General features: G+C 41.0%; 1 protein-coding gene and 1 pseudogene across 2 annotated transcripts; both read left to right on the top strand.

The window, feature by feature from the left end:
* The first annotated feature begins 69,508 nt into the window (after window positions 1-69,508).
* On the top strand, window positions 69,509-132,000 carry NUDT14 (nudix hydrolase 14). 2 transcript variants are annotated; one of them, XM_037394431.1, is made up of 5 exons: window positions 69,509-69,687; window positions 98,575-98,618; window positions 113,499-113,563; window positions 118,411-118,648; window positions 130,473-132,000. In XM_037394431.1, the coding sequence occupies exons 1-5, from the start codon at window positions 69,607-69,609 to the stop codon at window positions 130,711-130,713; spliced, it is 669 nt and encodes a 222-aa protein (XP_037250328.1). In that variant the 5' UTR covers window positions 69,509-69,606; the 3' UTR covers window positions 130,714-132,000. The 2 variants fall into 2 exon arrangements, with proteins under 2 accessions (XP_037250328.1, XP_037250326.1); XM_037394429.1 differs by lacking the exon at window positions 69,509-69,687 and adding an exon at window positions 70,095-70,450.
* Window positions 126,049-126,174, top strand: LOC119151890 (annotated as a pseudogene).
* Window positions 132,001-144,179: the final 12,179 nt, after the last annotated feature.

Genomic DNA, 144,179 nt, shown 5'->3' with positions numbered 1-144,179 from the left:
TAAAATAACCATACCAGGAAAAAAACCCCAACAAAACCACAGTCTTACCAGACAAGCCCAGACAAAGCTCTATCTTACTTCGTGTCCTCCTCCTTTGGTAGTCAGTAGACAAGGGTTAGGGAAGGGTGAAAAACAGAGCAAGCACACAGTGATCCCTCCCAGGAGACTGCCCTGCTCTGTCTGCTCTTGCCTGTGATGGCTCAGGTACTTCCTGAGCCAGAGATGGTTTCTTCGTGGTAGGACTCAGCTACCAAGGAGGTAGTTGTACCGAGTCCTGTTTCTTATGCTAATTACTCTGCACTTTGAGTAGAACACACACTTCACCTTCATTTTAGTTTTTTCCAAAGAATGTGTTAATGTCAGCAAATTAAAAATTTCTGAGATTTTTCCTCTTTACTTGATCCTGGCTCCACTTCCAGGTCTGCATCTTTTTTTTGAGAAATGTACATTTAGTAAATTTACATCAACTGGAGTTAACTGCCTTATCAAAACCAGTGTATAATTAATTGCTGGTATACAGACAGTCTCTAGGTGTGTCCTGAACTAGTTGCTCTGCCAGAGAGCATATGCAGCTCCATTGACATCGTACAGCAGAAGCTATGTGAACCCCACTTGAGCAGGATTAACAAGCAATAAGCAGGGACTATTGTCCCCTTCACAAGTCCTGTGGCACCTACTGCTCTGCAGTACAGTCTACAGGAACGACTGTAAGATGACATGCACAAGCACACAGTCACTACCTGTGTCATATATGAACACTGCCAAATGTTTGATGCTTGATACTCCTGCTAAAGAATTTAAAACAACTAAGATTCATTCACATTGCTAATCCTGCATAACAACATGACAGATTAGAAAGGAAGATGGGTAATAGATGGGTCAGCCTAAGTAAAGTGCTTTCATGCAGTGAATACTTTTTTTCTGTATTGGGTGACTCAGTTTTTCTGGTTGTTCATGATCATTACTGACATAACTCTCTGAACTTGATGTTTCCCATTCTATACAGGGAGACGTCTTTTTACAAGAGGACTATCTATTGTTCTTTCCATTGTTAAGGCAGTTTTTTCACCAGTTGAAAAATGTGATGTTTTGCTGCAAACTAGCTGAAAAGGAATATTTACTGAAAGGACACGTCAAAGTTTCTGTATCTGTTCCCAAAAATATTTGTGTATGGTAGTGCATGCTCTGCACTTAGAGGACTTAACAGTCTATTAGGTCCTTCTATCATTAATGTTGAGTCTGGATAAGAGCACTTCTAAACTGTGGAGAATAGTTCTCTGCTGTCTCTGACAACCTAAAGATTATCTCTGGTAACAAGTGAATAAAGCATTCTCTCATTATTTTGAGTTCCATGACTGTCACTTACTTGTTAAGGCTGTGAGAGAGTGGCCAAAGAGGTTAAAACTACAGTGAAAGTACTCTTTAATATTATTTTTATTATCTTTTGTCTGAAGATGTATCGTGTTATGCTTGTTAGGAGATAGCTGTGTCTCACTTGCCACAGGTAACAGAGCAAAAAACTCAATCACAAGGTGGAATAATACACTGAAATTGGCAATTAGACACGTTCACAACAGAGGGGATTCAGTATGGCAATATCTGGACAAAGACCTGGGATTTTTATGTAGCCTACGTTTACAGCTTAGCCCAACAAGTTGCTGACATCTGTGGCTCTGATCCAGCAAAGCACATGTTTAACTCGAAGCATGTGAGTAATCCCATTCACTTCATTTGTACTACTTACACACTTCAAGATAAACAAATATTTGCATGACTTGTTGGATGCAGCTTTTACTGAGCCAGAAGGAAAGATAGATGATTATGCAGTTCCATGGGGGAGAATGTTTTGAGGTATTTTTTTTTCTTGTTCCTTCCAAAGGATGCTATATAAATGACAACCCCGGTAAAAGCTCACTTAGTGTTTGTGCATACTGCCACTGAGTCTTTTTTGGCTGATAGTGACAGGAGTCTTTAGGGATTGTCTCATCTGTTTTTGTTAAAGTTTGCAGGGCTATGTTTTTCTTTTACTTTAATAGATATCAAGACTGAAAGAAGTCTTCATGGGTGCTTTCACGGTGCTCTGTCACTCTTATATTTACACAAGCCCTTCTTGTGCCCTGTAAGAGTATGCCGAGCTGGTGCTTACATAATGAGGACTTTTTTTCCATTACTATAGGTGCCTGTGTCCATATGGAATACAGCTGTATATGATGTGTGTGTTTATGCATATAGGTATTTTGAGCTGGGAGAAGCTTCTGTTGACTGCACACTTGATGTCCTCACTGAAAAGAATGACATGAGGTGCCGTAAACCACATTATTCCCATTCTTGCAGCAGGTTGAGCTTGCCAACATTCACATTACAGGGAGACCACTTGACCCATCTCCACTTACAATGTGCACACAAAATATATTTCACTATTTTACAACAGAGTGCATGATTGCCTCTATGGGTCACCTATCATCTTTCATAAATTCCAAAAAAGAACAACACCTTTTGGGCAGCAGCCAAAATAAGGACTGCTGAGGAATCTGATATTCGTTTCATGTTTATATCAGGAGGAGTCAGGCAGTGATAGATGTTCTATCGCTTCGCTCAAGTTTCTTACTCTGGCTTTTGGGATGAGAAGTCAGTAGCTCCAAACAAATCTGTGTAAACTTGTAGAAGACAGTAAAGTTAAAACTTACCAGAATATAAAGCATTATTAGAAATCTCCTTCTGTAACTGGTCTTTCTGCTTAAAACTGAATAGTATCTCTTTTACTTATCTATCTGCTCATTTCAGGGAAAACCAAACTATATAAACCCAGATTTTAACATCTTTTGCATTCACTTCTGTGTAGCAGAGTTCATTGCAGAGGCTTGTTGGGATCTACTGACTTCTATGTTTCTTCTGGAAAGTATTTTTATACTCTACACAATTTATAATTTACTTTTTATCCATAGATGCACCATGTTTCAGTGTTTGCCCTAAAGACCAAGGAAGAGTGCAAGACAGCTATATCCTAATAATAGCTTTGCTATCTACTGCAGCTGCAGCTGGCATAATAAGTGATTTCTTCTGGGATATAAAGATAATTTTTCTCCAAGAGCTCAGTGATGTACAATTAAACTCATGGTTTAATGAGACAGAGAATATGGTAAGAAATGTCATAAAATTCCCATGAATTAGGCACTCCCCAATAGACCGAGTCAAACTTAACAAATTTTAAATTAACTGTCATTATACTGCAGAACTTACCATGGGTTGTCCTTCCAAAACCTGCTAAATCTAAGATTTAAAAGATCACATAAATAATATCATGCGCATGGTTTTAACTCCCAAATTTTAGGCAAATACAAGGCCTTATATGAAGTCAAATTAGCCACGTGGGCCACAAGTGAAATGCAAAACCCCAATCATTTTCAATGGAGCCAAAATTCCAGTTAGAAACTGAAGCTTCGGTCCTCATAACAAAACCGTCATTTTAATCACAAATTATCTTCAATTATTCATGATCCAGTCTAACTGTCTTATAGAACATGGCCAGTTCTCTTACTCAAACATGCCGAATTGCCTTAATCATACTAAGTTCTTGATTCAAGAATGTCTGGTAGGGTAAGCACCCACAGGCCAATCATGCATGAAAAATACTTTTACCAACTTGAAACATGTGAGCGAATGAAGTTTTGCTTATAAAATGTCTTATGTGTTAATTTAAAAATGTTTGACTGTCTACATAGAAAGCATAATTGACATGTTATCTGCCAAAGTGGGTAAGAAAAGTGGTCATAACGGGGTTTTTGTTATTTCATAGGAATTTGTTTGCATTACTTGTTTGCATTACTCATACTTCAATTTCCTTTTCATTTCTTCTAACAACTCTATTAATCTATTGTTAGTCTTTAGATCTCTTAAACGCTCTTTGTAATGCTTTTGTTCAAAGGCAGCCCTACATCAGTCAGTATAATTCAGTTCACCCTAACCATTAAAAACAACTCTGTGGACAATACTCGCTTTTAGCTCTTTTCATAGTTGGACAGATATTATCATCATCTTACAGATGCAAAACCTAAGTTTCTGGTATTTCTCTTTGTCTGGTCTGCTATGCTTTAATCTACTGTGTTTTCACATGTGCAATCTGGGGTTTAGCTGCCAGAAACGTAATTATTTCAGGAACAGTGAGAGTTAAGTAGTGGGTACTATAAGGGGAAATCTAACGTAGAGCCTTCTTTCTTGACAACCCATCAGCCTCCACTTCTCACATGAACTCTTGCTTCTCTCCTATTATCCCAACATTGCGCATGTCTGACCTGTTCCACACCCCAGACCCCTTCAGCAGGTAGTTTCCACCACAACCTGGGCAATTTGTGGGATATGCAACCACCCCATGAAGGAGAGAGTGAGTCAGCCAAGAAGTATTTGAGGTAAAATTAAATTTCAAGATATGGTACTTCTAAAAGGATAGATATGGGTTATCTGAATCATGTAAAAGTATGGCATCAAAGAAGCTCCCTTAACAAACATCATCTGCACCTTTGCTTGTACCCTTTATCTGACTGAGAAGTAAATTAAGTTGCAGCAGCAGGAACAAGCAAGAGCACTGTTAGTACAACACAGAGCACCTCTGAATCATGATAAACTGAAGTCCCTGAGGACCACCGCAGTGTAAATGCTCAACAGCAACAGTAAAAATTCCAATTCAGATGTGCTGTGTTTCCCTTTTCAGAGTCTACATAGGAGATCTTCAATAGTGCCTTAAGATCTCTGCACTAACAAATTCCCTGGACCAGATCTGTAATGTGGATCAGCTTTCCTCACGTTAATGGAGATCAGGCACATAGGAATAATCAGGCCCCCTAGGTTACTTATTCGATTTCCTTGCCATTGCTGGTAACCTTGTCATCCAATCGCCAACATAAGCTTATCACAATCCACTTTAAAAGTACTTACTTCATTTGGGAGAATATTCCAATACTTCAAAGAAACTGGATTTTATTTATTTTTTCTGTTATAAATTTCCACTATCTCAATTCTTCCCTTCTGAGACATCCCATGCATGCAGATTATGGTTTCTTAAAATGTTTTCCAACTACTTTCCTTTTTTTTTCTTTTTTTTTAATTTAGGAAACATTATCCCTAGCCCTTTAATTAACCACACTGCCCATCTGCTCCAAGCTCTCATCAAATAACACCATTCTTGCGGCTGTGCGCTTCATCTAGTGTTCAGAGCTATCACACTATCTGGCCTCTACGATAGCCAACCTTCTGTTCCAGGCCAAGGAATCATCTCTGCTCCCATTCCCATGACTGCGTTACTTGCAGGCGCTTTGCTATTAAAAGCCTGCTTTCTTTATCAAATCATTATTTTGATCATTAGCACAGTTCGGATGCAGCCTGATTCTGAGGACCCTTAAGAAGCAGAGGCAGGCAGTATCAATGTCATAGTAGCCGCGAGTCAGTAGATGGCTCTGTTACAAGCCATTGCGACAGTTTTTGGGAGGGCGAGGGTGAGATCTTGCAGTGCCGCATCTTCCTTTTTGGAAACTGGGTTCATACCCAAATCAGTTTCTCCTCTGCATGTGTTAGGTGTAGATAAACCGTCCGAAGAATAAAACTCATCAAATGCAAAACAAATCAAATATGTCAAAACATGGCAATCCCCATATACTTTTAAGTCAACGGCTAAGAAAAAGTGCTGTGGCACCCCTGACCGTTTGGATGACAAAATCAAAATTCATTACCTCCAGCTTCCCTCAGTTTGTCCCTGCTGATGTTGTCTCCAGTTTGAAGGTGTTTAGAGAGGCCACAGCTTTTTAGTATCAAACCAGAGCCACTGATCTGTCTTTGTTGCATTCTAACATTTAATTGCACTTAGCTATAAGAATGGCCATACTGGGTTAGATTCATAGTGCATATTCCCCAGTATACTGTTTCCAACAGTGACCAACAGTGAATGCCTAAGGAGAACTACACGACTATGTGAAGGAACTATGAGATCCCCTGGGTATTCCAGCCTTTGGCCATTCATAGTTCAGGGACATTCTAAACTGGGATAGTCTTTACCTATTCTGTAATCTTTAACAGATTTCTTTTGCATGATCTTGTGCAGCTTCATCTTGCACCCATTTGAGGCTTTCACACCAACAACATCCCACACCAAGAAGTTCCACAACTCGTCTACACAGTCTGAGGTATGTGTCCTTTCATTTGTTCTGAGCCTTCCCCTGCCATCTCCATGTAACATCCCTAGCTTCCGGATTAGGAGACTGAGTGAACATGCAGGCTCTGCTCCCCTTCTTTGTGTAGCTCCTCATTTAAAAACTTTGGTTGCATTTTCTTCAGTCCATGTACTTTCTGTCCACATCCACGTCACAGGTTCTGTATTATGGCTAGAGATATACCCTGGCCAGGCAGTTCACATCCCCATGTGCCTTGCTCACTTCCTGCAGCTCAGGAATCAGGTTATGCTACAGCTTTTCCAGGAGGCTAAGGGGAACTGTGGTGCAGTTCATGATGTTTAACAAACCCATTCCTGCCAGCACTACTGCACTGTCTAGCCCTAATAATGGGGTTTTCTTATTTTCTGTCTTGAGCACCTGTTCAATTTGATTTTGGGCTATCAGAAAGAACAACTTTCACCACAAACTGGAACCGGTTCTTAGACTAATTTCTTTTCAGGCCCAAATGACATTCAGTGCCATTAAAAGGTAATGGTAATTCAGGGAGTTCCCTCTGAATAATCATGGGCATCAGGCACTCAGCTGTCTCTTGCACCTTTGGAAATATCTCACTAATAATAAACATGGAAAAGGAAGGAAGAGTGGTACCTGTGGTCCCTGATGTATCCCCAATTCAAGTATGACTATGTCCACCTGTCCATCAGAGCCTTGTTCCCTGTACTGTGTCCTTACTCCTGTCTTTGCCTGCTCCTTCCCTTCTTCAGGTTTGTGCCTGACTTTCTGACTGTAGTTCTGTCCTTTGACACACATGAATCTTGCCTACCTTAAGCCCTCTGGATTTCTTTCCATAGTGTACTGATAAATTACCTACCTACTATCCCAGATCTGCCTTTAGCAAGAGAAATATTAAGTCCCATAGCTAATTCTGCATGATAAAACACATAACCAGAAAGACACAGTTACTTCACAATCACGCCATGAGGTGGTCAAACTAATACTTTAGTATCTGAAAGGAGGGGACACTGGCACTGGACACACTTTAAGTGTTTCAGTTCTTGGCACTGATATAGGAAACATGCAAAAGCTAGCAAGAAACCTTTATTAATAAGTGGTTGGGCTCCTCGGCTGTGTTGTTTTGTGGACAGGACCTGTAAGGCTTTGTGCTGAACTGCAATAAACAGGAAGCATTAACAATAGCTCTGAGACAAGAAGGCTCCCCTGAAAGTCTGTGGCCCAGATCTTTGGCTGGTGCTAATCAGAGTCATTCAACTAGGTTTTGGGGAACTGCATTGATTACATCAGAACTAGTCCCAGCTCCCATGTCTCTCATGGAAAGAACAAGTGACAGCAACAGAAGATGGTGGGGAAGCATTTTATTCTCCAGCTGAATGTTTCTCAGGTCAGAAAAGAGTTTGCTCTCCAATGTCTTTTCAATCCACACAGTAAATAGCCCTTGTTTTGTTGGCATTTTTGGATTACCCAGAGGAGATGCTAGCCTCTGAAAAGATGGATCATCCAAATAATTATTTAACCACAGGCAAATGATTCTCTTCTGTGATAGTTCCCAAGTGATATCTGATTCATAGTCTGCAAAACAAACCAAAGTAGCCTGGTACCCATGGACAGCTTTGGACAGGAGTATGAGTGCAAAAGTGCAAGGCAGAAAACCCACTAATTGCTTAAGTAAATAAACATATATTTCCACTTCCCACATGTCACCTTGCTCAGTTAAGCCACCACTTGTCACCACATCTTCATTTTATTCTCCAGCTACTTGTCTTAGACGCAAAGAATTCTTTTTTTTCTTTAGGTAGGTGCTGGTATGTATGTATGGTATATATCACAGACCGGCTGCGGCTCTTGGCTGCCCTTAGGTGCCGCTACAGCACAAATAAATACATCTGGGTTGAGTTTGGTCTTCCTCGTGTGTGAAACCTAGCCTTTACACAAGCTGTCGCGCATGTTAGAGTTATGGGAGGAAAGGACTTGGTTCATCACAATTACACCAAACGAGTCATAAAAAACTCTCACAGCTCCCCATGGAACAGTCTGTCATTTTGGGGTTCCCAATTGTTAAAGTGCCTCCATATTCCTGAGTCTGATCAATCCCAAGCTATTCCTTTACAAGGTGCTTCTTCCATTCTTAACACATTTTGATCATCTCTCCTTCCTTTAGAAATGGGCTCTCACAGTTCAGCTGTCCTGTTCCTTGTGTGGACAGTCTCATAGACATCCAGTTGCTTGATCAGACACTTCCCTGCCTCCATCCTTGTGAGTACTGTGGGTTACAGCTTATTCCTTCAGAGAAGTGCCAAAGGGCAGAATACTCCAGACTTTATAAAATGTGCTAAAAGTAGTGATCCTTCATTCTCACCAGTGCACAAAACACACAGATCAAGACAAAATTGTAGAAGAGCAGTATGGAGCTCTGTGCTGAAGTTTGCCACTCTTGAGCCTTCTGTAGGTTTTGGTCAATGATCCTGAGACGGCCCTCACTGCAGCTCATGGCTTCTCCCATGGATCAGGGAATCTCAGTTTCTCCATCCTATGTCGCCAGCTTGTCTGATCCTAAGCTGTGAAAATAGCTTCTTTACCACAAAAGCTTGCCCTCCTGTTTCTCTCTTCTGCCCCAGTTTCACCTCTCTCTTGGCATTTTTAAAGGTGAGAACGTCCTGGCTTACTTCCCCATCTGAGGATTTTCCCTTTTTCTTCAGATTGCAGAGTTTCAGATTCCAGGCCAGACTGATCCTCCAAAACTCAGACATTCAAGCAGACCCCAGAACAACAGCTTCTTTTCCTTGCTGTGTAGCATTTTGCAGTGATACAGGCAGGAAGAGTGAAAGTGTCTCAAGGATACTTCTAGGCTGCAACATTCAGTGATGCAGCAGTTTCACAAAAATAACCCAAATTCATCAGTTATACAGAGCCTCCAGCTCTCCACAGCACTCCAGTGACTAAATTAATGAGGTTAAACCAGAACAAAACTCTGTCCCCAGGATAGGCAGTGACTTGCCCACAGCACCGGAAAGAACAGAACTAGATTTGTTTTGTGCCCAAGGATATGCAATTTCTGCCCTTGTAATCATTTCCTAGAAGGAAAGAGATAAATCAGAGGCCCTGCTTTCCTCTCACTGTGTGAAAAATTCTGATCTTGTTTTGGCTGAGGCACACTTGTGAGCTAGGTCAAAATCATTTACGTGGGCATCTCCTGCTCACTGTAGAACCAGTCCAGGTCAAAAGCGCTGCCAGCCAGGACCAGACCATAGGACAACCTAGGTGACAGCGACCAGACCCAGACATAGCAGTGCATAAGGCCATGCCGAACATATATGGCAGAAACTGATCCTATGGACTGCTTTTTTCTATGTTCATGCCTCTCGGTTTATCCCCGCAGAACTGATGCCAGAACTAAGGCAGTGGGACCTGTGGGTGTGGAATGAGCCTCTCTAGGGATCCAAGTACAAAGTCTTGGTGCCTAATGCTGTGCACTCGATTCTGTAAACTGTGGCGAAAGTATTTTAACTAGGCTGGGTAAAGGCTTGCTTCTCATATTGCTTCCTGTGCTTTTGTGCATTGTTACTTTAAAGTTATTCAAAACATCTAAAGGAGGCTGAAGCAATTACATTGCAACTAAAATAAAGTCCTAATTTTGTAATCCACTTCCCCCCTCACCCACACAGAAAAAATCCACAATGAAACATAGTGCATGAGAAAAAACAGAATATTCCACCCACCCTTCAACAGTGCATGTATGAGCACAGCCCTATCACAGACAGCACCAGGCTACAGTGCTTTTCATTAACTCCGAATATATACGGGCAGAAGCTTGATAAGCAAATACCAGTGTTCCCAGCACACCAGCCAAGCCCTATGAAAACTAAAAACAATAAATTTATTGAAAGCTTTTTTAAAATAGGAGGAAATTATTACTCATTTGAATTCTGTTCACGTTAAGGTCAATGGTCTTTTTTTCAGATTCTGATTGTTAATATTAGATGAAAGGACATTTCCTTTACATTGTATTTATGAACTCTAATGGCAAAAGGAGGATAACAGCCACATACATTGCACACTAGAAACATTTCTGAATTTTGCATTGTTTAAGAATTAGTTCATTACTCATTTTCCCTTGACCTTTAAGTTAAAGCCAGGTTTATTCAAATACATTGGGCCTGATTCTGGTCTGGGATGCAAAAAGAGATGATACTTTATTTTTGCATTCTAGAAGTTTAGTGCGTGTGAGAATACATGGTTTGCATTCAGTCAGTGCAACTTGCATTATTCACATGGATAAGACTACAGTTTGAAAAACACTGGTCTGAGGGGACTCCGTTCTCTCACATTCTGTGTGATGGAGACAAAATTTCCAAGAGTTTGTAGGACAGGACCAGAACCTCAGTATCCTCTGTTGAGTTTTAACAGAATAATCCCTGTTTATGCCCCTAAGGTTGAGCACCACAGTATTTAGCTGAATGTGCCTAGCTTTGCATGCTAAAAAAATACCTGCACGGCATAATTTTGTGGGTATTCAGAAGCAAATTTTTGATTGCTCAGGTGAGAGCTTTCAAAACGTTGCACGAACACAAAATTATGGTCTTAGATTTGCTGCGGCTTTCTGCTAACAGCAAAAGTAATTTAACAACTGAAGGTAGCCCCAGAGCCTTTTGTGTGGTCTGTATTATGAAACAATTACCCACAAAACAATATACTCCTGGTGACATTTCCATTGCCTGAGAAATTGCCACCTTTCACTCTGCTGGCGTCACTATCATTTTACATCCTCATTAATGACAGTCAAAAGCTTTCTGTTTGTGTGGAAGAAAAAAGAAGCAAACCCCTCAGATTTGCCTGTGTCTAGGTACTGGGTATTGCTCAAAATACACCGTTGCACTAGGTGATCGCTAACAGGACCAAACAGTTATAAATGGTGTCAAACTTTCACTCAGCTGTGGAGTCACTTCAGATTTACCCTGGTGTCTGTTGTGGGTATTCCCAAATGCTCCCTCCCTTTGCACCAGCTGCCAATGCTGCATCTTTGTCAGTGAGATGACTGAACAGCGTGCTCAGCTCCAACACTGCCGTCAGCTCGTGACTTCCACAAAACACCTGTCAGTGGTAGCTTCCCATGCCAGCTTGTGTCCAACTTCCCTTGGGAGTGCAGCGCACCCTCTCCTGACAGGGGAAGGGAAGAGGGGTGGCCAAGGCCTTGGGGCTTGCAGTCCCTGCTTCAGCCCCCTGCTGGTGCTTATCTCTGCCCTCTGCTCCATCCTTGCACCTGGCGCAGTCGCACTTTTTTCTCCAGCAGTGGTTGTACCTCTTCACCTGGCTGCTGAGATATTGCTCTCATTTTTCTGGTGAAAGTGATAGCAGAGTATGTCCTCTTCCACCTGAAGGCACAACAGCCTGCAAGCATCATGGCTGCAACTCACTAAAATGGAAATCCAACTCCTTTCCCCCCATCTTTTCCTTTTATTGTAATAATAATAAATAACAAAAAAGACAGCATAAATTGTGGCCTTCTCTGCCATGAAGGGCAAACTATAGCTTGGCCGCACTTCCTTATGTGCACACACTTCCATCACAACCTTTGCAGTTCTGATGAAAACGGAGAACATTTTGACGTTTGTGAGTGGTTTGGAAAGATTTAGTAATTTTGGAACTGTACTGCATCATAACTGATAACAACACAGTAGCAGTTCAGTCTACATTCTCCTGCAGTACTTGTTAAAGGCTTCTAGAAAATGCATTACATTAGTAAAGGCATTTTCTAGTTTGAGTCAAAAGACTTTTCTGTTCTCAGATTCAGAGTTCAGCAATAAACTGTGTTTGGGTATCTCTGAGAAACTTTAAAATAATAATAAAAAAATATGAGCACTCTAACAGAATGAGACAGACAGCCTTGTCCTTTCACTTTCTAACCCCCTCTGCTCACAGTAAAGCCACACAGCAGTTTTTCAAACAATTCTAGTCTGTGAAGAACTCACTTAAGTTTTAGTCTCAAGTAAAGTTTTAGGACCTTGTTCAGATTTCAGAGTTCTGGCCCAAAGAAGACATGGGTTGATGCATTATTAGCAAGGACACACAGAGCTCATTTCCAACTAGCAATGATATAGCCTCTGTGGTAAACAGTCATAGATTTTGCTGATGTTAAAATTTGCAGAAAAGACATTTTGGGGATGCTTTGCAGCCTTTTGAAAGAGAGCAAAGAACACTTTCCCATTAGCCTTCCAAACTCACATATCTAAGGGCAGCTTAAAGTGAAAGACATAGTCAGGGTGTCACGAGGCTGCCCCTGCTCCAAAATAACAATAATACACAAATAGTTCAGCTATTGAATAGGATTGGGTAATCCTTTGTACTTTCAGTATTTCACCATCTGCCATGCCTCAAAAGAAGTACATGTAGCCAGGAGCACTGTGAAAGATAGGCAGGCGAGGGATCATGACCCCTGCTTTTGACCTTGATGCTGAGAACTCACATCTCAAAAGAGATCTAGGACCGCAAACCTGTCACTACTCCTGCCCTTCAGAGGTAGACAATTGGCAGGGCACAGATTCAGCTCTGTAAAAATGAGAAACTGTTGTGGGGAGCTTAAGAGGATGGGGGGAATGAACACCAGGGAACAACAACTGCATTTCGAAGTACCCAACTTATTCCTCTCAACCCTCCTATCAGCATTTCCCTTCTCTCATTTCCATACTGAAGGCAGATATAAAGCTGTGAAAGTTGTTCAAGATGTGGCATCCATTTGGAAACTTCCCAAGCAGTTGTACTAACATGTTTTTAAAAACTGCCTGTAGGTCTTTCATCTGGATTAGCTGCACATTCTTTCCTTGACTCTTTTTTTTTTTTTTTTTGTACTGAAGAGCTCACCCGCTTTTATCCGCTGCAGGACAAAGTTCCCCTTAAATCCCCACCTTAGAACTAGCTAATTTACACAATAGAAGAGGCTTGCTTACCACTGCTTTTGCATCTGTATTTACACGTGGGGCACCTGGATCCATGTGAAGCTTCTTTTGGTTCTTTTGGGGATTGACTTCCCTTTGCAAATCAGGAGTACATTCCAGAGCTTCACTCACTTTGAGTTCACACCAAATATGCAAGTTCAGATGGATTATTCATTGGAGTAAGAAAAGCAAGAGCTGGCCTCCTACTTGCCTTCACATATGAGCAAGGTCTCTCTCTTCCCCCCCGACCCCCGCCCCGACACCCCCCCCTTCTTCTTTTTTAAGTGATAGAACAAGTAGGCAGAGGTTTCTGCTTTCAAAGAAAGGACTGGTGGATACATCACACCAATCTTGTTGTCCTGGGCTACTTCTCTTTCATTACATCAGTTTTTTTATTGGTGAAGAGGAAAATAACATAGATGGAAAAAATTCAGGAAGGTCTATGCCAGACACATAAAGCTGAGGTGTTCATGTTTTGCAAATTGTTTCTTCTCCTGTCTGCTCATTGATAATGGATTTTTTGACACTGAGCCATCAAAAAACAAAAAAAATTATGTTGCCTGCCTTGGCCAACCTATTGAAACAAATCACCTCCTCTTTCCAGTCTGTTTCCATTCCCCTCATTAATCCTTCTTTCCTGCCCAGCTTAACTCTCTCATCCTGTTATCTTCATGATGTTTCACCCAAGACAAGTGTGATGCCTACCAGAGTAAGTTCCTCCAAGAGAAGACCTGGCAAAAAGAGAGCATAAGAATATTCAGGGAGACAGAAGCCTGAATGGCTGGCCTTAAGCTATATTGGCATTTCTGTAGTGATATACAAAGGAACTGCAGTAAACTGAGAGTTCACGCTCACTGAGCCCTAGCGTAATGCTACACAGAGGAAATTTTTCCTTGACCTTACAAAATCAGCAAGATATGTCATACTTATTCTGGTATTATCTTAATCCAAGTACCTACATATGTTATCAATCAACATCAAATAACTGAGTCCACTCAAAATCCCCGTCAACAAATCTGTGTATGGGGCTATGTAATTGTGTCATTGGTCATGACATGTTGCCCTTTAAAAATTTTAGTTTTCCTTCATTTTTGAAAGGTTGAAATGAATGATCTGATTGTCTTTGACCCAGCAAAGGGAAATGAAATAATAACAGCTGGGTAGGTCAAGAAGGAGATGAGTCATGTTACAGTCAACTCATCAGGAAGGGCCAGAGATCTGCACTACAGGAATCAGGAGAGCTGAGTGGGAGTAAAGCAATTGCAAGTGTATTAGACTCTTATCCAAATCCCTTAAAATGGGCTTTGGTTCTCACAAACACAGGGCCAAATAGAAGTCAGCAGAAATCTGGTAATATTTTGTTGGAAATATTTGACAAAAGCAGAAAAGAAATTGCTTTTAACAAAATGTTCAGTGGAAAATGGCATTCCTTTATTTGAAAATATGGGCTGCTGTCTTAAAACCTGGAAGGTTTTAGCAGAAGAATTGTTGCATCAAAATTCAAACTAATTTAGGTGAAATCAACAATCTATCAGAAACGTCAAAAGATTTCTTACCTGGACTTAATGCAATTTTTTTGGGTATTTTTTTTCCTTGAAGTATATTATACAGACCTAAATCAATACACTGAAATACTGGCAAACATTATAAACAATATATATGCTTTCATTTTACTATTGATGATAGAAAGAGCAAACTGTGCTCTTTTACATCTATCTGATTACTTCCACTTACAAATATGGTTTTGCTTTAATAGTGCTCTTCCAGAACAGGACACACCCTTGAACACTTCACACTTTTCCCCTTATAAATCATGTGTAAAGTCCTTCCCCTGGCCAAAGTCAGCTCTCCGCAACACCGTTCCTGATCACTCCCACAATTTCTGCTTCTTATCCACTCACTGGATACTACAGTCTCCACAGGTGATGTCCTAGTGATGTTTCAAACCAAAACAAAGCAATTGTGGATGAGTGAAAAAAGCTGTAAGGCCATAGGACCTCAAATAATGCTCTAAACACAAACGCACAGCATGCCAGTGGAATAACTGAAAACGCTCTTCAGGTCAATGAAGATCAGGTAAAATTGGAGGCAAGCAAAGGCAGGCAAACAGTCTTTGGATTAAGCACACCTTTTTTCTTTTTTTTTTTTTTCTCTATGATTTTGCCTCAGGTTCATTTTGAAGTTTATAAGGTTTTTTAATTATAGCTCCAGTGTTTGAGGTTTTATTGGGATTTTGGGGGGTTTATTTCTTTTCTGGGTAAAAAGAATATCAAAATATGTAAATGCTCAGACAAACTGGCAGGAAATATTTCCTGAAACCAAGAGAAACGAAGATGAAAGTACCAGCAACTCACATTACCCTTACTAGTCACTCCAGTGTTGAGGGCAATTGTTTTTTCATGAGGAACAAGAAGGAATGCATGTGCAACAGCAGCATCTCCATGGGACCAAGGGCTAGCACTATATTGCCCAGTACATGAACTCCCATTAGTTCACTGCTAAATAGCTGCATGGTGGGATGTATTTAAGTATCACAGAACTTCAAGAGAGCAATGAGTGCTTCAGATCATTGACTGTTGTGGAGTCTCCATCCTTGGAGATAGTCCAGACTCAGCTGGATATGACCCTGAGCAACCTGATTTAACTTTGAAGTTGCATCTGACTTTGAAGTTGGCTTTGCTGTGAGTAGGTGTTGGACCAGGTGACACTGAGGTCCCTTCCAACCTAAGTTGTGCTATGATTTTCTCTGAAGTTGCTCAAAATACTTACTACTATAGCTAGAGTGACATAGAGAAAGTGATAATGCTTTAGTACAGAAGCTATAGGCAGCAACATGAGTAATGTCTCTATTTCCAAAGGTGAGGACAATATGTGAAAGTTGCTAAAGTCATGATCTAACGATATAAACAAGGCAGTTGTTTGGAAGGTAAGATAGGATCTTTTTATTAAGCCAACTGATAAGGGTGGAAAAACAGAGATAAGGTTTGGGGCATGTAAGCCTTTTTCAGGTCTGCTTTTTTCATGTCAGGTCATCTTCAGTTGATCTTGTAAATAATCATAATTACTTCAGTGCTGAACTATGGAGAGATGGTGACTCTATGCATATAATTACTCAAGAAAATGAAGAATGTGAGATTAATATTTAAAATGTGTATTAAGGAGACGTACAGCCTGAAGCAAAAGGAGCATTGAGTTTGTTTTGAAATAAAATACAGTGTATAGGTGAATTCTACAAGTTGGATTTCAGAAGTAATTTTAAGTTATAGGTTTATGTTTAATTTTCTGGGGATACTCTGGTTTGCACAGAGTGTAAAACTGCTGTTCTGTTCACTGGAAATGGTGGTGTCTGCTGAAGAGATACCCTTGTCTGGGACAGCAGAGGATATTTCAGGTCAGAAGTTAAAAAGTTCTTTGCTAGCAGGGATGGCCTTCGAAGAGCTTCCTAGAGCTGTGCTTACCTCACACCAGCCCTGTGAGTCACGCTTTTACACAAGCAATAAATGTATCCAGATTATATATACTTCAAGCAAGAAGCCAGGCTTAATACCTTGCTTTTTTAGAGATGTCTTATTTCTTCAACTCTTCAACATTAAGACATTTCCCAAGTGCTCTCTGGCAGCTGTATGTACCCTGCATTCAGAGAGCTGTCTGACAGAGTCGGGGCTGGTCTATAGCTTGGGCAAATCTGAACCTCCTATTTTTTTTGGCCTTAGATTACCCTCGAGATTTTTTATCAAAAAGTCCCTGCCATTCAGCAGCAGAATGAGTTATATGTTTAGAGTCTGAGAACCCCAAACCCTCCTTTCCTCTGGTTCCTGACTGTCTCCAACTCCACGCAGCTCAGCACCCCTCTTCTGCTGTCTCTCAATCTGTGTGGATTAACTAAGGGACAAATCATTGGTGGGACTTGTTTCTAAGTGCTGGTTAAAGAATCCAAGGTTACATGAAGGGTGGGCTATACACGTCTAAAACAAGGTAGCAGTTCTGAGGAAAGTCACAACCTGCTGGCTGGAAAAGGCACAAAGGACCCACATCCAAAGCCCACAGGATCAATGGAAGGATGTGCAACAACCTAATCTGATGAAGCACGGGGCAATGAGACGCTCAGAAACTGAAGCCTTTGATACGTAAGCCCTGGAGCAAAGATTCCCTGGATGCCATGAAGGTGAATTTAGGTTAGCAGGGAGCAGATAAACATAGGAGGGCACAGACTTCCATTCACCTGATGAGGGAGCACAGTTTGCTTTCATCAAAGCAGGGCTCTGTGTTTTCTAAACATTTCAGATGCTGCATTCTTGTTTTGGTTTGGTTTTCATTATTAAAAAAGCAGAAAATGAAACCCCCAGAAAAGCGGGAGGGAGAGCTGCTCCCACATTTTCACCTCTAGGTGGATTGCTTGACCCTGCCCACAGCCCCACCTCAAGTGACTAACAAAACCATAAATCCCTGTGGGACACGGGAAGATACTGGTGTTATGTACCAGGAGAGCATGCCTCAGGAAAAGGCGTGAAATCATTGCCAAGGAATCTCAACATTTGTATGCAGCTCCAAAGTAATCACCCTCTTCTGTTTATTGCCTGGGTAAAATCCTTTATTTCTTGGGTGCTGCATATTTGAGTTCCTACCTATCACAGACAAAACAGACATTTTGTTCTTCCTGCAGCTGCATCCCGTATACTCAGAGGTGCCCCATGCTTTCTCAGATTTTCCCTTCTTTTCTCTTTATTGGCACCATTTTCCTCATTGAAGAACTACAGCAACATTTTGTTTGCATAGGAAAAAATGACATATACCAGAGCTACTATGAACATCCTGTTATCTGTAAGCAACACTCCCTATGCTTGTTTTTCACAAAGAATATTTCAAAATTGCTTGAAATAGCTTGAAAACTCATTAGTTAGCATGAAGCTGTCCAGTCTTTATCAGGCCTTATATTCTGAATACAATAAGGCTCTCAAATCCATCCTCAGCAAATTATCCCTACAGGGCATCGAGGGCCCTGTAGGGAGAGAGGAAAGTTTACTGTACCTCACAGCTCATGATTTAGGCAGGGACACCTGTACCAAGTGCCCTGACTGGAAAGCAGAGGCCAGTCAGGCAGCATAAAGCACTCCATTCCTTGTGTACATCTGTTACATGCACAGTTGTTTCAGTGATGCCCCAGGTTCAGCACATTTTCTGCAAAGAACAGCTAGTGGAGAATACACTTCTGACACCTACACAGACTCCAAATCTTTAAAACCACGATCTTTTCAGTACGAGATGAGAAAGGGCATCTTAACGGATGTATGACTTGTGCCCAGCTTCTTGACACTATCAGTCTTTGGATGCCAAGTTAAGAAGTACACAGGTTAGGAAGACATGTCCATCTTCAGGTCCTACAGACACCCTGAGTCCGGGCAATGGCAAGTTGTCTGAGTTGAACACGTTACAGACAGAGCATCTGTTCCTGGGACTTACTCAGGGCAGACCTAAGCAGGGGTTGGCACCAAACACAATTGCTCTGAGAGGTTTGCTCAAGAAGCAAATCCTGGTCTTTCATACCACAAGCAAGTTTTGCCCCAGACAGTGCTTTAAAAAGCTCAGATCCACCTGTGTGGCTGGTGCCTCCTGGACAGGCTTGGTATAGCCCACTGCACATGGGCTTGTGCACACCACTGTCATCACTCAAGCTGTCCAAGAAGTTTGTCCATGAATTTCTGCATGCCAACTAATAAGAATCCACTGGATGGTTGCAGGTGATGAGTGCATTTGCTCAGAGTACAGCACTCAGAGGGTGACCTGCATCACCCTTTCAGCAGTGTGCTATTATGGGAATACTGTAAAACACTTTGGCAAATATGAGTGTGCCGTGTGTGAATGTTATAACCGCCAAATGTGTTCTGGGTCCCTGTGGCTAGCCAGAGCTCTGAGATTTCAGCCCGGACTGAATTTTGTAGCATGTCTCAGGGAAATGTGGGAAAGTAATTCTTGGGGTGAACCGAGACCTGTGTAGGTATTAACCCTAGGTAATTATTCTACAGGATTTTGCCACAAGAAGGTACAGAGATTTGATACTTGAGCACTCTAGGGCTAAGGAGAGCTAGGATTAATGCCCAGTCTTTCACAGACTCTGTTGCATGGGTCACGTAGATGGGCTGGGGACTGCTGCGTGACAGACACCATCTCTTCTCTTGTTATACCCCGGGAAACTGGCAGGATTTACATGGCATCCCTTGTCTGCCCGTCCCCTCATTCTTCTCCCTATCCTCCACCTTTCCAGCCCGGTTCTTGCTCTGTGGCCGGCAGTCCCAGGACCTGCGGCACAGCCTGCGTACTTCATGGCTGTACTCCTGGCCGTGCGCCTGGGTTTAGATGGCATGCCTGTAAAACACTGCTCTACCAAATTCATGTCACTTGCAGTCTCCCTCTCTGGCTGTGCCTTTTCCAAGGCACAGAGATAAGTTTATTAACACTGTGCTAGCTACCATGATTTTTTAAAATTCACACCTTTTGCCTTGTGCTGGGAAATCTGTGGGCGTTGGAGTGAGATATATATATATACACATACACACATATGTTTGTATGTATCTATGTAATATATATTCTGCATATCTATGTGTATCTATATCTCGTATCTACTTACATATATGTCGATATGTATAGCTTAAGCCTAGAAGCAGGCTAATATGCCCCTTTTTTTGAAAAACAAACATTTATTGCTGACTTGTCAGGCATATTCCTTTTTGTTGTTTTTTTAACTTGGCCAGTTCTTAGAGTACAATAGTACATTGGCCATCTGTGCAGAGGAGAAGAGGGGTTTAATGAATAGACAAAGCAGGGAATGATTGACTGATTGGGACTGTTTCCCAGTCTCATTCATACCAGCCATACAATGGAATCACTCCCCATTTACACTGCCAGAAGTGAAAGGAGAATCACGTCTGTTTTGAGTTCATTCCTCAGAAGCTCAGATCATCCTCCTGGGCAAAAGACTTAAAAGCACGTGCTGCTGAAACCAGGCTATCTAGTTTATTCAGAACATGTCCAAGCCTTTTATATGTGCTAGTAAAATTAGCTTCTCTTCAGCCCCTCTGATGGTGTCACGCAGCAGACGTGGCCTTTGTATAGGGCTAGGACAGTTTGTGTCCGGACAAACTTGTTTATGCAACCCGGTATGCCCCTTCCTTTTTTTGTCCCCATGTATAATGACAACGTTCTAGGCATGTGGGCAGATCACTTTCTTTCCCCTTTTGTCAGAGTACAAATTTACAACAGCCTGTTTGCACACCGTGCGCTGGATTTTAATCAAGTTCACTGTAAGGAGAGATAATAAAAATGAGAACCATGATTACTTCACAGTTGATTTCATTTGAATAAAGAGCTGCTCAATGACAGATGGTTTCTAGAGCTGCTCTATATGTGAGCTGCCATGATGTTGAATAGTAAGAAGAACAAGAAAGTATGCTGCTGTGGTCTTTGGGTTCTTACTTTGTCTTATCTATATTCATGTTTTATTCAGAGAGGAAATTAGATTCCACAGCATTTTTTATTCAGAAGAGAAGGTTGGAAAGGGATAATACCCAGTATGCAAACTTGCCAGCTTCTCTCAGATCAGGTCCACATCCCTGTACTCTGCCAACACAACTTTAACAGTATTCTCCACCAGCAAAATGCCTTATTGTGAATGTAGCTTATATCAGGAAAACTGCGCTTTTGGCAGTGTGACTTGCTTCATGTCCACCCTCAGCCCACAGGCAAATGTGTTATCCCAGAAGAGCAAAGCAAGAAGGTTTGTCTGTAAGACCTGTGTGAGGAAGGGACACGTCTGTGCCCTGCCTGATGTGGCTATACCAGCAGACCTTTGCAGTGCAGACATGAGCTCTGAGTCTATTTCCACTGCCTTTGCATTTGGTTACTTCTGTTGGTTACTTTTACCATATTGCTACAGTATTACACAAAACTGTTGAGAAATTTATTTTCAGAGGTTTATTCTGTGGCAGCATTGCCCCTCTGGCATATATTGAGGGAGTATATAATCTACTCAAAACAAAGATACTTGCAAACTTTTCCTTGCCTGCAAAACCAGAGGTCTGCTGGTCACACTACCATTTTTTACCTGATCTTGTGACATCTTGATGACATATCCTTGTTGGAATAAGTAATTTTTTTTCTTCTTAAACAGAATGTTGTTTGTCCTCCCCCACCTTTTCTGATCTCTCCCTGATTGCATGCTTACCTGATCCCAGCTACATTATTCTGATAGACTGTCTTCCGAGCTGCAATAGAAAATCATTGACTTGACAAATTAAAATATTAGGCTTGCTTTGCATTTTGAACAAGTTTTCCAGAAAAGGAAAAATATCCACAATTTCTAAGCATCCAATAAATAGTTGGGAAGGACGATATTTGCAAGGAGAAGGCATAGCTTTTATGAGACCAGCTGTTGTGCTTGGAAGGGTTAGACAAGTTTTTAAGCACACCACCAAACTTCAGTTCAGACAGTACCAATCTTGAAAACTAGGTACAGGTTGAAAACTATGGCTCTGAATTCAGTTAATACATCAGGAAGCACTATCGCTTAAGGTGAAAGGTAGTTGGTGCCTGTGGGTTGTTGGTGTCAGAAGGGATTGTACTAACAGTGGAGTCCAGAAGGGCATTAGCCCATGTGGTTCAGAGGGAAAGAGGTGTGTAATTTATCACCTGAGGAACTGAGGAACACAGAGGTATTTGCTGAGAATTGTTACTGAGGGATTAGAACATGCCATAAACACCATCTTTATTCCATCCACAAATTTTGCATCCAATAATGATTAAAACCAAGAGGTAGATATTTCAGCTCCTCACCCCTCATTAATGTGAGTCTTTCCAGTGGCTTTAAAATGTTTTGAATTGTGTTCACATAGAGCACATTCATCTTGTAAGCTTTTGGACTAAACTTTTTTTGGCTGTTCAATCATGGGTTCAGCTAGTGACCACCTGTGACTCTTGAGACCACTGTGATTATTAGCTTAGGCAAATGCACTTGTTTTCCATTCCTCCTTCCTGTCTCCATTTATCCTACCGGGTTATTCACCTGTTGTGTACTGTCTAAATCCTTGATTAGGAGGTCTCCGGGTCAGGGCTTGTCTTTGTGTCCTTTGTTAGATCTCTTCAATATTAATCCCTTTCACATTGGCAGTATATGAAAGGTGGATTCATCACAAATTCTTATTAAGTGCCCAATTAATAAGAGCAAGAGCATGTTAAAAGCACAGCACAGAGACAATGCTCCATTCAGATGCTGCATGAAATCCTGATGCTGATACTGTCATTTGAGTGAAGTCTGTCTAGGACTGGGGATGAATTCCATGATGAACACTAGGAAAGGATTATTAACAGAGCTGAACATTATTTATTTATTTATTTTGAATTTGGTGTGTGCATGATGAAATAAAAAAATTATTCCTTTGTTTTTCACTATGTACCATTTATACAGATTTTATTTCAGAAATTCAGACATAATTCAAACCTGGGAAAAAGATAAATTGATCTAAATATTAGCCTTCAAACCTGAGCATAATCAGGGGCTTCATTCTGCTTTACACCTCCTCTCTTTACACCTCTTATTACAACACAGAGCCTTCTATGGCCATTTGAAGGAACTAGCATCCTCTTCTGGGATATGCCTGTGTTTCTAAGGGACTCATCAGTTCCCCTGTGCCAAAAGATTAATGAAGTTCAGGCATCACACACAAAATCTGAGTAGAGCAGAATGCCTAAGAGCATCAGTGGGAACCTTGTGGCAGGTAGGCACTGAATAAAAAGGGGGTTGTATTAGTCTGAGAGGAGGGCTGGGAGCGAGTTGACTCTTTGGGGTCAGTGACAACAGAGGATTGGCAAGGGCCAGCTGGCCATAAGGGAAAGCAAGATGAAGAAAAAGGTTCTGGTAGTCCTGGCTGGGACTGGAGATTGAGAGAAAACCCTAGATTTGACCTGAAACACCAAACTAAACGAGGTGCCAATATTTGCTTTCAGAATAGATGGCACTAAATTTCTGTAAGGAGGCTCACATCTGAGGTTTCCAGCGGGTCCATATTGAGAGGTGCTGAGCTCGGAAACCTGCTCTGCTTCCAGTCTCCTTCCCCTCACAGGGATTCAGACTTGCTTCTTCCCTCACTCCAAGCCTCCACAAATACAAATATCAGAAGGCATGGGCACACACCAAGTGCCTTGAGTTTCTGACCCTACCATAGCAGTGCCTTGAAAAAACATTCCCACGGTGCACCTCCGGTTGTGGATGTGAGGTGATAAAGACAGGCTTCTGTATGCTCCCAAAGATACTGGGTGCTCGTTTTGTCATTCATTGCCCTATAGAGCAGCCTTTAGGCTGCTCTGAATGGTAACAGGTGCTTCTGGCCCCATTGTGCTGCCCCAGCTGTCAGGGATTTCTGGGGACCAGTGAGTGAGATTGTGTAGGAGTTGCTTTAGTGGCTCTTTGCCATTCAGGAATTCTTTTGCGCCAAGGGAATCCTCCAACAGCTGTTTGGGCTGGCTTGGTGACAGCTTTGTGCTGCTGGAGCTGGGCAAAGCAACCCCAGCTGGGCCAAGGTTCTGGCTCCTTGTGTGTAACTTGCTTATTTAGGCCTGTCGCCCTGTTTTGTAGGTAATCTCTGCTACTGTTAGTGAATGCAGAAAGCTGCTGAAGTTGGTGGCCTCTGCCAAAGAGTGAAATACCAACTGATGTAATTGGAATGTGAGATCTGCAACGCTTGAAAATTCTGCCAGAAACTAGTTAAATGGAGATGGCATCTCATTAAAGGGAAGAATGGGGTCTCTGTGCATGTTTTCTGTTCTTAGTCTGGGCAATGGATCTCCAGCAAGTCTTCTCTGCAAAAGATGAGCATTTGAAAAAGAGGATGTAGAAGAGCTGGATCTGTGAGTGAAATGGGTAGATGCGGGCCTACTGTATTCAAGGATATGACATCCAGGTGCAACATATGAAGACCTGGCTGAGCGCTACACATCCCTTATGAACAAAGATGTACTTTGCCACGCCATACTTTTGGTTTGTGCATGTGCCCTGAATGTCTTTCCTCATCCCTTTGTGCTATAGCCTATTCAGTAGCCACAAGGAGCATATCATAAGGCCAGCTAGCGACAGTGTCTCCATATCTACTGAGTCACGACTGGCAATGCACGCTTCGAGGATCAGCTGTTTGATTATCCAGAGAACATGTGGCTTTACTCAGCTGCTCCAAGCAAAAAAAGCCAAGAAGGACAACTGACTGATTGTAAAGAAGTGTGGACAATGAGGCGGGACTAGGAATCCATGTGACTGGTTTCTGAGTATGGTCCTTCAGTATCCAGTCAAAACAGAATGGGCTTGAGCTGTCTGATGACCTGCATATGTAAAAATATTTGTCCTTATTCAAAAGGGAGTGGGACACCATATACTGTGAATGGAACAATGCATGCAAGCATTTTGAAATCCAAGATGTGCCTTGTAGCTAATTCATACAAAATGACATTTTTTCCCCAGTGCATTGTTCATGGGCAATCAGGTCCCAACAAAGCTGTGAGGAAAATAAAAATGGCACTAAACAAACTCCTTGCTGATGAGCAAGCCCATTATTTGTTTGCTGTTAAATACGTAAATACTGAAATAAGTTAAGCAACAGTAGCTTAAAAAGAGGTCTTTTTCTGTTCATTTTTCTGTATTTTGTAACCTAATAGATTAAAGTGCAAAGCTGACAGGGTGCTTTAAAGAGATATTCCTTGTGGGACATTAAAAAGTCTTCACACATTACACTAGACAAAACAGACAACCACATCACGATCTTTGATCTGAGTGAAAATGGGGCTGCTTTTTATATTCAGTGCTACCAAAGGATATGCTTTATTCCGGTAACTGGACAGAGGAAGGATATGCAATAGAGATAGAGATCATCTAGAAATTACAGTATTTGCCATTATTTGAAATACATCTCTCTTGGGAGGATGGTAAGAGCATTCACTCACTTCCCTCACCTCTGTTAGAAACACAGTTACGGAATTATGTCGCCTGGGTTCATCCACAGAAGTAATGCCTTGAAGGGACCTTCCCAAGGGAAGAGAGGTAAATGTGATCCCATGTTTCCCAAGTATTTCCTTCTGGACCGTAGTGAAGACATTGCCTGCAGATGGTTCCCCTATGGGATGCCAGGCTGGATGGGCCAAGGCAGGGCCACCAAGTGGTTCTGTCCCCAGAACAGCCTTCCAAAGCTTATCTGGAAAAGCCAGAAAAGACTAAAGCCCCACCACATCTCCTGCTCTGTCTCCAGGCTCTCTGCTGGGGAGCAGGGGGGGAGTCGTGGGGTGTCCAGCCCCTGTGGATGGGCTTAACTTTCTGCAGATCCTCTAGGATTTGTGATATCCTTGGAAACCTCTCAGATGTGAACTGCCCACCTGTCTTCTTTCTCCAGCCCCAGTAGTGAGGCTTCACCACATTGACCACATGATGGATGGGGGCCTGGGCTTGGATTACGGGCACCCTCCAGATGCTCACTTGCCTGGAGGCTTTGGCACCCCCTTTTCCTGCTATGGGGGAAGCCAGTGCCCACATCCAGGGAGCCGAGCTGGGGGGCAATTTCCCACAGGAGACGAGAGAGGCTGAGTGTGTTTGGAGCCAGGGCTTGCAGCTATTTGAATGCAGAGGTAAACTTCATCTGCACCCGGAGCCAGCATGTGTGGGGGTTGGAGGGAGGGAGGTTTGGACTCTCCCTGAGGTGATATCCTCCCTGCAAGGGACTCTCCAGGGTTTTTTAAGCGTAGGCTGCAGTAATCTCTTTGATTCATAGATACATGTTGAAAGAAACTGCCCCCCCTCCTCCTCCCCTGGGTTGCTTTAAAATCTTCTGCTCCCATGAGGACTTTATCCAAAGAGAGAATACTCCTCATTGTATTAAAAAGAGTCCTGCTGGGTGTGAGCCAATGCACCAAAATCAAAATAAACCTGGAAAATATTGCAAATAATAATAATAATAATAATAGAACCTGCGTGGTGTGAGAAAACATTTTGCGACCAAATTAAAATAGGAAAGCAAGGGGAAGCTTTCCTGAAGTGGAGCCCAGAGGATCTCTGAGGGCAAAGTCTGAACATTGCTGACCCAGCTTCTGCCCTTCCACTCCTGTTCTCATGCTACACAGTCCTGCACAGTCCTCCCAGACCTCCTGGCTCTCTGCCATCACACACAGTGCCTCTTTTGCCACAGGAACCAGCACGCCGGATCCATCCCACTGCCCTCATTGCCCCACACCAGAAAATGTGACGGCTCTGTGCATGAAACTCAGTGCTGACTACCCTGCTCCAAAGTTAAAGCATAGCACAGATTAGGAAGAAAAGCTTCACGCTCATCCAAAAGTCTAAGTTTGTGTCATTGCAACCTGCTAATGCAGGAAGAGGGCCAGCTATTATCTTTTCATGCAGTGCTTTTTGTCAGCTTGAGCATGAGTAATGTCAATTCACTGGTATTTTTCATGCTTTAATAAAATGCAAGCAACACTTTGGAACAGCATGCATCTACATTTTCTTCCTCAGTCTCAACCACCTTAAAACCCAGCAGTACCAAATGCTAGGCAGTTACCACGACCAACTTACAGTCACTGGTGATGATGGACCAGATAGGAGAGAGAATACTGTTTTCTCAACACCACTTTTATCTCTTTATACTTTAAAACCCCATCAAAGAATTTCATACATATTTCTCTACATCTTGCAACTTGTTGTAGGGGCTGGACTTGGATTGTCTTTTTGGTTAATTGCTACTTCACTTTATATTTTATTTAAAATACATCAGCTATAAGACGCTCTGCTAGGAGGTCAAAGTCTCCGGTACTGCATAAATGTCAGCTATGTTTTCATTTGTTCCTTTATTTCCTTTTTTTTTTTTTTTTTCTTTTTTTTCCCCTATGATTTCCCTCCAGGCCATACCCTGTTGAGGTTCAGAGTCCTTGAGCCTCTGTTCCAGCTCCTTTACTTTCCAGCTCAGCATCCTACTGCTGTTAGTGATGCAGTTCCAAAATGTGCACATTTCTTACCACTGAGATAAGAATCTTCAGGGTTTTTTTTGAGTAGTCTTTGTGAAATTGTTGCCCTTCATAGGCAACTAATTTGCAATGCTTTGATTCACAAATTCATCTCCCCTGTCCTTGTGGACCTAATCCTGTAATTGGATCCAGGCACAGAAGCTGCATGTACATTGGTAAATTAAACATGCCCAGCAGTGTTACTGGGCGCTGTGGCCAGTTGGCATGTAAAAGGCAGTGTCTGTGCTAGTGAACTGCCTGGTTAAAAGTGTTCACATGGTAACAGCTTACTGGAAATGGTCCCTGGACTGGTCCAAGTGCTGTGCCCAGGAACAGAGAACGGGCCAAATTCATGTCAGGGATACTCTAATAGTCTGCTAGTGCATGCAGTCACAGCCCAGCACGTGGAGATGCTACTGCCATACCTGAATTTACTAGCACAGCTGTTGCTGCCTGAGTATCTTGCTACAGAAATGGTGCTGTGGGAGTAGGCCATAAGGATGAGCCCCCTGCTTTATCTGGGCAGGTTGCTAGTACCATGGTGCAATCCGCAGCTGCTTTGTATGACAGCATACTACTGGGGGCTCAACTGCATGTCAAGGTACATTTGTCTTAATTACTATAAGATACACCATGTAGATTAAGCCTTTGCTAAATGATACACACTATCTGGATGGATGGATGGATAGATAGATAGGCAGGTAGGTAGATAGATCAGGATTTTTCATCCTTTGGCTTTTCTTCTCCAATGTTTAATTAGAGAAGATGAGGTGGAAGGGGCCTCAAAGGGATCTCAATTCTCACTGCAGAGTATCGACATAAAAATTCTTACACAAGGTCACCCACAAGTCCAGGTCCCCCAGGACCCTGTTTCTGACTGACCTGCAGCAGGTTTGTACAGAGTCCAAAGTAGGGCATGATACAGTAATCCTTCTGTGGGCATAGCCTCCTCCCAGCTTTTGGTAACCAACAGCTTCCTAAGCCTTTGTATTTAATAGACACTAAAGGAATTTTTCATCATGAATTCCTTTTCTGAAACTAGTTATATTCTTGGCCTTCATAACACCCTGGGCAAGGAGTTCCACAAATCCATTAGATGTGGTATGAAACAGTATTTCTTCTTATTTGAGTTTGTTGCTTTAACATTTCTTTGCATGTCTCCCAGTTCTTCTATCGCAAAGAACAGCTGTCTTTATTTACCTTTTCTATGCCATTTGGGATTTAAAACATTTTTTCCCAGATGTTGCCTTTCATCAGTGTTTTTTTCCATAAGGAAGATTCCAATCTATTTGTTCAGTCTTTGCATAGAAATTATTCTTCCATAACTATCATACCCTATTCTATAGTTACAGATCTAGTCTAGTTCTGCTCTGTGCTTTTTTGATGAGAGGACCAGGCTGTTTGAATGTATTTGGACTTAAGTAATGGCTTAATAACTCTTTCCCCGCCCACCCCACCCCCCACCCCCCATATTCTTTTTCCAATAATTACTAACATGCCATTTGCTTTTTTGATCACTACTGAGCACTGGTGGTGTGATAGTTTCATATCTCTGTCCCCAGTGGCTCGTTTCCCTTTCCTGATTGGCAATAGGTATATTAGAAGCCCTCATTACATATGTAATATTCATATGGGTTTTCTCTGAAATGCATTACTTTGCACTTTCCAACACTGAGTTCCATTTTCTGTTCTATCATCCAGTCACTCAGTAATGCCAACCTCTTCTGCAACTCTTTGCTGTCAGCTCTAGTTTTGACAGCCAGGTCTTACCAGATTCGGTGGAAACCCTCTATGCTGACGTTTTAATCCACTTTTGGTTCCTTTAATGAGAGGACTCTTAAAAAAAGTCAGTTCAGAGAAGCCCATCCATTTCTTTGCAGACTCTTTGCAACCTACATGCTGTTCCTGTCGTCCAGAAGAAGTCTTGTCATAGACTTGCCATTCCTCTCCAATTGAGTTTGAACTAATGAATTAAATCTCTTATGCATGGTGCTGGGAATAACATTGGACTTCTGCTACTCTATAAGTGATATACTCTGTTCCATTGGCCCTGCAGCAGTTTTCAGCTCCATGTATCAAAGTACTTGCAAAGATGAGGGAGTATCAATGTCTCCAGGTGACAGCCAGGGAAACTGATACCCCTTTTAGCAGTAACAGTATGCAGTGTTCTAGAGTGGCCTGAATGCTATTTGTTGAATAAATTAGTTAATGAGTAACAGCAATAGTTGCTAATTAACATACTCAATGAATATTTATGCTGGCATCTCGCCAGTTGTACATCTTATACAATGTGTCTTTCACTCTCACTTTCCCCTTATTTTATTTCATACCATGAGCTCCCATCGGAAACGACCTATCCTGGCTCTGCCTCCCCAGCATCTGTTGCAAGGAAAGCCAACTTCTTCTCACCCTGCAACAGCCAATCGTAATCAAATGTAAACTCAAAAATCGTCCCCAGCCTCACTGTGTCCCTACCTCCCAAGGCAGCAGTCAATCAGTGGGCCTTCCACAGCACCCCGAGGACCTACAGTCAAACTGGTATAGGGGAAAGAAGATCCCAGCTTACAGGATGACACAGAATCGACAAGTAACCTGTGGGATTCAAGGTTATACCTGCACATGTTTTGCACACCAGCATCAGAAGAGGTGTGCCTTCAAAATATAAGTGTTCTGGGATGTTTAAAGCTTTATAAAGAAAATCAATAGCTTAATTTCAACTCGCATAGCTCCAGGCCCATCACGGTACCCCACAGCCTGGATTAGCTCCAGTGCCTGGAATAGCCCCAAGCATGTGCATACGTTCATCTCACTCATCAGGCATTTCAACTCTTGGTACTCCCTGTAGTATGATGAGGTAAGGATTGGTGTTTTTAATTCAAGAAATGAGGGAGTCTGTTGGTGTCATCTATCCTTTTGAGATGTCCAACACAATTTTGGTCCAGAGAAGAGCATCATACAGGCACAAAACCCAAAGCCTGATGACTTGTGTCCAATACTACCCTTAGGGATGAGACTCTAAGCATTAGCCCTGTATTAATCTTGTCCAGGTGTTGTTAACTGTGAACAGTATAACAACTAATGCTGGTTGTGGTGAGCTGCAGGAAATCTCACTCTGCCGGTGACTGCAATCTCACATTAGTCAATGATAAAACAGCAAATAAAAATTTCATAATAGCAACTGCAAACTCATGCTTACAGGGAAAAACCCCACCCTAACAATGTCTATACAGTAATGGACATTACATTAGCTATTACCACTCAGGAAAGACACCCTGTAACCACTGTGGATAGTGCTGTTAAGTATATAACTCAGGGTCCAGCAGCACTCAGAAAGAAAAACTGAACATCAGGAACTGTTAGGAAAGAAACTGAGAAAAGAAAAAGATGCCTGTTCTCATCCCTGCATTGCTGTGTACACTGATGGTGTGTGCCCTCTTCACCACTGCAGGCAGGGCTGTTTGCTGTGCCTAGGAAAAACAGCAGGACCAGAAAGGTTCAGAAGAGATCAACAAGGATAATCAAAGCGATGGAAAGCCTCCAAAATAAAGAACTATCTTTGGGGCTAGGACTGTTCAGCTGGAAAAGAGACCACTGGGACAGCAGATGAGAAGTATGTGAAATCAGGAATGGCCTGGAGAATGTGATAAAAACGTGTCTCTCATAGTGTGAGGACTGGGGAGCCTTTATGTGATTAAGCATCAGGTTTAAAACAAGCATACCCAAGGCATAACCACATTGTGACACCAGTGGCCGCAGGATGTTGTGGAGGCCAAAAGTGTAAATGGGTTCCAAAAGCAATTAGAAAGTTCTTGAAAGAAAACTCCATCAAAGGCGCCTTGACTTCAGAGATGAAGATACAGCCCTGGCTCAGGAAGTCCCTAAACTCCAGATTTCCAGAACCTGAAGGATGAAGTGGAGGAAACATCACTGTACTTGCCCTACTCTTGTGCTTTTTTGCTAAGCATCCGCTACGGGCTGGTCAGAGACAGGATATGGTCTAGGTGACCCCTCAGTCTGACTCAGCACTGCTGTTCCTCCAGCCTGGCTCTTTTCCAGCTGGGCTAATTCACGTGATGGCTGCTTGGAGGCTCTATTTCTTCAATGTCCTGCTGTTGTTGTTATTCAGGTTATCCAGAAGAGAGGATTGTCTCTGCCAGTGGGGGCAGACCCTCTTTGGGATCAAGTCAAAGGGGCATAAGTTCTCACACACAATGACCAGACCTGAGGATCTTGGTACTATGAGGTCAAGGGTCCTGACATAGCTGCAAAGGAAAAGCGAGAGACCCTGTGCCTGCCATGGCCAGATCAGTAGTGGCTACATCACTCAGCGGGACCTCATTGAGCTGTAGGAAATCATTTGGATCCATTTCTTCTGAGACAGGCTCTGTTTCCAACCTCTGCCACACAAGTTGGGAATATGGATGTGTAAGGAATTTTGGATCCACACCATGCCCAGCACCTACTTTCTGCCAACTTCACCTTCTACCAGGGTATAACAGCTCTGGGTTTTGCACTGCAGTTCCTCACTAAACAAAAAAGGGGGTGAGTGTTGCTCTGGGCTTCTGCCAGGCTCTCCTCTGAGACTTCCTGGTCTTCCCATGGCAGATGCACAGAGCAGAGCTGCAGGAGGTTCAGATAAGGCCTCAATCCAAAAAAAACCCAAAAAACAAACTCAAAAAAACAAACCACTTGAGCACCCAGGTAATGAGCAGCACCTGTGCACCTCTAGGCACATGGCGCTTCCCAGTGGAGCCTGTGGAGCTGCTCCACATGCTGGAAATTATGCCTGCACTTCAGCATTTTGCTGTATCAGGCTGTAAAATTGTGCAGAAAAGGCCTCCTCTGCCTCACTTTGCAAAGCTACAGGATTTGTGAACATATTGCTGCAGATAAGTAGTTTAAGGGCATTGTAGCAGCATGGCTGTTTTTGAATTACTAAAAATTTCAGCACTACGAGCTTTGTCTGTGATAAGCCTAATCTTCTCTTCTCATCACTATCATGCTAGAAATCACGCTGGAGGCCTCTATAACCTGACTTCATTTTGTATTAACCATAATTGTGAGAACTTGCTTTCTACATGCGTGTTTGGGCAGAGATTGTTTGCCAATGACTTTATACAATTATTTTACTCCCAGAAGTATGCCAGAATTACTTTCTTCTGCTTGATTTAAAAAATAAAAAAGGAATTGGCCCAGGGGAAAAAGTGAAAGAGAAGAAAAGAAAGTTTCTGTATAGCATGACTCTGAAGTCCACAGTAACAGCCTTAGTGGCACAAATTACAAAGTTAGACATACAAAATAAAAAGGCTTTGCCAGTCAGGTCGGTGTACATTTCTTCGGTGAACATTGCTGTGATAGATGAAGTCCCAACACACCAGCTCTCAGTGTGGGAAATATGTAATGACATGTATTGCAGATGTATCATCACCTTTGTTTCTCTCTAATTAATACAGATACAGTGTTGGGTTTGGACATCCTTTTTTTTTTTTTTTTTTCTTTTCTTTTTTTTCTTTTTTTTTCTTCCAGTTTCACCAAAATCCACACTGCCTGTTCGCTCATTACCTTTTCTCTCACAGACTGTCAAGAGTTTTCCTCAGGACCAATCCTATTCTTATTAAACCATCAAGAGAACTCACATGAGGTGTGGGACAGGGGTAGGGGTTGGAATGGGAGCTGCTGAGGAAGCTGTGCACTGCAGAGGGTGTGGAGGCTGAGCACAGGCTAACAGCTCTCCGAAGACAGTCAGGAGCTACAGGGCTCAAAGAGCAGAGCCAATATTTGCAGCTGCAAAACAGACCTGATGCTGATCCCAATCCTTTTAGATCCCAGTCTGATATGAGAAAAAAACCTATTTCATAGTCTTTCCATTAAACACCTTATCAGTGATGTTAAAGCATTTGGAGTGACTGAGTGCTAAGGAGGAGACACTCATCATGAGAGAGGTTTATAAAGAGGAACACCTAAGAACATGAAACCAAAGATATTGTTATGGCTAATGAAACAAAAGCATTTGATTAATTACTGACATTGCAGAAATACATTTTTAAAAGTGATTACTATAACTAGAGATTTCAAACATGATAATATGCACTAAACAGCATACAATAGGGCTGGAGAAGATTTATAAGATTCCCCTCAACCTTGGCTGCGAGGTTAGTAAGGGTGAGTTCCTCAAGTTCCAGGAGTTCACAGGAAGAGACCCAAAGAGCTGTGAGTCTTCTCTGAGCCCCTGGAGAGCCCCATGAACTAACCCAGCCTGTCAGTGATACAGAAAATATACTGAGTCACTTAGGAGGGGGAGAAGGTGCTGAGGCTGCTTGGCCTATGGCCTGTTCCCAGTACAGGGAGCACAGTGGTTTGGCCCTGACCAGAATGCCCAGGGAATTGTCTAATGGGGGTCACATGGGGCAGTCATGTTCCTCATGCTTTGGTGAGCCACTTCTTCCCGGTAGTTCCCATGGAGCGGTTTGGACACAGCAGGGCACTCTGCCATGGAGGGGCAAACCTGAGTTTTCCAGAAAGGCTTCACCAGGTGAAAACATCCTGCACGCATGAACCTACCTGCCTGCTGGTGCTTTCAACCATCCTGGACAAGGCATGGTGGAGTCATATGGCCTCCCTCTTTCACATTGCCTTCCATCATTCGGCCCTGCGCAGTGTCCTCAGGGAACACAATTACACACGAGCCTCATCCGCTGCAGAGGAGGGAATGCATCCCACCTCTATTTGCTGCTGCAACCCTGCAGAGATGGGCAAAAACTGGCCTAGGGAGGGGAAGCCCTTTGGAGAAGGGCTTTTGCAGCTTCCTTCTTGTAGATCAAGATGCCTCCAAATGCTGAGGGCCATCATTTGCATTATAGATATGTGTTGGAAAATGAGTAATTTTTCATCAACATCTTATATATTACCAGTTGCTGCACCTGGGTCAGATTAGTCACTGGTGGTTAGCAGAGCAGTCTGGAGAAATACCACTATCTGCTGCCCTGTTATTATCCTCTTCCACAGACACCAGTCCCTGGCTGCTCTCAGAGAGCACCAACACATAGCCAAAGCTCAGGTTACACATTGGATGTTAATTTGTAAGCTAATTTTGCTTTCTTTGCTCTGTTTGTGCTCTGGCTCTGAGTTCCTGTTCACAGTTAGAACTAGCCACGCATATTTAGAGAGTGATGGTAAGGAGAGGAGAGTTCAGGACAGGCAGGCAGCTGAGTCTTTAACATTTCCACTTGCATTGAAGTTGAGGATGGTACCTAGAAACACTGCTCCTCTCTGCATTCTGCATGGAAATACGGCTTGATTGATTACAGGTAGGGCTGCAAAGCATTTCTGAAATGGCAGGAGAATGGTGATCACAGAAAGAAAAACAAGTTGTTTTTTTTAAAAAAAGAAGAAGAATCAGATACAAGAAGGCAAGTTGCAACAGTGAACAGTGGGGGTTTGTCTAAAGGCCAAAAACTAACCCATGTTGGTAGGTGCTCTTGGACAACTGCAATGCAAAGATTTGGATCCAGATTCTCTGGCAGGGTAAGCAAGCAACGAAGTAAATTGCAAGTAATTTGATTTACAGCAACAGAGACTTTCTGCCATTAAAAGCATAGATCCCTCCAGAAGAGCAAGGGGCATCTTTTATATTTATAAATTGCATGACAGTAATTCCTTACACACTGGAGAAATATCTCAATGATTTCACTGGCAGACGCAAGCCCGTAGGGATGTTTCAAAAGGTGAAAAAAATAACAATACCCTTAAGCTACCTGTAACAATTGCTAATTTCCAGCTACCTTCTTTTTTAATCATCGAGACTGGCGTATGTTGACATTCCTTTATCGTTGCTATTAATCAGATTTGACTATCTGTGTTTAACTACCACCTTCATATGCCCCATGGCATTTTTTGCATTTGTAGCTCCATACCAGCTCCCTAACCTTAACTGTGTTGCCCTGCACTAACGACATCAAGTGTAACAGGGTAGGTTCAGATAAAGGTGCTAATAAGATATGCTTGCAGATGTGCTCAACATCGCGCTGTTGAAGGCAGGTTACAGGTCCTGCCCTTGCCAGCAGAGGCCACTGCAGATGGATGTGTGAGCATTCACCTAGAAACCATTTTAAGTCAAATACGCAAAGTGAGGAACTCAAGCACGTTATGCCTTTTTTTAAAAAAAAAAATTACACTTATGGAGATCTGAATCCAAAGAGTGCCAAAGCCTCCAGGTAGCACAGTGGATCTCCCCAGAGCTCAAGCGACCAGACGATTTCTAACACTCACCTCTCCCAGTAGGCCAGACCATGCTGGTTTTAGGCAAGGGTACCCACTACAACCAAAAGCAATACAACATTTCCTCAAAATAGCAATATATTTTAACACGATTACTAGCAAGTTGGTTACTTTTGATAGCAGACCTATTGTGTGAAAAAAAGGGGGGCTATTTTTTGTTATTATTGTTCTTTATCTCTGTTTCTGAGGCTCTGATGTTGAATGCTGTAATCTCAGTGAGATTTCATTCTTATTACCCAGTATGGAAACATTTCTCTCATTCATCTCTCTGGGGTATAGAAACACAATGTGAAAACGGACCATATGGATTTCCCAGTGTAATCAGGGTCACACAAAGGTTATCAGAATAAGGACTAAAGGGGATTGGCATGGAAGATCAACTCTGTTGTACATTCAGTTTTGTCTTGGGAGCTTTCATGATGATCATCTGATCTGCATATAACCCTGATATAAAAATCATTTCTCATGGACTCTTCTCCATCTTCAGATGTTGCAGACGAGATCCACCCTTGATTTAAAGAGAAACTGAGTATCCAACTTTATTCTTGTAAGTAGTGGTTAATTACCTTCAATTTTTTTACTTGACTTCTCTTCTGGATGTCTAGCATTCACAACCAAACACTGGATTTTGTTATGGGTTTATTTTCTGCTTGAAACCTCTGTTGCATTTTCCCCATGCTCATACTTGAAGACCACAAGCAAGTCACCCCTTAGCCTTTTTTCAAACAGTTGAATTCCACTGATTTCTCAGTCTCCTACTGTAAAGTTTTCTAGATCTCAGATTGCTCATATACCTTTCCCTGATGTCTTTCCAACCTGTCAACATCTTTTCTGAAGTGTGGACTTGAAAACAAGACAGAGTGTTCCCGTGGTAGCCCCATGCTTCTGTGCACAGAAATAAATCCACGTCATGGCTCCTCCTGTGAGTGTTCAGGATGTTCTGCACAGCAGCACCACACAAGGATCTGACGTTTATCTGGTTATTTCCCATCACCCCTACATCTTTACAGCTCCCTTATAGTGCAAGGAACTGAGTCCTCTTCTTTTTGGAGGGTTCCTTAACCCCCTCAGCTTCATACACTGCAATGAAAGGCCAGCCCTCAGCTTGGAGAAGAACATGGCTCCCCTGATCCTTGGACCATTTGGCTTAGGACCAACCCCAGGTTTAAGTTAGAGCCTCAAGGGAGACTCCCCAGCTGCAGCAGCACAGAAAGGACGGAGCTGGGAGCAAGGGTGGAGCGTGCATTCCTCAATCTAAAGGGAGACTTTTAGTCTCTTCCTCACCTCCTTTTCTTTGAAATGTCTCTCAAGAGATGGTTAGAGAACAAAGGCGAGGAATGAATGGAATACACATTATCAGCACTTTGCATGAGTCCTGCAGGGAAAGGTGGCAAGCTCTCTCCTTTTCTCCTCCCTTTCTTCTTCCTCCCTTGCCATAGTGACTCTCCCAGCTCCAGCTGGCTTGGCATCCTCCTTGGAATTCATTACAGATCTCCCCTTGGAGTCACAGGAGATGCTGCTTCCCTTCTCTGAGGGTCTCACTGCTTTGCTGCTGCTTATTAGCATCCCAGTTAAAAATGCCCCAACTGAAATGACACAAGTGGCAGTAGTGAAGGAAAACACACAAGAATGGGAACAAAATGCTGCACAATGATAAATGAAAAGACATCACTGTTGGGGGTGGTGCACACCACTGACTCACTGGGGAGCAAAACAGAGCCATATCACTCACCACCATCAGGAAAAACTGGAAGGACTAATGTTACATCCTAGAACAATGACATTTTAAAAATCAATATATTCTTTCTTTTCTGTCTCTTGAAGCATACTTTTGAAAATTACATCATCCAGTACTGCACCATACATTTTTTATTTTTTTTTTACATAGGATTTTAATAGCAGTTACTTCCTTTCCAATCCATGGAGCTTTACACAGGGTTTTTCCAAGAGTAACTCCATTAGTGCCATGCAATGCAAACCCAAGGCCTACATCTTATTCTAATTGGTTGGTTATTTGTATAGGCCAGAAAACCTTTTGAATGCATTTCTTTATTAGCTATTAAGGGTTTTGTGCCTTTTCCAAGCAAGATCTGCAGATGATGAGCATTTGCTAGCCTGGAATATGTCAGGATGGCTCCATTAATGATGTAAAGCCAAATCAGAATTATGTCATTGGTGATAATTTGCATGATCACTTAATCTAGTCACAAAAAAGGTGGATAGGGGTGAATTGTCCTTTTTTTTTTCTTCTTCTTCTTTTTTTTTCTGTACGTGAACTGGGTTAAAACCAAACAAGATGTGGTAGTTTTTCATGCAATAGATAGCAGATCTATGGAATTGCTTGTGAAAGGATGTTGTGGGTGATAAAAAATTTGTAAGTGTTCAAGCAGTGACTGGATAAGTGTGCAGTAGAGAAACGCACTGAAGTTACTAAGCATACAGAACACACCTTGCTCTGGGAGCCCCTGCCCTGAGAACAGCCGAATGCTAGAAGAGTATCAGGGGAACGTATCTTATAGGTTTGTCCTTTCCTTTCTCTTCCTAAGGCATCTGCTTACGATTACAGTCCAAAACTGGGTGCCAGGGTAGATGGACCTTGGTGTGACCTGGTATGGCTACTCTCCTGGTTTTATGTTTGTGGTACAGATAGTGATAAGGAGACTGGAGTTGTGAATCAGTTTGTATTTCCTGAAGTGTTTAATTCTTATGAGAAAAATGACTTCGATATTTGTATTTATTTCTACCATTACATTATGTTTTGGGTTATGCATAGCTTTCAAGAAGCAGTGTTGGTTAGTGGCAATATTACATTTTCAGTGGATGAGTTATGTCTTCTTTATTCACAATTTCACAAGAAATTCAGGACAGTAAAAAAAAAAGGGGGGGGGGGGGGGAGAACTAAAAACAAAGAAATTGAGTACACGTGCTATTTTGACCCAAAACAAGTCCATGACAGCTTAGTACACACAGACATTTCAACAGGCACGTTGGCTTTATAATCCCCTTTTTTTGGCGTCAGCATAAGTGATGAAAGGTAGCCATGTGTCCAGATAACTCCATATGAGTGATCAGAAAACCTGGTCATTTTTCCTATGGCACAGGCCCCTACCTGCCTTTTTAAAGACAGCCTTCATCCAAGTGCTTGATGAATGCCAGCTTGTTGCGGTATTATCAGTAATGTCATATACCTGTGAACATGTAGCCCAGCCCTGAAAGAAGCAAGTGCCAGGGAAGAAGATGAAAAGCAGCCCCTAAAAGCTTAAATACTCCAGATGGGCAGCCTGTCCCCAGGGAAGAGCTCTTCTCTTGTTTCTATCAGCAAGCAGAGGGAAACAGTTAAGAGAGACAGGCCTTGTTTGCATTAATATTTAGAGTGTTTTGGCCAAAACGTAGCTAAATAATGAATCTGAAGGTACTAAACACTGTGGTGTAAAGCTGGAGCTCAGACCAAACAGAGGAAGAGAAGTGGCAGGAAGGCATGCTGGGGAAGCAGAGGCTCTGCTTGGCCCTGTGTGCCATCAAGCTTCTCTCTGAAGGACTCCACAGAGATCGGTCTGTAAAACCATGAAGAACCTGACAGCAACCTCAGGAGGAAACACCAGTGCCAAATTAATGGCCAGTGGAGAGCTCTTTTTGAAACAGCCAAGGACTGCAGCTTAGCTGAGAAAATCCAGCGAAGGCTTGCCTATCCAGCAAGCCAGAACCACCTTGGCTGAATTAACCAGTGAAAGCAGGAGAGGCCTTGCTTCCCTGAAGGGCCAGAGATCATCCAAACTTCCTCAATGGCAGCCAACAGGACCCGTGAAGGAGCAACAAGCACTCAATGAACACTGCCGTATGGGATGTTCAAACTACAGGTGGAGAACTGAGCTCTAAAACTACTGCCAAAATGCTGCTGGGGGTGGGAAACGGTGAATCTCACTTAGCAGTCATAGATTAGATCTAGATGCAGACAAAGATATTGTTGGTTTATTAATGCACCTATTCTCAAACTGGGTGGCATGTCCCCCTGGGGGGCTGGAATGCATAGGGTTGAATAGTTTACTTCTGTAAGGGAGAAAGCAAGTCTGAAGCAAATCCCCCACACTGCTTCCCTCTGTGTTACTGCTCAGATCAACCAGACTTGCTCTTCCAGGATGCCAAGACCCACAGGCCACACCTGATGTCCAAGTGGAGCCCCCACCTCTGCATCCCCTGTCCTCCCCGGGCCAGGGATGTGCCCAGCTGCTCTCACCATGGCCTCACCATGGTCCTGGCCCTGCACCAAAACCAATCCCCGGCAATTCCTCCTGCTCCCTCAGATCAGGATATTTTCCCTGGGGACTGCTGTCTGTCAGTTTTTCCAAGTTTAGGCTATGCCAGCTTTTCATTTCCTTTCCTTTCCTCGTACACTTAAGCTTTGTCTGTGGGGAATTTTGTCTACTAAAAGCCCCTGGTGAAGCCCCTGGATTTCCTAGGCCTCCAGGCTAGGGCTCAGGCTGCTGGCAGCCATCACAGCAGATGAAATCACCAGGCATCTAAACCTATCTCTGCAGCTGCCAGTGGCAGCTCACAGGGGGTTGCAATAGCAGGGTACACAATAGCAATTTATAATAAATGAAGAATGTATAAAAATGACCAAAGATGCCTGAATCGCATAGTTGGTCCCACTGCCAAGAAAGTCAGTCTACACTGACGAGAAATCCTGGCCTCTTGTCATTCACTGCCCCACATTTTACTTCTGTTCATGCAAGTATTTTAGTTCATTCCTCTGCTTCTTGCACCACAGTGCAAGTTGGTCCTGGCTCTTGCTCAGGAGGATGTGCTGCCGTGGTGGTCTCCTCATCTTTGTGAGCTAGCCCTCACCACCTGGGCACTTCAGTCCCACATGAAGATCACGGACACCCACCTGCCCGTGCTGCTTTAGTCATTGGTGTTCAAACACCTCCTTCAGCTCCTGGGTCATCTGGGAGCAGTGTCAGTGCAGAAGAGGTGTCATGGTGGGTCAGAAAAACGTTCTTTGGTTTCCAGTAACTTGACGCTGGCTGAGTTCCTGTCAGAGCCCATGGGTCTTTTATCACAGCCTAATGGTTAAGCAGAAGCTGCTGCTGGGATTTTCTGATGGGAAACTGAGGCCAGAAGTGGATTTAGCGACCAATCACCGTATCAGCTCACCAGGGTCATAGTAGTGGAAGTGCGTAAGTCATATAATAAGAAAAATCACCCGATGCTGTGTAAAAGGGAGGAAGCTATTGATTTGGTGTCTCCTGAGGAACACCACGAGCTTAACTCCTGAGTGTATGTTCAAGAAAGCTCTTAATTTTGTGCTGAGAAATGCAGAGATTTGATTTGATGCTGGAGACCTCAATACCGGAGAGCTGGTGACTTTCAACAAACACCCCCTATCAGCAGAGCCTGACACAGCTTCACAAAAACCTGAATTTCATTCTAAACAGAAATACTTGTTTTGGAAAGGTGTCCATAAAGCCGAATGTGGTGCAAGTATGCTGCTAGCAGAGAATTTTCTGGCAGAGTCCCTCTTGGCATGCAGCAAAGCTACTAGTCTAGTCCCGTCATTCACACTGGGCCTGAATCATCAGCATGTTGCTGTAGCTTTGTGCTGGTACCGTTCCAGAGAAAAGACCGAGGGGCTCCAGAGAGCCCCCGAGCCGTGCCCTGCTCCCACCTCCAAGGCAAGGACAGTGACAAAGCTGCCTGCCAGCAGCTGGCTTTGTGCAGGAATGCCCCTCTGGCCACTTAAGGATTCTCTCGGTGTCATTTGCCAACTGCCCATCTGTGCCTTGTTTCTTCTCCTGGTCCTACACTAGTCTGGGTGGGCAGGGAGCAGCCCAGTGAAAGGAGTAAGTGGCTGTTGTGTCTCCTGCAAATAGTAAGAACGGTGTCCCAGCTGTGTTGCAGAGTGATGATGACAGGGATGCTACAGTGGAAATTAAGGGGAGAGTCACAAAATCCCAGTGAGGCTTGTATCTATGCTCAAGGTGAGTAGAGCCTTGCTTTACTGGGGGAGAGTCAACTGCCTTAGAGTCAGATGTATGCCTTGTGCGTATGGCAAAGAAATATTTTGATGGTAAGACCCTCAACAAGGACTTGAAATAATAGGATTTAGTTCTTACTGCTGTCATGACTCTCTTGTGTCGCCAAAGAATGTTATTTCTCCGGGTTTCCCTTCCTTCCCTGTGGAATTGGGGATTTCACTTTCCTTCTCCCATCCTTTGCTGCTTCTGCCTATTTAAACTACAAGTTATTTAGGTGAAGCATTGTTTCTCATAAGGTGTACATACAGTGTGTACATCTAGCAACAAAAATGGAAACTTAGGACTCCTAGAAAACTGACAAGTCCTGATAAGGAACCCGCTCACCCTGCAGGCTATGTCTACTAAGTGGCAGCATATGTGGTCAGCGCTTTGGGAGGTATTAATCTGATGTTTCCTCGTGCTCTCAGTCCCTTTGACCCCGTGTGCTGCCAGACATCCAGGGCTACAGCCACTCTCCCTAATCACTAGCTGCTGGCAAATACACAATCAGCCACCAGCCACTTTTGAAGCGTGCCAGACACATAGTGGAATATGTGCTCCTCTCAACCCATCTGCACAACAGGCTACAGATGCCAGCTGCCTTCCTTGGAGTGACATGGATGAGAGAGAAAGAAGGGAAAAGGAGAAAACAGAGCAACTGAAAACCATATTCTCCATGCTTCTTTTACTCATTTCTTTCTCACCTGCATACTATTGTCTTGCTGTTGCACCATGTTTTTATCTCTTTTTCATTTTTCCATTGACCGATTAGGCTATCATTGAATTAATGAGGTTAGTGAGTTTTTATTGCATGACAATAAATCATGAGATGTTCCTAAAGTGCCTTCATATTGGTCTTTCAAAACATAGGACTTAAATATATTCAACATATCTCCTACTTGATGGCTTAGATCATTTGAATATGCTAACAAAAGCAGCCAGTTCTGAGAACCTCTCAGTGTAATTCACCCTTCCTTCCCAAAGAAAACTGATGTTGTCATTTTCCTTGGGAATATTCCTGATTTACGGAAGGGTGAGATACAAAAGAGCACTGGGGATAATAAGCCTAACCTTGTTCTCTGTTATACTTCCCTGGCACTGCTCTGACTCCACTGACAATAACCAAAGTAGGCCTGGTTGATGCTGGCCAGCAGTAGCTGAAATGGAAGTTGGGCAGTTTGAAATGCAGTCTAGCTGGTCTACAGCAAGTACACATGAAAATGCGAGTATGCCAGTTCTGCAGCATGCTGGTATGGCAAACTGTTGTCAACAAGGCTATGAGGTAAGTAGCCAGTCATCATGTTGCAATGATATTAACAGGGTAATGAGGTTGCCATGACTTGTGCAGGACCATACATGTTTTGTGCCAGTATTTTAGGAAGAAAATTTACTTCTTAAATTTTTCATCCTCCTGGTGCAAATTTTCTTCTTTTAAAATAAATGTAGATGGGTATGATTTTGCACGTGAAGGCACATGAGGATGGCTGCATCACCCGAATTAATTCCAGTTCAATGGGATTGAACTAGTAATACAAAACAGAGTGCAATGGATCACTTGGAAATAGGAAAAAAGAGGAAAGAGATCCCTACTGTGTGCAACTTTTCCTTTTGAAAACAAATGAAAGCAAGCAAAGGTTAAACATTCCATGTGCCCTCAGATGAAAGGTGATTGATGAAGACAAGAAGCTGTTCTGGAAGTTTGATTTTTTTATCACAAATTTTTTTTGCAAAATTCTGAATTCACTCAGCATCTACCACATCAAGCTCCCCAGCTTATTTGGGAACCCTACAGACCTTCCCTACGTGTGTAATGAATAAATAAATAAAGATTGCGAACAGCAGAAGCCACATCTCTTCTGAGTGAAGTCTGTCTGCACAGACACACCATATGAATGAAACCATTTTCAATTCACAACTCTTATTAATTTGGTGACAGAAGGGGGGAACACAAGACTGGTGGGTACAATGAGCTAATTGGATAAAAGGCATGTGAAAAACTATACCTATAATGTACCTTGTTAGCATATGCAAATAAGATAATTTCACAGGCTGATAGCAGTTAGGCACAGTAATACAAAGTCCATGTGAACTGTCCACAAATACTTTTGAGATCAAGAAACGAAAGTAAATTCTTTAAACATCCTAATTGGTTGCCAAAAGGAAATTCATTCCAGCTAGAACTTAATTCAGTGTAAAGTAACGTAACTCATTTGATCTCAGTGAAGATCAAAAAACACAACCGTATCCAGACAATCTTGGATTAGGACACATTGTTTGTATATATTTACTACATGAAGTTATTATGCAAAACCAACCTAAATGAGATGAAGGCTCTGTGAAATCATTCATTACTATTTCTCATGTGCTATTAGTGAGCTGAACACTGTCCTGTTCATGCAGGAGGACACCAGATCTTCCTATAGCCTGGGTTTGCATACAGGATTTTTACAAATCAAATGGATAGTCAGATGTTTCTCATTCCCTCAATTGCACTCAGTGATTTTGCACTTCAAGTTTTGGCCAGCCTCTCACCTCTCAAACTATTAATATACCTCAGAGACATTTTCTAGGGAATTATTCAGGTAGACAACATCTTTTTCTACTTGATTTGCTATGAAATGACAAGCACTGTTAAACCAAAGGTTAATCATTGATTAAGTTTAATGACACTAAAAGAAACAGGTCATGTGAGAAAGCAATTGCACTTTCATTTTTGCTGTCACAGGTCATTTATAGCTTTTGATTCAAATTCCACCCCACGCAAAGAGTTGCTAACAACATCCTACTTCAAATTCTAATGTACTACAACTGCAGAGCAAGCATGTGAGCTGGCAGTAATCAGGCCATTTGTAAAGCATACACAGATTCTTTCATTCATCCTGACCATTAAACTGTTTGAAAAGATTATTTTACTGCTCCACATTAAGAGGCACTGTTTTTGACAACTTGTTTTACAGATAAGTGCTCTGTTTTATTTGTATGCCAGACTGTCCCATTTTCGTGCATTTAAGAACCTCAAACACATCATTACCTGCAGTTCTTCCTACTTTGGTATGCACTGAAAACAAAAAACAACAAAAAAGGAAATCAGCTTGAAAAGAGAACATTTCTTTTCTCTGTGACCAATAGCTCTTGTGCCCCATACACGTGAGAAGCTGAAAAGTCATCCGTAAGTCCCTATGCTTCTTTCAAGGACGCCTACATCAGCAGGGAGCTGCTCATAGTAGTAGCAGAGCTTGCTTCTGATCTCATCCTCCTTTGTACCATGGTGCATCCATTTGGTTCCAGGATGTAACTCTTCCTTTACACCAGCATCAAGCAGATCAGAATCAAATCTTCCACCTGCTGAGGGAGAGTTAATGGGCATTGTTAATCCAATATGCATCTATGCTTTGGCCTACTGGCCAAAATAATTAGCCCTCTAACAAAGAAAAGACCTTTGAAAACTTAGACGCAGGCAGGAAATAAGCAATAGAAGTAGATGATGAGGCTTATAAGGCTATATAAAGCTTCTGTAAGCTTTCTTTTCTTCCTTTTCATCCACATAATATGGAAAAGAAGGGCCTACTGCTCTAAGTTTTTGGGCACTCACATCAGGACCCACATATTTTATACACAAATGTCAAAGAATTTTCAAAACTGACCTTGTCTGAAAAAAAAAAAACACCATAAAGATGGTGATACTGGCTTGACCTAAAAAGTCAGGGTTACAAAGAGTACTTAAAGGCAAAGGGGAACTGTGCTTTCAAAAAACTAATGGTGGGACAAAAGAGATGAGACTGCCTTTATTCGTAGATTGAGCATGAATTCAGGGATCAGCCTGGCTCTTTGGAACTAGACGGTTGCCAGATGCAAAGCTGCAGAGAACGGCTTGTCTCTGAAGCACAGCACTGAATCTTCATGCAATGGGCAAACCCACATAAGGTGTGATTTGATGAAAATGGGCTGTTGGTATAGATCAATTCCAGAGAATCACCAGAGCTGATATCAAGAAATTGGCTTTGAAATGGTAGTAGAACTGATACAACAAAAGGAATGCCTTGAAGCATTAAGGTATTTCTCCTTTCAAATAATGCAGTGAGCATTAGTCAAATATATAAAACATGAAGAGAGCTCTAGTTCTGCAATACTGACGTGATTTTTTTCCCCTCAAATCTAATGCAGGAATGTTCATAAAAAGGTCTGCATTAAAAATTCTCATTTTCAGTGCTGCAGCACTGGAGCATTGCCATGGGCTTTTTGAAGAGTCATTCCACATCCACATCTATTTTCATCCTTTCAACCTGATTTTATATTGTTACTGCTGAGTGGTGGAGCTGCCTTTGAAAACATACAAAGCAGGTGATTTTCAATTGTGTAAAACTATGTTTGGCTTTAGGCATTTGAGTTCATGGGAATAGCCTTTCAAAATGCCTGGTCCAAAGCACAGTGAAGTCAATGGAAAATCTCCAGGTGACTTCACTGGGCCTTGGATCCAGTCCAAACTCTGGAGCCTCAAAGTCTGGAAGTCTCAACTGGGCTTGAAGTTAGTTCTAATTGTTCAAAAACAGAATAAGAATTTTGCAAGGTCAACCTTATCCACACATGCTGTGTCCTATTTTGGAGACTTGAGAGTCTCCACCGAGGCTGCAAGCATTCAGCACGTCGCAAAAAAGCCCCATCTTAGAACAAACCTTTTTACAAAAGTCACAGCAGCAGATGTGCAGTGGATTCATTACATTGTCTCAATCTTTCTCTGCCAAAATTCATCCAGCTGTGCAGTTCAGTTGTCTCAGTTTAGTCGTCTTTAGCCACAAGTTGTGGTTGCGGCTTATCTGCTGAACTTAGAAAGTCACATGGAAATTCACTTCTAGGAGACTATTCCCTCCAGGAATCAGCCAAGAAAAATAAATAAATACAAACAAACATACAAAAATTTAAATGAAAAGTGTGATCTGATCTCCCAAACAATTCTTTATCCGTAAAGTTCCCACCCAAGGAACCAGTTATATGTGTGTTTCAAGGAACTATATTGTTTAAAGAAACTGTAAATGTCACACAGTTAAAAGAGAGAGATGCAGCTAGATTTAGTTAAACAATCGACTAATAACTCAGTCAACAATATTCTTATCCTAGTAGTAGTTATCAGCTTAGACAGCTGTTATAGTCTTTCACTGTAATACTTAAAAGACAAACCACCAAATTCAATACCATATTGTTTGTGTAGTAGTGTTTGTTTAAAGGTAAATCACTCATAAAAGTGTAATTTCCTGCTGATACATAATGGCGGAGAGCAGCAGGAAGCCAGCCCCAGCAGACTGAGACCCTGAGATATGCAGTGCTAAATCGCCAGCAGTACTTTACCCCAGCTCTAAAATGATTGTGTTTTTACACCCAGTCACACCTAAATTAGCACAGCATATTAGGCCTTCTTGCAGACGCCTCTTTTCTCTTTGTGCAACAGCACAAGATAAGAAAAAGGGCTGCAACTGACACAATGAAGTCGTGTTTCTCCAAATAAAGATTCCCTTCCTGGCGGGGAGACCCTGCTGGGCAAAGTTCCCTCCCCAGTCTATTTTTCCTACTGATTTGTTACAGAATCATACTTATATTTTGGGTTTCCTTCTGCTTGCTTTTGGCTGACACCCTACCTCATAGGATTTCATCATTTTTAGAACTGCTAATTGAAGCTCCCAAATTCACAGCGTTTCATTCACTGGTTTCTGAGTGTCAGCAGCATAAACAGAGAGCAACTGCTGCTGGCTTTGGAAGAGCTGCTCTAGATCCGTGTCAGTATAACCAAAACCCCAATTAACTTGCAAGCACACACTAACTCTTCATCCCATGGCCCCCCAGCCTACATGGGGGATGGCGGTATGGAAGCAATGGGTATGCTCCCAGGGGTTAAGCTTGAGGCACTGATGCTGTATCAAGCATAGGATGAAATGTGCCCCAAGAGAAATGATCTTATTGTTTCCATCTTGGTCCTTTGAGCTGAATGCTTTTTGCCCAACTTTATCTGCCTAAACCTCAGGTTGTTGAGTCCAAGCCAGACCTCTATGTGACACATTTTAAATTACAGTCAATGAAAAGAGAGGCAGAAGGCAATTCATGCTGTGCACTTTGTGTACCTTTTTTGGGCAGAATGAATCAGCATCCATCTTTCAGATGGCCCTTAGTGCCCAGGGCAGGTGGATATGTATTTTACTTCCCTGCATTTCTCTAAAGGGATATCCTGGGATGCCATCAGTGTGCCTTGATGGCCTGATGCTGGAGCACTCCCCATGCACCATGAGAATGCACTGGATAAAATCTTACAGCCTATAGCTCAAGCCCATGCAGAGCAGGGAGGAAAGTACTTGCACTGCATCTCTCCCCCTTTCTCTGCCAAGAGCCTAATTGCTTAGCCAGCTTAAGAGAGGAAGAACAACTTGTGTCCTCTCCTCTCTTACCCATCTGTACCTGAAAAGCAGGATCCAGCCAGATCTGGATCTGAGTCACAGTGTTCAGAGGAAGTTTTGACAGAATGAGGATGTTAAGACTCATTTGGTAGGAAGGGCAGTTGCTGTGGAATTTGTACTGGGACTTTCTTGTTCTTTTGGACGAGAGACTTCTGATATGTGTATATGTAGATATTTTTTACAGAATTCCTTTTAGCAGTCCACAGAAAGGAAATAGGAGCCCTGCAAAGATTATAGAACACAGAACTACTCTGCTAAATTTAAAATCATAAAACATTAATAGAAGGCTAAATTGGAAATCAGTTCCATCTTCCTCCCTCTGCCAAGCTCTGCTTTCTCAGCAGCAAAGCACGTAGCTCAGGGAAATTCTCCCATCTCTTCATTAGGGTTTGATGTTATCAGCTTTTTCCTGTCACATACAAAAAATTACCTTTAATTAGCTCAGTTTACAGCTATACTACCCAGCCTTGGAAACTTGTTTTGGGATGTGAGGAACCACTTGCCTTCTCAAGTGTTTTATGAATCATCAGCAGCAATAAATACATCAAAGTCCTGCAGCTCAGGAGGGCTGTCTGACATAACTGAGGTCAATACTTAGTCCTGGAGATGGAGCTCCATTGAACATGCTATTCCTTCTGCACGGTCCCACATTCAGACCAGTGCAGCCATCACTGCCTCTAGGCTATCTCGGCACTGAGGAACAAGAGAAAAAACCTACCTTGCCTTCCTATGTCAGCAAATGTATCCCAAATTATGACCTAGATAGAAGACTTGCTTGCCTAAAAATGCTTTCCTGCTCCCCCCTCCCCACCCCCAGTTGTTTTGTTGTTTTGCTGTTTTAACACAAATGTATTTAGGAACATGAGTTTCCAGTGTGGTGTGACCTGCTCACATTCCCTGAAGTTCAAGTTGTTAGAAATGAAAGGGGATTAATTTCCTGGTAAGTTGGGTAAAGTCCTTTTGCAGGTTGCATAGTTCACAACTAAATATAGCATTTGTCAATGCTTTACTCGCCTGGAGGAAGACAATATTGTCTATTGGTTTCCTCTTCATTAAACAGTTGCTAAAATAAAATGTCTTTGTTTAATTGAATGCCTCTGCAGACTTAGTCAGGTGCAATTCCTATTTCTTCAAACAAAAGGATAACAAAGGAAACATGCGACTGCCATAAAGCCTTGTCATTTGTTTTGAGGACAGGAAGAGTTACACACCAGTCATATGTTTCCCTCAGTGCTCCAAGGACAGAAGGAACAGCTGCAGTCTGGGGGCAGCAGGATGGAGGATGATCACACACTATATAAAAGCAGAATAGGATTTGGAGTTAAACTGCGATCAGCAGAGAATGGTTTTAAGAAGGCTATGAGGGACACAGTTTGGTCATGGTAATTGTCTCTGCTGGACCATCAGGTTTCTGCCACAGTAGGTGGTTCCTCATCCAAAGAGTTCTCCTTGAAGCCAAGTAAGATTTTACAATGACCCTGGTGTGAGTGAAGATGCTGTAATTTGGCATCACTTGTGTAAAATGGACCTCTTTGGAATGAGGATCGAGCTACTGGCCTGAGTCAAGGATTGGGTAAAAGTCTGCCCTTTTTTTAATAAAAACTATTATTGCTTGCACTGCAACCCTGACTGAGAACAAGACTGCTTCATACTTACAGAGGCAGGCTCTGCCCCTCCAGACTTGCATTTGAAATGAGAGAGAGAGACGTGGTATGACAAAGATAACAGAAATGGAAAGGAAAGAACTAGGATGTCAGAAATCACACAAGAGGTTAGTGGCAGTGCCTGAATGCTGATTTTAGAATGCTAATGTTAAAATGCAGGAATATAGTGAAATAATTAAGCAGATCTCCCAAGAGCTCATCCCTTAGTTGATAATAAAATTCAGGGCTTCTGAAAACCATTCTCTTTTATTCATAACAACAACATTCATAAAATTCAGAATAACATACTCTGTCAATAACATACATAGACCTATGTTTTTCCAGTTTATACCCAAAATAACTATAGGGATCTCAGGCTTTTCTTTTGTAAATTGATCAGGTCTGTTTTTTCTTCGGTTACACCAGGGGTGACTTTGTGGAAAACCACTGAGTTATACCAGAATGGAATTCAGCAGAAAGCAGAAAAACAGCTAGTCGCCTGCCTTGCAGTCGCAGTGAGACCCTGCCTGCATTACTGTTGTAAGATATTTTTGCTAGCATGTAAACTACTTCCATGTGAATCTGAATCTGCCCCTTCTTCCCTTTCTCCCCATCTTAAAGGGTACAGCACAGGCGAAGCTCCACGCTGGTGTCTGGCTGTGGCAGCCTGTGCACTCACCGTTCCCCAGGCCTGACTGCCTTCTCTAGCAGCAGAATAAATCCAGGCAATGACTGCAATTCACACGGATTTGTAATCATACAGGTTTTAAGGCCAGAGAGTCTGTCATGATCTCGTGATCTGTTAGTCTGACCTTTGGCATAACCCAGGGCAGGGAAATTCATGCAGAAGCTCCTGCACAACTCTGTGGTCTCAGTCTGTGGTTTTTGGTGGTTTAGGAACTATGGCTTGCTCCGGTCTTCTGATGGTGGAGAATCACCACATACCTGGTCAGGTACTGCAGTGGTTTGCTACACTCAGTGAGTCATTTTAAGACAAATCCTCTTTAGCCTCACAGGCATCCTACCTACTTGCAAACCTCGAAACCAAGACATTTTGTGGATTCTGTTTCAGTACAACGCAAAGAAAAACCTCCTGTTTGGTCTACTGCTCAGCCTAAAGCATCCAACAGAAATCAGAGCTGGTGCTCAGAATACATATATATTCCCTATAAAGTGTCACCGAAGAGAGGAAAACCTACTTTCTACCTACATCACAAATTTACAAGCTGGTGTATTATCCAGCCCAGACATTCATTTAAGCCAGTCTTGGCCTCAGAGAGAAGGTCTGATTTTGCCAAGAGGCTCCTAAGGACATTGAAACTGATTTTCTCTTCCTACTTGAAAACATCTCTTACTGAAATACTCTGAGGGAAATCACAAATGCAGGAAACAGCAGCTACAGTGCCACATATTTGTCCGTATCGAAAGAATGTGATGATATCATTGTGGAATGTGCTTTCTTTCTCAGGTTTTTGTTTTGGTGGTAGGAATGTCACTTTCTTAAAAAGTAAAGCACATTCTTGGCCATTCTCTCCCTCCCCCTCCTTCCAAATATTGCCCACAAATCAATATTCTCATCTCCTGCCATGTGTTTTTCCCAACCTGTCAGATACCATTCTCATGTTACTAGTACAACCATCTGATGTCAGGCATCCCATCAGGCAATTATAAATAGTCAATTACTTTTAGCTAAAGGGCTTATTTCTATAGATATGTTTCAAGATGTTATTTGCTATTTTAACATGAAAGCATTATTTATTTGTATTTGGCATAGAGGATTTGACCATTTAAAACATGTCTACTTCCATCATGCTGTGGTAAAACCCCAAGTGAAAACTTAGCCCTCTGAAATGAACTATAAATACCTCACGTTACCCATTTTCAGAGGAACCCAAAGGCATGTAATGTCCTGTTCTCCATGAATCTGACTGGTCAGCTCTCTTTTACAGTTCTGCTGGAGAGTGCCCATTTCCCAATGGACATATCTTTATAGCCAGATAACATTTGCCATTGAAGATGAAGCTGGCCGAGACATGGTGATCTCCTTTGCCATGCTCTCCTGTGCAACTGTCTCTTTTTCCCCCGTTTAAACCTAACCCATGTGTTATGCACTTCCACTACAACCCCTATTACATCATGCTTTTATGCTTCTACTTCCAGTTGTTAAGACTAACTTAAGGTTCTGCAATACCCTAAACTGGTCCCACAAGGCCCCCCAAGGACTAATACCTCAAAGGGACCGAGACACTGGAGAATGCATCTGCACTTGCAAGAGGCAAACCCTATCTCGTCATGGTCACTCCAGGTTGTTGTCTCACCTTCTGTCTCATGGAGGAATGAAAATTCAAAATTGTCCAGGAAACAAACCTTCAGACAGAAGAATCTGAGAGTTTAACACTCTTTTTCTCATCTGAAGTGGCTTCCTGCTGTGGATCTTGGTGTGCTTTGACGATCAGGACAGAAATGATCCTTCCAGGAAATGACACTGAGGAAACTCTACACTGTTGGAAGGTTCCCTTGTCCACATGGGGAAGATGAATGTGGACAATGAATTTCCCAAAAGACAACACTGGTGCCTCAGGAGCTCATCCTGCAGCAGTCTGCGACCCCTTCAAATGGCAAGTGGATCCCTGCTGGTTGGAAGGACAAAAGGAGCTTCTCGTTCACCCTAGCAGCCAGGCTCATGCTGTTCACATTTTGATATTGAGAAGGCCAATCTGTATCAAAACAGCGGGTTACAAAAATCCTACTGATCCCTCAAAACAACAGGTTTTCTAAGTGTGTGCTTCAGCAAGGAACATCTGGTAAAGCATACAGTAGAAGAGCAGCAGGGCATTGCCAACGTGGTTGTCAATTCAAATGCAAAAATGATTCCTGTGTAAATGAAAGCTGACTCCTGAAAGCCGAGTTGTCCTATTCTAGTATATCCCATGTCTCAGAGGTGATATGCTGTGTCTACTGGGTTTTTATTCTCAGAGAACAGCAACATTAACATCAGACTGCAATTCCTGATCAGGATAATCATGTCTACAGTAATGAATGCAGCACTAGTGAAACATAGCGATGGCTGTCCTTGATCTAATGATCTGTCTGATCTCCAGGGTCATTTCCAATGAATGCTACTGCAGTTTTTTACCATAAAAGCCTTTCCTTTTATTGAAGAATGTTTGACAAAATGCTAAGTATCTGTAATTGGACAAAGAATCAAAATTATCTAATATCATCAAGGACACTGCAAGATCAAACATTGACTTTGCACCAGCAAAGCCATCACTAGAAAAGAATTAAGAAGCCTGGCTAGGCAGATATAATCCTGCAAGCATCAGCTATAACACTTTCTCAAGTCTTCTACACTGGCTAAAAAAATGATTATGCAAAAACAGAGGCTTCCTACTGACTTAAATCAGGATTGTGTGTGGGTGTAAGGGTGTGCCTTCGCTGGAGCAGTTTACATGTCAGGGGCCAGAAACTCAACTCAACAAGTCCCTGTATTTTTTAACAATTAGATAAACCAATAATAAGTTCATAATTGCAATTCCACAAGGTAATTTTGTGTGCCTGGGAGATGACAATATACATACAATTAAAAAAAAAAAAAAACCAACAAAAAAAGCTTTTCATCGCTGAAAACTCTGTTACTGAATACTCCAGTATTTTCTATTTGTAGCATGCAAGCAGAAGGGAGGGCAAGGGTCACCCTGAGCAGTGTGCAGGTACCAAGAGGGGAAGAGGGACTCCTCAAGGCTGCAAATTCACTGAGTTCAGCTCAACAGAAAATATGGAAACGCAGATCTCTGACATGCTACCTCTTCTTAGCAATTTCCAGCTTTTTGGTTGTGTGCAAGAGGAAATGTCTTGGGATAAGGCCCTTAGTTCTAGTATAACAAATAGGGTATGAAAAATCCCTCATACTCTGACCATCTTTGAAATAACAAAGCGGCTCAATTTCTGAATTATTATATTTAAGCTGTCTTTCAACTTTCCTTTTTCCCCCGACAGCTTTAAATCTCTGTGGGTGGAGGTCTAACGTCGGCACATGCAATTCTATACTTTAATCATTTTTTAACTACAAGATCAAAGCAAGTAGGTTTTTATTACTCCAGTGTCTGATACTTCATACCTTAACTATTGAATGTCAGGCAACAGCTCTTCTCAATGCACTGCATTAAAATAAATCTTTGCAGCTACACTCCCCTTCCACCAAGAAATGTATTAAAAAAAAAAAAAAAAAGACTATTTTATTAATCTCATGAAAATTACTAGTAGGACATGTAAAATACAACAAATTTGTTTCTACACTTACTCTGGGGCTGTGCGAGCAGTGCAACTGCCCAAGAAGAAACCCTATGGCAGGCATCATTAACACCTTCATCTCATTGTGATTTTTAACACTTTTCTTCACTTTCCCTGCTCCCACACAGGAACTCAGAGAAATTAATACCTGGCTCGTAGCCAGACTGGGTGAGTAGCACCCTGGAGTATTATTCCTCTGGCCACGGCAGTGCAGCGCCATCGCACCAGAAGAATAAAGGCATCTTTTACTCCCCTGGTGTCAATCCCTCGCTAACTGTGCCTGGATCCTGTCTATGTTGCTGGTCTCTCTCCACTGCCCTGTCCATGGGAATTCGTCCCATCCATTTGTCAGTGTCTCACTCTCATGGCTGGGTATCACAGGAATAAAGTTTTTTTCACACTTAGGTTGTTTTTGTGTTGACACCATTGGCTTTGAGTTTGGGATGCTAATTGCAATACAGGGCAAAATTTTGTTCAATCCCTTATATTTCTGGAGAAAAGATATTACTTACAATTATACATGATCTGTTAACATGTTTGCTACCGCTTACAGGGAAGTGACAGGCTGTTTTAGTAGTCCAGAGGAATCTTAACAGTGCCTTGTGACCACATTCTAAGCTCTGAGCTAACTTTTCCACACATGACTCACTTTGGGCACCTGGGCAGTCCCACTGACCTTTGCCATTCAGCAGCTCCACGTGCACAGGGATTTGCCGGGCAGCACTTCCAACCGAGCGGAGCAAACACAATGTGTGCACTTTGTTGTCAGGTTGAAATCCTCCCAAGTACTTCTCTGTCACAAGCTGTTCCAATTAAGAAGGCATGCAATAATATCCCTAATTACATTTTACTTTGATGAGAGATCTAGGCATTTTTTTAAAAAATGTATGTTGTATGGGGTTAGGAGAATCTTCATTTCAATTCTTTGCATATTTTGGCATGAGCCGTGTCTCCGCCCTTTGGCGGGCTCCAGGCCTTGCTGGGGCACGTGCATCAATTCTGCTACTGCAAACCAGGCTCTGGATGCCAGACGCCAGCAGAGCGACATGCAGTTATTTTTTGCTGACTCACCCCAATACTAAATCAGCGAGCTCTGACAGCTCCAATGCAAGAAGAAAAAAGACCCTGAGCAGGCCAGGGGCTCGGGTGGAAAGGTTCTGCTGTAAAATGTTCCCTTAGAGCTGTCAGGTTCAAGCGAGCACTTAGGAGATTTATATTTTGTTGATTACAATGGTAATAAGCCACAAACACAAATTCAAAGAGTAAGAGTCAACCAAACCCATGTTCTCTTTGAGTGAGATAAAATCTCTACCTTTTACACGCCTATCTATTGATGTGTACTTGGATAAAATGTTTAATTTTAATTAACTGAAAGTACCTGCCTTTTATATTGAACTTGGTGCTAAAAACAAAGAATATCATACAGCAAAAATGCCATGTTGACTAAGTGCATCTGTCTCTGGTTCTGAGAAATTGTGTGCACTGCTTTTCTCTCAATCAATAAGCATTAGTGTGTAATTGGTGACTATAAAAATATCCACATCACTTGCTAATTCTCTTGTCAAATAGGCACAAACATTTTTTACATGTGAAGCTTCTCTGATGCAGGTTATACAAACAGATAAATTTCTTTCTATTAGTGAAGCAGCTATGGGGAATGGAATTATCCCTAAAATAAGGAAGGAAAAGAAGAAAACCTAAAAATAAATATGTCAATACAGAACTAATGTTAAGCACAAGGAAATTAGATTCTTCACTGTAATTGTTTAATACTATTCCAGTATGAAATATTTGCGTCTATTACTCAAACTATTATGTCAAAAACATCTCCATTTAACGAACATATATGTAAGTATGGATGGAGATATACGTATTACATTTATTTATGTATACATCAAGAATTCTGTGTTTTTCTTGAATCTCTCAGGCTTATTTGGTCAGTACCCTTGATCATACTAAAGAAGAATTTTAGGTCAAGAATTTATGTTTACATTGAACCAAAAATCTGAGCAAATGGACATTTCATTAGAGCCAACTTTTAATCTCTATCCAGACTCAAATCTCAAACACCCCTTCCTGGATATCCTCTGTTGTCTCTGCCTAGGGGTTTTGCCATCCCACTCTCTCTTTCGACACAACCCTGTTGTTTGGTTAGTGACACACGTTGTTTCGCTAACTAGATCAAGGATTTTGCCAAGTCCTGTTGCTTCCACTTCTGTAGCATATTTAGAATTCCTCCAGCCCTCTCTATCTCGGAATTCTTGGCCCTGCACAACTGTTTTATTTTGGCTGCTGGAAGCCCACACTAACCTAACCAGATTTTGGCTGGCAACACAGATCTTTTTAACCATGTCTGTTTTTCCCTGGGCACATCCTTGTTTACTGAGTCTGGTGGTGGTGGAACCAGTACAGTAAAACTCAGCATATAAAGAGACTGAAGAAAATCCATGCTGAGTCTTTAAAAGAAATAAAAGTGCCACAAAACAGAGCTGAGGACATGGCTTAGCCTAAGACTCGGTTTTTCTTTGTGTGTGTTTTGGGGTTTTGTAGGATACCTGTATCTGTCTACTGACTGCAGCTTCTTTTTACTGTTTCCAAAATGTAAGCATATGATGCACAATGTTAATTCTTCCTGCCCAGTTTGCACACAGGTGAATGCCCACAAGCAACTCTTTCTGGGTAATGGCAAATATGATGCAGAGATTCTGCGATTCTCCCATTAAAGCTGACCGAATTGGGCTATTACAGCTAATAATGCCTGTTAATATATTGGTGGATTGCTGATTTAAGGTACACTTGTAGATAAATGTAGATGTTAGTATTGGTGATGGCAGAGATAAAAATGTAACAGTATAAACACACTGTCTTCTGCTGCAAATTACTTCTTCCTCTATTACCTCCTGCAGTGTTTTAAGTAAAAATCAGCTTAGATTTTAGTAGCAAACCTTTAAGCAAAGCTCAGATAACCTTTATTCCATGACCATTTTTATCAGTATTATCTTCCTCCTCTGGTAGGTTAGAGAACTAATTTCAGCAGATTTCCTATATACAAGATGCTCAATATTGCTTTCTTATAAGAGTTGCCTCAGTGGTTTACTAGAAGACAAAGTTAATCTTTCTACTTTCTTTTTTTTAGAGCTTTTTATAAAATCCATTTTGGCTGAACTTGGAAAATGTGACTATACAATGGGAAAGGGCAGGTCCTCCTTCTTTTTTTTTTTTGTCTGAACACAATGGCAGGATAAGGGAGGCACCGCTCATTACAAGGAATACACTTTAATCAAGTTGCCCAGCACCAAGTATTTGTCTTCCACCACTCTAGATGCCAATGTTTGTTTTCTGTCTGGGAGAAGAAAACACTTTTCAATTTAATAAAAGTCTTTCAGAATGAAGCAGATGATCTGATTTGGAGTATACTTCTTTACTTGGCTTGCAAGTGACTTAGGAGGTAAAGATGACATCGGGTGTCCCATTACAGCATTGCTGGAAGAGATTTAACACTTTCCTGCTCAGTTTGGTAGCTGAGAAGTGAGAGATTGATTGTGATAGTGTTTGATTTGACACTCTCTGCTTCAGCAACATTGCCATTACTATCACACACAGCTTGGCTTGAGTGCGAACTGCAAAATGTGCTGCTATGACTAAAACTGCAATTGGAAAGGTGGAAATCTGGTTTTATTAAATACATGTGGGTGCCTGTTAAAATTAGATCTGCAACGAAACCTAGGACTTCATCTTCAGTCTCACAACAGTCCCATTCTCTGGTATAATAGCATCCAGTGTTGCTAGTTTTAAGGATACCATCGCAAGTCTTCTGGTAAGTTTCTTTATCCTGGAGTACTGACTGTCTATGGTTATGAAGGCAAGAAGTCATAATCATAAGAAAGACTAATCTGTCACCTAAATATATAAATTTAATATAAATATGTATGTGAGAAACGATCCCCACTGTTGGAAACTCACATCTTATTTCTCATTTAAACTTGCCTCACTATAGCTTCCTACTGCTAATTCTTGCTATCACAGTGCCAAACAGCACCTCCCTGCAAAGGTGAATTAAGCAAAAGTGAGGCACACAAAGATACTGCAATTTTTTTTCATTGTTTTTGTGTGTGTGTGTGAGCAGAAGCTGGGACCTGCTCTTCTGCCTGCTTGCACTAGAGAATACAGCAGGTATTACTGACAGCATGGAGCTGCTTTTGATGCCCAGACTACCTGTGCAATGTAGCTAATGTACAAAAATAAATGGTCGATTGTAAGGATCTTGCAGTAGTATTTAGCAAAACACATACTGGACACTGTACACCTGGAAGGGGGCATTGGCTAGTAACAACCATAGGATTCAATCTTTGTCCCAGATTCATCCATGAATGGGTCAGTCCTCATTTTCATAAAATGATTGTTCATTCTACTGGCCCACTAATTACCACTATTAAAGCAAATGGTACCATGTATGGTCTTGCATGTGCATTAAGAGCATCAAGAACCTAGAGCTGCCAGTCACCTAGGTGTGTTGCAGGGTGCTTCATGCAAACATCTACAACCATCAGATGGGCATTTCCTTGATTATCCCTCTATTTTACCTTTGCTATCTCTTAGGGCAGTTGCCCTCCACGGGCACTGTCCACAGTGATATCTGCTGCCTACTTGCTTTAGCCATCAACAGTTGCCAGCTCTGCGCTACTCATTTGGCAGAACTCTCACTCCTGAGTAGGTTGTTATGGATCTGGGCATTTTCCTGTGTCAGAGGGACCAGGAGGTCACAGGCTTTTGGCCTACATCACCTCTGTGGCCCATGGAATATCCAGCTTCCTGAAACCTCATCCCCTGCTCACTGCTGACATTGGGAATTCATCTGGAGTCAAAGGTACAAGATTTAATTTAATATGCACTTTTGCTCCCAAACACTTGGTATTTTTTCTTGGCCATTTCAGAGGTGACATCCAGGACGATGTAGGATTAATTTTCCTCTACTAAAACCTGCAACACTATGTCAGCAGAGAATTTCACCCATAAACTGGATTGGAGCTGCACATGCAGCACTCCTGGTGACATGAACAATGGATTATTCTGGAGAACAAATCATAGAAATCCTGCAAAATCTCATCCACAGAGAGGTGCCTCTGAGCTGGGGCAAAGGAGTAACCCTGTGGCACCCAGAACGACAGATTCCTGAAGACATCACTACACATAAAGCAGCCACTAAGCTTATCAGCTCCAACACAAGAGTTTCATATAGATCAAAACAGTTCAAATCAAACATCTCATCATTCATTAGTCATGTTTTTTTCTCTTTTTTTCTTGTTGTGAGAATTTTTTTTTCTTCCACCCAGAGCTTTTAAAACAGTTTTCATTTAGTAGCCTGTTGTCCCTGCTTGGGAAGTGCAGAAAACAAGTGGAGAAATATAAATCTATTTTCTATAGATTGGAAATCTTTTCTTCTTGTCAGCTTCATTACCGAGTCAGGAATCTGTGTGCATTGTCAAAGGAAGCAATGGAAGATGTCCATACAAAACAGGGGGAGCACAAATCAACAGGAGAGGAAATTTGGTTTCCCTTGAGCCACTGGCAAAAACAAAACTATCAGTGATGTAGAACGAGACAGGGTTCACTGTGGACTTGCAGATCCCTGTACTGTATTGGTGGTATCTAAGTTGCATGACTGCTTCGCAGCTCCTTTTCCTTTAATCCAAATAGCATCAGCCTTCAGACTGCTTCTCAGCATCTGTCTGCTTGCAGACACTACTGCATTGATTTCCATCTGGTGCATGTTTTCAACGTTTTCCACACAACCTTAATGATTAACTGCCCTTTTCTTTTTCACATAAGTTTAGATTCTGAAGCACATTGAAGAAAAAAATTATTGCAAAGAAGCCACAATTCTCTTGCAAACTCCCTTGATCACTGGGATTTCGAAGATCTGCCAGCAGCTGTTAATGTAACGTTATGGATGTTTAGCAGGACTTCCTGTATCTAATGAACATAGCCCTTTCAGTGAGGAGACAAAGTGCAAGGCTGTCCCAAGAAAATAAAAACGATGTAACATTCAGTCTGGAATGCACTTACTACACGGCCCAGAATGGTGAATTGATCTCATGCTTCTGTAACAAAGATCTCGTCTGTAGCCCCCATGCACTGCAGGCATTGGCGTGACTTCAGGACAAACGTGATGATCCTGCTCCCAAAAGGATCTGATTAGGAGGGATGTTCCAGGAGTTATTTGATACAGGCAGCACAACCCAGAATGCCATTTATAAAGTAAAAAAATATAAATAATAAAATTACAGCAATCTTAAATATTTTTACCTCTAAAAATGCCATCAGCATCATCTAGCTGACAGTGAAAATAAAGGCTTTTTAAGCACTCCTATAAACATGGTGTTCCTGGATTTGGAGCAGGCAGAGTGGATGGACAGATGTTTTGGTGTGAGCACGGCATGTAACAGAAAGGTTCAGTTGATTTTCTGTTGCTTTCCTCTTGATTTTACCAGGAATTGCACATGTGTGTCTATTCAAAATCCTACTGCTCATTTCTCTATTCTTGTTGCACACAGAATGTATCCAGGATATGTGAAGCAAAATGTAAAGTGGTGAGACAACCCAGTGACATTGTAAACGAGGATGATGTAAATATCACAGCCAATTTGTAAGAAAGGCTTTTAGCATCTTTTGCCAACTATCCAACTTGTGGCAACAGTGCAAGCAAGGGAGTGAAAAGGTACTTGGAGTTTTGCTTTGTCAATACTATAAAATAAACCCAAGTTAAAATGGGTGTTGCCCAATCCAATTGTCAAACACTGCTCCTGCAAAACAAAGACAAATGTTTATTGGCTTAACTTTGAAATTGCAGTAAATGCTTTTCTATTCAATTAGATAAACAAATACAGTACTGAGTATATAATAGGGTCCTTTCAAGTAAATTATGCTTTCTAACTCATGTGTAAAAGAAAAATTACTTTTAATGTTTATATTCCTGTAAAATAAGAAACCATCAAGGCTCTCCTGTTTTACTCAAAATATTAAAAAAAATAAAGCAGGTTTAAAAGATGTCCATTTTATGACAATGTGAGAAAAGTAGAGAAGTATAACCAGGCTAACATTCCAGCCTTTCTTCTCACTACTATGAGAGAGAGGAAGAAAAAAATTCTCTGTTCTGTTCTCATTGACAGTAGCACAAATCCCCAGGAACTGCACTGACTTCAGTTCGTTATTTTGGATTTACAGCAGACTGAAAGAGATTAGAATTTGGTCACACATGAATGAAGAACAGAACATCCACATTCACTCTAAATGTATTTTCCTTTCTTACGTACACAAAATAGCAACGCTGTCCTTAGCAATGACAGATTATGTGCTATTGGTTTACGTGATTGCCCAGAGATATTTATACAGGTAACAAGCGGGATGCCTCATTGAAGGAAGTAATTAGTTACCTTCTCCAGCAAATGCATCCACATCTATGCCCAGAGACAACCGCATTTTCTACAGGAGCAGGGTGTTAGGCAAAAGGCTAAAATGCATACATACAGCATTATGCATCCAGTGATGAGAACCACCTGTTTGTGAGTCTGCTCTATTGTTTCTGCCAAAGATGACCATCTCTCATGCAGTTATATTAGCACACATGGATTGTATATCTTTAAAATACCAAGTAGAAACCTGTAGTAGTTAATGTAGAACACTATGGTTAAAAATATATATATAATTCCTGATCTGGATGAAGGAGAGCATTTTCTTCATACTAGAATCTCAGACCTAGTCTCAGCAAAAAAGCAATGCAGTGAATAGCTCCCTATCAGTTTAAATCTTGCACAGCACAAATCAACTTCAGATCCTAATGCCTTGTCCATCTTGTTCAGCTGAAGTGCAACATCCTTATGCACAAGCAGGTAGCAAAACAAACAGCAGCTTTCCTTTGGTCTTGACACGTATGAACATTAAAAACATCCGCCTCTTCCATTCTGCAGGCTTTCAAATGAAGTGGCTGCAGGCAAGGAAGAGACATTAAGAGAGGGAGCACTGCAAAAGTAAAGTGAAAATAGGCTGCTGCAGGAGATCAACAGAGATTAGGGTTGGATATCCCTGGGCTCAGTTTTACTGTGAGCATACTAATGCCCAAATCTCCAATTGAAATGCTCTGGAAACTTTCTCTGCTGCCTCCAAGAACACAGTGCAAAATAATAAACCCAGCAAAATGGTTCACAAATAGGAAAGGCAGGGAAGAGTTGATTTATGTGTTTGGGACTTTTTGGTTGTGTGTTTTTTGTTGTTGGTGTTTTTTTTTTCCCTGAACTATAACCAAAGAATTTAAAATGTATAAATATGCGGAACATTTACTTAGAAAAAAGTAATTGCCAAGGTTTGAAAGTCAAGCACTCAAAAACTAGGAAATGTCAGTGCCAACAGTTTTGAGAGTTCAATGCAAGATGCTTAGGATTTTATTTTTCAGAACTTTGTTTCTTACGGAGATCCAGTCTCTTAAAGACCCAAACTAACTTTCCAGCAAGCTTGCAACAACAGGTCAGCTCTACTGCTTGCAGGTTACTTGCTAAATCACCTCAGCTCAATCAGTTCAACCCCTATATATGCTTCTTGACTTCAACTCTCCTATACTGAAATCCTGCTGCCCTGTACCTCCAGCCCATGTTCTGCACTGCCATAGCACTCCCAGGCTCCATTCTCCATGCTGTCCTTCATGATGCTCTCTGATGAAAAGTTATACCCCCTCAAACTAAGTTGTGGAGAGCTTATCCTGTCCTTCTTCAGAGCCTTCCTCCAACTCACTTCTTCTAATCACAAGAATCTCACAAAAGTATTTAGGCTGGTTTGTTCTGTGTTTTGATACCAATGAGCACAATAAAGTTCTGGATTCCTAAGCACTGTTGCAATACAAATAAATATGAAAATAATACAGTATGCCTAATGAAACAGTGGCAGAAACATGGCCAGTTGTGTCTCCTTACCTTTCTATCTCATGAATCACATATAATTGTATTTATATTTAAGTATGTCAAAATAGAAGCCAGGTACCTGCTCCCTACATCTGGTGAAAAAAACCCCACCTTCCAACTATTTTTTTTCCTGGAATTTCTCAATTTACCAAACCCAGAAACATTTCATACAGGCAAGTATTCAATTAAATTTCTCTGGAAAACAGGCAAGCTACCACTGGAGCTACGCCAACCCCAGCTTCTGAGCAGCCCAGCTGGTAGCCTCCTGAGGATCAGGGCTTCCAGCTCCCACAGCTTCAACAAATCTGGGTAGGCAAACTGCCTGAAGATTAAGGACCCTTGGGCTTATGATGCCTGCAGTCCAGGGCAGGCTACCAGCACCGTGTCATGGCAATTGGAGACCTCAGAGATACCAGGGTCATGGCTAGAGCCATGGCCAACATTCAACTATCCAACGACTCAGGCTCCAGTCCTTTTTACAGACAATTTCAAACTATCGGAACATCAAGGTTCCCTGAGAAATCAAAATACTTTTCTCCTTCCAGCTCTGCTGCATACATATGGGGCAAACAAAAAGCAGATTCTTTTTATTCCTTTACTCTACTTCAGCTGTTCCTTATTACTGTATGCTAGTCTTGTTTGTTCCTTTGTATGAATTTGTTTGCAGGTCTTTTGGGAAAGACACTATTTCTCTACCTGTATTTGAACAGTTTCTAGCATAATGAGACCCAGATTATTGCTGTACATGGTACTGTAATACAAACAAGGTGTTATCATTTTCTTTTTTCCCTCATTAGAGAGGAGTTTATTGAAAAACCGAAGTCTTCCCTCTAATTATTTTCACTGTTAGCTGTAGGCAACATTTGTTGGATAGTAATTAAAATAAAAGTATCTAAATTTTGCATGCATATTGTTTATTTTTTCACAGACTATGTGTTTGTTCTTCCCTCGGCTGGAAAACTAAGAAATCAGAATTTGCTTCCCGTGTTCTCACCTCCCTCCTTCTCCATTATACTATATTGCAACTTGCCATACATTATGGATATCTTATGAACTGTCTAATTGACATATTAGTTATATATGAAGAGTTTTCCTCCACTATTTTTAGAGATTGATTTTACATGTCATGATACCCATATCGGTATTTATACTGAATATATTTCAATTGTTTTTTTCTTACCATATTTAATTCAAGGATTTTAATGATATGCATAGAAAAAAAGCGCTTTGTATCAGCCATTCAATTCACGAGGCCGATGGATAAATTTCAGCTCTTCTGGGAAATCAAACTATTCTACTAGACATAGGTGAGTTTTCCACTACAGTCACGAGACAGGACTTGACTTTGCAAAGTAAAGACCAAGATGGTTGCTTCTCATTAAAGGAGTCTTTGGTTTTCTGAAAGCAAGGAGGAGCTAATGAAAACATCTAAGGGAAACAAACTGAAATATTCCTCTAACTCACTGTGGTGCACATCAGCAATACCACACACCATTCTTTTCTTGCTCATGCTGTCAGTCCTTATGAACAAAATTCTGTAAACCCATACATGAATAATTACTCTGAGTTCTTCAGACTGAGGCTATTCATAAGATTAAAGCAGCTCTGAACCAATTGATGGTTAATAAAATTGTTGGAATATAATGTACTGCAGCACAGATCTCTAATTTTATATTTCATAATAGAAATGTAAATAATTTTAAAAAAAACCCACCAAGTTGTCTCTCAGAAAAGTTACTACTAAAATAAAAACAAATTTCTCTAGGGCTCTATTTACAATGCCAGCAGAATTGCATAAGCACAATTCCTGACCTTCATGAATGTAACCAGGGTGGTTATGCCCCAGAACTGAATAATAATTAAAAGCTAGATATTGGCAGCTTCAGGCTTGCTTTTCCACAGGAGCCTAAGGGGTAAACTTTAGAAGGCAAACTTCACAACAGCGACTTCATTATGGAAAGAACCTACATCTGATCCCCAGAAAGGCACTCCAAATTAACGTCTCTGTGGCAATGCAAGGATGGCCCCCATGAAGAAAATAAGCTCTCATGCTGCTAACCCTAAGGATTCCCAATATGTGATTACAAAATATACTGGATTTTGGACATTTTCATCCATCCTTCTCACTAAGTCTGTGTCCAACCTTCCTGATACCGTTATGTGACCTTATCAAAACTGCATGTGACCCAGGGAGCTGAGGAGGAGGAGGAAGTTCTGATAGGAGTTTCCAGGCAGAGAGACAATGGCTTTGCTGACACCCCAGCCGTCTGCTGCTGGATGGGGCTGAACCGGCCATGCAGCTGCATCCTGGGTCAGCCAGCGTTTATGGGTTTCAGCAGCCTCTGCTGGCTTTCTTCTGCCCAGAGCTGGGGATTCAGGTTATCTATCACCCCAACATCAAAGCTTTTCTGCCAAACACATGGCACCATCTTGGTGCAGGACCTGTGCTTAACAGCTCACAAACCATAGGTTTGCCATCATGTGCATTTCCTGGCTTTTCTTCTGCAACCATGAGAGTTAGAAATCATTCATAAAAAATTAAAACTGAGAATTGTAAGTCAGCATACCTCTAGCTGCTGAGGCTTTCACGCTCACAGTATCTTAGTAACTACAGTACTCACAAATATCAAAAGAAGTATGAGAAAGCAGTGATAGTCTGCAACATATTAAGGAGCCCTCTGGAGATAAGAAGGGCTCAGGATGTGATGATTTTTGCTCATGAGCAATGGCATGTCAAAGAGCAGAGCGAGCCTGGTAAGGGTTGGCTGAATTCAAAAGCACATGCAGACCCACACACAAATCACTACGGAAAATGCACTGCCTTACTGCGCGCGAATGAGCGCAGCAGCTCAGGCACTTTGCTAAGCTCCAGCAGGAAGAGAGCACGGGACATTCCTGGGTGGCCACCCATGGTAAGCAGTGAGCCATGCCAGATGGGCCAGGACAGGTGGCAAGGGACCGTCCTGACGCCCTGCACATCCACACCTGAGCATGCAGGTGGAGGTGAGAGGGTGTGCTAGGCTCCCAGAGCGGGAGAAGGGAGTACCGCCAGGCTGCGCAGGAAACATACCCATTGTGTCCCAAAGCAAAGAGCAATAAAACAAATTACTAATGAGGATGCAACCTGACCCTCTGCAGAGTACATGCCCAAGGACAGTGTGTCTGTAAGGGGAAGGGAAGGACTGTTATTGGAAGAAACTTCAAGCTCAAGGGGATATTTTTTTTAAAAAAACAGTAAGAAAAAAAATGATTTAGGTATTTTGCTGATGATAAAAGTTACAAAGTAACATAGAGAAAACTCTGCTTTGAAGGAAACAGAAGTCTGTTAAACAACGAACTTTACTTTGTGGAAAGAATTCCTTTTTAATGCTAATGTTAGTATTTCATCCTTTATAAGAAATCCCACTGAATCTTCCCTTAAGACTCTTCAGCTCCAGACAGGAGGACAGTTCTCATTTTTCCTCTCTGCCTGCTGACCTAATCTGCTGATCTTTCTTTCCAGGAAAGAAACACACTTTTACTCATGTTTTTTGCTTTTCTTTATTAGGCTGTTATCACATCATTACCCTTAGAGCCCATGCAGGCAAAATATCTAGATTTTAGTATTTTACAACAGGAGGCCAGCAGCTCCAGAAAACTAAAGAACCCAGGAGGAAACCACTCATGACAACTTTCACAACTTTTTATCTGTTACTTTAAAAGGCAAGAAAACAACATACGATACAGAAACCACTTCTAAGGAAGATAAAAGAATGTATTTAATGTAGAGAAAGGCAACCTGTCATTCTGACACCTTTCTGGTTTTTGCGAGTCAAATTAACAGTAACACTTAGCAAGGAAGATGTGATGGCACAAGGCAGTTGGTTTGTGGAAGCATATCACTGGTAGCTATTTCAATTAGGAGTGTAATGGCTCGTGCTCTGCAAAGGAACTGTGATAGCCAAGAGTAATCCAGCGTGCAAGAAGTTTGGGAACTGATCATCTAGGTACAGTATCACAGAAACTTAAATGATCCTTTATGGAGTAATGCTACTCAAAACCAAAAGATTTTTGCAAGCAATTAAACATGGGCTTAGACTTACTTAGACCTATGTATCAGAATCACCTTACTGAAGCTAATAGACATGAACACAGTCCTTTGAACACTCTGGAATTATGAGTGTCTATTTTCACAAGTTTCTGGTGGAACACCACCACTACTACTTCTGCTTTAAAAAAGGAGCAGACACACAGGGATGTCAAGTAACACACAACACAGTAGTTCAGACATCTGCAAGCTGATTGTTATCTGAGGTTATAAAACCATACTGGGCAACGCTCTGTCTGAGCAAACACACCTGGGCTCTCAATGTCCTTTGGAAACAAGTCACTCCAGCAAAGCAGTGAGCACAAGGTGGCATGTCCCATGGTGGGACGTGTGAACAGAGCTCCCCTGACCACTCAGCCGAGCTGCTGAGTAGCCTCCCTGCATTGTAACCTCTTGTTATTCTTGCTATGAAACCAGAGCATTTAGAGTCAGGTCGGAGTCACTGTGCCAGTCAACAAGGGCAAGCCACAGAAGTAGTGCAAGGGAACAGGAAAGCCGGAGTGCATCTCACCCACCCAAAAGTAAGTTGTCCCCTTGGATATTGTCCATTGGAATAAGTGGGAGCTGAGGGGCATTTCCTTCTCAGGATTGTTCCTGGACTACCAAAGGCAAAGACACTTGCTGCACGGGGTACCTAGGCCTTAATGAAGAATAGTAACAAAATTCAGGTCCAGCTGCTCTATGTTAGTCCCACTATGCAGGGCATATTTTTCCTATTTATTCTCTCACTCAGATTTCACCTGTGAAACTGTAACACTAAATCAGCTCCTCAATCTCAGCCTGTTACATCCTTAGTTCAGCTAGCATATTCACAAAGAACATTTTCCGACAAAGAAGTCTACAACTTTCAACTGCAACTGTAAGACTAGAGCACCCTGAAATGTGTTTTCCTGCCACGCTGCACTCAACTGTTCCAGGTACATTAGCAAGATAGGTCTGTGACACATCACAACCCTGAAAGCTTCTCACCTAAGACTAAGAATGGAATAAGCAATCCATCAGGCACTATGACACGTTCCCCAAAACACACACACACTCAAAACCTTAAAGTGGTGTCAGAATGTTTACTGAAGAGGGCAATCTAACTGGCTGAACCGACCTGGGTAGCCAGTAACTTTTAACATAAGCAAACAGAGATATTGTAAACGTGCTGTGCATGGAAACTCTGTTTATACTTAAATTAGACTTGGATGACTGAAATAATTTAATAGAAAAAAACCCCAGCTTAAGTTCCCAGGAGCTTTGAATGACCTCAACATCCTTCTGAAAAAACCAGAAATATAGGGACATATCCAATGATGCAAATAAGACTTGCACAAATATTTTCAGTCAGCTAATCAAACACATTTAGTTGCCTATTGTTATGATAGCTTTGCAAATACACTTTTAAAAAACACACTTTTCAGTTCCACCAAGCATGTTTTTGTCACTTGCGTTATCAAAACTGATGGTAAGCATTCTGCAATGTAAGTGCTGCCTCATTTACTTCTTAGCGAGTTTTGCAGTTACTGGATCTGTTCTTCTTAGCCATACTGCTAAGATTCTTAATGCCACATGACACGATAATAAACTTTCATAGTGATGCAGTGGAAGTAGATTAGGATTAGAAGAGAAAAAAGAAACAGATGCAAGAAATTTCAGATTATTCTCAGTGTGGTTGATATATTGACAAAATAATTTGCTTTATATAGCAACTAAATCTGTACACTGGGAAATCTGCATGGAAAGTAAACACAAACAAGAGATAATGAGCACTACGAATTGTGAACTCACAAATCTAGAAAATCATTAGCAGGAATATTAAAACATCAAGGGGAATCTAACCTAAGGTTGCATAACAATGATCAAACTCCTACGAAAATCAGGAAATCATTCAATCTAATAGTGATTTGTTTTAAAAAAAGAGACTAAAAGGGAAGAGGGTAATTTTTTTGTAACTTTGTTGCTGAAGCAGCCAGATGAGTTTACTGAAGCTGCATTTATTGCTCTGCCACGGGCTGGGTCGCTGCTGGAAGCTGACGCTGAGAGGGAAAGTTTAAGAAGCACCAAATGACTGACGCATCGCAGGCTACCAATGAATAAAACTCATGTTGTTGACATGAAAACACCACGCAGTCAGAAGAGATTGTGCTTTTGACACAAAGGTCCTTCTCCTGCAAAATCTGACCTACGTCCAGGTTCAGGACGACTTGTAGCAAAATCCAGTAAGCAGGTTGTATCAAGTCCTCAGAGGGAGACCAATTTCTAGGAGTGCAGCAGCACCCCGTGAATTTTGGCATAATGTGTGGAAGTAACTGGCCCCCCCCCCCGACAACCTTCGCCAAACTTTTGAGAAAACTCCATCACAAATGAGCGTTTTTGCGGCGTAAAGACGACAAGGCCCCTCCGTGCTGCAGCTGTGGCGTCCCCGTGTTCGGGGTGAAACCCAGCTCCCGGCTCTGCGAGGGAGGAGGGCGCCGCAGCCCCGGGCTGTCAGCGTGCGCCGGCCGGCCGGGCAAGGGGCAGCCGGGCCCCGTACCGCGCCGGGAGCCCGACCCTGCGCAGCAGCCGGCGGCCGCCCGCCCGCGGTGCACCGGGGCCCTGCCGCGCCCTGCCCGGCCCTGCTCTGCCCTGCCCTGCCCGGCGCCCAGGGCCCTGCCCGGCCCGGCCCTGCTCTGCCCGGCCCGGCCCTGCTCTGCTCGCCGCCCAGGGCCCGGCCGCCGGCGGCTGCGCGCGCCTCTCCCCTTCCTCCTCCTTCCTCCTCCTGGCGGCCGCTGACCCCCGCAGGGATGGAGGCCATCGAGGAGCTGGCGCTCAAACCCTGCACCTCCTCCCTCTACCTGCGGCCTTTCCGCCTCTGTTACCGGCAGGTGAGTGGCGCCGGCAGCTCGCCCCTTGGCGCCCGCCCAGCCCCTTCCCTCACGGCCGGGCCATCCCACGCGCCCGCCCCTTCCCTCCGCCGCGGCCGGGCGGCGGGGCCTCCCCCGCTGCGGTGCGGCACGGGGGGCGGGAGGCTGAAGGAGAAGGGCCGGCCGGCCCGCGGGCCCTTCTGGTGACCTGGCACCCCCCGCCCCCCCGCCTCCGCCATTTTGGGACAGTGGCGGTGTCGCCGGAGCAGTGTGGGCCTCAGCTTCATGGCGCCCTCCCGGCCCGCACCGCCTGGAACCGCCCCTCGGGTGGCTGCTTCGTCCCTGCCCGCCCGCCTCAGCCTCCCCTGGCGGCGGGGAAGGTGGGCTCGGGGTGGGCAGTGCAGGTAGCCCGACAGACCGGTTCCAGTGGAGGGCACTGCTTCGTGGTGTGCCACCGCTCCAGTTCCTCTGTGGGTGCGCCGTGCCCCCGGGTGCCCGTCACCTCGCCGGGGTCCGGGGCTGTCTCCTTAACCCAGTTCTGGTTTTTCAGTTCGCCTTTGAGCGTGCCACCTCTTGATTTGGGTCTTGTTTTGGTGCTGGTAGGCTGCAGGTCGAGCTCCTCGCTGGCTAGCTCTGGGCGCGGCAGGTTGTTACATGGACAAGTGACGCCGCTGCTGTGCCAGGCCAGCCTCAGTGCCGGCAGGTGGGAGGTGGGGAAGGAAATCCCTGTCCTTATCGTGCTTCTGTCAGTGTGAGTCACCTTTCACCGGAGCCCAGGGAACAGGTACCTCCAACAGTGGCAGGAGTGCAAGATGTGGAAGGAAAGTTGCTTATCGCAGCGTAATGTGCCGCATGTTCCTTGAATGTTTTCTGCGGATGAGGTCGTGCACCACACGGGTTGTTTCTCTAGCTGGCAATGCAGCATTAGCTGGTCCAGGGTGAGCTTCTACCCAGGTAGAGGGGTGGAAATGGAAATGGAAATGCAGAATTCAGACAGCCCTAGAAGTGCATGCTGCAGACCACGTCTTCTCATATTCCTTCTGTGCTTTGCTTCTAAACACATTGGTTGAAAAGGCAGAAGAGGGAATGTATATGGAGGAGGTGTATCTAAGTCAAGCAGTGGGATAAGATACAGAAAAGGAAAAGCAAGGGTTCAGATAGCTTGCATCAAAGCAGATGAATGGATTTTTTAACCTTTTTTGATAGATTTTGTACATGACTTTCCTGAAGAAAGCTCTCTCCCCCATTGGTTGGGATAAGCAAAACATTTTGATTCGTGAACAGTTAAAACCTTTACACTGAATTATTTCTTTTTAGTTATCAGAAGAAAACCTGAAGAACATTCTTTCATGTACTGATTTTTTGCTGGCTTAGTTTATAAGTGACAAGTCTTACTTCTTAATTTCATTTTCATTTCTGAGTCATGCTTTACATGAAAAATGGGATTTAAACTGCACAAAACAGTATTAGAAAATTACACCTACTTGAATACAGGTGCCTTAAATGTGATGGGTATGGTAAAGATGAAATAAGGATGCGTTTGGTCACGTGCTGTGATTTGACAGAGACTAGCATTGCCACCAAAAGAAGTAGCTTTGACCCTTCTGCACATCTTGCTACTTCCTCTCCTTGTGCACGTGTTTGTGCGGCAACATAGTGCTCTGGATCAAGGATCTGGTCCAGGTCAAACCTAATCTGGCCAAAAAAAGAAGTTAGTTTTAATCTAAACAGGGTGTCTTGGTTCGATTCAAATGCTTATGCTGGCAGAGAGGAGGTGGTAATGTGGTGGTTAGGGATGAGTGTTTGGGGGCTGGCTGAGGGCAGAGATTGTTTCTCTTGGCTGTAGTACTGTCTTAGAATGAACGTGAAAATATAGTTTATATGGCATCTGTACAGAAGCTGGCTTGGGTCCAGCCTACTGAGAGCATACGCTCAACGAGTGCACAACTGTCTGCACCTGACCTGAGAGACAGGCCCTAAGTTTATTAAAAAACATATTTTGCATTTGAAAACTGACTTACTAACCAGAGGATGTACTAAATAGTTTTAGTCATTTGACTTACTGTTGCAAAGGTATTTAGGCCTGCTGAAGACCCCACTAAATACCGGAACAGTTAAGTGTCTAAAATCTGAGTGTTAGGTGCCTGATATGCTTAAGAATTTTTGAAAATTCCGCCAGTCATCTAAAACTGAGAACTATTTCCAAAATCTAGCCCTTGATCTTAATGGTTTTATGCTGAGTAGGTCTTCCCCTAGTCCAAAGGTTTTTTTTATTCACTAGCTGGAGAAAGAAAAGAAACTTCTTCTCAGTTCCTAATTGGTGCTTATCTTGGTGTATCTTAGAGTAAAATTAGTTTCCCCCTTCCACAAATTCCCTGCACCTGCTTGCTGAACTAAACCCAAATCTAGTAAAAAAGTCTTTCTGAGTAACAGAACAATCTGAATGAGGAAAACTTAAATAATGGCATTTGTTGCATTGTGAAAACTGAAACTATTTTGGGTAATTTATGCAGTATGTGGCATCATGCTGTAACTGGAAGGCTTGGGGTGATCTTACAGATACATTTTGTGAAACTATAACATGTTCCCTATAATTCATTGTAGTCTGAATAAGATTCATTGATGCATTTTTTTGTGTGTTTTATAATATTGATGAAGGATAATTTGGGCCTTGAAGATTGAAATCTTCAAAGCTATTTTCAAAAAGATCCATTCCTATAAATAGACATTGATAGTCAACATAAATCCTCTGTCCAAGGACTTCTACAGAGTAAGAGGTTTTTATTTTATTAGTTTGGTTTTTTACAACTACTGTTTTTCTGTACAAACAGGAAATTGAAAGAATTCTTGCATACAACATGATTTTAAGATTATTTCTAAGCATTCATGAACACTTACATTACAGCATTGATTTCTAGACATTTCATCATGAGTACATATGTTACAACATTGATTCCTAGACATTTCATGTAAAAATTATGCTACTTGAATGGAGGTAATTTGGATCCCATTGCTATCGCTAAAACAGTTAGGTCTTCAGCAGTTAAACATTAATTAGATACAGATGATTTATATCAGTTTGCTAGTCTGATTTTATCCATTCAGCCTGCTGCCCCCCTGACTTGTAAACCACTGCTGTTCTAGCAGGTTTATGGACCACCAGAAATCTGCAAGACCTCAGAACAGGATCCATTTGAGGGGCAAAATATAAACAAAATGCTGAATAAATACTGTTGTAAACCCACACAGATTAATCATCTGAAGAAGATTGTGGTCACACCTGATCAAGAGTGGAGCCAGAGACTCATGGTTGTCTACCTGTTCTCAGAGGCACTTCACACATTCAAAATTTCAGGCTGAAAGATTGGATTACTGTTTTGGCCAGTAGAGTGTTTTTCTTGGGTATCTGGATGTTCAGACAGGGAGTTGTGAACACATGCAGGGCAGAGGTGTATGTGCTTAGGTGATGTCAGGCGCTTGCTATCATGTTAGAAAACTCCAGCAGTGTCTGAGGTTTGTGCTCAAGTCTCAAGTTCCCTGTGTTCGAAGAGCTTGAGTTGTCCTTTGGATTGAACCTGTTATATTTGGTTACATATAGAAATACTCTTCCAAAAGACTGAGAAAAATGCATGTTTCTGGCTATTTAGCTGTAGTGAGGATTGTTGGAAATCATAGAAGCCCCTGAAGTTAGAACAGTTTGTGTCCGTGCTGGATCTGCTCTTCCATGAAAGGGTCATGAGATCCTTTCATATGAGGTCTTTCATCATCCTCTGCCTTTACCCACTCATATTTTAAATGTAAGTGATGAGCTCTGAATGGTTCCTATAGAGCATAAAAGTAAGTGTACACCCTTCTAAAAGAATTCTAGGTTTTGAACCATGTGGATTGAGGCAACATGCAGCTTGGTGTTAGGCATCCAAGCTATGGAGAATAGCCTGGCTCACCAGACAAATCACTGGATCAATAACTTTTTTAAATTATTGATTCTGTCATTGTACAGTGCAAAGGTAGAAATGGAAGTGCAGTAAAGGAGTCATGGAATTCACCAAGCTATAGGCAGATGTGGTTAGGGTCAATATAGAGGGGTAAGATACAGTTTAAAACTATGTTCTTCAAAATAGGCATCTAACGGCTCCTCAAAATGGACCTAACTTTCTACTTGGGCTTTTCAGCTATCAACTCTTTTCTCCAGGTGGGACACTCAGTCAAGTAAGCCATGTTGTTTTATATGTGGTGGCCTGAGGGTGAGAGATAGATAAGGTACCTTGCTTAGTTTGATGAATATTCTCCTAATTTTGTCAGTAGGAACGCTGTTTACAAACTTTTGTTCTGTTTGGTACTGAAAGAAGAAAATTAATTTTGCTCACATATAGGATAGCATCTGGCTAGTTTTAATGTGTACTTGCCCCCAAAGTGCAAATTGGTTTGTTATCTAAAGTGGCTTGCTTTTTCTTTTGAAATATGTGTCACCTCCTGAAGGAATGGCTTCTTTACCAGGAACTCCTTGGTAAATCTCTTTTCACTTTTTCCTACTGAAGTTTTTCTGCTTTTCATAAATAATTTATTCAAGAGACCAGAGGGATGGCTAATGAGAGATTAACTCAATGCCCAAGGGCTAGGGCATTTCCCTGGGATGTGGTAGAGTCAGGCTGCAAGATCTTGCTTCAATTAATGCTGCTTCCCACATCACAGCAGAGTGTGCTCACTGCTGGGAAGCACATTTGTGTGTAAATCTTCAGCTCTCTTTTGTGTGTGTTAGCCAGGCACTGGCCTGTATATTAGACACAAAAAAACCAACAACAGGTTTAATAATTCTGCTGGGTCTAAGTCATGAAGTAGACTCTGAGTCGTAGTAGTTGAGCAGAGTTAGGATTTTGGGCATCATTAAGTACCCAAATGGGAATTTGGATTCAATGTAGTCTTCTGAAGAAATCAGCACCTGAGCAGGGATTTCAGGGGTTCTGCATGTTGGCTTTGGATCCTCAGACAGGTCTTTGACAGGCAGAGCTCTGGTGAATCTTGTAGTAATTTAAGAAGTTATTGCATACAATTGTTTGTCCCTGTGCTAGCAATTATTACCCTCTGAGGATCAGCAGAAAGGAAAGTCATTTTGCTCCAGCTCTTACTCTGCTGTTCCAGTTCAAACCCACCTCCATCTGCCCTTTAATCGAAATTACTAGGCTTTGTATAGAACTGAGCGAATTGCCTTTGCGTATTCTTTTTGGTGACCTCTGTGCTGGGGATGGTATCCTTCAAGGGGAGGCAGAGCATCAGCTGGGGTAAGCATCTAGCTGGGGGAATAATGTCTGGGAGCTGTTACAGAAACTTTTGCCCAGAAATCACATATCAAAGCCTTTGTGGATCTAGCCCAGACTCCTATAGCTTTGTTTTTGAAGGTGGTTCTGGCTAGGGAGCTATTGCCACTGTTTCCTTGCATTTTGTAACATATATTCTGCCCAGAACTTTGCTACTAGAGTAATATCAACTGTCAGTAGTGTTCCCAGTATGTCTGCAAGTTTGTATTCCGAATCTGTGGAATGGTGAATGAGTATCTGTTTCAGTGATGTGGGATAAACCTCAAAAACTCCATGCATATCAACTGAATGTTACAGTCAGTAGTGGTAAATTTGAATTATTTGGTCTTTTGTGAACTTCACATTCCTTGCGCAATTCAGAGTAGTAGTCCAGTGCCTGTGCATCACATTTCCTCTATTGATTTAATGTTTAGAATCATTCATTAAATAAAAAACATGAAAAATGCACTATTCAGTTTCATTTTAATGTATGTTTTCATTCAGTGTTAAGGGAATTCAATTATAATCTCTTGAGTTTTACAGTCATTCTAAAGTATTTTTTAAGACTATCGTAGATTTTAACACATCATGAACTTTGTAATGGGTAGAAAATGTACTTCAGGAGTAGCGTGCTATTCATCAGTGAAGAAGGAATTTCGTATTTCTAATCTTAGATTTGCTACTGTTTTCTTTTGTGACTATGAGCAACCACTGTTTCTGTGCCTTAAAATTTAACTGTCTTGGAGATGTCATGAAGATTAAAATATGTATACATGCAGAAAGAAGTGAGGTCTGTATCATTAATGTCATGAAAACTTTGAAGACAAAAAAGCAAAGCAGTGCAGCGTTACAATAATATTAACAATCTGATTTTGCATTCAGAATTTTTTTAATATGGTAATAGCAACATTAATGTGCCCAGCTGCCTGAAATATTCTCTGGAGCTACCGTCTACTTTTTTACAAACATAGAACATTCTTTTCTATTTTGGCAGTTAAAAATGATGCTGTTGAGGGAGTAAACAGATTTTTAAGTTACCTGTTCAAACAAGTAAGTCTTCTGTTGAATCTTCAAAAGTCTGCAGTAGTAGGAAATATGCTACTGAGTAATATATTTGCAGTTCGTTTTTTCAAAGCAGTAGTGCAATAAAAAGAGATGCCGCTTTTGCTGCAAAATTTGTCTCATTTTCTTCAACTTGTCAAGTCTGTTATGTCAGTACATAGTATTAATCTTAAATGCAAACGTACCACTTCTAGCTCAGGAAGTCACTTGAGCTGCAGATTGCAGGACGCTGAGAGTATTTGAGCAATATATTCTTCCTTAAGCATGTTGGCTTCTGTCAGATGAAGGATCCTGAATGAGACAGATTTTTGATCTGACTGCTGCTGTGTTAATTGGGAACTGAAGTGCAATAGAATTCTTTTATATGGGTGAAAAAAAAGAAACTTGAAGTTTTTGCAATGACAGCATTTGGGAGTCAAATACCAAACGGTGTTCTTTGCAATTAGAGCACAGTTTTAAGAAAAGAAATTAAGGAATCTAGGCATATCTGTTTCTGGCTCTGCCACATACCTTGGATTCAACTCTGGAAATTTGTACAGGTTGTTTTTATGTGAGACATGAATTACTAAAGGGGGAAACGAAAAGAATTAGTAAGAGTAGTAGTTGAAAAGAACTGTAGTACTTGGTTTTGTTTCAGTGAATATTACATTGTATTAGTCTTAATTTCTTTATCCAGCATGCTTTGACAAGGGAATGTAGGGTTCTTTGAAGTAAATACATGAAAAGTAGTTGGCAGTGACAAAACTTCATAATTTTAAGTCATTCATCATTTAACAAACTTATGACAGCAAATGTCACTTACTGGAAAGAATTAGGCTCTGTCAACCATCTTTTGTAGCATCCTTGCACAGGGCTGAAATGTGTCTACACTTGCATAGATGAACATCAAAGTCTCATTTAATGTCATCAATGGCTAGACTACTTGAGTTACAAGGAGGAGGTACGTTAAGTTGTAGTTATCTTAAACCAGTATTTTTCAAGTTCTGATACATAGCTCATTGAGGGCCATTGGATGACTTATAGGTCCTCCACGTGAGTCAACTAAGAAAGGCAGATCAATTATCAGCAGATTTTAGTGTGCTCCCAAGGTCTGCAGCCTCACTGGAAGATGTTTCCAGCTCTGCAGATGAAGAGGTTGCAAACCATTGGCTTTGACAATACCACTCCAGTAGCCTCATCTGCAAGGGCTTGTCTACACAGGACTTTCCTGATTAACTCCATGTCTCATTGTACAACAAAGAGTCTGGTTCTGTTTATGTTAAACCATTTTCAAAGTACGATTGCACTTTGAATTCATACCCTACCTTAATCCATGTTAACTTTCCAGTGCATGCCCTAAGGGAGCAGTAAACTAAACTGAATGACTGTGTCCACACAGGGGTTTAATGGAGTTTAACTAGCAGAATTCAGGTTCATCAAGGTACTTACCTTCAGATTCATTTTCTAGATGGCCTGGTATGGACAAGCCCTAAGAATAAAAGTGGTTTAGTTCTAGGTGGATGAACCATGTTATAAAATCCATCACTGGGATTTTATTTTATATTTTGTGTGTGAAATACAACTACTGTGGGGTATAAAGTAGGCTTTTTTGACTTGTTTGCGATTGTCTCTTTTGTGGTAATTGCAGTTAGATTTGAGAAGTAAAATAGTGTTCATGTTTTTCAACAACTAAAGTGCTTTATTTGTTTTTCAGTTTGGATCAAAATACATATGTTTGCTTAAATAGCAGAAACTTATTTTTCCCAGTAAAAAAAAAAATCTGTCATCTGAATCAGAATTTCAGCTATGATATGAAATTATGTGTATTTGGTGTGTTTTAAAGCAGGTGAACACTGTAACATTTTAAGTGTTTATAGCAAATCTGAATGTTATGGAAATTAGACATTTTCTGTAAATGGGAATATTCTTTAAAATCTGGTGTTTACGGTCTATATGGGATGGAACTATACTTTTATTATATTCCTGAAAATACGAGTGTGTTTAAAATAACAATTTTACCTCAACTGCTGCCATATGTAAAAGACATTTGTATTTTCAGCTGTAACTCATAAAAGGTCAGCTCCTGTGCTTTGAAAACTCTACACAAGCTGATGTTGCATAAATAAACATGTTTTACACAGCAGGCATATAAAGTTAACTGCCCCTCTGACTTGCATTCAGATTAATTATTCTTCATTATTTTTAACTAAAACAAGTTAAAGAACTGGGCTTTTTAGTACTGTCCTTCAGACACTGATCAAAATCTTGTTAATACAGTAACAGCAAAGTTTACTGAGGTTTAAACAAATTAAAGCCCAGTTTTTCTTAGTGGTCAGCTCATGTCACCCTAAAGCCCTGATCACTGATCAAAACAGCATTAATTATTTGTTTCACATTGTGGTTGCTGTGTCAAAATCCTTTAAATACCTCTTGGAGCTGAGAGGGAATCTTAGGGCCTGTGACAGAGCAGCTGGTCTGGACATGGGCTGATGCCCCAGTTGACAGGTTGTTGGATTAGAAAGAATATCAAAGGCAGTGAGTAAGATTAGGGATAAGTGAACATCTGACAGCAGTTTGCAGCAGGGAAGAACAGATGATAAACAATGGGAGCGGGGTGCGTGGGGGGGGAGAGAGGTGAGAAGGCCATGGGAAAAGTGTGGCGGCAATCACTAAAGCTCCAGGTTGCTGAGCCTCATGAATAGAACAGGAAATGGGATTTGCTGGGACAGATGTGCTGAGCGGTGATGAATACATTATAGGGAAATGAGGCTAAACTCCTAAAGGTGAGAGATGTTCTTTCTCTGAAAATAGAAAATAGAGGAAAAGTTTACCCTCCTGGAGAAGTAAGCATTAATACTTGAAAACTAATACAGCAAGAAGTAATGCTAATGATATTTTTTTATTAAATGGGTATTCCAGAGTAGCATTCATGGCGAACTCTAGGTCATGTATTTAACAATCTTATGGTGCTATTACATAAACAGTATGCAAGTATTTAGTTTAAACCTAAAAACTGCACCAATGGTAGAACATTGAATTTGAATGATGGAACAGCCTGAATGGAGGCTCTGACTGGATAATTCTTAGGCGCATATTCTGTATCTGGTGTGTATTACATAGCACTCACGTCACATACGTTTGATCCCGCCACCGTTAAGAAAGTTGTACTGAGTGATCTTGCGAGGTCCTTCTAGCCTTACATTTTTTCAGTTCTGTAAAGTGATTGTATGCATGTAGTAAATTATATATAACCGTTCCTTAGGATATTTCTGTACTTCTCAAACTTCTTTAGTTTATATTCTTGATGGATGCTTTTCCAATATTTGGAATCATTATCTCAGAAAGCAAATAGAAACTTTTTGTGTGTTTACTGGTAGGACTGTGTGTTAGAATTTTTAATTTAAATTTTAATTTAAATTTTTTAATTTAAATTTTTAAAGAAAATCTCATGAAAAAAGCAGGTCTCACATTAACATTTTCATTAACATTTTAATAGCGTGTTACTTCAGCAGAAGGGGGAGATACAGAAAGTGTGATTGTTTGTGCTGCTCTGAGAAAGTATCGATGAGATTTGTTCTTAGACATCTAGAAGTTTATTCCACAATGTATTATTCCGCTTTGTTTTACAAATAGGAGCTTGCTAAAATAAAGTAGAAACACAAACTGTGAGAGTCACTAACTGGAAAACATAAAGCTCAATGGTGTAAGGACAAGAGGTGACTTAGCTGTAACGCGAATGCCCACCATCTGTCTTTCCTGACCACAGATCTCCTGTATGTACTGCCCCTGTTCGTCAGGACAAGGAGACATGTATCTGGCCTCCTTTAGTCCCCACTTGCTCCTAGCATGTGTACTGTAACTCTAGCTGTAGTTTTCAAAAGAACAAGGGATTGCAGCTAGAATCTGGGATGAATAGGTGTATGTCCTATAACCCTGCTTCAGGAAGTAGCTGTTCACTTTGCAGAAATGCCATGTGTGGTATTTGGACCACAGCAGCATCGCTTGAATGTAGCAACTGAAGAGTCCATTGAGCTCTGGAGTTCCAGAAGTTCCCCAAAATTAGCCATCGACAAAGATTGTCTTTCAAGTGGCCATAATAATAGAGAAATAAAATGGTGGCGAGCACAGCAAAACATAGATTTTAAAAGTGTGCTTTAGTGATTCTGATCAGCATAAGTACTATCCTGTTAGCTCTGTTTTCCATAAAACTTTGATTTCTACATTTCTATGAAACTGTAACCAAAGAACTTAACATTTATTACAGGCAGTTCCCATTTTAAAGAGTGATTGAAGACTATTTGCAGTTGGCCTGCATAGTTCTTTACTTTCTGTCCCAAGATTTAAACTGCTGCAGGGTCACTGTCATTATGAAGGGTTCAGAAATACTGCAGTAAAACACAGAACTGTATATGTGTCACTAATCAATTAATCATTAATTCATTCAATTAATCGAATACCAGTTGTATATGACTTTTAAGCAACAGGTTAATTTCTCTGTACCAGTGCTCTCTTTGGAATAGATGATGGTTTAGGTGTTCCCAAATTACTTCTTGAATCATTCTGTGTATTATTTTTCCCAAACAGGAAGATGATGAGGAGATGACACTACTAAGGGAATCGGATTTAAGTTGAGTAAATAAAAATTGAGAGGTAAAAGTGAAATTAAGAACAGATCAGAACCTGGAGCTAGTTGCATTTGTCACTTCGAAATGATATTGGGGGGGGTGGGGTTGTGGAGAAGGGAGAGGATGAAAAGCCCTGATAATCTTTGTGAGGAGGGTCTGTGAGAAAGTCTTAGGAGAAAAATCTAAAGATTGTTACTAAGCCTTGGCTTCTGTTAGCCCCCTGCTGCTGTTCTTCATCAAGTTGTTTTAATGGCTTTCAAAGCAAGTGAGTGGAAAATGATTTCTCTGGAAGTTTAAGGAGACTGAACTGAAAACTGTCATTGCTCTATAAGTAAAACACATCAAAGATTGATGGAAGAATTGCTTGTTAAACACATTGTCGATTTTAATTAAAAAAGTTGGGATTTATCATAAAAGAGATATCAGATCATCATAACTACCTAAAGGTGAAAGTTTAATGCCTTGTCATCTGGTCTGGAACCTGTGCTAAGTATCTCTTTCACAGCTTTTGTGACTCTCTGCATGTGTGCAAGATTATTTTTTTTTCCAAGGGTTTTGGGTTTTTTTTTCATAATGCACAGAGGGAAAAGTACACAAGCATAAAAATGTAGGTGGTTACTGTGCTTTTTAATTTTCTTTCCCCTGTATTTAGGGATGCTTTTTTTCTGGTATTTTTAATTACCTAGGGTTACAAATTCATGTCTCTTTCTGAAATAGTTCTTTTTCTTTGTGTTGGAGTATGTAAGATTTATTATGTGTTCAGTGTGTGCAAAGTGCATTTATATATCACCTAGTAATTGTGTGTTTTTTCTAGAACCTGGTCCTCTCACTTTCCTCTTCTCTCCCCACCTTCTTTTCCTTCCACAGTCCTGCCAGTCAGTAAATAGTACAGTTTTTGATTGTGTAGTAATCTAATTAAAAAAACAATAGTGAAAAAAAACCAACCCAGAGTGTGCATTGAAAACATTTCCACTGAGGCTTCATTCTTTTAAGGCAAATGCTTGTTCTGATGTCTTTCATGCTGCATACGATCCAGGTGCATATTTAGTAAGCAAATACAAACAATTATTTTAAAAGACTAGAATTCCTCAGCAAGCTGATAACACACGGCATGCATTATTCACTATCTTAAGATTTCAGAAATGTTCAATGTTGTAGTTTCAGTTTTAATTCACAAATTCTTTCTACAGTTAAATAGCTACACTTATGCATAATTCTGACCCTAGATCTGATTGTTATGTAGAACATTGTTTTTTGCAAGAGCTTATTATGCAATGACTGCAGTTACCGGATTTTGTGCTCGTAATATGCCTAGAAATGGTATATTGTGATCAAAAAGCATAACGCTGAGTGATTCTGTAAGATTTTCATGACATACAAGATGATTTAGGTGGGTAGAAATACTCATTATGCAAGCAACAACACAGAATTTCAGAACTTGGTGTTAGTGTTTTAAGGATTCTTTTCAATGATATTTGTCATATTAGCTGATGTTTTAATTAGCTATACTAGTTATTTGTGAAATTGGAATGGATGTACCGTTTTGATTTGCTGCATAAAAAGGTTCTATGCTATAAATGGGTCTGGCCAGACACTAAGATCCTTAGCATGTATTTTTATAAACTGTTGAACTTCAACCTTGCTGAATAAAACTGTATTTTTCCTGCTCTCATTGGTGAGGCCAGGTCTTCACTTGCATCGTTTCTTCTTAATCCTAGTTTAGGCAAAGACTAAAGTAATTTGACTAATGGATTTTTTTAATTTTTTTTTTTGCTTGGAAAGTAAGGTGATTGGAGTCTCAGAAGTTCAGTGATTTTTGACCAGAAATTACATGCTTTGACATACAGAGCTGGAAATCAAGATATGGAAAAAATAGGGAAAACAGGTAAATTTGTTTATTAGGTACAACATGGTAAATAATGTATAAATTTGTTCAGGATATGAACCTATATAGCTTTCGTATATGTCCTTGAACTGCTGAAATAACTCACTGTTGGCTTCATTCAGTTTAGTTTTGGCTTTAAGACCTACCTTTGTTATTATTTGGCCACTTGAGCTTGTTGAGCTTTTGAAGCAGCAGGATTAGAAGAGAGGGCTATCAAATCTTTTGGCAAATCTGTTCTAGAATTTCATATGTATGTCTACACTTAGCACTCTGCTTTCAGCGTTGTAACATTTCTGACGCTTTAAAATACTGGACATAGGTAGACAGTTTCTGTCTTCCTTTGTCTGAAAGGCTTGTGTCGCTCTTCAGTGACATTTCCATAGCACTGCAGTTTATACAGTCTAAAATTTGGTCTGTAACTCGCCTGATTTGTACCACTCAGGTAAGTTAAAGGATAACATGGCCTCCTATTCAGTGAAACCAGTCAGGAATCGTTAGTACAGAAATTATTACTATGGTACTTTATGGGATAGTTCCTCCAAATTTGAAACCTGATTGTCTCCCTGGTTGTTTTGGTGAACCGTCGTTTTTTCTTGTTGAGGAGAGGTGGTTGACCTGTCAGTCTAGAGAACCCTGTTTCTTTTTATCTCATTACTTTCTCTTTGATCTGTATAGGAGTTAAAACCTCTTGGCAGAACTCTCACAAGATTCACGGGAACATACAAGCCTCCCTAGAGCATTATGGTGCACTCCATAGAGAAAGATTAATTTGTAAAAGTAGTCATATAAATTACAAGATTTAAGTGTAAGAATTGTGTTGGGGGTGTGTGTGTGTGAAGAATAGAGATGTAATCACACCCAGGGGCTGAAAAAAAAGTTACTCAGGGAAACTATTTCACTAAACTGAAAAACTGTTGGAGTATTTGCTTTTGAAGTATTTCTCAAAAAGCCCAGCTGAATGCCAGTTGGCACTGTGTCTTCCCTCCCCTCTTGTCTGTACATTCTTCTGCAGCCCTTATGATAGAGCAGTGGCATTCCTTCCAGTACTGCACTAAGTGGGATGACAAACCACACCTAACAGTTGTGCCTTGGGGAGAGGATGAAAGAGAAAAGAAACAGCTTTCTGGGTGCTGTGTTTTGTAAACTTTCTGGTCAGAAATGTGCGTCTTGCTCTTGCAAGGGAACGTGTGTAATTGTCTGTAGCGCTTGGTGGAAGTTAATTCCTCATTCTCAGACCAGCCCTGATGAGTCTGGGAAGTGAATTTTGACCTTCATTCTTTGCCCAAGATTTTAGGCTCTTCCGTGTATGGAGGGTTCATGCCATTGCACGCTCAGGATAAAGTCTTGGAGCTCAAGGGGTCTTGGTATTCTGATGAAGGAGCAAGAAGAAACAGCAATAAATGGTTTTAACGTGCTCACGGTATTCAGTACAGAGGAGACATGCTCAGAACCCTGCGATCTAGTCTAGGGAAACACTTGAAGTAAGCAGTAACCTTGAGTTCCTGTGAGACCTGGTGTGTAGGAGGCGTCCTTTCCCACTCTTACTTCACCATGGAGACACCGTGGTGCATCTGGCTTTGTTCCCAACTTTGTTGAAACTTAGGGTCTCCCAGGTGCTGCTTGCTGACCTTGGTCAATCTTGTTAATGCTGGTTCTTTGCTGGCATGTACCAGACTGGTGTGTGATGCGAGGTGTACAGTTCATGGAGCTGTATTGTTCCTGCATTGAACTCTGCATCAGAAATATTTTGTCCTTCCTAAGTTCTAAATAAATAAATAGATTTGCTAATTACTTTTAAAAATCATACTTATGTGATCCATGCTATTGCTTTACAGGTGCATTTGCAAAACCAAGTAACTTTGAAGTTAATGCATGACAGATTGTTTACTGTCTTGGGTTTTTTTAAATCCAGTTTTAATGATACAAAAATCTATACACAAGCTTTTTCTTACCAGTGTTCTGCTTCAGGTGACGTAGTCAGCCCAGCCTTCATCAGCTGCATGGTGTCTGAATGCAGCTTGATTATTTATATAAAAATGGAGTGGTCCAGTGCTGTGGTAGAAGAGGGGTAGTTGCTTTTTTTCTGCTGGCTCTTTGTCAACCTGGGAAGATTTTAAACAGACCCTGTATAAGTTGCAATGGAATTTGTTAGAATTACTAAAGAGGTAATGAGAAGTATTAGGTAATTGATGGTGGTGATTAGCATTTGGCTGAAATACCAGTGGCATCTTAAACTGTGGTTTTATAGTGTTGTCAGTGTTGTTTTCCTGAATGGCATAGCAAAATTAATGATGAAAGGACAGTTTCTTTCCTTCCTCTTTGGGATGAGGGTCATGACCTAGGGTAGCAGAGAAGAAGAAATTATGCTTGTAGGCGTAGTGGTTGCCTTGGGACTGATGATTTTAAGATTTCATTTTCTCCTACTTACTATACTTATGTTTGCTTCTCTCCCTGCTGTGCCTGCAGAGATGAGGTTAAAGCCCTAAATCCTGACAGTCAGTGGGGTCCCTGTCTCTTCAAGTCAGAGATTCTACACGAGGTTGTCTTCAGCAGTCCCAAATTCTTCGGGATGCTATGCCAGTAAGTGGTCAGGGGAAGCACAAGTTATGGGAATGTGATTTGGACCAAAGCAGCATTTGTCCTGTATGTATAATTTGGAGAGTCCCCTTCCTAAGGGGTTGAAAGGATATTTTGACTAATGAGCACAGAGGATGGGTACAGAATGGAGTTAAAGAATATTAAGTGAGATTTCTCATCCACTATGGGGTCTTGGACTCACAACAGATACTTTATGTTGAATATCATTCTACGTTGAAACAGCTACTACAGACATAATTGATCTAGATACGTTATGACAAGTGCAGAACTATTTCCCCTGCCTGTCATTAAATATCAGTAGTCTGAAATTTCACAGTCAGGTGCTTTATCTTGGTAACTCGGTGGTCAAAAGGTGTCCCTTCCATGCAACACCTCCCAAAGTGTCCCTTCCATTAAATTAAAAAAGACCAATTGCAAGGACCTGCACATGAGTTGGGGCAACCCCCAGTATCATTACAGGCTGGAGAATGGGTTGAGATCAGTCCTGAGCAGAGGGACTTGGGGCTGCTGGTGAACAAAAAACTCAACATGGCCTGAAAGTATGCACTTGCAGCCCAGAAAGCCAACCATATCCTGGGCTGCATCAAAAGAAGTGTGGCCAGCAGGTCAAGGGGGGTGATTCTCCCCCTCTACTCTGCTCTCATAATACCGCATGTGGAGCACTGCTTTCAGCTCTGGGGCCCCCAACATAAAAAAGACATGGACCTGTTGGAACAACTCCAGAGGAGGGCCGTGAAGATGATCAGAGGGCTGGAGCACCTCTCCTATGAAGGCAGGTTGAGAGAGTTGGGGTTGTTCAGCCTGGAGAAGAGAAGACTTTGGGTAGACCTTACAGCACCTGCCAGTACCTAAAGGGAGCTTATAATAAAGATGGGGAGAGACTATTTACAAGGGCCTGTAGCAACAGGACAAGGGGTAATGGCTTTAAACTAAAACAGAGTAGATTTAAAGTGCCTTACTGTGAGGTTGTTGAGGCACTGGCACAGGTTGCCCAGAGCAGCTGTGGATGCCCCATCCCTGGAAGTGCTCAGGGCCAGGCTGGATGGGGCTTGGAGCAACCTGGTCTAGTGGAAGGTGTCCTTGCCCATGGCAGGGGGGTGGAACTAGATGATCTTTAAGGTTCCTTCCAACCCAAACCATTCTATGATTCTAAAAGAAGCAGCTGGCAACAGACTAGGAGAGATGAAAATGGGGTTCCTGGAGACGTTTTTCATTCTTTTGGTCTCTTTAAAAAAAAAAAGAAAACAAAGTTTATTTTCCTTATAGTTAGCTGTGTCTCAGTAAAATTTAGTAGTTTGGAAAATGTTGTCGTTAGTGACTTAGGAGTGTGTCATTTCCCAAATTTGCAGGAATCAGTCTCACTGAATTTCACTAAGGCTCCATCAGGTAGCAAAACAGAAATAGTTTTGTAATCTTAATACAAATATTGCAGTTTAAATCTTACCACAGAATATGACATGGTTAAATAAGTATGTTTAGACGTTATTTGGGGGATCTGGCATTTACCTGAAACGACAGTGGTTCAGAGTGAAGTCTCAATTCAGATCTTACATCTTTCCAGTGAGTGCCTTAGAAGTTAAGGTTATTGAATGCTACAGAGTGTTTTCTTAAATCTCATCTTTTAGAGTTGTTCATAAATTGTTATAAATTGGAGCAGGGATATGAACCCATGCCTTTTTTTCCCTGGATTCATTTATTACTGAACTACAAAGATCATGTTTGTTTCTTTGTTTCTAACTCAATGAATATGTGACAATTTATACAAATAAAGAAAACTCCAGAAAAAGAAATGAAATGCAGAATACCTAGGAGTTCTCAGCAGCCCTCTTATTGAGGTATTTCCCTGGCTGTTGTTCTCTGAGCTGGAGCCAGCTGATGTGCCTCCTGCATCTTTGTTTCTCAGCCTCTTAGTTTGTTCAGGGAATTTATTATTTCCCTTAATGTTCAGTGGATGGGTAATGTGTACAATAAACTAAAAAAATAAAATTAAATTAAAAAAATGCAATGCTCCTTTTTCACAGGGATGTGATTTTAATCTTAGGATCACTTCTGCTTGTCCTGATATAGAATTCAGAAGACAAAACATTGCAATTTCTGATCATGCTTTACCCAGGACAATTGTCTCAATTGCTTCTAGCTTCTGATCTTCAAAGATACGTGTGTTAATCCCATTGAACATCATCAAGTCTAGCATGTCCTTAATTATTTGGCAGATTAGAATTGTAGAACGTGAGTCATGAAATTACAGGTACAGTTGTCCCCTCTTTTGCGTGGCACATCCCTTTACTCAGTGGCAAGATGACTGCAATGGGTAATTTTTTTTGTGCTGAGTTGGTTTAGTCACTAGATGACATCTTCAGTGTGGTTCTGTGTGACTGCAGAAATCCTTGTGTTGTTAGCACACAGGAGGCTATGCAGGAAGCAGGGAAAGGGTGATAGGATTTTGATGGAAGTGCCGATACAGATTAAGCAGAAAGTATGGCAGAATAAATCTTAATGGTTTAAATTTCCTGAGGTTTTGTCATTTTGATAGTAATTTTGCAAATAAATAGGTTTTTTCAAATTGTGTGAGATTTTTTCTTTAACAGTAACAAACATACTGGGAAAAGATTACAAAAATGGCCCTTGCTGTGCAGGTTTTCAGCAAGTATGGATATAAGTAGCTGCATAAGGTGTGTAATGCATTTGTTTGAAGGCACAGCAAAATACTTTTCTGTAAATGTCAGCTGAATGCACAGCTTGCAAATAATATTACCTCTGTTAAAAAAAAATCTTTCATTATTAAGAGATATTCCTTAACTATATCCAGTCAAAGTTTCAGGTTTCATGTTTTACTATGACTTTACGGAAAAAGTGGTGTTAGTAATTTTGTAAATATGGAAAGTGTATGTTCCTTTTATCCCTGCAAAATAAGAAAGTGTGCCAGACTTCAAAGGGAAAACACAGTTTAGTGAAAACGGGAAAATACATGCAGCAAAATTCAATAATGTGACAGGAATTTAAGTAAAAGACAAAGCAGTTGAATACTTAAATTTTGTCCTTTATATACAAGAACACTAGAATCTGAAATCTCTTTAACTATTAGCAATTGGTTCCTTTCAACAGAGTTGGAGTTAACTGAGTTCTAGGAAAGCCCCATCTGTGTATCAGTTTATAACCTTAAATTATATGCTGACCTGGCAGTACAGTGATGTGAGAAAAGTCATAAATTTGACCTTTGTGCATATCATGTTTCCTAACGCAAGCACCGTATCTTTATTCTTTGTAGTATAGATTTTGGTATGCTACTATGTATTTGCCTTGGAATAAAGCATGTTTGATATGTATATGCAATTGTTCTTAATAGTGGTGTATATTAAAACCAGAAAAGGCAAGAAAGGAGATTTAACTTAATTTAGTGTATTTATATACACTTAATTGTCATGTTTTATAAATTTCATTCAAAGGTAAGTGATCTTACTGATAGCTGAATGCCAAGCTAAACTGCAACAGCTCCATTGTTGAAAAGTACACACAAAAAACAAACTGTGACTTGAAAAGTAAACTTCCAGAGGATTATACAAGAAAGTTTAGTTACACATCAAGTATCTTAGTTGTAATTGTTCTGGCAGTTGATGTACATAAAATGAACAAAGTGGCTTGGCCCAGTATTACATTAACAGTTGAATAAATTAATGTGTTCTCCATTGTTTATTTTACCTCCTAAAGTGTGAAAAAATTGCACCTTTGAACAGTAAACTCTATTGCCATAACCATCTGTTTGCAGTTTCATTACAAACTCCTACCAGAATAACCCTCACTTTGAAGAGAAAATTGATATGGGTTGTAAAAATTAGTCTATGACCTTAGGTTTTATGTCTCTTGAGGTATCCCTGGTGTGGTCTCCACTGGTATACATTACAGTTTCTTCAAGAAGTACCTTTATGCCTTCCAGCTAATTTCAAATAAGAAGTCAAGTCCATGTCTTACAGAGTTTGCTGTCACACAGAGCTGAGCACCTCTGCCTCTTGTTCAAGATCCTTGTACATAAAATTAGTGTAGTGGACAACTTTGTCCTGCCCTGCCCAGAACTGTGGTGTCAGCTGGAGCTGGCATGTTGTTCTTTAGCATATAGAACGATTTGTCCCCATGAACTTTGCTCACTTAGTCGTACTTCTGAAATTGTTAATACTATCAATTAAAGCCAATTAGCAGCAGTGGTATTTGTGCTTCAGACAGAATGTGCATTTTTAATATTGTTGAAAAGTCATCAGCTTGTGTAATTTTGGATGCAGATTCCACAAAGGCACTAAAACCAATCATTTCTAACTGAAACATTTGAATATGGGTAAGTTAAAAACTGAAAATGTCATTATTTGTAATCATGATGCTTTTAAAATAAATATTCTGGATAGTTTAGTAATGAAATCTTACAAGCTTTGTTTAAAAAACAAACACTCCCCTCCCCTTCCTCTTGAGCTTAAACAGTGGCTTGTTTAAAAAAACAGTAAAATTCCATAACACTTACATTCTTTTGAAGTAGTTCTTCAACATCAGCAAGTAATTCTGCAAATTGCTTTTGAAGATGAGGCTTCATTTACTCCAGCGTGTGCAGTCTGATGGAGTGGATTAGCGGGTGTGGACTGAAATTGTAATTTAGGCTGTTTTTGTGTGTTTGTGTCTTTCTGTAGAATGCTCCTTATCAGGTACATCTCTGTCTTCTTGGAGTCATTTTGAATAGACCAAGGCTGTTCTGTTTAATAGTCATCGGTGCAAACTTGGTATGTATGTAATGGCGTTACATTCACGTTGACTACTAAAAATCAAATTTTTCATCAGGTTTTATTGTAGAGCACTTTTTTTTTTTTTTCTTTTTTTCCCCACATCAGTTCCCAGAACCAGCTTGCTGTGTAGTTACAGGAATCTCAGGGATGGGGTAGGGGTAGAGCGGTGATATGCAGCTGGGGTAGAAAAAGGGCAGCCTGGCTTTCCATCGACTTACACTGTTATAGGACTGCACACCAGTACTGAGTGAGTTTTAAGACCAACACTTTGCATTTAAATTAGTAGTTATGTAATATGATAGCCAAGGATAAGACAGTTCCCTAATACTGATGTATGAGCTCAGAAGAAAAGAAAGAAAAAAGGGCCAGGCACTCAACTAATGCAAATTAGAATGATTTTATTGATTTTATTATTGTTTTTTAATTGAGTTGCATGGTTTTATGCCAGCTGAAAGTGCTTCCTTTCATTATGAAAGATATGTAATACTTTCTGTGAAATCCGTAATTACATAAAAATAAGACAGCTTTTGCCCTGGTTACCACAAATCAAACCTTTAAAGTAGACAAAACCCCTTTGGTAATTCATTATTTCAAACGGATTTCATATGCAAAATAGTCTGTTCAGGACAGGGTTTTTCTTTTAGATGAAAAAGTTGAATATTAATTGCCCTTGAATTTTTAACTGTTCCTTTGCCCTGGTTTTTTGTGCTTCAAGAAGATTTTTAAGTACAGCATGGCAGCTCTCTAGCGTGTGTAAACAAAAACCAGCCACTAACTTAGTAATACAATAAAAATATTAAACAGGAGGCAATGGAACTTTTAAAGTGTATAGAACAGGTATTTTACTTTATTCTTATCTGGAAAACTTCACAAGTCCAAACTTGCTTTAGCTGTCTTTCTCTGTTCTTCATACAGGTTTAACAGTATAATGTTAATTATTAATGCTTTATTTCCTAAAAAAAATCCCGAACTATGGATTTTTTTGGGTCAAACCTGGTGGTTTATTTACATAATTTTTGTATGTGGCAAAGTGCTGAAAATACTGTGAAAAATATTCAGACAGTGTAAGGTAATTTGGCCACTAATTGTACAATGGGAAGGTGAAAAGTGTAAAGTGTTCAGTCTTGAGTTTGTCCTGGCAGTACAGCTTCTGTGGGCACATCACTGTGGATGCTGGAAACATTATGTATCGATTATATATAACAAAGAGTTATAGCATTAATAATTCAGCTGGCAAGCAATGGTTTATATTAGATTATAAATCCTCATATGTTTCCACTGGAAACTGCTACAGATGTGACATCAGATTCCATTAAACTGAAAAAAGAAATGTAACAAGGAAATCTCAACTGATAGGAGCACTTCTGCTCTAGTGGGTGGAGAAAGGAAGGGAAAGGTTCATTTACAGAGGGATGAGGGTGTAACTTTTAGCATCGAGTATCTCCTGCCTTGCTGCGTTTACCATAGGGGAAGTCCACTCTGTTTAGCCCAAGAACCGTGACTCAAGGGGAAGCAGCAGCTAATGCACATCTTCAGGGCATATTTTCCCATTGTAGGAGTGTAAATTTCATAAACCAAACAGTACTGAATTATTGAGTTGTTTTTACTGTGAATTTACCTGTTGGCAGCTTTTATTGGTCATAAAAAGGTGAATATGACTGAAAAGCATTTAGCTAAGACCACTTAAGTAAATAAATGTGGCTGGAGGCTGCAGGAGGTGGCTGCATTGGTGCAGGTTTTTGTCTGTCTTCATGAGTCAGTTACTTGATTCCCCAAGCATGCTGCTCTTTTGGATTAATCTGAGAAAAATCCATCTAATAAAGTGACAAGTTTGATGTTTTCTTGCCATGCGGTTCTGGGCAACAAGTAGACATCTCAACAATAGAATGCATAGTGCATCTCCAGATAGAGGCATTGCTGTGCATGTTGTTATTAAACTGTGTAGATAAATTTATAGATTGGTTGAATGTGAAAGTGAGTGCAATAGAAAAACAAAATTGACATGTGTTTTGAAAGAAAAACATACCCTCATAGCTTATAAAAATTCTTTTGAGGACAGAAAAAAGGAAAATCTGATTATTCCTCTAGGAAGTTTTACTGCCATTTTACATGTAAATCATTAAACAGGGACCACACACTTGTTTGGCTTTGCTGACTCTGGTTTAAGACCGTTATTTGCCAATTAATTCTCTTATCTGTTTTTCTTTACCTATAGTGTTATTATTTTATTGCATGAAGAATGGTCATAATCCCTTTGCGTTAAGGACATTAATTGTTTTATTTTCTTAGGAGTGTGAAAAAAGAGTAAAGGGAGCAATGAGGACAGAGTTATTTTTATGTTATAATTGCTTCAGCTTCTCAAGTTTGCTTTTTTTCACAATCATGGAACATGTACTTCTTGGATGACTGCTTTAAACCCAGTCCAACTGGTAGAGGCTAGGGGATCATGCCTGTTGTTTGTCATTTTAACCCTCATAACTTGTGCCTGTAGCTTATCTATACCATAATGTATTTGTTGTCTTTCCTTAACTGCCTCAGCTTGTTTACACCAACTTTTGTCTGGACTCTAACTGAATTGTAAGATCATTGAACAGGAACTGTTCCCACTACATATGTTTAGTGCCTATCACAATGGGTCACCAAACGTCATGCTGTCTCTCCTGTAATGTAAACAGTAAGAAGTTAATCATTGTCACGGACAGATTTTTTTTTTTTTCTCTCTTAGTGGCATATGTGAAGTTAGTTTGCTTATTTTGGACATATGTCTTCAGCATGTTAAGTGATTTGCCTGCAGGACCTGCTACCAGTCTCCTCAAAAATCCATAATACACAGTATGAACCCTCTTTCGGAGGTGGCTTTGGTGTGACTTTACCGTTCTTGGCTGTTTGGCTTTGTCTGTCCAAGCAGAAGTTTTCTGTTGATAAAATGGGAGATGACACAGGACAGTGTCTTTAATTTGGTTGCTTTTTGTAATACTTAAATAAAGCAAATAAGATAGGAGAACCTTTCAGTAAATTTTGGGTAAAGGTAATTTCTGCTTCAGGCGCGTGTTGTTGGTCCAGAGCTTATTACAAGAAGTCATGTAAATCGGTGCAAATCCAGTGTAAATTTTGATTTGTTGAATGGTCTGAACTCCCAACAGAGTAACTACAGGAAATCTGTGGCTGTAAACCTGTGTATTGACGATTTATTTTAGACACCCTGGTCTGATGGTGTGAAACAATCGTTATGTAGAGATAAAGGAAGCATTTAAAGAGGTTTTGTGAGTGTTCTTGTATGTGTTACACTAACATGTTTTCCGTTTACTCTTCAGAATAAAACTTATTAAAATGTAAGAAGTATAAATCTTTAATTACATGTATTTAAAACATATATGTAATACAGCTTGCATGTAGGTGTTTCAGAAGCTATTTGTTAATTGTTTTATGCATAAAACAAGCAAGGAAAACTACTGGTTCCTTGAAAAGAGACAGATCAGCGCTCAGATAAACCTTAGCCTTGGTCCTCAGGTAGCCAGCTATGACATGGTGCTTCTATATTATGAGAAATTGTGAATAACTGTTTCACATTCACCATCTCCATGTCATTCATAATTTTACAGACTTCTGCTATGTCAGCCCTTAGTGTGGCACTGTCCTGAGGTGACACACTACTATTAGCAGCATGGCAGGCCTACTGCACCACTATCCCTTTCTCTTCCTCATCTCAAAACTCTTTGGCTGTTTTTCCAATTTTTTTCCAATTTTTTTAATTTTTTTTTCCAAAAAACATTGGAAAGGTGCAGGTCTGCTTGTTTGTAACTGGGGCACCACAGCTTTAATTCACTTCTATCATTTACAAACATACCCCATTCTTTGGGAGGGGTCCTTGAGGGAAGGCTTGCTCTCTAAAACAATGTTTAAAAACTTATTCCCACCATTGGAAAAGCTGAATCTACTGAGGAATTGTTGTGAATCCCAGGAGGGCTGTGTTGGTTGGTTTGGGCCGTGTTTTTTTTGAAGGCCCAGGGTGGTATCAGTGTAACACCGAGCTGAGTGTTGGTGGGTGTGGAGACACTTTTACCTGATGTATGAGCTGGTTCAGGAGCTTCTCAGGTGGCAGACCGTATCTGGGTGCTGCCCTCAGGGAAAAAAGGAAGGCATTCAAGCTCTCCCAAATGAAGAGTAGAGGGAAACTCCCAGGTGACTCGAGTCACATCATGTCCAAGGTCTGTCACATGGGGAGCACACCCAGTATCACCATACGATCAGTGCCAGTGGATGTTTCTTCCTACATTATTAGCATAGCATGTCCTTTTTGTCTTTTATATTGGCTAGCTTGGGCTAAGTCTTGAGTGAGTTTCTCTAGGAAGCAGAAATTATCCTTTGCGTAGGTATCCTGACAGAAATTTGACCATGTTGTTCAAACATTATATTGCCTAAGGTAGTGGAGGAAAGCAGAGGACAGCAATATCCCTGGTGCAGTGATTCTAAGGCATTTTAGTCACAGGCGGAGCGTAGGCGGGAAAAAGAACAGTATTTTGATTATAGGCTGCAGACAAGTCCAACTTACCCGTAACAGACAGTGTGAGCAGGCTCCTGCCTGTAATTATGGCAATGAGCAGGTGCAGGACGAGTCTTAGGAAAATGATTCGAAGGATCGAAGCAGGACAGAGAATGTGGAGATCAAGTATGGGTGGCGTCATAAACAGGGCTCTGCTGGTAGGAGTCACATCTGCTGAATTTGCGTCCATTGTCAGCAGTTGTCTAGCAGAGAGCTCTTTGCAGCGCGTAGTTGTCCTTGAATCACTTGAACCAAAGGGGTTGAGTTCTCCCTGTGCACACTGTCAAGCTGGTAGCATACTGTTGTAATTCTAAGTTGTCAATGCCATTATCAAGTCGGTGTTACAGACAGGATGCGCAGGACTTGTGACAAACTACTGCACATTCAGATAGTATAGAAAAGGCTGTTTCTGCTTGCTTTTGGGGATTGGGGGAGGACTCTGTTTAATTTGGATGCTTTTTTGAGGGATTATCTTTTGACACCCTTCAGCTGGCTTTTGTTAAAGGCTTGGAAGAGTATTGCCCTATATTTCCTGTGTCCTTAAATTTTCCTTTTACTGTTAGAGACAGGATACTGGGCAAGATGGACATTTCATCTGACCTGATACGTCTTTCTTATGCAATTTGTACTTATGTAAGTAATCTGTCTTGTGTGTCATGTGAAACGAAGCTGTCTCACATACTGCCTCTCCTGGAATACATGTTTATTAATTTACACATACTATATGCACTAGTTCAGCATTGCAACATCAGAGAACCTGAACATTGAGCACAGAACTACAGTGTGATTACTTTATGATTAAAGATTTACCAAATTAAATGTCTGTTATACAAGGTTGTTGCAGTATCAAAACTGCTGTTCTGAACAGATAAATACTAATATAAATACTTTTGACATACTTGTCTTTATAAAACATCACAGGACACATTTCCTATTTGAAGAATAATTCTTTAAATCATTCTCAAATGTAGTAATACACTCCTTTCTCCTTCCCATTGTCAGTGTTTAGATCTCCCAGCAATCAGTTACACTATTTCTCTTGCTTCATTGAGAGATACCTGGATTGTTCCTTATTAGACATTGGAGAATGGAATATTTTATAATAATGCAAATATATAAGTTTATTAAAATGAAGAGTGTTAAGGGTTTGGGAAAGCTTTTGTATTTTACAAAGGTACTTCTCCTTTTTGGGAGTGATGTTGGCCCCTGACACCTTTAATTCTTTCCAACTATCTGTAACTGTGGTGATAAAAGAACATTGTCAAAGGCTAAGATATATTTCGTATGGGACTGCTTAACAGTAATCATGGCTACTTGACTTTTAAAAGTGTGAATTTGATCAGTTCCAACAATTAATATTTTTGTCTTAAAGATAAGATAGAGATATTACATACAGCTTGATATAGTTGGTTAGAAACTGGTTAGAATTAATGTTCTGTAAAGTATGTAAAGCAGCATAAGAACCATTGGTAACTGTTTACATGCTATTAATAATTAGCAACCTTCATACTAGTCTGTTAGGAAAGAACCACGCGTTGGGTACAATAGAAACTCAGTTCTGTACGGTTGGGTTCAAATTACATTTGACTTGGACAATAGGGCGCGAATGGGGCTAATTTGGGTTTCTGCCATTGTAAACAATAAGATGTTGGAATGTTTCATTTATTTATTTATTGATTTATTTGTTTGAACAGGTGCAGGTTGATCATATGAAATATTTTTTATTCAAATATAGTAAAAAAAATACTGTCCAGTCAGAGTGTGTGATGATAACCAATATCTCAAATGAACAGACTCAAATTAATTTCACCTGTGGCTGGTTTTGAGTTTGGATCTTAAACTAATCAAATCATGTTCTAGAGAAAGTGCTTTATGTGCTGTCCAGCCACTTAGAAAACAGAAAATACAGATTTTATCTTCTGATTAGGTTTTTTTTAGGTACTAAGTCCCTTTTACTTTCTGTTAAAAATTATGTGCACGTCTGTGAGGTAGATTCTCTTATTGCTAATGGAGCTCATCCTTGAGAAGAGGTCATTCAAATCTGATGGATCCCATCTGGATGGGGATGATTCTCTGGGGTGTAATTTTCCTCAGCTATTTGAAACCCTTTCGTGATTGCTCCAAAGCAATCAGGTTCTGTAATTTGCAAAATGATGGCAAGAGGAAAGAGCCAAGAAGATTGTTGCTGGGATCATACATCAGGAAGTAGTATCACAGGACTAATAGCCTAAATTAATGCATGGAGAGCCTTGATTCAGGCTTTTTGTCTCCTCCATCAGCTGGACACATACATTTCTCCCAAGTGGACACTCCAACAGGAGAATGGATGATGGTAGCACACCTTTCCATTTGGGGCAGGCAAAGGTTGAAGCTGGGGAAGTGATATGAAGGTACCTGCAGAAGACATTATCCTTGGTCCACAGTTTCCCGGCTCACTCATGTCAAATGGAAAATTGCACAGCAGTGTGCCATTGAGTGGACCGTACACATTTAATACCTTAAATTGTCTTACCACACAGCATAGCTCATGCTATTACATTCAAGTGTTCCAGCTGTGTGTCATAGTCCTTTCAAAGTTGTTCCTCTATCTCACCAGGTGGAACAGATTGGATGCACACTCAGCTTGATAAAAAATGGCTTTAATATTTCAAGTTCACACTGCAGATTTGCTGCCATTATTTCTCTTTCAACTTTATATTGCATTTAAACAATGTCAGGGCTCCTCTTTTAATGTACACGTTTGATTCCTGTCAATGCTAACAGAAAGTATGTGCAGACACCAATGGAAGAGTAGACTAGAGTTTCTTTTGAGGCGAACAACTGTTATAATTAAGAGTTGTGGGAATGAAGGAGAACCCAGCTAGCAAGCAAGTAGTCACTCTTCCAAAAGCTTGGTAAACTCATAAAGCTCAGGAGCTTAATCTCTGAACCAGAGTGCTTGTTACCTAATCCCCACCAGCTGTTGTGTACTTGGTAGCCATGACATCTGTAATAGAGCTGAAGAGCCCGTCTATATTGGTTGGCACCTTTACCCACCAACTGAACTTGATTCTTCTTTCATTCCTCACATTGACCTGCTTTAAATGATTAACCAATTGCTTAGGGTTTGATCATCCATTTAACCATACTTTATAATAGAGAGCTTGTGCTCCTTTTCACATTAAGCCTATTTTAGGTATGTGGGTTTTCAGCAGGTCTAGTTTTTGCCTTGCTGATAAGAGAAAGGTATCAACCAAAAGAATTTCATCTGGTGGCATGCTGATCCCTTATATAGACTTAAAACTGACCTAGGAGTGAAATATCTTGATTTATATTTCAGATACAAATTCAGATTATTTGTGTAACGTCTCTGTTAACTGCTGTGCATGAATTGGCACAGGTAATTATAGCAAATAGAATATAAATGTAAGCAAGTGCGTACATGTTCATTATAACTGTGAAGAATGCTTGTTTTCAGGGATCAGTTTCAGCTGTGCTGCAGTGGATGTCATTCTTCTTAAGATAGCAGAGGACAGGAGTTGGCCCAACTTGAGAAAATAATGCATTTTATGTCTTCCAGTTCTTAGATGAGTGCTGTGACTTCAAGCCTACTGTTTGTATCCTCACCACCAAAAGCAGTGCAGAATAACAGCTGTTGTGTAGAACGGAGTGCGATCTCTTCGTGTTAGGCGTGTCATGGACAGAACTGCTATTTTGGGCCTTGTAAGGGATTAGAGGGAGGGATGTCTTGTTCCTGGATCCCAAAGGAGTTTAGTTAGGAGGTAAGTGCTGACCAGTCCTCCTAAGTTAAGGCCCTTTCTGGACATGGAAGAATATAGATCTGTGGGTTATTTTACTGGTTAAAACTTAGCAGCTTATAGCTTCCTACCACCTTGATTAGATTGGGCATCTGAAGTTGGTACTGCGGCCAAAATTGGGCCTGAAGACTACCATAGCCTTAAGTTAGCTGTCAGCATAGTATTGTGGATCTAAGATTTTGAACTGTCCTAAGGCAGTTCTGAGCATCTTTAATTCTTACTGTCAAAATCCAGAATAATAGTCTCATAAATACAACCAGCTATACCAAGTTTTTAAAGAAATGCCTGTTTAAATTTCATTAAAGTAATTTTTCACTTGGAACTAATTTTACTGATGGATTTGTTTATTTTTTTCCCCCCAGAATGGCACTAAGAAGTTTTGGGATTTTATGAGGACACACGACAGGTAACAGATGGAATCACATTATTTCCTTTTGTTTTTATGTTGTATTTATTTCATTACTGTATTCTCTTCCATTGGTCAGATCTTGTTGATGTGGAGTCACTTCTTTTTCCTCCAGTTTTCTCTTCAGTTCTCACTTCTTATGTAATACTTGCAAATAGTTCTGTACCATGTTAGACAGAATTAGCAGAAATTTTAAAATCTCCTCATGGATGATTATGTGTTCAGTAGGTTTTGTCTGTGCTTTTATTTTCCAGTGTTAAAATTTTGGCACATGATGTATTGTAAATTTTAATGATTACATAGAAAATGGAACTGAAAGTGTGGATTGTCTGAAATTTTCTTTTTTGAGTGTGAATATATCACCTGAAGGAAAAACACTGCACCCCACATACATAACCCTGTTCTTAGTTGTGCCATTAAATGATCTAGTCCCAGGTATGTGACCATACTCTCTCACCTGTGAATATACAGTCCCAGGTATTGCACTAGTATAAAGACTGTTAAAAAGCAATCTAAAGTTATGGTCATACTGTTTTATTTTTTTCACTGGCAATTACTTGGAATAAGCTAGAGATTCTGTTTTATGTTTGAGTAAATCCTAGTATTACGCTAACTTTTTTAATTTTAATCCTCTTCATCACTACTGTATAAAGATATTTTAGGCAAAGCCAAATTCAAGTAACTTTACAAATGCTGAAACCTTTCAGGCCCTCCATTCCAAACACCAAACCCTCTCCTAAGCACATGAAAAAAAATGGATGGTCAGCAATTTTGTCCTGTCTTTCCAATTGTAATGCTCCTATTAAGGAAGAAAAGCAGTTAACTCCTGACCTCAAAGATCAGTTCATGCAAAATTATAACAAATAGGGTATATATGAAACAGACCCAGTCTTGAGAGTTATTAAATACTTCACATGTCTTTCTTTAAAGTATAAATGTTTAATTTAGTCACTAAAAATTCAGGTACTAGAAGATAAAATAAAAAGCAAAGGTAACAACTTTTCCCTAGAGAAAGCTTTTTCTAAATCTATTAAACGTAAAAAAATAGCAAAACACTTAATGGCAAAAGAAATTGTGACTTGTAACCAGAACCACGTTGAGAGATGTATTCTTCTTGTGCATGACGTAAGTAGGTAAAATCAATTGCATTTTTGGAAATTCTTCTCTGCTGGAGCCCTCTGAATCCTTACAGTGAATCTTTCTGTGTGTAGGTACCTGGGATGGACATAAAGTGATAGCAATGCCTTTTATCAATATAAAGATTACGAAGGTAAAAGTTCTGGGAAAATATTCGATAGATTAAAATGCCTGTACTGCTTGAGAATGAGACAGAAAAGGCAGTGATACTTCGATACTGAACTTCACACTTGCTTTTGGAATTTGCCTGGAAGACGGTTCTGTCTTTGCACTTTCTCTATCCATATGAGCATGTGCCTGAATTTATGAGCGCAGATACAAAGGCTGAAATGATAATCGATTGCTGGAAATTTAATACGTGCCGTGTACTTTCAAGCAAGTGAATCCAGCCTCAAGTCACAGTGCTAAGAACATGACTTCCAGATGAATAATTTGTAGTACTATTTTTGTTTAAACTTTAGTTTATAGCTCTGTGATAATGTGTGAATATATGCAACTAACTGAGTGGGGCAAATATTAAAGGATCAGTTTTCCATGAACTTCTCTGGAGCAGTATTTCTGAAGGACTTTTGTGGACATTTTTTAAATAGTTGAGACCATAACTGTATAAAAAAGCTGTGGCCACATGTCATGCCAGTCATCTCTGGTCACATAACATTTGTTAGATTCAGATGTACAACAGCTGCCATCCTAACTTATTAGTGACTACTGTTGAACTGTAGAATCTCTAACACTCTTTCACAAGTAAATTCAATGCAACTTCTGACACCAAAGGTAATAATGTGAAAGTTCTGTATAGGAAATCCACGGGTTTATATAAATCCTATTTGTCATTAAGAAGCCAATTGTTATCAGATAAATTACTCAGGTTCAAAATTCCTTAGAATGCATTCAAGTGCTACATTTTACTGTATTTTAATAGGAAAGCTATGATGCTAGTTATATGGAAAATCACGTTGTCTAGTTGCTGAAGATTATACAGGATTTCACGTTTAGATGGCTTTTAGAGGTCCATTACTCTTAATGAACGATAAAATCTGGAAGAAGAGGAGGGGTTTCTGGACACATGTCCTGTTGGTCAGGATTTCCTAGTGTGTATGTCATCTTCAGGAAGACTGTAGGTGTTTTCCATAATTAAGATCCCTTTTCCGTAATAGTTTTTCAAAACTATTTGAACTTACTTTACATCTGAAAATGCTGTAACACTGTTAAATGCTCCAAGGTTTTTTAATAAGGCTGTTTACCTAAATTGCACATACAGATTGGAATGCCAGATCTGTAAAGTACACCTATGTATATATTATCTATTTACATATCATTGATATGTATAATTAATTTAATGATGCTGAATAAATAAACGCAGCTGTGTTAATCATTTAAAACCAGACATTGCACCTAACTCACGTCTTTATCTGTCATCCTCTTTTATCAGCACAAGTAGATGTGTGCTTAAGACTGACTTTTTTGCTGTATGACAGTGAACTGAGAGCTTGTGTGCAAGGTTCTTTTGGGACCCCAGTGTTCTTTCTTATTTCAGATGAAGGTAACATAAGCCGATATTCAATAAATTTGTATGAGAATATGGATTTGATAAAGGAAAATATTTAATAAGAGAAACTTAAGTTATTTTTGTATAAATTTATCCTTTCCAACTGTTCAGATGAACAGGTGATTAAATTATACAAAGACAAAAACATGAGTTTTGACATGCAGTAGTCATTTCATTTGCCTTAAGTGTGAGTCATCTTTTAAAATCTTACTTTATATTGCAGTAGTACAAGATCATTTAACCGTGTGCAAGCTGGCATAACACTAGCACAAGCTGAAAATAACATAATTTTTATTGGATAGTACTTTTTTTTCTTTCTTTCTTTCTTCTTGGTTATTGCAGATCTGGGCTTGAGTCTAGTGTGTGTAGGTCCTGAGCTTTCTTAAGATCAAGACCATTCAGCTAGAGTATCAGTCCTGGAGTCACCTCTGCTTTACATAGTTTGTAAATTATGCTGAACAAATAATTGCTTACTCATGATCCCTCCATGCCATTTAAATAGAAAAATAAAAAAGTTCTGTGCAAAAATATTATTGATGACACTATAAACTGTTACCAAAGCAAACCTTCAAAACCTGGCTGTGAAAAGTCAACTGAGTGTCAGTATAGACAAAAGAAGCAGCATTTCTTACCAAATTTAGGTTTAAATTTTAACAGAAGGAAGACCCAAGACACAAAGACATACCTGTGGAGAGTAATTAAGTCCTGGAATGCTTTGCCCAGAGAGGCTGAGGAACCTCCATCCTCAGAGAAATTCAAATCCTGACTGGACAAGGCTTTGAGAAATCAGACCTAACTTAGAAGTTAGCCTGATTTTGAGCAGGAGGTTGGATCAGATGATCTCCAGAAGTCTCTTACAACTTTAAGGTTTCTGTGATTTTCTAAGTAGATTAAATGCTTAATGAATTTACAGTTCCCATCTGACAACTGTCAACAATTTGTAAATTTGCCAAGATACCAGTCAAGTTATAAGCCATTTTTCTATTGGAAAATAATATTCTTGTCCTGTGGAGATACATTTAAGTTCACCTTTGTTTGAAACATGCAGATGAACATTATCAGAGCTCAATGCAAGGTTTTATGACATTAGAAACAACAGTAAAGACTACTAAAAATGAATGAAGAAATATAAAAATCCTTGATTACCTCTTTTTGGTTATAATTATTGAACAAGTTTATTGAAATGGTGTTTTCGTTACATGATTCTGGCCTGTTGTGTTAAGCAGTGACCCACATCAAAAGATGCTTTCTGCAGTTATTTTATGCACTGCTTGCTTTTCTGATGAAGTTTGCTTTCCCTCTGAATAGTCAGTGGATGTGTTTGCTCATTATTAAACATATCCTTATGAAAATCAAGCAGACTGCAAGTGCTGAAAATTTAAATGCAAGGTGTATTTCAAGATACTTCTTAGACTTGGGTCTATCAGAACTAGTTAGCAATATGTGGTGGTGTGATTTGCAAGGCAAGGAGTTGTTAATTTTTTTTTAAGGTCACTGCTTTAAAAAATAAAAAACTTGATCAGGAGGACATTTTCCATCTGCAAATGTTTGGTGGTTTTCTGTCAGAAATAGAAATGTACCAAATATTATAAAGTAATCATTAATGCCTGTAACAAAAAATTATTCTCTAAAGCCAGGCTCATGTTCCAGTTATATTCTCCCTTGTCCTAATTTTGCTATATTTAGTAGAGTAAGAGTCTGAAATGTAATACTTAAGTTTTACGTTCATCTACTTTATAAAGCAATAGACTAACTTAGTTTCAGGTTTCAGCAACTCCCCTTAAACAGATTCAAGGCTTTTAAAAGACATAATTTGGGAACAGATGAAGGTCAGTGTACAGTCATGTGCTCACTTTTGTACAAGCTTTGAGTAATAATGTTCAAGAACAGGAACGTAACCGTACCTTTTACTAGTTGGCAAGTAAAAGGACACCTTTCCAATTGCATTGTGAATGGATATAAAGCAAAATTATAGCCACTCCTCTATTTAAAAGTATGAAAAATTCACTGTGAAGTACACTACTTTTAAAAGAAAACAAATTTGAGGAGACTGAATTGCATTCAAGTTTATGTGAGTTCCTCTCAAGTCTGAAAATATCATGTGACAGGGAAGAGGCATTTGGACTAAAAAACCGTACAACTGTGCATGTGTTTTGCACCCTTCTTATGCTGTGGTTTTGCCTGCAAAAACATATCACAGTGGCTCAGTAACAGTTCCTGACTTAAAAATTCTTGATAGAAAAAACTTTTCGGTCTTTTCTTATCTTTCTCAAAAAGAGGAGGAAATAATATTCCTGCCTTATGAGATTGGCTTCTTTTAAGTAAAGAGATTAATTTATTTCACATTTAAAACAAATTAATTCCTAATTTAATTTGTTTGCCGAGAAAAGAGGCTTTATCTATGGCAAAGCCAATTGAAAAGTGTAGTTTTCCGTCAGGAGGGAATTTGCAGGGTGAAGGAAACCAAGGCAATCTGCACTTGGGCGTGCTGTCTCCTGCAGGTGCCAGTGCTGGAGGTAAATATAAAAAGGTTCGCAAGGCAAGTTAAAAATCAGCATCGCTCAGCACAGGAAGATGAATATGCTCGAGCAGTCACTCTGTGCTCTGACGTTATGTGGCTGCATGCTGCTTTCTGCACGCTGCCAAAATTGGGGAGCATGGCTGCGCAGTGGGCAGTGCAGAACGTGGTCACCCAAAAGCTGCACCAGGAACCTGCTGCATCCCAGCCCAGGCCAGGAGGGCTGGCCAGGTGGTGGGTCCTTAGAGCCACGCCAGGGGCCTGGAGGAACCAGGGTGGCTATTCTGGCTTGGTGGCTGTAGCAGGCAGCTATGGAGACAGGGTGGAAGTCATGTGCCCTGACCACATTATAGAAGTGGATTAAATTCCTTCTCCTATTTCATATGCCAGATCATTTGGGCTTTATGGAAACTTAATCCTGTATGTATTTTTCTGGTTTATGTCCTAGTGTATTATAAGACACCATGAAATTTAAATCAGATGCTTCCTTTATGCAAGAATTATCACAGAAGCTTTAAAATAGGTAAAACAAAGATTTTTAATATCTTTATAGGTTAAAAAAAAGTTTCTTGGGTGGCATTTGCCTTTTATGTGCAATGATGTGCTGTTGTGCTGTAAACCTTCTCTGTCTTTATAACAGCTCCTGCAGGGTGTCAATGGTGTGGGATTTTCTTGATTATCTTCAAAGATAGTGCAGAAGATATGCACTGGATGCAGTTCAACAAACAACAAAAATGATGAAAAGTTTAGGGAAATTAGAGCTGAGAGAGGGTAATGATGGCTGGGCATGTTCATGCAAAGAATAACACAACTGAGGAGAAGAAATACTATCACAAAAATTTAAAGAAATGTTATGAAGTAGGCTGGTATAATTTAATTTTATCAGTAGTCAATGACAGAACAAGAGATGTGTCTCATGTAGAATGTATTTTTTAAATTAAACACTAAGGAACCATTTTTACCAATAGGCAGTAAGACAAGCTAGGAAGGCATGTTTTGTAGTCACTGTCATTGAAAACACTCGGGTCTAGACTTGGTAACTGTCTATCAAGGATGCTATCTGGATGATGAAAATTTTCCTGGTATTAGAAGGAAAAACCAAAGTAGCCTATTAGTTTTCTTCAGTCCAAGTAATTACACGATTTGTTTGCATATGATATTTGCAAATAAAATTCACTTAATGCTTTTGGTTTTTTGTTTTTCGTTCTTGGGTTCTTTTTAAAGTGAAGACTTGACAGATCCTCTGCTTACATGCCAGGAATTGTGCAGGCATATTTTCTGTCTTTTAAGATGTCTTATTATGCTACCTTAGGATCTGATTTAAATAAAATCATAGCAATAAGGCAAAAATAAATTTATTTGATGCTATAAAGTTATCAGAGAAAAACATAAAATCAAAACCCAAATTTTAAGATTCTCATTTCACCTTTTTAAGTATGTGATATGAAAGCACCATATAGCATATGAGCTCTTCTCTGCTGTATCACTGAAGTAGACTAAAATGGCAATAAAGTGTTTATTGAGGGCATTGCTTCACTGGGAATTTAAATGTTTGCCTAATTTTGAGAATGTAACCCATAAAAATTCTTAAAACTAACAGGTACAGGAGAGTTTTGGCTGATTAGTTATAAATTCCTAAATAAAGGAATCTGGTATCCAGATCAGAGGCATCTTGTCTTTACAACTTCTAGGGATTTCATTTTATAGTATTTGCAGTAATACACAAAATAAGTGAATGTGTTTACTCTCTCACAGTCACTGAAATCAAGTAGAGTCTTCCCTCTGCTTCCAGGTGGTTTTAAAATAAATGAGTTCTCTCTGAAGAGTGCCAAAGGTTTTTACATGGTCTAAAGACAGCAGCATGGTCATGGTCTGCACTTGGGATTGGTAAAAACAATCTTAGGAAAGCTAGAAAACGTTCTATAATTTGAGTTGCCACTATTTTTAGAATTGTATCTGAAAATACCTCTTGGAAAAGAGGGAACTATTGAAATCGTTACTCTAGAAATGGGAAAACTGGGTAAAATGTGAACAACTGCCAGTTTCTCAGTCTATGTTTCTCACTAATAACAGTGAGACTATACTTTTATACTTGGCAAAAGGTTGTGTTATTCACTCCATATTTGGCTTTTGCTAGGCAAGAAGAAAACTTGCTGGTTTGTTCCTTACCTTAACTAGGGCAGAACACTGAGGTTTTTGTTTTGTGAGTTGTCCTCAAAACCTGATATTGTTTTAAAACTTCTGATTTTTGCCATTTTAGAATGGAGTCATACTATGCCTTTTAGATGGATTATTTATTGGTCTTACTATGTGATGGTATTTATAAATGGCAGTTTCACAAATAATTAGGAATTGGAACAAAAGCCCATCAGGCTCTGACATCTGTTGTGCATAATGCCCACAAAGCTTTATTTAATCAAATAAGTTAGCTTAAAACCTGAATTTATTTATTAAAATATTTTGTTGAAAGAATCCCACTGAGATGCAATGTTTCATTTCTAAGGGTATCCTGGGATACCGGCCAAGATATGACACTTCAAGAATGTTATTGCGAGCGACGTGCTTTGATGTCTCATTTATTTTGCAGTTGAATTTACTTTCTATTTTTTTCTTTGTTATATGAAAACAGGGTGCTGGGAGGATTGTTTATTCCAAAGAAATTGTCCTGCATCATATTCTCTGGTTTGGGTACAAATCACTACTTTACAAGGAGATTATATTTTAAAAATGTATGTATATGGATTTGTTAGCACTTCTTAATTCATTCTTCCACAAGTCCGATGATTAACCAAACATATGCTTCCTCCTTTATGGTGTCACGAACAACTTCCTGATGCAGTTCAGTTTACTGAAACCAATCTTCCTTTTGATTTTTTCCACAGTAAAGTTCATTTTTTTTAGGCATACGTGTCCCACCACTTTATTCTGGTTTTACTTAGTATTAAATATTTATGTTATATTGGAGAAAGCATTCAAATTTCATCAGAATACAGAAGTCTTCTAGACTTCTCTAATTATCTTTTGCCAAATCCACTTTATCTGTCATTAGTATGAAAGGCTGAATGTTTTTGTCAGGAGCTTATAGCTTTGCTTTTGTAATAGGTTGCATTTTAAGCAGCCAATTGGATTGGTGTTGGCCTTTGAAAAATGTAAAACGCTTTGAAGGAAGACTTAAATGAACCAGTAAAGACTGTGTAAGCACACACATTTAATCTCAGGACTATCTGCATTATAGTTAAAGCTCTGGGAAACTAAAGGAATTGCAGTGGAGAATAATCAAGGGGTACAGCTTTACTACATGTCTGTTCTGAAAACGAAGGGACTGTTTTCTCTGGCTTAAGATACTAGGTGCTGCTCTGAGAAAAGGAAGATGAGAGCACTTTAGATAGCACGTCAGAAGTTTTCAGGGACATGTCCAGCTGTGAAATGGGTGGTTAATTTGAGTACACAAGTGACATAGTGGTTAGATGCAATTCTTTCTCATGGCCACCACCAATAATTTTGAAATAACTAAAGATGAAGTAGACCTTTCTGAAGGATGAATCCTCCCAAAGAATTACTTTTGATTGTTAGCTCTCAAACAAGTTTGAGGGTTTCTTTTATTATCACTTTAAAATTGAAAGTGCAGTCATTTCGGATTTGAACAAGAAAAGGACACGTACACTAACAAGCTTTAATCCTGATCTGAGGTGTTTTGCAACCATATTTTAAAAAGGCTAGATGGAATTATAGTCTTGACATGGAAAACAGTATGAAAGATTAGTTTTTCAACACTGTATGAACAAAGCAAGCCAAATTTCTATAACTTCAAGAAGAAAAAGAAATTTATATTTTAAAGCTAAACTAATTACAGGACTTCTAAATGATTTATTTCTTTTCTTCCTAACTTTTCTTCTAGTATGATTCGTAAGTTTTGACATTTTCTCCCTTATGAAGTGTAATAGGCAAAAATATTACACGTATGTTATATATTCACGTGCTCTCCAGCTGAGATGAATACATCCTTAAACACTTCTGTGGTTGTGCGCTACATTTGATTATTTTCTTCTGTTTGTATCAAAGGGATTTTTAATATCAAATATATGTTGAGAGTCAAGAGGACTGATTAAATTAATTACTTGCTTTTATTCTGGCATGTCATTTTTCTGTTTCTTTTTTGGAATCTGCCATTCTTTTTTCATTGTCATCTTTGGGAATGGTAACTGAAGTCTCGCAGGTTCTGATAGTGTTGTGGGGGTTTTGGTGTTTTGGTTTGGTTTGAATGTATGTGCATACATTACTAAATATTTTACATACATATAGAATTGTATGTATTTATATATACATATGCAAGACTCAGTAGGTTGCTGAGCTATGATTTGCCACAGAATTTGTTGCTTTTTTAAAAATAACATTACTTCCTAAAGTCTCCAATATGGAGCCGAGGTTACCATTTGTAAGCAGCGCAAACAATATTACAGATCTTAAACTCATTTGGAGATAATTTCTAGCCTTTAAAATTAGGTGGAAGTGGCTGAGGTTAAGTGGCTGAGTGGGAAGCCCTGGCTTTCAATGTTAATGTCAATCTTTTTTTTAGGTGCTTTATTTTCCATTATTCAATTCTGATCACAGTTTGTGTGTGACACACACATACCCATGCTAGATGCAAGGAGATCCTGAGTTGCTCTTACAGTGATTAAAGAGAGGTCAGTTTCTTTGCCTGTATTACCTCATCAATTGCTTAGCATACTATAGTATTAGCACAAGATTATCATCAAAAGCCCTCATCTCCAGTCTTCAGTCTTATGTCACAAGGGAATCTTGTCCTTTTCTTTGCTATTACTGTACTGTGATTATTTTAAATATTATTTTTAGTTTTGCAAATTTACACTTGTAAAGTATGCATTAAGTTCACATCTAAGAATAATGAAAGACTGAATCAATTAAATTTTTAAAATCCTTTAATAAATACGTCTCGTGAAAAGCAATTAGTAAGTGTTAGCAGTTGCTTGTGGATTAACTGTAGCCCAGGTCAACAACTGACAAATCATCAAGATAGATTGCCAAACCAATGACTACAAGGTGAAATTACATTTCTACCTAAAAAAAACCCCCAATAACAACAAGAAAAAAACCTAAAAAAACCTCAACCCAACACAAAAAAAAACCCCACCCCAGCAAACCAGAACTAAAAAAACCCCAAACCCCTAACCCCCACCCCCCCAAACCTTCCTTCAAGTATTGGAGCTGCAGAAGTGCATGTTCTTGTAGCTTTAGCAAAGCTGATTTGCTGATCTTAATTGCTAGGATGTATTTCAAAAGAATTAACTTTCTGTGCATCCATATGTGTGTGCACATTTTAACAGGATGTCAGTTTGCATCTGTCCCCAACCTTGCAACTGCTGTGGTCAAATACTGTGTTTGTTACATTTCTCCAAGAAGCACCACCTTCCTTTCTGGGGTTTGAGTGTGTGAAGCTGCAGTATTTCTATATAAATGTCTGCTGTGCTGGAATGTCATAAAGCATCAGTTACTGTGAGTTCAATAAATACACAGCTGTGCTATGCTGGGGGAAGGAAAAAATATGGAAATTGGTTTTTAGGCCAATGGTACACAATGGAGCCATTTTCTAAACTCTTCTAAGAGGTGTTTTCAACTGTGAAGGTTGTATTCAGGTAGATGTCTTCTCTTTCAGTGAGACCTCTAAAGGTGGAAGAGGAATTAAAATTCTAGACTCCTGTGTTGTAGATGTCCATGGGTCAGTTGTATGTAATTTTTCCACATTGACTTTGACATTTCAGGGAAGCCAAATATCCACTGGAGAATCCTAATACTTGCCTATTTCAGTCAGCCTTTTCTTTGAAGTTTAATTGGTTAAATGCTACCTGAGATCCTTGACTGAATAGTTGGGAATCCCTTTTAAGAAAACATTGTGTTAGATACCAAGACCAGGCACACTAACTGCAAACTTGAGTACAAGAAAAGCTCAGGTGCAGGGTAGCTGGTCTTTTGAGGTACGTCTTGCTGATGCTTCAAGTACTGACCTTTCTTAAAATATTTTAAGGCTGCCCTAATTGTTCCTACATTTACAGAAAGAACAGTATCCTACCTCATTGCACAGTAACCTATTTACATGCATGCTTTCTTTGGGAAAAAGAAAATGAATTAATTTTAATAGACTATTGATTTATTGTATGTATAAAGCGAGCAGGAGCTACTGCAGGGGGAAGCTGAGAAGGGGTTGGGCTGAAGTCTGAGCAGCCTTGTGGTCTTCACCAGCCCTGGAAGACACTGTGCAAACCTGCATCATCTCTTAATATGTTGTCTTTCCGTTTTGGTCATAAACCAACCACCGACAAACGCAAGTGTGAAGGAGCCAAGTCTCCTTCCTTGGTTCAAGGTGATTTACGTCTTTAGAGAAGCAAATGATAGCTCCAGATTGACACATAGAGCACATTTCTAAGGGTTTTCTTCTCAGCCATCTCTTGCCTACAGCATTGGCAAGCCCACTGGCCATAGCAGGTACTGACCATGATGCTTGTGTGCAGCAGTTATGCTGTGTGCTCTTTGTGTCCCAGGTGCAGGTCGGGGGCTCAGTGGCATTGCATTTGCATTAATGACCTCTCCTTTTACACCGGCAGTCTCCTGGAGCGTCAGCTGCTGGAGAAATGGCCAGCGAAGATGTACAGCTGTGGAACATGGTAAAAAGTAATCATTTGCCACCCAAAATGAAAAGGTTGGCAGGTCTAAGCTGAGACAGTGCTTCGCTTGTGCAGACATGTTAATAGCTTGTTTTTAAGGTGTGGAGGCAAGTTTTGGATCCATCGTGATCCTTTCACATCTGAGTATTCTTTTCCTTTGTAAAAGATAGCAAGAAGGTGGTCTTGTGCTCCTCTCTGGGACATGGACAATGAAACCGGCTGCTACATTCGGACCTCTGATGTCCATTTCAGATTAAATCCTTGTCTAGGATTCCTGCCTTTTTTAGGAAATATGGCTGGGGTATTTTTTTCCCCTTCTAGTGGCTCTTTGTGATTTTTCTGGTAACATACAGCCTGGGCTTTGTTTGTCTTCTGTATCTTTTTATTTGTGAAGATATTCCCAGAAGTCATTGTGAATGTTTTAAATTTTTATTTTATATGCTTAGTCTTTATTTATCACTTTAAAGCTTGCAGATGCATATGTAATATTCTGAAATAGGTTTGGCTATAATATTTTAAAGGGAATTGCCTTGAAACATCAAATACCCTTGTGGTATGATACCAGTGAAAGATGTATTTGGAATTCTGCTTTTGTAGTAATCCTTTTTGGTAGCCTGTATCATCTGTAAGAATAGTAATCTTGAAATACTGTAGTGAATTCTTTGTATAATGATTTAAAACTCTAGAAGATAAATACTTTCCTTATAGCTGAACCCACACATTTGGGTCATTGCAGCAATAAGGAAACCCATTGAAAGCAGTGGCTCAGGGCATCCTCCATTTAAATCAGTTGAAGAGTCTTGCCATAACTTTCTATAGTATGCAAATAACTGTCCCTAATGCGGCTTCAGATGGGTTTTCAGAAGTAATATACCTCGTGACCTGTGGAAATATTTCACATTATATTGTTTCTTGCGGAATAAAAAATACCAAATGCATTTGTAATGTCACACTCCTCCTAAGAAGGTGTAATTCTGAACTTTCTCCTCCATGGCTCTCCAAGTCTGACAAGAAATATTAGAACTTGTGTGTTGTGGTTTGTTAAAAAATGTAAATTTATGTTCAAAATTGTTTGTCAGTCTCTCAGAAAATTAGAAGTAATTAAATAGAAAGTTCTACAGATTTGTGCCATTTCTGTCCCCTTTCATCTCAAGATGGTGTGAGAAGCAGACAATTGTAATAACTTGCTGCTACTCCTTTCCAGCTTAATTTGATCTTGTTCCTTAATTCTGACAGATTGTTTTTAATTTTCCCATCTGTTCCATAAAAATCTCAAGTGATTGACTCTTAGGAAAAAATAATGTCTAATAGCTGAGCCATTTTTAATGAGTTGGTATGAGTTATTTAATGAGACGTGCTGAAGAAGGCAAGCCAAGTGAAAAATTGGGCCTGGAGTGGTGGATGTAAAGAAAGGTAAAGGGCAACCGTATGCTTCAGGAAGTCTCCACTCTTTTGTTTAACCTCAGATTTAGACTGCTGCTCTCTCCAATTTCAAGCACCCCACATCCTTAAACCCGTGGACAAAAAACAAAGGCTCAGTAGCAGTAATTCTTTTCCCCCCCTTTTTTTAGCACAATGTCTACCCTCAGACAGTACTGCTTTGGGGAGAGGAACAGTCATGCGAAGGAAAAAAAATAAAATCAAAGAATAATACTTAAGTAAATGTAAAAACGTGCTAGGCTGTGGTTTAACTTCATTTCTTCTAGCGCCCTACCCTGTAACTCCCAGATACTCTAGTGCTAGGTCAGAAAGAACCCCCATGCCAGTAAACGGAGTGAATGTTCTCCTCCAGCATCTCTAAAGGCTAAAACTTTTACTTTAAAATTGCCTGTAAGTGACATCTGGGGCAGGAAGCCATCAATATGCAGTACGGGTCTTTGAGAATAGCAACTATGAATATAAATGTTAACATCTGGACTTCTCCCTTATGTTTTGGGGTTTATATATTATTATAATAAACATTAACATTATTTTTAATAATCATCAAATAGCAGTTTCTCTGGCAGCTTGAGACTTCATTATTAAATCAAATAGTGAAAATAAATATACAGCTCTTTTACATGGAAAGTTGAAAGTTTGACTCAACACTGCAAATATTCCATTGTTATTCTGATCTATTGTAGAATTCATAGAATAATGAATTAACTTTCCAACTGCATACAAAGAGGCATAACAAAAGAAAGAATGCTACCATGGTAATAAGCAAAATATATGCATGTTTTTGCAGGTTTTAATGGGCTACCAGCTAAGGAGACAGACTTCTGTCTGCATTTTTTTAAACTAGTAAAATCTGAGTAATTTAAAGGTGAGCAGAGAACATCAGTACTTCACACTTTCAGAGCATCTTCAAATAACTCGGGCTCTCAGGCTTCCCTGTGACATACATTTCAAACAACCAAAGAGGACAGGGGAAAGATTAAAATGTGACTTTGAAACCATTGAATGTAGTAGAAGTGGAAACTGCTTCTGGTTTAAATTTGTACAAAATTGGACTTGGATGGTGTCCGTTTTAAGGCCCAAGCTCAACAAGTAGCCACAGATAGAAGATGCTCTGTGCTTATGCAGATGCCTCTGGCTTTGAATGAGACTAGGCTGTGCCTAAGAGTTAGACTGCCCTAATGTGGGACCGATATAAGGTAAGCAAGTATTTTTATTTTTAAGGACTTTTTTCCTTGTTATTGCTATCTAGTAGCAATGTTTCTGTGGTTGGACTTTTGTTTTTTCGCTTTGGGGAGAAGGAATTGATCGTTGTCTTACATTGCATGACAGGAGAAAAAAATGACTTAATTTTGGGTAAATTCCCATGGGCTTTAGAGACATTACCCATTATCTATCCCTCTTGATGGATTTTGGACAAGGATCTGGTTGCATTGTGGCTTTAGTAATAAATCTGTGTATTTATGTAGTTAACATTAAATTCACAGGATGTAAGTTTAATAGTTCTGCATTAATCCTTCATAAAGCATTGATCTTTTGTTTTTTATCTTTTTCCTCAGTGTGTCAATCCTGATCTTTAATACTTCTCGGCAGTGCTTTGTTGTAGTGAAGCAGTTCCGCCCAGGTAATCCTCTTTTTTTAGATTTACTTTTGCTCTCTAGTGAAGCAAGCTTTTCAGGGTTTAGCAGTTAAAAGTTGGTGCATCTGTGGTGATAAAATCTTTGTTCTATATTCTGTTTCTTTGTATGATAGCCCACTATTCAACCACTTTTCAGTTGGTCAGAATTTTCTCACCAGGGAAATTGCCATTACAGATGAAACCAATGATCAGGGTAGCCTTACATTCTGCTATTGGGTTAGTCACTGTCATCTTTTGGATGCAATTACAAACAGCTCTACAATGATCATGCAATAGATTGCTTTTATTTGAAGTTCCTACTAGACCTATGTAGTATTTAGTAGGCAGCTTCTGTGCAGAAGCACATTTCTTTTTTTTTCTTTTGTTCTTAAATATTTATTTCTTTTTTTAATGTGTTATTGTGTCTTGTATACTTCGGAATTTAAACTGAGGGAAATTCAGGACTGCATGCTTTTTCATAAATACATGGACAGCTTCATTGTACCAGTTACTATGAATTTAGGTTAATATACTATTTTTTTCTGAATTTTTGTGTTAGTTATTGTAATTCAAAGCAAGATTTACTTTCTGGAAGTTAAAAATGAAATGTATATTCTCTGCATGTTAATTAAAGAAAATCACAAGATTTTCCACTGTTGCTAAGAAACCATTTCAAGACTGTTCATGGTAGACTTTATAGGAAACTTTCTCGGGTGGTGTCGTGCTGTCCTTTCTTACTGACAGTGATTGACAGGCTCTTCAGTGTTGTGCAGCACTGTTATACTGACAGTACATACTTCTTATGAAGCCTTATATTGACTATTACAAAGACAAAGTGTTTGTTTATTTGTTTATTAATAATCCAGTGCTTTTTATTTGCCAGCCAAGTGAAATGGCTCATATAGCTGTTGCTCCCTTTGAGGCAATCTTAGGCAGAAGTGTTCATATTTATGCATATATATATGTACACACACGTACTGAACAGTGATGTGTTCATTACATCATCTGTACAGAGGTGTCATATCTGCCTCAGAAGACTAGACTGTTGTTGGAGTTAAACTGTTCCAGAGGTTGGAGCGGCTCAGAAACCTCGCCTTAGGGACAGTGGTCAGTCAGACACCCCATAGCAGTTCAGTGATCACAACCATGCCCTGACAGTACTCACATCACTTTAATTACGTTTCCATTGCACGGTTATTGTCTGCCTTGGTGCCTGAAAAGGCAGAAAATAAAGCAGACAAATAAAGCAGAAATAAAGGCTGGGACCTTTTTCATTGCTAGCTCCTACCAGGGTCCCACCGGGAAGGTGAGAGCACATTACTTTTGAGCAAACAGCTGCCTTGCACTCACCAGGCACGCTCCCTGCACGTGTGCTGGTTGACATATGTGCTTGCCTTCCTTTAGGGTGTGGTGTCGTGATCAGGTTTTCCCACTGATGTCTGTGCTTCTTTTAAAGGCAGTCATCACTCCCTGTACGTACATTCCCACCTCATTCCCTTTGGCAGCACCTGCCCTTATGCAGCCACAGCAGACATCTTAGGGCTGAAAAAAAAATGAAAATAATAAAAAAATGAGGATTAGGCATTTTATCTGACTGGCCTGAAAGAGTTCATGCAGGCTTGAGGGGTGGAAGGAGCACATAACCAGGGTGAGGCAGACATGGCCATAAATTTCAATGTATTGTGGACTTAGATCATCTTGAATGATCATAAAACACACATTTGGAAGGAGCAGAGAGAAAAAAAGTTACACATTTGTCTCAGTAGTTTCCATATTAGTTCCTCACACATGACTGACTGGCAATGGTCTTGGGCAATGCTCATTTTGGTAGCCAATTGACCACACATTTTCAAATATAATAAAATAATGTGTTGGTAGGAAAGGCTAGGATTAGTACCAATGAACATGTGCTCTGTTTTTCTCACTGTGAGTATAATGACCTTTCAATGAATTGTGATGTTTTTGCATTGATTTAAAATAAACAGAATCAAAGATTTGAATTGTAAGCTGTGTTCTGTTTTAGGAAGTAGGAAACACAGATGCAATCAAAGAGAAATCAGAAGTTGAAAGAAAAGCAGGCATGTTCCCCAGTCAGCTAGACCCCGCTAACCTCTCAGTCCATACTGTTGTTTTCTTCTTTTTAGGGATAGAAACAAGTCCCTGTATGAGTCATCTATTGAGGGTGCTTTTAATAACAGTTATGATCTTATTTGATGAGTTTGGTTGAGCCATCTATCCTTTGTCCCAGCTTTGCAGAAAGGTAGGCAAGTACATCAGTTTCCACTTTGAGACTTCTTACAGCTGAGTGGCTCCAGGGTAATTAGTCAAGATGCTTAATGAGCGCTAGATGGTTGGTTGAGTCCTTACTATGCTGCTGCTCATCACATGATGACGGAGGAGACTACCTGGTGATGATGAAGTGGCAGTTTCTGACCAAAGTAGCATAAGGCATCAGAAGACAAAAGAGCAGTCAGACACAGTACTAGTGAGTGGGTGACTGCTGAAAAAGAAGCTCTTGGTTCTGGTTTCTGCTCTCCCAAACTGTGTATGTGCAATAAGCTGACAAGCTGTAATGAGAAAGAGGAGAGTCACAGGTTACGCTCCAAAGAGTGTTCCCTAGCCTATAGGCCACAGGCTGCTTTCCCTCCGGTACTTCATCTCCCCTGGTACATCACTTGTGCAGTCAATTTTGCACCTTCAGAAGAGGTATGGGGGACTTCTCTGCTCCCTGATATTAGCAGGCAGCTTGGTGGTCAAGGCTTTGCTTATCTGTGAGAGATAAATTGAGTTTAAACCTTTGCGAGCCTGGTGATCCTGAATTCATACTCTGACTCCTTGGTGAATGCTCTAATATTTGGACTCTCTTACAGAAGTGGCTGGTACTGCTGCTTTTCTTCCTCATCTGCAGAGAAAAGCTGTTACTGGGCTTTAAGTGCTGGCATATTGCAGGACTTTGCTCTGAAGAGGACTGCTGGATTAGGTCCTTCTGGGAATGTAGGTTTTGATCTACATGGAGCCCAGTTGTGCTGAGGGAGAAGGAGAACAGCAGGTGCCTGCTGGAATGACAGGACGGGTTTCAGGGATTCAACAGACTTGTAACAGAGGGTTACTTTAATCACAGTTTCATATTTCCATACCCCACACTCTTACCTGCATCCTGTTTTGATGGCCAAGCCCTTTAGTGGGATGCATGTGTTGTTCCTTCTTGTAAATACTGATACGGGTATGTCAGCAGTAAAAAAGCAATAAAACCTTAAGAATATTTGGCTCATCTTGGAGAGATCTTAGATGTAGTTGTCATTTATGATAATTGTCATAGCTTTTAGAAGTTTTTGGAATAATGACAATAGACACCCTACAAGGATCTGTCCCTCAGAGTCTGCATGGAATATTTGTTTTGCTGCCTACATGCTGCATTTTAAAAAGAAAACTATGCTCCAGTTATGTTTCAAGTAGGAAATGGAGGCTCCTTTCCTTAACTGTTTGAATCTCAAAGGCCTAGATGTACCTACTGCAAACAGCTTTGAAAGTTTTAACTTTTGGAGAAAGATTAGGTTTTGACTGATCTAGACACCTCCCTTTCAAGTGCTGATCTTGCTATGCTACACTTCTGAGGTGTTGCAAGAAGCATTGCAGAAGGAGCCCTGGCACAAATCTCTGGGGTGTAGACTTCCTCAGAGACTAAGTGCTTGAGAGGTCATTGTGGTACTTTTATGTGACAACATTTCTGTGGAGACTTCATTGTATGTCAGAGTTTTAAGAAATAATAAGCTAAATCCAGTAACTGGAAGAATGCTGTCCATCAAACTTGAGCTCTTTTTTATACCAGTTCTGCAAGATTTAGAATGCAAGATGTAAGGTAAGCTCATTTGAAAACCGTGTTACGTGTATATGAAATACGCATGTAAAATACTTTAATGGAATAAAAATAATTTCAGATTTTAAAATAGTTTTATTCAGGGTGTTTGTAACACCCTCATGGTAACCTTTCATGAAAAGCAAGGAGATAGACATGAAGAAATTTCAAAGAAAAAACAAGTGAGGTTATACCTATAAATTAAAGTTACCATGATCTGAAATTGTCAACAGTGATTCTTTCTATGTTCACATCCAGTCCTGCAGTTCTCACTCAGGCAAAATTTCTGTTGACATCAGTGAGAGGTTTTGCTTAAATAAGGTCTAAAATCTGGCATTTGCACTTTCTTTAGGAGTGCTTTACAGTGGCAGCTGTTTGTAGATTAGTTCAAGAAGTCTTTTTCAGATTCCACAGAGGAATCTGTGCAAGGAGCTATATGTTCAAAAGAGGATTATTTTTTTTTTTCAAACAAACATACATGCTTTTCATACCCTTTCTAAATAACAGCTGAGTTGACAGGCTGAAAGACTCATCATTGTGCACATGGTACATAATTTTGCAACCCAACTTCTCTGCAAGATAACTGCATAGTTTAAATTAAATCCTGATATCCGCATTGCCCAACAAATGGAAGCTGTATGGCACTTCTGGGACTTAGACTTCTTGGATAAACTATCTTCCTTTTTTTATTTCTTTTAAGGTGTGTATAGATTCATTCTGAATGATGTAAGCACAAATAGTTTAAAGAATAATTTTACAGAAATGGCAAGGAATTTTGTTCTCTAAAATTCCAATTTCGGTGTGTCATAATTTTACACAGATAACACAGCTTGTTACTCTTAATACTTTGATGATCAAAAATTTCCGGGCAAAATTTGTGTACCATCTTTCTATTTAATATGAATACATTAACATATCCACCCCCCCACCCCCCTGTTTCTTTTTCTTTTGTGTTGTTTTTTGTTTGTTTGTTTGTTTGTCTTTTAAAAAAAAAAAGCTGTTTACATGTGTGAAGTAGAAAGGCAGCATCCTGAAGTCTTTCAGAATCAGGACAAGGAGAGCTTCTCTCGTCTAGAGGAACCCTTACCTGCCTTGGTCGGAGTGACCTATGAACTCTGTGCTGGCATCGTAGATAAACCAGACCTTTCTTTAGAAGAAATTGCCTGTGGGGAAGTCTTAGAAGAGTGTGGCTATCGTGTTCCTGTTACAGACCTACGGAGGATCACTTCTTACAGGTAAATAGCAGTGAGGTAGAACACTTTGGCGTGGTGGTGTTTCACAGATTGCTGAAGTGGCCTGAATGTAATGTAACATTCCCTGTTCCCTTGTTTAAGCAGTGTGTTGGGAGAAACACAGACATCTGAAAGTATATGAAAGGTGTAATTTTCAGCAAGTGAGAGGATTATTTACAGAGACTTAAGGAATTAGAAACTCATAATTATGGGATTGAATTCCCAGTAAGAATGATACAGTTGTAATTTATTCCAAAGAGTATTCAAACTGGGAAAAGTTGCATTGGGCTTTACAGAGCAGTTTGTTAACAGCACTAGAAAACAGCTCATCTTTACTGTGTCAGGCAATTTCAATCTCTGATTTTATTATCCTGATTAGCAGTAGAAGCTGCCCAAGCTGGACTCTGATTTACCATTAAAACAATTTTGCAGAAGCCTAAGAACCCGTGCCATTAGATTTCTTCATAGTAGTTGAGCCGTAATTAAGTCATCTTGAAACTGGACAATAATTAATTATATATATGAAGATTTTGTTGATTTGACTATGAAAATTTTTACATTGTATTTTTTTTTTGCAGAATTTCAACTAGTTATTGAAATAGATTTAATGTGTTTTAAAACATATTTGGAGTAACAGGAAAACTATATGTAAGAGGAAAAATATAAAATGTGAGTTGTTAGAGGGGGGGGAAAACCCACCAAAACCACAAATCCTTCAAGAGAAACTTTGCACACAGCTTTAATCCCATTATATCTCCTCCCCAGCTTCTAGTATTGTGATCCAAAATGTATGTATGTTTGCATTTTACAGAGAAAGCAGCAGGTTTTTTACTTTCTTTATTTTGCTTGACATCTCCATTGAACTAGGCCCTGTCATTGGTTTTTAATTTGGGAATTGAATACAAATCCACAGCTGTCAATCCTGGCAAATGTTATTTCCTGCTGGATTAACAAGCAGTGCTTCTGTTGAGGGGAGGGGGTGAATCACAGGAGCTGTCTTTTACAACTCATTGAAACTAGATTAAGGGTTTGTTCTACTGAAAGAAAAAGCGCTTTCTAGATTTATGAGCAAAAGCTGTCTATAGAATTTCATAGATTGGGTGACACTGACAGGCTATATAGCATGCAGTTAGATGCATATGTGTATGTACGTATGCATGTGTATACAAACACAAAATAGGAAAAGCAGATTATAATTTCTGCAACTATAGAAGTTTGTAGCTTCAGTGTGGAAGTTTGACTCAACATTAACAATTTACATCTGGCTAAAACACCATATATTTTTTGGTCGATAAATACCTTTGTATCTTACAGGTGGTTGTTGGTTTTTTTGTCAGTTTCTTTTTTTTTTTTTTTTTTTTTAATTGCACTGACTTGTGGAGAAAGTATACAATTGGAGTTTTCTCTGTTAAGACCCATGCAAAGGGCACTTAATATGTTAATCCCCCAGTCCTGCTTTGTCTATGTGTGTACAGCTTTCTGCCGTGGAAATCCATGGAAGTCAGAAGGGCCTTATACTGTTTACTTTTTTAGATCAATATGAAAGGTTGAAGCCTCAAAGATGGTATTTTACAGTTTCTTTTGTTGGATTTCCTGTGCTCTGTATTAGAATTTTCTAGGTCTTCCTATTAGGAGTGTCCTGTTTTTCCTTCAGCCAAAGACTGGCGTTATCTGCCTGATCCTTGACAATTTGGTGCAAAGACAGGAATTAATTTGTTCTATGGTCTGCTAAGGATGTTTTTTCCATTATGGCTGTATTACAGATAAGAAATTCTCAGCTTTTTCTAAATGTAACAGGTTTTTCCAAATGACTTATGCCACTGTTCATGCTGTGACTGTCAATGCAAAGCACTGACATAAGGCATTACATCAATGCATATGCATGCCATTAATAATTACAGTACATCATGCACCACTCCTATTATCTGCCATCTCAGTGATCGATGTAATAGCTGCGCTATATTATTTATTGATCCAGTGCATCAGGTTAGAGAGGAGCCTTAGAAAACAGAATTGGAAGGAATTTTAGAGAATCTCATCTAGATTGCTCCTCTTCCAAAGATCAGGCTCAGCTAGATTTAAATCACTTCTGACAAATGTGCATCTGTGCTTTCTCTAAAATCTGATCATTTCATAGCCTCTCTTAGATGGTTTCAGCATTCTGTCTGAAGTGTCTTAACTATTTGTACGTATCTGACTAACTATCTAATTATCATGAGCAAGTTCTTCCTCATGTCTTGCCTAAATTTCCCTTTCTTTACTTCAAGTCTGAGACTGACCACCCTGTTCCTAGTGGACATGAAGTACTTCTGCACCTTCCACATACTTGTTTGAACGTCTCCTCTTTATTTTATTTTTGCTTATGCAAAACTATCTGAGTTGATTTACACTTTCTCTTTAGACCCTGTTTTCTAGATGTCTGATTATTCCTTCTGCTGTCCTCTGCCTTCTTTCCATCTGGTCTGCAGATTTCTTAAAACCATAATGCCCAAAGTGAAGCACAGTATTTTAGCAGGGGCTTTACTAGTGTCACATAGAATGGAAGCATTATTTCCATAGTCTTACAGATAATTTTGTTTATATGATGTGGCCTTTTTTGAAAGGTCATTATGGTCTGCAATGCCTCCCCTATCTCAAAACTGTTTTCTGCAGCAGTACTGCACTGACATTCACCTCCTGTCTGTATTTGTGCTGTTCGTTATTGCTGCCTGAATGCAGAACCTTGAACTTGCCTTTACTGAATTGCATCCTATTTTTTCAGACTGTTTCTCAAGTTGTTGGGATGATTTTAAGTTCTAATATTAATATCTAGCTTCTTATAAATAATCTTTCTCAGCTTTGCTACCTTCAGTCTTTATTTCAACATACAGGTTCTAAAACAAAATATTGAATTACATTGAGTGGAGAATGGTCCCCAGTGGAATCTGATTTCATTTGTATTTCCAATTTGAAAATATCCATTCCATGCGTACCATCTTCATACTAGTTTTCCACCTATTTCACAGTTCCTTTGATTTCTAAGTATATCACGATCTCCCAACTTCTTAATGAAACTGTCATATTAGATAATGTTTAAAACCTTGGTAAACTGAAGTTGTATTGTTTGTGGTATTGTCCTTATCCACAAGACCTGTTAATCCTGTTATAGCTGACATTTGTTTGGGCGCACCTGATATATTCCTGACAAATCTGTTAGCTCTTGTTCCTTTCTTGATGCCAGTAAAACTGCCAATAAAATATAAAAATATTTAGATAACTGTAACTAATAATTACTGAGTTAAGTCTATCAGATTTTTGTAGATAAAACCTGAGAGTTGTGTGCACAGTGAAAAAGGCTTTCGGACAAAGAAGAGGTTTTGCGTTGTCACATCCTTTGGTCTGAAAGCAAGGAGTTGTCTTGTTTTTCTGACAACACCCCTTTCTGGAATCGTGGTCATGAGAAGGAAACTGCCTGACTGGAATGAAAGCAGGACTTGAGCTAGACCTGACAGAAGGATGTGGAAAGCAGAAGAGACACCAAATGTAAAGGCAGAAACAGTTTTGGCTAGCGAGGTCAGTACAGTACTGCGGCTAATGAATTAAGGGGAGGGCAGGGACAGTGCATAGGGAGGATTTAGGCTAGGGGAGAAAATCAAATAGCAAATCCTCGAGTAGAAAAAGAGGAAGAGGAGATGAAAGAACAATGCAGAGTAAAAAACATGGGCTGAGGACTAAATGGAGTTGGGGAAAGTACATTCATTGTGGCAGAGAAAAAAATCTCTTTATCAAAATGATAAAGTACTTAGACTGTATTCAAGCAGAACTTTGCTGTGTTCTTAGGCAGTGGGAGCAGTAAAGATTGGAGGTAATCTGAAGATAGGGGTTTTTTTCCTCATTTATTATCAGGGCCTGCAGCAGTTTTGAGGGATGTCTTTTTTTTTTATGTTTCTCAGCTAACCAGAAAAGGTTAACTACAATATTGCTACAGATATTTCAAAAGCACATACAAAGAAGCCATGGGACCCTGTTCTTAAGTTCTTTCAAAGCTCCAGTGACGTTATACTCATCACATAGAAGCCAGACACTGAATTAAGCAGATCTCAGACTTAACTACCTTGAATCATCCACAGAGTAGCTGCGGAGTCAATGAGAAATCAGGAAAGAAGCCAGGAGTTGGGGAATTTACGCTAGGTGAGTAAGAGTCTTTGGAACAAGTTGTTCCAGCAGCAGGACGGTATGGCATGGGTGAATGAAGGAGACTACCCGGTTGGGGCAGATAATGAGAAAGACAAACATATTAAGAGGGCCTTGACTGGAGGAGGTCAGAGAAATGACACTTTGAGGAATCAGAAATAGCTGTTCCTTTTATAGAAAATGCTAGCCAGAAGCTGAATTTAAATGCAAATTGTTCATTTTGCTGTGTAGCTAGAGGCAGGAATAATTCTGAAAAATACTTCTATTGTTTGCAACCTCTGTGATGAGTTTCCTCATAGTGGCTGCACAAATTGCTACTTTGTGCTTGGTGTACAATAAGTAACCCTGTGGTATTACAGAAAGTTTGTTTTCTATTTTGGGAGCACCTAATCCACTTTTGAAGGCTTCCTGAAAGTTTTGATGCCTGCTGGTGTGTTGAGTTCTTGTCAACTATGTGTATGGCCTCAGTCAAAAATAGAATAGATAGTAGATGCAATGGGTGTAAATGAACCATTTAGCTCAATAATAAAATGCAGCTAATAATATAGTACTATATAGTCAGTAGACTGAGGCTCCATGAAAATGGTTGCCAGTTAAACTGTTCATTTTTCAAAGCTCTAAAAGAAATCTGTGAACTCCTTCGAGTTTGTTGGGGTTTTTTTTCCCCCTAAATGCAAAATGTTGCCAGTCAGAACGACTTCGAACTTACTCATATATCAGATATAACAGATATAACAGATTTTCTATCTGTCATGGTATCCCAGCAGTTTTCAGCTTGAATCCCATGTGAAATTCTGTTGTGAGTTAGTTTCTTATGTTGCAGTACTTCCGGCTATCTTCCTTGAGACTTGTTTTCTTAGAAGACAGGGGCAGGGAAATATGTTGTTGTTGCTATTAAAGATGTTATTATTGCCATTGCAACTTACAGTATTTTCTTTTAGTTCTTGAAAATTTTGGTGGTCTTGAAGAATATTTATAAAATTATTTGGAGTGAAATAACATCTCAAAGCATCAGGACAAAGCTGAACCAGAACTTTTCCCTTCATTCCATCTTTATTTTTTCCCAGAGGTTGTATCATAGCCAAGATTTATTACACTAGGAGCTGTAGCTTATCAGCCTGGTTGCAAAAATCAGGTGGATTAATTTAAGGGCTTAACTATATTAACATAGGTACTTACTTTAATCTTCCTACAGTTAACTTTTTTTTTGCCAAAAGTATACAACAAAGAAGAGCATTCAGAGAATTAATTTTGGATGTTCCAATTACTGTGCCATGGCTATTAGTCTCTGCGCAATGAGGTAAAAATGGTTTGTATTCATAGGTTTTTATGTAGAAAGAATAATAGCCTTGAAAATGTTGTAGTGCATTATAATTAGAAAGATCACCTGCTAGTACACCTGTCGGGTGGTGGCATAATGTAGTATAATTTTATGTTAATTACTTCTCTACTTTTTTTCCTGCACCTGCTGCATATAATGTCAGAACTCTACAGAAGTCCTAAGAAGTGACAATAGGAGGTGCATGTCACCGTTCATCAGTTTACATGTTGTGTGCCTGAATAGTTCTTGATTTCAGCAGAAATAACACAGATTTGTCGTATTTATTTATAAACATGAATTATGTATTCACTATATACCCAAACTCTGCATCCAGATGGCTTACGTCTTATAAAAGGATGTATTGCATTTAGGAATTTTCACATTAACTATGTCAGTTAAAACAAAAAAAAACATTTCTGTGTTGATAGGAACAGGTAGGTGTTGATTGCTTATAGATTTTATATTTGTTAAATATTAAGAAATTATGAAAAGTTTAGCTTTTAATTGCTGTCTATCAGAAATCTGAGTTAACTAAGAATTCTCCACAATGAAAGTCAATTTATTTGTTCCCCATGTTGTAGCAGAGGAGTATAATATACTGTTTATTTTCTCAAATGTGCATGTTCCTTCAAATTAAAAATATAATATTTATGAATGTAATGATTATGAATGTAAGAGTTTGTTGGTATAGGTGAGCACCCAGGCATGAGAAGGTGGCAAAGCTAATCTTAACTATATGCTTTGAATTTTGACCTTGTTTACAAATGTGCACGTGTGCGCACACGCTCAGTTTGAAGAAGGAACTCCCTGTTACTGAGCGTTGGCAAACATACAAGGTGGACTCGGTATCACTGGCGGCTTTTAGGCACTACTAAACTTCTTTCTTTTTTTAAAGCAATAAGATACTGTTGCCCACTTGTGATAAAACAACGTGTATGTATCTTTATGCTTATGCACTTAGATATGACAAGTGAAAAGTCTCATTTTGTGAGCTCTAGTTCATGTGCTAAGTATTTTCTTGTGCACTTAATAAAAGGGAAGAGCTAAACAAAGGCTTTGATAGCTGCTATTGCCATGTTTCAAAAACAGATTGGAGTAACAATCTGTCTCTTGTGTTTTTCCTGGTCTAAGAAGGAAGTAGATAGAAAATACTCTAGTTACAGCTTCATTCTGCCAGCCAGTCCCACCCCTGGGCAGGAGGTGAGGAGAAGCACTTTGCAGTCATTCTGCAGTCCTTCAGCTTCTCCACTGTGTTGTAGACTACAAGTGTGTTGCCTGTAGCTTTGAGAGCCATAGCATGATTTAATCACCGTGTTTGAGTGTTTTATTTAAAGTGAAATATGAAAATGCAGCATACAGTCTTGTTCTGATGTGTTAAACTTGCATTTAAATTACTGTTGTGATGAAAACCATACCACTTTTGTATCCTTACTTTGACATGCTTACATTCTTAGACTTGCTGTTGTCAAAGATAATGGAGATTTCTAACTGTCTGTGAAGGAGTGGTAGAAGTTTAGTGCTCACAGTTTGGTTCTAAAAATCTATCTCTGTTGAAGCGACAGGGTTTGTGAGCCTAAGCCCTAAAGATTTGACAAAGGGTATTTGTCAGCCATGTAGCTGTTAATTGAAACAAGTAAAGAGATGAGGAAAACAGAACTGTGTTGTGTATAGATCATTTGCATTTGTCCCACAATGGTAAATAAGAGTCAAGCACAGTAGAGACACATCCAAATACATCTGGAACAATCAGCTAGGTCAAGCCAGGCTTAGTAGGTCTGGGTCAGTATGAGCTGTGACCTGCCTGGTCTGGGCAACACAGTGCTAAACCCATGGAGTGAGGCTGAAGCCCAAAGTCTCACCGTGGGTGAGTGCTGTGAGTTTCAGACCCTGCCTGCCCTCCCCCAAACCAAGCCTCTCTTGTTCTGGGAAGGCACCTTGATCAGGAAGGTGGTTTTCCCAGGGTGAAACTCATCACTTGCAGTTCGGGTGTGCTGACCCCTGTGATTTCCACAGATGCAAAGCTAATGAATATAGCTGTAATCTGTTAATAGGTGACTCATTTCAGACCATGGCAAAAGCGTTTTATTTGTAATGTGAAATACTAGGGCAAAGAAAAGCATATGTTACGGACTTGGGATAGTGGAAGAAGGTAGCAGAAAAAAAGGAATGTAACCATAATTAAAGGCACATCGATATTCCTTAAACAGCATGCTCAGAAAGTGAAAGTGTGCAAAAGCCCAGGAAGTTTCTAGTGACAGGTAAGTGTGAAAGCATACTGAAAACATAGTAGCTGCCTGTTGCCAGTCAGACCCACCTTCTCCCTCTCTGCTGTCTTCCTCCTCTGGCCCCAGTACCCACAAGCACTGAAATATATCCACATTTTCCAAGGGTATGTGTTAAAACACTTCATTACTTCAATAAGTTGGAAGCTCAGGACAGCTAACTTCAAATTTCTATAAAAATCAAAGGTACTAAAGACAAGCAAAATGTCGATTGCATTGATTTTTGGACAATTTTCTAAAGACAGGCAGGATACATTAGTATCTAAGAGCCTGGAAATGTTGTGAAAGACAGACAGCAGTAAGCAGTATTGGAGAATATTTAATTTAGTAAAGGACATTCCGTGTGGATCCATGCAAAAATGACCAGCTGGCAGAGTAAGCATTTAGAGGAAGAAATATCAAATTTAAAAAAGGTAAGAAATATGCCTTTTTAATTAGTTATATTTCTTTATCTTTCAACTTCTGTCTGAAACCACTGAAATGGACATTTAGTTAGACAATAGATAAAAGCGGTAATATGTTTATAAACAATGTCATGCAATAGTCTACAAAGTCACCCATCTAAATAGTAAGGGGATCGTAAGTAGTCTTAGAAATATTTAGGTTGCTGGTTTAGGGGGGGGAAGAGTAGAATCGAATAACGTGAGTATTAATACCAGCACACTCTGATTTTATTTATAGCTCATTTGGAAGTTTTTATTAGTTTTTAATGAATAACTCATGGCAAAATGGCACCAGAGAAAGATAAGTTAGGTAATTAAATAAGAAAAAATGAACATGTGGGTCTGTCCTCCTTTAAATATATATTGTTGCAAATTATTTTATTGGTTTCTGTGCCAAATTATATGCCAGTATACATGAAGAAATGCCATAAGTTTGGGCTTCATAATAAAGGAAAGACATTGATGCTCTGTGCTTTCATCTTTTAAAGTATATTCAGGCTAGTAGCCACTTTTGATGTATTTAGTTCATAAGAAGAGAAACACTGCTTTAATAGAAATGTCATATGAGTAAATACAATGAAATAACAGCATATTGAAATCACTCCGTGCAGTTTGAGCTGCATTGGCAAGAAACTGAATCTTGCAGTGTAGCACCTTGGGAAGGAATATTCCTTTATATTAAAAAAAAAAAAAAAAAAAAAAAAGGTGTGGAAAATGAACTCCTGTGATGTCCACAGCTGCAGCTATTTCATATGTAGATGGTCACAGGTGGTATATAAGGAGATTATGCTGTAAATAAATAATCAAGCCAGACTGTTCTTATAGAAGGGCTCCTTAAATAAGATTCTGTTTTTCTAGATAGCATTTACATAGTATCAAGTGGTCATGGGTGTACTCAATTTAGGATAATTTTCATTCTGCAGGTGGGGCACCCCAGATGAAGCTCAGACTTGACACTTAACCAGGAATAGCAGAACATTAAATGTATAACACATAGTCCCGTGTTTTTTTCTGCCTGTGGAGACTAGCAAGCTGTATTCATTGTCTTGCAAATTTTACAGTATAAATTCACATGTGTTTTTTATTCTTATTATCTCTTACCAGAACCCAGTCTCTGAACCCTGGGCTTCCTATGTTTGTTTAATTACTAAAAATGCAATTCTTGCAGAAACAACTGAAGAATGAGTAACCACTGTATGGAGAGAAAAACAGATCTGGATCTCTGGCTGATTTAAAAAAAAAAAAAATCCTTTCTGCCGCCTCAGACAAGAAAAGAAGGAAAAGAGAAAACAAAAAATGAACAATCTACTATTCCATCACAAATATGTTCTCTCAGTGAGGCTCCTTCCAGTGGATGTAGCTATGACAGTGAGGAGCGGGTGGGTAGCACATGGGTCAGTGGTCAGTGACAGATGCCAAGGTGACTCACTTTTTTTTTAAGCTGAGGGAGACTGCTCAGTGGATGATTAGAGCTTAAATAGCCAGGCGTGGTGGACTGTGAAATAGATCTGTTTGCTCTTAATCAGTATTTCATTTGCAGTGTTGCTTTTTAACATTATATATTATTGCTTGTTAATACCAAGAAAAATATATTGTCTTTTAACACAAAGGGCATCTAGTGAAGTGTGCCTTCATCCTCACGGCAGAAAAGGCGCTGGCTGAGAGCACATTAACCTTAAAAATGGCATTCCAACTTCTGCGAGCTTGTTGCTGATAGCAGCTTGATGAAAACTGGCCCTTACCTTCACAATGAGATGAGAATGATTCAGCTGGCACGGTGGGCCCAGCGTGCGACTCCCGCTGCTTTCAGACTGCGTTAGTGTTGTGCTGTCTGCTGGCTGGAGCCTCGCTTGAGGTGAGGTGAGCGGCAGCACGGCCAGCAAACGGCATTACCCTTCCCGGCAGCTCCCTTTCGGAGAAGGGAAAAGGGAGTTTGGCACAAGGAGTCCCGAGAAGACTTTGATCTGGTGCCAGTGGCACCTACAGTCTGTGGATGATTGTCAGCCCTGGGTGGCTCTTTTATTGGCAGACCATCTCTGGTGGTCATCAGACACTGTACAAATACCAAGGACAGTGGCTGCAGAAAAGAGGTCCTTAGGGGGAATAAATATTGAACCAGATTGACTGAGGAAGGAGGTCATGTGCTTTGGTGAAAGTGGAAGAGAAAATGGAAAACCATTAGTCTGGCATCTTCCTGTGTGCTAGTAGGTCCCATTTTCTTGGTTAAAATGGGTCTTAAAAAAAACTACTGACACTGAAATAAAGTGGTGAGCCCAGAATGAAAGGAATCCTGTAGCAGCATTCACCGCTCCTGGAAGTGCTGAAGATGGTTAAGTTTCTCTTCTTAGACATACAGGAATGATCCTGGAGGAGTAAAACATCTTGTCCAATGTTACAGAATGTATTAGAAGAAATTTTAGGAAAGAATTTGCAGGTCTGCTCCCTATTCTGTGTTTAAAAAAAAGTGTATATTCATGTAAGAAACCAATTTCAATAATCACTATTTATTCTCCAAACAAAATAATTACCAGTGTTCTTAGAAAATTGAGAGACAAATGATTAATTCCTGCTATAGGGTGTGATGTATGCTGGATTAACTGAAAGATTTAGTTGACTAATGGTTGGGTAAGTACGGATATACACTCTTAAGACCATAACACTGCTACAAACCTTAGAATCCTCTGCATGTATAATAATAATACGGAAGCTAATTTTTCAGCTTGCCCTAGTGCCTCATTCATAGTTGCAGTGAACTTTGGATCCAGATTCAATGTAAAAAGTTGCTTGTAATCATGTGGAAGGAGGAAGCTGTGATTACGATGTGAATATTTTCTTGGAAGGACTAAATGAGTGGATTATGTACTTATCCCTTATTTAATAATACCTAAATGAAATAGTCCTAAGGAAACAGGGGATTAACAAATAAGAAGTACAACACACAGCAAGCGGTCTAGCTGAAGAAAGACTGCATAATCTAAAATATCCTCAACTAAATCCACTGTAGCAAATTTAGCAGGGAGACTGAATTACTTCAGATAGATGCGTGCTTACAGTGGTCCATCCATTTGGGTCAAGGCTGAAGTTCAGGAGGGATAGAGAAAGACTCTCAGGCTGCCTTTCTGTTATTGTACCCATCTACTCCATGAGCAGAGGACTCCAGCTGTGTATGGGCATAATCTTCTTAAGAGTAAAAAATCTAAATATTTGTGTAAAAACAAGCAAACAAATGTGGCATGATAGCATACAGATACACTGAGGAGTTTCATTCTGTTGTTTGTAAATCTCTACAAATCATCACGCACTCCAGTTCTCACCAAGGTCAGCTGAAAAAACTTCTGTTTACTTCAGTATACATAGAACAACAGTCCCCCAATTCAAAACTTTTTTTTTTTCTCCCAAACTAACATCTTTCCAAAGTTGCAGCACATATTTGAAGACAAATCCATTTCATAAGCAATTGTATTTAAAGTGTTGGTATTTCTGCATGAAAGTTGCCATCGATTTCTCTGTTAACTTAGTGACACAGGTTAAGGACCCAGGTTTCCATTCTTAGTTCCTACCTGCCGCCTTTTTATCTAAAACAGAGTTTCTCCTCTGCTTTTTTCCAGGTCTGGAGTTGGTGTCACAGGTTCTAGGCAGACGTTATTTTATGCAGAAGTAACAGACCAGATGAGAACTGGTGAAGGAGGTGGCCAGCCTGAAGAAGGAGAGCTGATTGAAGTTGTAGAAATACCTTTAGAAGACTCAATGAAGTTTGCTTATGATGAGACTCTCCCAAAGACAATGGGTGTTATCTTCAGCTTCATGTGGTTCCAAAACAACATAGCACCCAAGCTACCAAAAAAATAAAATCAAAGTACCACGGTTTTAAGAAAAGCTTGCCTGCTCGTTCTGTGGATACAGAAAATTGCAAACCTTCCTGCCTTGATCGACTCAACTTTTCACAGAGCAAATCTTTCTTGAAATAAATCTGGAAGTAAAGTCTGAATTAAAATCCTGACCTAATTTCCATCATTAGCAAAACACTTACTGGCTTCACAGGGGCCAGGATTTGCCCCTGAGAGGCAAATGTTGATTTCTGCACAAAGGCTAAGTAAATGTGTCCACTTGTCTCTTTTCATGGCACTGCTCTACCACTATTTTGAAGAGTTGCTCAAGACCTCAGTGCAGCTGCCAGACGAGCCTGTCACTGTGGTCTGTATGTGCTGGCAGCTGTGTGTTCTGTGTGGATTCTGATATTTGGGGGGTGGGAAGGCAGCAAACCTTAATAGTCACAGATATCCTAACTATGTTCCTGGGTTCTGCACAGCTTTCAGGGAGCAGCTTTCTCTGTGGTGCGCGGCTCCTGTACAGAGAACACGTTTGCATTTCTGAACATGCAGACCTGTATTTCATAAGCAAACCTGTCTGAAAACCCTTCTGCTAATGTGTCATTTTGACAATAGACCAGCTGTAAGATTATGTGCTTCTGTTTGTTCCCACTATAATGCTGAGCAGCAGTGATGGTGATAGAGGGATGAATGATGGGGGCTTCTACTGGAACACATGCTTCTTTGTTTGTTTTATGGGTAATACTTGATTAATTAGATCAAACTTGGTCCTCTAGAGTGGGACTTGAGGGGCTGAATTCTTTTAATTTGACTCTGAGGTGACTAATAGAAGTGATTTCTCTGAGGTGTTCTGTGGTCTGTTTCCTTATCACCCAAGTGGGAAAAATGGGACTTACCCCTCAAATAACACTCCCTGCAATCTAATGATTGGAAGTGCTTTATTGAGATTCTATCATCATTTGTGCAGTTTCCATTGAAGCCTGTGCAACCTGCACAGACGTACTGAGCAACACAATTTGATTTAATAAAGTGGTCTAATTAGAACTTCCATTACTTGTTCTGTCTGCATACTTTAGATGTGGACTGTTTGTCATGTGAAACTGTTAAAAGCATGAATGACAGAGAATCAAGCCTGGCAATTTAATTACACACTGGTTTATGTTATTTACTGTCTTAATTAACATGCCTACATTATATGTGCTTCTAGGCTTACTAAGGTGCTAAGTATGTTTGGAAGATGAGTACTGTGAATGTGCAGACTTTCATATAGCAACTGGAATAAATGCAGTACAGATGCCTGATGGTATCCAGTGGCTGACTTAAAATCACTGCATATCTAAAGAGGTGTATAAATAAATACTTTTTTTTAAAAAGGCTTTTAGAACTGGTACTTCCTACTGTTGGAGGGAAAAGGTCCTTGGAAAACCACCGGAGAAAGAACAGCCTTCGTCTGCAGGGGTCGGACACCTTTTGTGAAAGTTCAAACCCATTTACGTTGGACTGTGCCTGGTCTGGGGTGAGTCAAGGGCTGAGTTATGAAAAGCAAATAAATTCTGTCTGTCTGTTGTATATACATTGGAAGGTAGTTTAGGGTGGGGTCCCCACTGCTCTGCATCTTTATGGTGACTAGTGCAATGTGTCCTGATTGCTGCTAAGGCCTTTATGAACTATTATAATAAATTATGTCTTTTATTCCAGGCTGTAGTTGCCAAAGCATCTATTTGATTCCATCAAATTATTACACAGTAGCTTGTTAATCTCTTCAGTGTCAAACTAGTAAGTCTGCGTGTATACGTGTCAAAAACCTTTTTTGCTGTATAATGCAGTAATTCGGGAGAATAAACCAGTGTAGTGGAGGGGGGTCAAAGCGTGAAACTTTAAAAAGCATCATTTATGTATTTATACTGTTTGCCCCAGAATTACAAACGGCCAAAACTCCACTTCTAATGAGGCTCCTTGTGTGATGCTGAGAGCTTTTCCCCCGTCAGACATTCCCTCCCCTGCTGCATCCAGGACCGGCAGTCAGTGCTTCACGAGGTGCACTCGCGTGGCACTAACAGCCTTGGTGAGAGCCCGTGGCTTTGACCCAACCGTGTGGGTGACAAGCATTCAAGATATGATTCTTCAGACTACATACACATTTCACTGGTGAGTCTGGCTAGAAGTGCCTTCAAATCTCCAGACCACGCCGGGAGGAGGGAGAGCGGACAGTGCTGGATCTGTTGTGCCACTGCACAGCATGGGCATGGTGAGCTGCGGGGCGCCGGGCTGCTGGGGAGGGCACGGCCGTACCCCACGAGGCAGGCGGTGAAGGTCCTGAAACCTCTGCGTGCATCCCGGCACCCCGCCACTGGAGTCAGCCGGTCGTGCCTTGCCTGCGCGTCTGAGCTGGACAGTTGGAAGTGCAGGTGTATTTTGCCCCCTCCAAGGCACTGCGGCTGTCCCTCTGACACCGTCCCTCCCCAGCAGCGTGTGCTGGGAGAGCACCAAGGGCAGTGCCAGACTTGCCAAAATCTGGCCCAAACTACTGCTGCTGGTCAGCGGAAGGCTGTTCACCATCACTGGGGGGGCAAGGTGGAGGGCTTGCAAGACATACGTTCCTGAGGCCTGCCTGCTTCACAGCCCAGCCCTGGGGGTGTGCAGGTGACACCGAGGAGCCACCACTGCCAGAGCAGCACCCGTGGTTTCCCAGGCGTGGGGTGACAGTGGGAAGTCACGGCATGGGCAGAGGGGCTGCACAGTGCTGGAGCACAGCAGGGCACGTGGGGAGGGAAGTCACAGCCCTTGCGAGGGGACAGGGACAGCCACGTGGCATCAGCCCTCTGCTGTGCTCTGAGGCAGCCCCGCCAGTCTGAGCCACGGGCTTCAGGCTTAACTTTTTTGTGCAATTGATGCTCCTCTTCCAGATGACCATGGGCCGTTGCGTGAGCTGAGCTGGGCAGTCCCTCAGCACTTGGCCATGATCCAGAAGGCTCTGCAAGAAGCTAAGCAGCGTTGTCCCCAGCACCCAGTGCATTCCTTCCCAGGGGTCTCCTGGGCAGACACCTACAACATCCCAGGGGACTGTGACGGCTCTGAAAACTTAGGGATGCTACACCCTATGCTCTGCCTGGCCGTCCCTGCAATCTGTAATTCTCAAATGGGAACAAAATGATCAAGGGATTTCTTTGGGTTCCTTCCAGAATTCGAGCATTTTCCACAGGAAAAGCAGTGATGCAATAATAGTGAAAGCTGTACATAAAGCAATGTTGTTACCTGGTGGTTGGCTTTGCAGTATAAATTATAAAAATATCTTCATCCTTTTCCATTTTCCCTGTTAGTTTTGGTGCAGAATTTTCTAAAGAATTAGGAAGGTTTGAAAACACAGGAGAAAGGGCTTGAACTTTTTTCAAAACAGTAGATGATTCATATTTATAAAAATAAAATGAGAGCAATGCAGATGCCACTTCTTTCTTCAGGGCTCATTTCAAAGATCATAATTAGAGTAAATCCGATATACATTGGCCAAGCCCAGGCAGGAAAAAAGTGCTTCTAATGGAATCTTGCAATCACGTCTGCATTTTAGACATCCTTTGGACATGCCACCACACATATGTCCATGGAGAGCAGAGAGTTCAGAGTAAAACAGGGTCCCCATTTGCTGCTAATGAATCCTGACTCCAGCCTGCAAAACTCTTATCTGACCTCATCCAGCTATCCTCATGAGATCAGCGTCTTTCTTCTATTGAATACAATTGAGTGGTCCACATTTAAAAAAAAATAATCTTAGCATCTCTCTCATCTTTATGATATGGCTTTGGGATATAGACATAATCTAATGAACCTGAAATTATGACTCAGGCTTCTAATGAAGCCTGAAATTATAAAATCTTGAACGTAATGTTGCTGTCAGGCTCCCTATTAGGTGGCAGAAGAGGTGTCCCAGCACCTTGCAATACATGGACCTTGTTTATGATTGTTGTTTATTACCCTGTTTGGAAAATACAAGCCCTGAGCTGCTCCCAGTCTCACAGTATTAAACACTGAACAGCAATGTGATTTAAAAACACCTTCTCTAGAAGGCTGACACTTTCAACGAATGAGCTGAATTACACCCCTGGGTAGGTGGGGGCTGGCGCAGGGATGGTGCGAGGGGTCCCTGGCCACCCTTGCTGCCCCGGTGTGCTGGGATGCTCCTCGCGCTGTGAAGTGGGCTCCCCTGGCAGGCGGCCGCTTGCCTTTTCGCTCCCTCATTACCATCCCTCCCTCCCAACGATAAAAGATGACTCCCCGCAGGGCGATGGCCGGGGCCAGGCCAAGGGCGAGTGATATAATTGCTCCTGAAATACGCATGCCGACCGAGCAGGGCGACCCACTGGACAAATAGGATTTTTGCTAAATTAGGACAATTGCCGAGCACGCTTCATCCCCTCGCCGGGGCTCTATACATAGATGAAAGGCACACCCAGTTGTGAAATCTGTTGAAATAGCACACCTGGTGCTGTCTGCAAGTCTATTCACAACCGTTAGCAGGTGCGACTTGCCCTTTGTGGCCATAAAAGCCTGGCTGCGCGGCTCCTGTTGTGCTCCCTGCGCCTTCGCCGCCCCGCGCACTCTGGCAGGGGAGGCAGGCGCAGATTAATACGGTTCTTTGAAGCTGTTAGGAGCCACCGCCTGAAACGTGTAGTGGCTTCAGAGGGATCAGAATAAGGCCTGTGCACACAGGATGGATTTGCAGCTTTGGTCTCGGTGGCTGCGCCAGGGTGGAGGTAACGGGCAGGGCAGGGCTGCTGCCTGTGCAGGGACACCGTACAGTGTGGTCCCCATCTCTGCAGTCCCAGGGATGCTGCCAAGTGACCCTGCATCTTTTGCCCCCTCAGGCACCAGCAATTTGCAAAACATCCCCTGTTTGGGCTCAGCCTCTCCAGAAAGGATTTTACTTGCTCTGCTTTGGGATGCTACATCTCAAAGAGCGCAGCAGTAAGGTGGAGCTCCAAAAACCCCAGCCCCAGTCCAGACTCAAATTTAATTTAAGGAAGGACACCGTGAACTTTAGAGCAGGTTTTCAACAGGAGTTTCCATTCCCACTGGTTTACACAGGATTTTGCTTGATATGAACAAAAAAAGGGATGCTCACACAAATCCTGCGCTACTGCAAAAGATACTCCTCATTTTGTCTAATCCTTCAGAGCCAGCCTTGCTCTTTAATTGGGAACACATTTTTACAAGGGCTTTAATTGCTCTCCAGATGAATCATGAGGGAGGATAAGAAGTCATAATGTAACTAAATGGCCCAGATTTGCAGCACTTGGAGCTCTCTGGCCTGCCTCAGGACTGGCTTCAGTGCATTTCTCGTAATTGGAAATACAATCAGATACGTATTAAACCCTGCCAACCGTGCACTGGATTGCTTTGCTGCTGAAGTACTCAATATCCTGTGCTGGCTTCGGTCTCTAATAAAACATTCAAAAGCAGCAGTGCTCCGAGAAACCCCTTTTGGACACTTGGTTACCATGAAAATGGGCTGGCAATGGGCAATGTGGGAATGGCTGCCAAATGTCATCAATTAATGGCTATACTCATGCCCCAGCCTCATTAACAGAAAAATCCCTGGGCTGTTCTTGTGCCCACCTGTGCTTCAGTGCTTGGGGTATGGGTGCAATGGGTAGAGCATTCAACAGGAAGCTAAACATGATTTTAGCATTTTACAAGAAGAAAATGTCGCTGTGATCACTACAGGCATGGTTGTGGCTGCCAGGAGCCAGCCCCGGCTCAGCCACCTCCACCCAGCTGTGGACAGACCAGGTGCTGTGTGAGCCCCGAGCATCACGTGTGCGCGGGGACCTCCTGGGGTCGAGGCCACCCGTGCGAGAGCCTGAACCCTCCAAACGATGCCATCCAAGTGCATGTCCATCACACTGTAAACACAGTCTGGCTTTATCCCTGTTCCCTTGGAGCTGTGGAGAGGGGCTTGGGGGAAAGAAGTAGTTAGTTGATGTCCCTGAAATAAGCCTAGGAGGGTAACATCCCACCTGGCTCCAGGTGCAATGGAAACAGGGGCGATGAGCTTTGCCCCACTGCTTCAGAGTGTCTGGCATGGTGCTGGTCCTGTCCCCAGCCCTTTCCAAAGCCCTCAACAGGTGCTGGTGGGCAGGGCTGGGTGCTCGCTGTGCCCTGTGGGTGGCACAGCCCAGCCACCACCTCCAGAGCCTCCCCAGGAGCTGCAGGCAGGGGCCAGGGCCATGGGAAACAGCATGCTACAGGCTGCTGTCCCCTCCAGAGCTGCAGCTGCTCCCGCAAGCCTGGGGATGGGGACAGGTTTCAGGGCCAGAGTCACTAATTGGGTCTCCAATGTGCCTGGCCAACAGAAGTGGTGGGGAATAAAATGTGAGCCCAGCTCCTGCCCACCGCGCGGGTCCCCCGGCAGCCCTGCCACGTGTATGTGGGGATGGGGTGCTTGGATAACACTTCTGCTCGTGGCAGCAATCACTAAAAGAACTGGACAAGGTTCAATTACGTACTTGAGAGTGCTAGAAACAATTTAAGAAATGTTCTTGGTACAAACGGCGGGCGCTGTGCAAACAGCTCCCCAGCATTTGTGCAAGGGCCGCCTGGCCCCACAGGAATGCACTCACACAGATAACCCGCTCCGCTCCTTTCGTAACCTCCTTCATTCTGTACTTCAGGCTCCCCTCGCTCCCACCCTGGGGTTTCACTGTGCTGCTTTTGCAATAAAATCAGGAAAACAAACCAAGAGGTATTGAAAGCCTATGTCACGCTCTGTCCAGCTCCTCTTTTCTATTCAATATGAAAGCGAGGGACTTCGTAAGGACTTCAACACTCCCCACAGGTCTTCCCAGAGACATAACTTGGGGTTTGCCCCTCCACAGCTTCCTGATTTCAGCAGCCTTTCAGCTCACTGGCCTGGCTAGGTTTGTACAGCAGCCCCAGCACTGCTGACCCCAAAGCTGGCAGTGCAGCAGGGATGCGAGGGCTTGAGTTACAGCAATCCATCAGCTGCTAATCCACTCTGCCAGCCCCACCGCTCCGTGCTGCTATCAATCATGTGCAGAGCCCTAGGGCAGGTTTGCAGCATGCTTGCTCCCACTCTGGTGGGTCAGCAGGGTTGTGGCAGCACAGGGGAGCCCCAAGCGTGGGGGGGCTAAGTGCAGCCCCCAGAGCTGGGACCTTCCAGAGGCAACAGGAGAGGGAGGGGGACATCCACAAATGTCTCCTTGGTCTTGGAGACTGGTGTCAGGATCTGTCCTATCTTTTCCTATCATGGGTGGTGAAGTTGGAGAACCAGCATCTGCACACCTCAGGAACAAGCAAAGCAGCCGAGGTCACGTTCAAGATTTGTGCTTAGTCATGGAAGTGCTTCAGGAAACCCTATTTGCTGTGGTGAGCAACCTCTGCCTCCAATACTTCTGTCCAATATTTATGCAATGTCTTTAAAGAGCAGGGAGGGGAGCTTGCAACAGGCTCCTAGTTCAAAGAGTCAGGCCAATGCTGGGCATGTATGGAAATGGCACGGCCTCACACTGGCCCTCCAAAGCAGCCACCATCCTTTGCATCCCCAAGCAGCTGGTTTTGTAAGGGTGGAGGCTGCCCCATGTGCAGCAGCCCCAGTTTGCAGCAGCAGTGTCACGCCTAGCAGCTTCTGAGCTGCACACAGCCCGAGCAATGCACAGGAGACACCTAAGTCAGGTACCAGCCTCGTACCCGATGTTCTTGTCTGCTGCATCTTCCCAGTCATGCTACCAGCATCATCTTTTCTAATGACTCTTTTACCTCTAATGCCTTTGTTTGGGGTTTTTTGTCTTCTATTTTTTTCTTGCTTTTATTGCTCTTCCATGCAATCTGATCCCAGTCTCTCAGATGAGCACAGTAAAAATAACACCAATACATCAAAATAATAAGATCTGATTCCAGGGGCTCTCACAGAGCCAAGGCACTGAGTGAAGTCTAACAGGTTTATTGATCACAGCAGAGTGACAGCTCTCTCTAGCACAGGATTTAATTCCTAGATGGACATGAGCATGTAGGTTTGTTTTTTCTCACTGCCAAAGCAATGTGTAAATATTCTGCAGTTAACAATACAGGTCTGTTCCTAGTTCGATCAATGGGGAAGCAAAACAGTTGGAGCGAAGGTCTTGCCTTCTAAAGCTGCATGACTGATCCTAATGCCCTGTCCTTTTTCTATCAATCAAGGCTGATTGGCAAAGCTTTTTAATTCAAGTCTCTAAGCAGGATGATCAGCATTTACTTAGATAGTGTTTGTTTCCATTTGACCAGGCTGCTCTGGAGTAAGGTATCTTCTTATGGTGCAAACCCTCTTAACAAGGGATGAAGAAACTGAGACCACCTCAATCCTCCTGGTTAGCGCCTCAGGTCTAACAATCATCCCAAGCAAATCTTGGTGTGGGTCGGGGGGATGGGGGGTTCCACAGGAGCTGGGATGGCACCCGATAGGACCACAGCTCTGGGGGAAGGGTGTCAGAGCGCAGGGCATGGCATTTGGCCCCAGCCCAGCTGTGGTGACGGCTTGTGGCTGTCCGGCCCCATGCCCCCAATGCCTGGCCCGTTGTGAATGGCTGGGGCCCAAGTCCCAACGCTGCTGCAATATAAAACAAACCTGGCACTGGGCACATAGGCTGTGGTACGTCTCCCCTGGCATTTTTTAGCTGCTTTTCCAAAGAAGCAGGGCTCATGAAACCTGCCTCCAGGTGCAGGGACTCTGGCTACTGCCCACCCCGGCACCTCTGCCTCTTGGATGGATTAGTTACTCCAGGGTGGGTTTAATGATGCTGTTGGAGAGAGACGAGCCACAAGCATCCCACGGTCCCAGCCCCCAAGCTCTGCCACTTACAGGGTGATGCGTTTCTCCCAGAGTTTCTTCTCCCATCTGTACTCCAGCACCTACCCAGGGCTGCCCGGTGGGGAGGGAGAGGAGTTGGAAACACACAAGACAACTAGTCTAACATTAAACAATGTGACTCATTTTTATGTAGCAAAGTTGTTTTCTTGTGAAATGTTATTCTGTAAAGTCCTGTTTCTGGAAAAGGTCAGAGAGGGTCTCAGGAGCTGGAGCTGTGGTGGTGGTTCAGCTTTGCAGGGCTGGCGCTTCCAGAGCTGCTGTGCCTCACTGGCTTTGTAAAGTACCTCCAGTATGTGCATGCAGCATTGCAGAACTAACCCAGAGCATTTACTCTTGAATCAAAAATGAGGAACTTCTCCCCCTGCCTCAGATACTATATTTAGATCTGTTATGTGGCATAAGAATTTTGGGTTTGGTTTTTTTTTTTTTTCAAGAAGAGCAGAGAGCCTGTGGTGAGTCTCTGGAAGCAGATCGGTCTGGGAGGGGAGTCTGGAGCCAGGCAGATCCACTCTGCACGCTTCGGGGGGCTCAGGTCCCACCTCTAGCTGAGACTCCCACAGCATGAGGAAGCCTTCGGAGCTTGGGAAGAGTCCACAAGGCTGTAGGGACAGTAGTCTGGTATCTCATGCAACATGGCTTACTGCTGCAGCCCTCTGTCATCTGCAAATATCCATCCTATAATGCTGTTCAAAACAAAAGCAAAGTGCTTGCCTGCAGGAAAGCCATCAAATGCAGCTTGGATCATTTTGTGGCTCCTCTTGTTTTGCCAGAAAAACAGCACACTTTCTGCCATGTAACACCAGTCTGAGCTACAGGGATGAGGCAGGGGACTTAACAGGAACCATCTGTGCAGGTTGGGAACTAACTGTTTCCTTCCCTTTAACCAGTTTTGGGCCAGCTGGGTCGTTCTGGGGCACAGGGCTGTGTGCCTGCCCCTTTGTGCCACCCAGAGGTGTTAGATCCTATGCAGAAGCATCTGATACAGAGTGGCTCAGTGGTATTCCAGGTCATTAAACTGATGCAGTGCTCAGCCCACCCAGCAGCCATTTGTGTGCAGATCACGGATGCTCTAGATCACATGAATTCCTCTAAAATTTCTGAAATTTTCAACGTTTGTGTACACAAGTCCAACAAGTAAAAAGTGGTTGGTGAAGCACTAGGACTTCAGGACTGTGTTGCAGCACGAAGGCTGGGATCCCATTTTCCTCTCGACCCATTTCTTTGATCCATCCATTCACAGTCCCATGGGATCTATGTTTGAGTACTGATTTTTTGAATATGCTCACCTCTTCTTTACCAAATTAAAATATTTAGCTGTTGCCGTTTAGTGTACCGGTGCATCCACATATTCACAACAAAAATCATGAATCTCAGCTCATAATACTGTCTTAACTTACAATAGTTTGTCATTTGCATTTCAAGAAATGTAAATGCCAAACAATAAAAATATTAGACAATTCTTCTAAGACTGTGTGTACACTAATATTCCTATTAGGCTGCAAAACACATTATTAAGCACGGAAAGACTATTGCACTAATGCCCCTTATAAAATCAGCCTGAGTTTGAGTACTCAGAAAGCTGCTTATCTGTTCCTTTGGACTAAGAAGACTCAAATGCCTTTCAGTTATTAAAAGGGCTGAATTATGTCTCGGTCTAAACTTGGGTCAGAGGAGCCACAGGCCTCCCTGAGACCTCTGGAGGAAGTAAAGCCCTTTAAACCCAGGCTCGGCTTTTCAGAAAGAGCATGTGGCTTCAGGAGGGATCCCTCATTTTGTCTGTTTTCAACTAAACTTATTTCCGAGTGATTTGTATTAACACGCTTTACGGGCTTGGGCTTTCCAGAGCTTCAAGGAAAGTCCCAGCCTCGAGGGCTGTGCCCTCCCGGGTGATAACAGATGGACGGGCAGGGAGGGACTCAGCACCCAGCCCTGTGCGTGCAGGTCAGGCTGACTCCCTCCCAGCATCACACCACCAAACAGCCTTTTATAAGGGATGTCGTTTTCACCTGAAAATGTAGCTCAGTCTGCTTATTTAGTACAAGAGACTGCAGCGCTGCAATCCCGAGAGGTGACTGCATTGAAGGCCATTGTTTCACCTGCAAGCTGCTCAAGCTTTGTAAATGGAGTTTTAATTTGTAGGACACCAGCCCTGCGTAAAAGCTGAGGTCTGGAAGGTTGAAAGACAGTAGGGAGATACAGCAGACCTACCAGGATACTGGATATATTTTCTATTTGCAGATTTATATGTCTTTCCCGGTACGTGTTTTTTGTCATGCATACAGCACGAGCGCTGTATTTGACACTTTAAATCAAGGAACAAAGGACTAAAACAGTAGAGGGGGCTAAATTGAATTGACATAATTTGTTTATCCTACAAATCAACATTTGCCCAGACCTATTTATTTCAACTCTGAAGTTGTCATAATGGAATATTTTGCTCTCTGCTCAGTCCAATTATAGATGCACAAGCCAAAAGCTCTTCATTTTGCTCACAGCCATCAGTGGGAGCTTTGCTGCCTCATCGAGAGTGGGCAGAATGAAACCAGGCTGTGTTTTAAAGGCTCTTTTTCAGGAAGGTGTTTTCCCCAGTAAGTTGCGTGTTGGTACCCAGCTAAGGGGATGTTTTTGCACTGAACTCATCGTATAACTGCTTTAAAATCATCACAAAAGAAGACACAGGATCCCAAATGATCGGTCCACTCAAGCAGCGATTGGGAGGAAAGCGCTTGGCGGCACACAGCACTCTCATCATTGTCCTGCAGAGCCCTAGAGGAGATGGATGGGTACCACAGCACAAATCAAACACCCACCACCACCAAGGGACCCCAGAAAGGATCATAACTCCATAAATATCTGCCATGAAAACCCTTTCTCCATTCTCATGTGAAATTGTGGTTCCTGCAGGATGGAGGTGTCCAGACTGGAGCAACCATGGGGCTGGTGGCTCCCCTAGCCCAGCACAAACACACCTGCAGGTTCAGTGGCCTCAGTCCGGTGCAGGAACGTTAGGATATGATGTTAGGAACCACGGTTGCATCTCTGATCATATCAAATTATATCCTTCTCCTGCCACTCCCACAAGAAGTCCAGGTGTCCCACACTGTAATGATAAAGGAATGTGGCTTAAGCATTTCAGCTTTCATTGATTTTCTTGGAAATGTGAGCATCCCTACTTCAAGGGGTCTCTGAAAACAGAGGGAAATTTTCAACTGCTCGATGTCCTGCTGGAAATGACATGGCTTTATTTGCAGCCTCGGGGCCAAACCAGGTTGGATGCAAATACAGCTCCATTGTTGCCAGGGAAGGGTCTGTGTTGACTTACACTACACAGGAAGATAGCGTGGCTTTTCTTTGCTTTGATTGTTTTGGCACAGCTCCTGAACCAACGTGTCTGGCTTATGAGGAAGGAACTGTCAACACCAAACTCTGTATCTGCTGTTGAGGGAAAGGAACGCTTGCAGGGTTTCCAGGACATCTGACCACATTGCCAACCAGAAAAATGACACAGGGATGGAAACGTGCAGAGAAACTTCTCTCCCCTCCTTCCAGAGCCATACCTGGCTCTGAGCTCGCCCCAGGACATTTTTCTGGTCAGGAAAGTGTCTCCAGCATCTGCCCATGGCTGTCCCCAGCAAGGCCCTGCCCTGCGGCTCTTTGAGATGTTCTGCCTGCCTCACCACCCTACTGCTGCTGCTGCTTATCAGTAGCCCTGGCTTGAGGCTACCCCAGCAATTCCCATTTCAGCGCATGGCCATCATTTCCTCTGAAGAGCTGCAGAGTTGGGTAAAACAAGGAGCTTGTCCCAACGTTTGATATTTGCAGCTGTGGGTTGCAAACTAATTAACTCCCCTATCTAAAGTCATCCTCAGCACACCAACTGGGCCTTCTTTAAGTAAGGCTCATTTAAAACAAGAGCATCCTGGTAGCAGTATTGGGCCTTACCTGTTTAGGATTTTTTCAGTGAGGCTTGGGGAGATGAAGGCTTTTTGTCCTTAAGTCACAGTCTTCAGATTTGAGTTCTTTTCTCTCCATTAGAAATATGTCCTGGAAAATGCAGCTGCTGAAAGCAATCCCTGTGCATGGGTCTGTATTGGCATACACACTGGAGGGGTCAGGACGTTGTTTAATTTATCTCCATGGACCTACAGCACCTTTCTTACCTGCTGTCTCTGGATCCTTTGTCAGAGTGGTTGCCTCAAACATTCCATGAATCTCACCCCTGGATATGACATATTGGACCAGAACTTATGGCAAAAGTTCAATATTGCCATTTAAATACAAAGACAATAAAAATAAAATTAAAAAAAAAAAAAGAAAGAAAAAAGCTCCTCTGAAAATCAGCCTACCCATTCATACCAGGCTGGTAGCTCAGTTGCAGGTTCATCCTCCGGAATCCCTGGAGAGGAAAAAGTCCTTCAGTCAGGGCAAACGCAGGAGTGGTGCAGATGTTCCCTGTAAAATGTGGAATAAACAGCTGGAGGGAAGCTGGTGATGCAGTCAGCTGTTGAAATGTTGCCTAGCAAATGGGCACAAGAAAGCCAGGACAAAGGGACGTGGTAACCATCTTTGTTCCTCTAAACGCTAGAAAATGCCTGCATTTCTCTGAGTGGTGCCTGACTGGTCTGCTC

The sequence above is a fragment of the Falco rusticolus genome, chromosome 7, assembly GCF_015220075.1.
Source record: "Falco rusticolus isolate bFalRus1 chromosome 7, bFalRus1.pri, whole genome shotgun sequence".
Lineage (NCBI taxonomy): Eukaryota > Metazoa > Chordata > Aves > Falconiformes > Falconidae > Falco > Falco rusticolus.
This window is presented reverse-complemented; position numbering and strand designations above follow the sequence as displayed.

Bases quoted from the DNA above. Each gene is read 5' to 3' on its own strand.
- NUDT14 (XM_037394431.1), top strand. From the start codon at position 69,607: ATGGAGGCCATCGAGGAGCTGGCGCTCAAACCCTGCACCTCCTCCCTC. The intron at 113,564-118,410 runs GTAATCCTCTTT...AAAAAAAAAAAG, and splicing joins AGTGAAGCAGTTCCGCCCAG to CTGTTTACATGTGTGAAGTA. The intron at 118,649-130,472 runs GTAAATAGCAGT...GCTTTTTTCCAG, and splicing joins CGGAGGATCACTTCTTACAG to GTCTGGAGTTGGTGTCACAG.